Source organism: Uloborus diversus, chromosome 3, assembly GCF_026930045.1.
Source record: "Uloborus diversus isolate 005 chromosome 3, Udiv.v.3.1, whole genome shotgun sequence".
NCBI lineage: Eukaryota > Metazoa > Arthropoda > Arachnida > Araneae > Uloboridae > Uloborus > Uloborus diversus.
The window spans coordinates 87,762,034-87,906,212 of NC_072733.1; the positions used below are offsets into that span (position 1 = coordinate 87,762,034).

Here is a 144,179-nt window from a genome sequence, read left to right on the forward strand (position 1 = left end):
CTTATGAGATCTCATTGGCCCGGCATAGGAAAGTGACTGAGTTGGAGATGGAAAACCTCTTAAGAAGCCAAGAGTGCGAAACAAACTGGTAGCTAATATAGAATTAGCAGACCAGACGAGTGACCGAAGCAATGGTTCGGTTCAACTCGAAGATTGAACGCGAGGCAAGGTATATTCAGTAAATTACCGCCCATTAGCCAGGGCTAAAGCAGAATTACGTGAAATACACCGCTAGCTCTGTCATTTCCAGCCGAGGACTGCAGTTTCGTGCTTATTAGCACTCATCAGCCCGGCATAGGAAAGTGACTGTGCTGGAGATGGAAAACCTCTTAATTAAGACTTAACTTGTAGAAGGAGTTATTCTCCTGATCACCGATCACTTCAGTTATCCGATCGAAAAAATTAAATATTATTCTTAATCAACCGTCTCATATGTATTACAAAACCCTTCAAAAATACCGAAAGTTACAAGGATTTTTTAAAATTTTATTTCAGAAACCAGTATAAGTGCATTTCTTGAGATGGAAGATAAAATGTAAGATATTTTCTTTCTTTTTTTCTTTTTTGAGTTCTTATGTAAAGTATTCAGATTAGGTCTACTTTAATTAGATATAATAAGGACCGTTTCAATTGCGTAGTTTGCAAATTGCTGCACAGCAGTTTTTTTTTCTCTTTAAAACAACATATTTAGCGCTTAACTGGTTCCTGAAATAAACGCTTCAATTACAATTTAGGTATATGTTAAGCGGTTTCGAAATAAAAGCAACTCCCAAGGCAACCTTAATTTCAAATCATTCAGAGTCATAATATTAATCATTTTAGGGCGTATTTTTATACCTACGTAATTGATTTTTCCATGAATCTTTTTTGGTGTCCACAAGTTTTATGAGATTCTAACAATTTTTATTTTGACAGATGCTTTCATGATATAAGGCCTAATGATGGCACCTAAGTCGGCAAAGATGTCACAAAGAAGAATCTAATTTGTAATGTAAAAATGTTGACCTTGACAAAATTAGCATTCGGTTTTAAATGAATTTCTGCAATTTCACTGTAAAAACTATTAATCGATATTTATATGTGATGTAGACGAAATAAAATAATTTGGCAATTTTAATTGGTGTGAATGTTTTATTTTTTCTCATGAAAACAGTATAACAATATAAAGTTATATAATTTTTGGAGTAGTAAAACCAATTAATACTAGTACTCATAAACCTGACATATTTTATTATACCGAGTGAAAAATTGTTTGTTTAGTAGCTCTGGAATTTTGAACCGTCACATATTTATTGTTTTCATGTATGTAAACTTTAAAAGGATAATAGGATAAAGTTATCTAATCTATAATAATCAGTTTACAATAAAAACCATTCTGTGCAGTCTAAATGCTGTTTACCGCACGTATGGTGTGAAATAAAGTTAGTTTGTTACAAGTATTTCTCAAATAAAGTAGGTCCAAATGCAACTTATAACATTAAAAAAGAAGAAAAGCATGAAAATATTTTGTTTTACCAGAAAAGAAAAATAAATGCACATAATTGCATGTATAAAGTTAAAATAAACTTAAAGGTTTAATGGATTGCATACTGCAAACATTTCCCACGTTATACTGCACATTTTAGCAACTCACTAACGCTGGAAGTGAAAACAGTACTTTTATTGAAAATACGATGTAGTATTTTCAGTTATATATAAAAAACTTTCTCATTTTTACTACCTTCATGGATCAAAAAGTTTTGTTTTATGAAAAGGCTATAACTGTTCTTAAAATAAAGCTTCAGACCATATTTTGCAATTTCCTTCTATTTGTAAATTTTTAAGTCTGCAATAGAGCTAAATGTTTTTTGTAGAAATGAAAATGCGCCAATTTTTTTTTTTTCTTCTTTAACAGGTGTTTATAAAATATAGAGAGGGGAGGCATTGATTTATTTTGTGCACAAGGAAATTAATATCAATAAAATATATATTTAGCAGCAGTTAACTATTTTTATGTAAAAGGCTTTTATATTTCTTTACTTGTCGCTTTTCATAACCTAAAACATTATTTTTGTTGTTGAAAAACTTCAGAAAAGGAACCGATTTCGTATGTAGGCTGATTTCTACAACGTACATACGGAATCAATTGCTTTACTTTTCTATATTGTTCTTCAGCTGTAAAAGCAGTGATTTCGGCTATGAAAAGAGACGATAGGGTGAAAAAACCCTTTTGCATAAAAAATTGATAACTTTATTTTATGGTTTACTGCTGTTAATTTTACTGTACAAATCAATTATAAAACAGTCTACTACTGCTGCTTTTTATGGCACAATTTAGCTGATTCCGCAGCATAATACTGCTAACTTTACAGTTTGATACTGTAAATTTTTGCAGGGCAATTCCGTTAAAAAACAGTATATTACTGTTAATTTTACATATCTCTGTTAAATTTACAGGTCAAGTCATTCCTAAATCAGTATATTACTGCTAATTTTACAGTTTGGTACTGTAAGTTTTACAGGGCAGTTCCATTAAAAAACAGTATATTACTGCTAATTTTACAGTTTAGAATTGTAATTTTTACAGTTTTTCTTTGGAATGTGAGCTGCCAGTATTATACTGTAAAAACGACAGCTTTTTTTTTGCAGTGTACTCTTGGTGTCAATTTTGAAATATTTTTATAGTTAATGACGCTAAAACCCTAATTTAGTTCATCTCTATAAGTATATACGTTAACGTTTAAATAGGTTTTTAATATTTATTTCTTAGTTTTCACTGTATACTTTGATCAAGAATGATAAAAAAAGTCCGAGTTTCTTTAGTAGTGCTAGCGATATACAATTACAGTACGATTGCGTTTATTAAATATTAGTTCTAATAGCTATTGTGCTTGCTTTTTTCCATTTTTTAGTTTGACGTGATCAATTGTAGCTTTTTCATGAGTAAGTAATAAACATGTCGCAATAATAAATGCTTGACTTATATTTAAAACACATAAACGAAAACTTTTCCCCCACACTGCAAAAAATAAACTGTTGTTTTTACAGTATAATACTGGCAGCTCACATTCCAAAGAAAAACTGTAAAATTTACAGTTCTAAACTGTAAAATTTGCAGTAATATACTGTCTTATAACAGACTTTTACTGTGAAATTTACAGCGATAAACTGTAAAATTAGCAGTAATATACTGTCTTTTAATGGAAATGCCCTGTAAAATTAACAATGACTTACTGTAAAATTAGCAGTAATATACTGTCTTTTAATGGAAATGCCCTGTAAAATTAACAATGACTTACTGTAAAATCAGCAGTAATATACTGTTTTAGGAATGAATTGGCCTGTAAATTGAACAGAGATAATATGTAAAATCAACAGTAATATACTGCTTTTTAATGAAATTGTCCTGCAAAATTAACAGTAACAAACTGTAAAGTTAGCAGTAATATGCTGCGAAATCAGCTGCACTACTCCGTGAAAGCAGTAGTATACGGTTTTATAAATGATTTGTACAGTAAAACTAACAGCAGTAAACCATAAATTAAATAGTTAAAAATTTTTATGCAAAAAGAGTTTTCTCCCCTATTGTTGTCTCTTTTCATAGCCGAAATCATTGCTTTTACAGCTGAAGAACAATATAGAAAAGTAAAGCAATTGATTCTGTATGTACGTTGTAGAAATTAGTCTACATACGAAATCTGTTCCTTTTCTAAAGTTTTTCAACAACAAAAATAATGTTTTAGGTTATGAAAAGCAACAAGTAAAGAAATATAAAAGCTGTTTACATAAAAATAATTAACTGCTGCTAAATATGTTTTATTGATATTAATTTCATTGTACACAAAATAAATCAATAACCGTCTTTATATTTTATAAGCACCTGTTAGAGGAAAAATGGTGCTTTTTCATTTCTACAAAAAACTTTTAGCTTTTATTGCCAACTTAAAAATTTACAAATAGAAGGAAATTGCAAAATATGGTCTGAAGCTTTATTTTAAGAACAATTATAGCCTTTTCATAAAACAAAACATTTTGATCCATGAAGGTAGTAAAAATGAGAAGTTTTTTATATATATAACTGAAAACACTACATCGTATCGTCACTGAAAATACTTTTTTCACTTTCGGCATTGTTGTAATGCTAAAATGAGCAGCGTAACGTGGGAAATGTTTTACAGTACGCAATTCATTATACCTTTATGTTTATTTTTAACTTTATACATACAATTATTTGCATTTATTTTCCTTTTCTGGAAAAACAGATTATTTTCATGGTTTTCTTTTTTTAATATTATAAGTTGCACTTGTACCTACTTTATTTGAGAAAAACTACTAACAAACTAACGTTATTTCACACCATATGTGCAGTATTCAGCATTTAGACTGCGCAGAATGGTTTTTATTGAAACTGAATAGTATTATAGATTAGATAATACTTGATATTATTAACCTTTTAAAGTTTACAAAGATGAAAACAATAAATATGTGATAGTTCAGAATTTCAGAGCTATTAAACAAACAATTTTTCACTCGGTATAGTAAAATCTGTCAGGTTTTTAGTTTAACTTTGTATTCTGTTATACTGTTTTCATGAGAAAAAACGAAACATTCACACCATTAAAAATCGCCAAATTATTTTATTTCGTATACATTACCTATAAATACAGATTATTACAGTGAAATTGCAGAAATTCATTTAAAATCGAATGCAAATAATTTCAAGGTCAACATTTTTATATCACGAACTTGATTCTTCTTTGTGACATCTTTCCCGACTTTGGAGCCATCATTAGGCCTTATATTATGAAAGCATCTGTCAAAATAAAAATTGTTAGAATCTCATAAAACTTGTAAACACCAAAAAACATACATAAAAAATAAAATTACGTAGGTATAAAAATACGCCCTAAAATGATTAAAATTATGACTCTGAATGATCTGAAATTAAGGTTGCCTTGGAAGTTGTTTTTATTTTGAAACTGCTTAACATATACCTAAATTGTAATTGAATCGTTTATTTCAGGAACCAATTAAGCGCTAAATATGTTGTTTTAAGGAGAAAAAAAAACTGTTTGGCAGCAATTAGCAAATTACGCATTTGTAACGGTGGTTATTTTAATGTCTAATGTCTGTCCTAATCTGGATACTTTACATAAGAACTCAAAAAAGAAAAAAAATAAAGAAAATAATATCTGACATTTTATTTTCCATGTAAAGAAATGCACTTATACTGGTTTCTGAAATACAATTAAAAAAAAATCCCTGTAATTTTCGGTATTTTTGAAGGATTTCGTAATACATATGAGATTGTTGATTAAGAATAATGTTTATTTTTTTCGATCGGATAACTGAAGTGATCGAGCGAATAACTCCTTCTATAAGTCAAGAATTCCAAGTTGTCCAAAATGGGAAAGCTAACATCTTGGCCTAAAGAAAAAAATAAAAATGTTTCAAAAATGATAAAACTTGTATCTAGTTTTTTCTTACAATAGGCTTCAGATTATCGGATTACAATATGTTTACTTCAAAACAATAATAAGGATGAGGTGGAGAAATACTTTTTAGGAAATGGAGCAAGGTCGATGTTTAGGACAACCAATTGGGAAATATTGGGGTATTCATTTAAAACAATGAATACTCTATCTAGCCTCTTTTAGTACCCCCCCCCCCTCCCCCGAGTTCCTATAGTAACACTGAAGGTAGTATACAGATGGTTTTTCTTTCGTTTTTTTTGGTAACCCATATTCCTTTCCAACACTTGTTAAACAGCTCAAACTATGTTCAACTGATACCAGCTTCATCTTTTTCTTTGACAGCTTCCCATCGTTAGAAATCTGAATATAAAACAAAGTGTGACGTAAAGTAATTACTTAAAACTCTGTCTGTACTTAATATGAAATATTTACATACTTATAATTTTTCAAAATATTTTTTTTTCATATATTTTATTTCACAAATGTGTTATTATATTGTTAAAATTTAATTTTTTGGAGCTTTTTTCTTAAGTACTAAGGAATCACATAAAAGAGTCCATTTGAGTTGAAATAAAATAATACCGTAAGAACATTCTATCTTATGTCTTAATATTTAAGCAAATATAAGATGTTTCACTTATATTCTGTGTCTTTCAAAATGGGGACGCCCTCTCTCCCGCCCAATTTGAACAGCTATCGATGTCCCCATTCAAACCATCAGCGACTATTATTTATTTTTTTAAGTGGCACTTCTTTTGAGAGGATTTACACAATTTATCTTCAAGTTTTTCAGAATTTACCTGAAATCTGGTAGAAACAATTCTATATTCCCAAAATCAAGATGGCTTAGTTCAAGTCAATTCAGTAAAAAAGGAAAATCGGTCAGGAAAGTTGAAAGTTTTTAACAAAAGAATAAATCGTCAAACATATCAAAAAAATGAGTAAATCTGGTAGTGCCAGTTCCAATCATTAAGAAATTTTAAGTCCACATTTGGCCCGCCGTCCTTGTTGCTTTGCCAGAAGACCGCACCTCTTTTTAACTGCAGATTTAAACATACTCTATTTGCAGAATAACTGCTTTTTATTCACATTGCAGTAAAAATAATCAATAATTTTGTTTGATAAGTGTCACAAGTCTGAATATGCGAAGAAAGTTTCATACGCTGTAATCTATCGTACTTTAATCTTTATTGCTGCTCTCATTATGAAGTTGGCTTTAAATTTTATTCCTGTAATTTTTACAAAAATACGTACAATAAATAATAAAGTACTTAACATTCTGTTTTGGTTCCTTCGATTTTAATAACATGTAAAAACAAAAAATCAGTGTTCAAAATTTACTGAAAAATTAAAAAAAAAAAAAAAAGAAATGTACGTCTAATTTCGCTCTAGCAACAGAAATTTCCATATTCCGGTGATTCTTGAAGTGATAATATTCAACTACCCGTAAAAACTAATATTGAACAACAAATTTAAAAAACTCAGACTTAAATGAATAGTATGCCCGATCACATTTCAATCGAAACAAAATAAAATTTAGTTTATCTTGTTCCAATCCATAGTTCTTGATTGTAACATAGAACCTAACAAAGGGCCACAAAAATCAGCTTCAGGGGCCCAATATGGCACGCAGACCGTAGGGTAGGCTTCAGTGGCTAAGAACGCTCTAAAACTCAAAAGCATTTGTAATTACAAATTACATACGTAAACACAAAAATATAAATGAAAAGAGATACTTATAAACTTCCGTTGCAAGCATTCATGTCACTAAGTGAATCATCGCAACATCACTCAAACTAGGGTCTTCTTTGAAATTCCAAGTGGACACAACCGCGATTTGCCATCTTGATAAAATGAGACAAACCATTATTCCATTCAGTTCTGGTCACAAGTTAAGGAAGTTCTTTCCATTTGCATACCACTAAACTCAAAAAAATAACATTGCATTAGTAAATAAATTAAAATGAAAAATTCAGGCGACTGGAATGAAATTTGTATTTTAATTTTTTTTTTTTTTTTTTTTTGAAATACCTAACCGTAACCATATCACCGGGCACAAATTAAAAATGAAATCAACTACAATTTTATTTTCTCCGTGCGCTGGAGGGAAAGGAACAAAATATTCGCTAGCAAAGTCCCCCTTCTTGGCACGCCAGCACACGGAAAAAAAGAAATACTTTAATACATGAATAAAAAATATATTACAGGCTATCCGTTTGTGTGCGCAACTTATAACTTAGACATAATGGAATAATTGAAACATTAAAAAAAAAAAAAACTCTAAAAAATATGTTATTGCAATTCTGAAGTCATTGCAATTCAAGCTTTACGTAAATTTTCCCGAAAAAAAGGTTTTGTGAAAGAATCAGCTAAATTATTTTTAGTTTCAACAGATTTCATTCCAAATTCATTTTCATCAATCGAATTCCTTAGGAAATGGTACCCCACATCAATCTGCTTAGTTCTGCAATTTTCTATTGCAAATCTAGAAAAATCGATCGCGACTAGAATGTCACAGTACAGAGTACTTTTAATCAATCTAAAATTCTGAACTCTTTTCGTGGCCAATTCATTTAAAATTATTTTGATCCATATAACTTCCTTAGATTGTTCACTAATTGAAATATACTCCGCTTCCATCGTTGACAGTGCTACGCGTTTTTGTTTGAATGTACACCATATTATTTGAACCTATACTAAAACACTAGACCCCCCCCCCCCTCCCGCCATTGAAATCCGGTCGTCGTGATTCAAGGCGTAATCTGTATCAAAATGACAATAATTTATTCAATTTACAGACAAAATTTAGATTTCAGGGATCGACAAACCCTTCAGCTTGTCTTACAAATCTCCTCTTTTATACCCGCATATAGATACGCATTGCAAACATTAGTTTGGAAATGGACAAAATGTAGCTTATACAAAAATTGAAAAGAAAGCATCAATAAAAAAAAGGGAAATTGCTGGAGAGAACACTTGCGAAAAGTATCCCCCCCCCCATACTTGGTGGTAACCTAAAATAACCAGTCTGGCCTTAAAGCGCATTATTTCGTTCTGCTTATCTGTTCTGCTGTGTTTTGCCAATCTTTACTTTCTGTCGTTCTCAAACTTTGTTTCAAATTCGAAGGAATTACATCTTCGGAAATGTTAACTTCTAGCTTACTTGAACTATCCCCCCCCCCCCCCTATCTTCATCAGAATCTGATACTTTTCGTGAATTATCATCACAAGTGAAATCGAACTATTTTGGGTCACATTCAATGTTATTTTCAGAACAATAAACCTCGGCTTCGTGATTCGGACTTTAGAACCGTCGTGTCAAAAGAATAATACATATCCCTGCATTCTCTACTTTGCCTTGGTATTTCTTTAACAAATTTAATTATCAACATGCTATTTTATGATTTTCAGGATATTCTTCTTCTACTTCAGATTTACTCAGTGGTGAAATAAAACTGTATTCCTTTGTTTCCTGTCCCCCCCCCCTCCCCGCCTAGAATTTATTTTCATCTAATGTAACATACAGCGTTTCTGCCACTTCGCAATTTTTGGAATCCCAAATTCTATAACCTTTCATATGAAACGCATATCCTACCATGACTCCCTGTTTAGCTCTCAGATCCAATTTGTTTATTTTCTGTTTTGGAAGTCCAATATGAGAAATACAGTCAAAAAAACAAGTGAGTTTTTAATAGATGGCTTTCTTCCCCGAAATAGCTCAAAAAAGGTTTTGATTTTTCCTTTTAAAATCGCTCTAATCCGTAGGTATTGGAAGCACATAGCTGCTTCGGCTCAAAACTGCTGAAGCAAACCCGTTTCATTTAAAAGTGTCCTAATTCCATTCATTAATGTTGAGTTATGGTGTTCTATGACGCTACTTTGTTAACTGGAGGATTTGTTAGTTTTTTCGATTCTTATGATTTGGTCGCTAAGATAAATTTCAAACCCGGGGGTTCAGAAATTCCTTTTCGTTATCGGATTTTTCCCGCAAATATCTCTGTTCTCTATTAAAACCTGACAAAGTATTCGAAAACCTCACTTTTCTTCTTTAAGAAATAAACCGAAGACTTTCTTGAAAAATCGTCTATTATTGTGAAAATAATCCCCCCCCCCCTAAACAACTCAACTGCTAAAGAACCCATCGCATTTAAATGCAAAAGACCTTACCCGGCTTTGGCTTGAATCTCCGTTACGGGTTTAAACAAAATTCTCCGATTTTTTTTTCATTTTACACGAATAACAATCTGACATATTTTTACTTTTTATATGCAGTGAAGTACAGAATCACACTTTTCAGTATTAATGATATAGTTTTTGCCTTCCTCATAAACACGTTGATGCTAAACTTTAAGACTCAAAGGGTTCTAAAAGTTAAAATGTAAGGAATCTGACGAGTTCAAAGTTACAAGAGTTTCAAATTATACTGTAGTTCTCGATTCATCTACTTTTCTAAATGAGCATGTCCTTCAAGGCGAATAAAATATGACAAACAATGCATAATAATGTAAATATTCTACTTTAAATTAAAAAGCAGTAATTTAGACGAGAACGCAACACTGTCAGATCAGAAATGAAAAGCTGAAAATTTTAAGAATATAGCCAGGCACAGCCTGAACTTAATTAAATATGTTGGGAAGGCGTATAATCTCAATTTGTCGAATGGAACTTACATATTTGCCGATTAATAAAATACTGGTGCATGCACACGTTAAGTACGTACAATTAAGTACAATATCTAATGAAATTTGGACATTAGAGAATTCAAAAATTGCAACATTACAATTATGTCCGCAAATTTGCCGAATCGTGAGACAAAAATTTTCCAATGTGGCAATTTTGGGGAGGTCATAGAATCTTCCCGTGACCTCCCATCGAGTGTTTTTGGATATAGTTTCTAAAGTTATTTTTATGTTCACAAGTTTCAATGGTAGTAGTGCATTTTTCCTGAAGTAAAATTTTAATTTCCTGCCAACGCAATTATAAAACTTTTAAAACACAAGGGTTTCGTGTTTGTATCTAAAGATGCTTAATTTTTATTAGTTTTTTTTTTGGGGGGGGGGGGGAGTGCTTCATTGATGATTTTTTTAATTATTATTATTTTAGTTTTGATCGATAAGTATGAAAGCTGGCTCCAGATTTCAGAGAATTTTGAGTCGTTCAGACATCAGAGTATTGTTTTTCCAGAGTGGCAAATTCTACAAAAAAAAAAAAAAAAATCAGTAAACTTGATACTATTTGCATGTCTCTCGGTCACGTTGTTATTTTATTTATTTACATTTTATTCATCGATTTATGTACAGGTTATAAAAGTTACTGACGCTATAACGTAAAGTTTATCAATAAAATAGTTAAATGCAAACTGTTAAAGAATTTAAAACAGAATATAAGAAAGAAAAAAAAAAACAGAAGAAAGAAGTCAATCGCGATACGATAAAAATTTACTAGAAAACATAAGAATTTAAATTTTAAGTAATCACATCCTATATATAACACAAAATATAATCGTAAACAAAGTCTAATGTTCTAATAACTTTAAATACGATCAAGGAAGGAATTGATTTATTTTTAAATCAAATTTGAGTTTCAGAAAATGTTTAAAAACTATCATACGTGCAGTAAAATATTCAGAGTCACAACAACTATTCAGATTTTTGCTATAAAGCAATCGCTGCAACTTAACTAAAAGAAATTGCAAAGTCAACATCAACGAATATTGGGATACGAATTACGATTTCAAAATAAACACTGTTATTTTACATACATTCTCGATGATAAAGAAAACTACATTTGAGGAAAAGGGAATGAATAATATAACTAGCACTTACCTTTAACTTGGATTACAAATGAGCAGTCCTGCCTCAGCACAGTCGAAATATCAACAAAAATGGCTGTCGATACCTTGAATTCATTAGTTTATCCTCCCGTATGAAAGGAAACACCTTTTGCGCATCGTTTTGCGCAATCTAAAACATTTTTACAGTTTTTCTCTGTTATTTAGCAGAGCAGTATTAAACTGTAGGAAAAAAACAGTATATTACTTTAAAAACAACAATTATTTTTTGCAGTGCAGGATCAAGTCTCCTTGTATACAAAGGAGACTTTATACTTTTATCAGCTTTTGGTTTTTCTTACAAATATTTTATTCTAATTTATATAAATTTAAAAAACGGCAGAGCATTCTGACGGAAAAATATTTTTTAAAAGCGAAAGTGAGATCGTTTAGTTCCATTAATTTTAACAAATGTATTAATCTTCAACAAAAAGAGGGGGATGAAGTGCACCCAGTCTCCCCTGTATTGCATAGTCTAAGTTTTTAATTAATGTGTGTTCTCTTTTTTATCGAATTCATTTGCAAAATTTTTGATAAAAGAGCGGACTTCAGACAAAGAAAAACTACTGGTCACAAAGTTCATTTTGTTAAGCTAGGCATGACAATGACCTTGAACTTACATGTACGTAACGTATTGGTATTTTTCAGAAAACGCAATGATGAAAACGATAGAAAACTTAATAAGTACTCTGTTTATCTTGTTTTGTTCTAACTTCATGACTTTTCTTTTTCTCGTTCATGGCGTAGAAGGGAAAAAATAGGTTTTTGTCAATCAACCTTCAAGATTATTTATGTGCTCTCATTAATAAACTTCTTACCACAAGCAGCATAATCTAGAAAATTGCATAGATTTTCAAGAGCTGTTTATAATTGCAACCAAATATTTAGCTTTTTATTCACGTCTGATTGGTAAAGGTCGTTTATCGAATTACGTATCATTATTTTTTTTTTAATTTAACTTCGACCTTTCTGAATAAAAATGACATTCAAATACCCAATTAAAGAGAAAAATAAAATAATAAAAAAATTCATCTTTGTTCACTAAAACAGAAATGAAGGGAAAAAGTGAAAATAAGTGAATGACTAAATAAGTAGAAGTTCAAATTTTAACAGTACTTATTTATTCATACAAAAATTAGACAACGGTATTTTCAGAAGAAAAAAAATAATTTTTTGTGAAACAAATGTTTCTCAAAACAAATGAAAACTTTAGTTTATGACCTGCATTTCACCAAGAGGGTCAAACATCAAAGGGGCACAACAAAGTTAAACCCTACCTTTAATCCATCATTTTCAAAACTGTTCTTCAGTTAACCACTACAACATGCAACGAAAGGGCATATTCCAACAGAACGCATTAAAGTTCTATTCGATTATTCCTATTAATTCAGACCGACATGACAATTATATTATTGATAGAGAACATGGTCGTCCGACGTAAATGCAAATACAGACGTAATCTGCACACAAATTGTAAACCGAATTATTTTAACTTTCTTCAGAAGGTATGACGACGTTCACAAATGATTCTAGACTTCGAGGAGGAACGAAGCTCGTAAAAATGTGAGTTTGTTACAAAGGGGAGAGAGGGGTTAACAAGAAGTGTCACAACAAATTTTATTAATGAAAATGTGTTTATAAAAGTAAGCGTGATATGTGACAAGGGAGGGGAGGTTAGTATTGTGATGTGTGACATGTTGTAATAAAGGGAGGAGGGGTCACAGATGTTGAAAAAAATTGTGACATCATTTATGAAAGGCCACTAACATGCTAGTGAGTGAATTCGTGTGATAAAGTTAGTCTTTTGATAAATCCTACAAGAAAATTTACAGCAAACAATTTAATTATGTTTAATTTTTTCAAATTACCTTTTAGTTTCCTCCTGTTTTTGCAAATTCATAGTTTTAACGAGATTCTGGTTAGTTCATTTATTCTCTTATAAAAATGCCTCTGCACGGCAAAAAAAAAAAAAGAAAAATAAATAAAAATACATACCATCAAAATTTCAGAAAATATTTTTCAAACTAAAAAACCTAGAGAAATAGTGAGTGTTTGCGAAAAAAAATGTTTTGCACTGAAAAAGAAAATTTATGTTGAAAAAAAAAAAAAAAACTTTCAGATTTACACATATAATTTCGCTTTTTTTTTTTCTTTCTTTAAATAAATTTTGATCCTTATCTCGTCACGGTTTTTTCCCCTTTAAGTACAATGTTTGCTTAAGTCATGTAAGTCATGTAGGTGGTGCTAAAATCTGAAATGGAAAACGGCATCTATGAAAGAAAAAAACTCTTAGGAGCGCCGCAAGGGAGGTTTTGAAGGCTCTCAGAGGCTTCGCTTTTAATGCATATTACCACTTCTAATATAAAAGTTAAAATCCATATAAGAACTGTTATGATTCAACCCTCCCCCCCCCCCCCCAGAAAGTAAATTCTGGCAGCGTTAGTGCCTGGCGGGAAGTTTATAATCGTCTTAATCTTCTCAAAGAGAGATTTAAAGAGAGAGTGGGAGAAAAATATTTCTCAGGTCTACATTCGCGTTTCACGTAATATAACAAAATAAAGTTATCAACGATTGCATAATCATAATATTTTGTAGTAGCGAGATATTCGAAGCGTTAGGCTATTTTATTTCGTCACTGTTTTCATACAATCACAACCAATTGTAGTCCCAATTTATCTTATCTGTATTATCAAGAAAAATCTTTCATTATCAACTCGAGGTAGTAGCAAAAATTGTCTCCAATCAGTTGTCCTACAACATAAGTATTTTTTTTATTGCACAGGTACAAACGCGGCGATATCTTCATCAGCGAGTTAATTTTTATCAAATAAGGTCGATTAATTTTTATGCTATATTTGAAACTAATTTTTGTCTCAGCTCGTATCGGTAGTTTCTTTATGCAATAGTAGATTAAATTATAAAATTTGTTTTAGGTACTCTCCACAAACGATGTCACGTTTCGAAGGGGGATTAGGGGGTTCGCGAAAATGTGACAGTTTGTGACAAGGGGGAGGGAGGTAGTAACAAGAAGTGTGACATCGTGCATTTTTATAAGAATGTGTTTATGAAAAGTAACGTGACATGTGACAGAGAGGGATGGGGTATAGTATGATGTAACTCTTTGCAACAATGGGGGGAGTGAAGTCAAAAATTTTGAAAGAAAATGTGGCTAATTAATTACTTTTGAGCTGTTAGTCAAAAAGTGCCTCATTTAATCCTGTTTAAAATAATCGAAAATGTCACAGAAATTTTCTCATTTATAGTCAAGATCGATAAATAAATTGTTTCCAATTAAATTAGTAAAACTCATGTGTGCTGATAGAGACATGCATAGGAGAGGTCGTGGCAAAACGGAACGCCTTTATTTTTTCATTAATTGCGGTTAGAATGTTTTTGTAAGCTGTCAGTATACTAAGTCAGACATATATCTTTAGCACGCTGCCAAGTTGAATTTCTTTTTAACCGACTTCAAAAAAGGAGGTTATGATTTCGTATTGCGGCTTTTTATGTGTGTTTTCGAACTATTCCAACACTACTGGACCGATTTTGAAAAAAATTTTTTTGCTTGGAAGGGTATACTTCCCAGATGGTCCCATTGTAATTTGGTCTGAATCTGATAAGGGGTCCGGGAGAAATCCAAGAAACTTTAAATTTCATACGTCATGGTCACGTGGTGTTGCTGTGATCGGTGTATTTTCACACCTAAGGTTTTAGCTTTCTCTTAAACAATATTTAATTCTCGCGGCACATGGATGATTAATTTTCTCAACGCTGCGCCGCATGGTAATTTTTTATTATAGGTGTTACTGATGTATTTATTACTGCGTAGCAAAGCAGTAAATTAAATATATTTTGCTACTTTAATAGTTGAATCAATTACCTTACTAATTTATTTACTAATAAATAACTTTATTTAGGCACTAAAATATAAAGTTATTTATTTAATATTCCAATTTTTAAATATATTTAGTGTTCAATTGAGGGGGAATTGAATACAGAACACCCCTCCCCCACGATTTAATTCATATTCTTTAATAATATACATTATAACTGTGTATGATTTCTGAAGTTTGACCAATATTCTAGATTTACTATTTCACGATGCCGCCAGTTCAATTTGAAATTAGGGTTATATTAATTAGCAGGCTTCAAAAAAAGGAGAAGGTTCTGAACTCGTCGGATTTGTTTTTTCTTTGTACAATGTTCCATAAATACTCGAATACACCTGTACCCAGGGGCGTGCACAGGGAGGGGGAGGGACACCTGTTGGTCCGGCCTGAGCCTGGAGGGGGCCCAATATTTTTGTAACTAGCGGTGAAATATAGGGGTAAACAATATGGAGAGGGGCTCGGAAATGTCATTTGTGTTGGACACCAAAATTTCTGTGCACGACCCTGCCTGTACCGATAAGGAAAATTCTTTTTTTGTTTCACACAGCATAATTCCTCAGCGGTCTAATGTTAATCAAGTTCAGGTTTGATGAAATTGAAGGAACTCTTCAAATATCATACTCACATTTAAATCGATTTGTACTTTATTAACTTTGTATATCGTCTCACTTAGTGAACCGGTTTTTATGCTTTTTTTTTTTTTTGTTTAGTGGTGGTTTTGTTTTGGGGTGGTCTAACTTAGGTTCCAAATCTTTAATTTATCCTATTTGTTCTTTAGGGAAAAGTTAAGGGTAAAACAATAAATTTCATGCAATTTCCCTCACAAACGATTAAATATAAAACCCACTGATAAACAAAGGCCATAAAACAAAGGTTTATAATTTCTTTACCTATAGTTAAAGAAAGTACTAAAAATATATATTATTAAGAGTAATGATAATGAAAATTTTGAATTAAGGATTCTCTGAAGCAAACATAAAATTCATTCTAGTGGAATTTTTAATCTATAGTGGGACCATGTGAAGAAACATGCGACTTTTATCACGAGTTACATGACACTAATTGCGAAACATAAATTACAATTTACAATATTACAATTCTAAAATTTACAATTTTACAAATTTAAACTTAAAGCGATTTCGTTTTTTTTTTAGTGACTCGTGCATTTGCTTTCGGAAAGCAAACTTTGATAAAGTTGAACAAATGATGAAGACAATTTTTTTTTTTTTGTACATAGTTACGCATTTGAAAAAGCCTTTCTTCACAGTCGTTGGAAGTCTCCGAGACGCTCGCAGTGTTATTTACACCACTAAAAAGCAAAAAATAAACTACTTTTAAATTAAAAAAAAAACCGCCTTCAAAAAATACCCAGGAACTAAAAAGCACAAAATAACTGATTACACTTACATTCTAGTTTTTACCCAAACATAGAAATGAAATTTGTTTTACAATTCCAGTACAAAAATCAACTAAACTAAACACCGAATTATAAAATAAACAATGATTAAGGAGTAGATTTAACTGAGTAGGTTTAGTTTTAAAGACTTATTTCGCGTATAGTTAACTTAGTGTTCAATTCAGGATTCTGTGGGTTGTCAGTTACGTTATGGTAGTTGTTTATAGGAGGCCCCCGACTTCAAAAGGTTATTAAAAATTAAGAGATCGTATATAATTAGTTAGTATTTAAAATAATTCATAGTATAGAAATTTAAATCGGTGTTTATTTTATAATTCGGTGTTTAGTTTAGGTGATTTTTGTACTGGAATAAGTAAAATAAATTTCATTTCTATGTTTGGGTAGGAAATAGAATGTAAGTGTAATCAGTTATTTTTTGCATTTTAGTCCCTGGGTATTTTTTGAAGACTGTTTTTTTTTTTTTATTATTTAAAAGTAATTTATTAACTATGGTTTAACATAAAGGCAAGTCGAGTACTATAAAATATGATACTATGATTCCGTAATTTATGTTGTCTATTTTAACTACTAATTTTAATTTTTCTGTATCTCACATATATGTTACTTAACAAAAATAATTTTATTGAAAACTGAAATAAATTTCGTCAATAGCAAACTGGATATTTGTTGAGGAATAAATTTTTCAGAAACCATAAATGTGTGTTTTTCAGAATAAGAAGGACATGAGAATTTGATTACAAGATAATGATACATATATCGCACACCGCCACAAGTGAAAAATTGTCGATTTTGAGTTATATACATGTCTTGATGCATTTTTATTAGTTCTATTAAAATGCAAGACAGTCACAAAAATAAATAAATAAATAAACCTTTCTCTTTTTTTTTTTTTGAGATGTGTCAGTGTGTTGCTGTAAGAATTTAAGCTAAGGCGCAATACATTTAAATTGATTTTTCTCGAAAAGTAGTTTCTACAGATGTGGCAGTGTTGTACTAGGTGTGCGATGTGCGGAATTGCTGCGATAATGCTTGCTTTTTTTTTGCGAGTGAAGCATTCAAATTCAGACAGTAAAAGATTCGAAATATTCTTGAATTTTAAGAGGAAAGCAAACAAAAATTTTAAATTTGGACATCAAAATTTTAAAATGGGATTTATGTCTTTAATTACTGTTATATCAGATATAGTAGAAATGGTATTTTAATTCACTATGCTGATGTGTTCCATTTGCAAAGGGAATGTTTTGGTGCCATCTTCTCTGTCATGCAAAGGTACAGGGCAGTCAGGGTTACCAAGCGTCCCGAATTTTAAGGGACAGTCCGCATTTGAGACATTGCCCCACATCTCGGAAAACCTCGATGCGGGGCGGATAAGTCCCGTATTCTTGAAGAGGATAACTGATACTGATGTGGAAACATTCGCTAGAGTACAAATGCTATGTTCTATGAGTTTATATCGTGCTATCTTTCATAATGAAGAGGCACAAGCATGCATGATTGTACTGAAAGATTGCAACACACCCCTATCGCGTAATCCCAGAATATTAAGAAAACCAATATTGCAACATTTGGCCATTTATCAAATTAACGAATTAATTGAAAGTGCAACAGAAGAGTTTTTCAAGGGTTTTCTTCCATTTCAAATTTTTGTTTGTTAATAAGCTTTGAAGTTAATGATTATCAGTTATTAAATTCAAAACAAATATATTTTTTTAAGATTGTGGCACGAAATAAGTTTTGTTTAGTTAATTAACTCTCACTTTTTCATATACATTAGTCACTACAGACCCGGACCAGAAGCAGTGCGAGCTCTCTACACTGTAAAAAATTTTGTGTTACCTTACTCCATAAATTCGGTTGTAGCTTAGCTGTCTCCACTGCTTTGGAGTAACTTAACTGAAAAAATTGAAGCAAAGTTACACTACGCTTGTGTGGAAGGTTACACCATGGTAATGTAACTATAGCGTAAAGTGTCACTAATTTCTGCATAAGGTTACACCAGAATTTTCTGTATGCTTACAGAGAAATTGCTTGCAAAGTGACACATTAGAAAAAATTAAGCTTTCATCCGACTTTTTTTTGAACGCGTACTCATTTTTAATTTGCAAGTAGACTAATACTTCAGGTTAACTATTCGATGACATAGTTTAAATTATCCAGATATATTAAATGATCAATTAATAATTTCTTCCTATACGTTTTAAATTGAAAGTACAAAAATTAATTAGCAGGTTACACTGCTAAACTTTCGTTATAAGAGTATTACAAAATAGATCATCCAAGAAACCCCTCTTTACAGCTCTTGCTTTTAATTTTATTAGTTAATCCAATATTTATCAAGTTCATGCTTTTCACAACCAATATACATTGACATTATTTATTTATTTTAAAATTCAAACGAGACAGTTTTGTTGCACTATGAGAGGAAAGACCCTGAGCGGTGTCCGAACTTACAACGCGAAAATCTCACAGACCGACCGAAAAGCAGCAAGAGCTTTTGCCGCTCGGCCACCAAAGGCCGGTTTTCGGTTCACTAATAAGAAATTTGATGTTTCTTTCGTGCTCTTTTTTTCAGCGGAAACCAAATAGGCGAGCTCATACAATAAAGCTAAAGTACAATAAGATGCTAAAAAATCCAAAAGAAAAAAGGGAAAAAAAAGGAAAATGCAGATACAGCCCTTTACCTTTCTACAGCAGATTTTTAATTTTAAAGCCCTTTCATAAGTGTTCGGCCTCGGCCATCAATTCACGGAATTCGGTTCTGAAACATGAAATATTTCTTAAAACATTAATGATAACATCATTCATAACTTTTAATTCCATTTTCCTTTAACCAGCATAATTTCACGACAACCCTTGGGAAATTAATCATTTTAAGTGAGAGAATTTTCATCTATTACTCACTTACACAGTTTTATTTTGTTTTATTTTTCCAGTTTAATTGTTTAATTTGTTTTTCTCTTCCTACATGCAGCAAATATTCACTACACGCTTCAAGGCTTCAGATATAGATAATAAACCTTTCTCTAATATCTCGCCATTCATTTGGAAAAAAAATAATAAAAAAGGTATTTAATTACCGGTTTCGTAATGTTCAATAAATTCCCATTTCAAAGTAATTTCATCTTTACATAATTATCTGTCAAATGAAGCTAACAAGTTTTACTGCAGATTTGCGTGTTTTTTGTGTATATTAACTAGTAAGCAAACACAGAAATCATCAGTATCTATAGCAACACCTCAACGCTATTTCGATACATTTGATATCTCATAGTAAGACCTTATTTGGAGTATGCTGTTCAGTTTTGGTCGCCTTATCTGAAGAAAGGTATTTCTGTATTGGAAATGGTTCAAAGAAGGGTAACTAGACTAGTAAGGGGACTTTCAAATTTCGACTATGATACCAGACTTAATAGGCTTAATATGTATAACCTGGAGCAAAGAAGAGTCAGAGGGGATTTGATTCAGTTGTTTAAATGTATCAAAATGAAAGATGTTAATAGATTTAATTTTTGCACGGAAAGTAGGACGAGAGGTCATTGTTTTAAGCTATTTAAATCTCAGGCTAACCTGGAAATCAGGAAAAACTACTTTAGTAGGGTCGTGGGCAATGCCCGACCATTCTGATATTGGATATGGGGCACATTTCTATTTCAGAATCACCCCTAGGAGGACTAAGATTTTTGAGGGCACTGGGCATGAAATTCATCTTGTCCCCCCCCCCTATTTCCCCTTATTCTGAAGCTGTAAAATATTTCTATACTTGCGTATTAACACAACAATGCTAAATTTGGTGGTACCTCATACCACAATATTTAAAAAGTAGAAGATATATAGTATACGATAATTATACAAGACACAGTTAAACTTTGCCAGTTAACGGTAAATATCAAAGTTATCTATTATATGACTTTTAATAATAAATGCTGACTAAACTTGGAGTAGTTTTAAGATTTGCAAAGAGATCAAATTTTTAAGGGGAATTTTTTTATCAACAAATAAGAGATTTTTTCCTTATCTTGGCATTTGCAAAAATTCCAATGACATCATTGTACTCTTTACTCTAGATTCTGAGTGAAATCATTATTTATTTTTAATTACCATAAAAATTTAAGGGGATTTTGCCCCCCCCCCCCCTGAAATCTTAGAGGAGGGGCCTGTGCCCCACATGCCCCTGCGGTAATCAGGTTCTGGTCGTAGGCACTTGGAACAGTTTACCGGAAGAGGCGGCACTGAGCAAGGGGTGGATAGCTTTAAGAGGGCTATTGATCTTCATTGGGGGCTAATAAACTGACTAGGACCAGCCTAGCTGGGCCCAGAGCCTGTTGCTGGTCGTCACATTTGTATTTGTATTTGAATATCTTCTCACATAGTTAACTATATATGTAGGTATATTTCGAAAAGTATTGGTACAAAAAATATTTCGTGGACTTGAAATAAATTGCTTCTCCTTGAACTGTATCGTAGTGGAGCATCAGTTAAGGATCTGAACTTCATTTGAATAATTGTATTAAAATTATCGTAAATTCAACAAGAAAAAAATAGTACCTATCTTTTTTTTTTTTTTTTTTTTAAATCGCGAACTCCGATACAAACGACATCGACAGTGCAGAACTTCACTGTATTCATCCAAGTAGTTATCACCCAGACAGAGTCGCTTAACATTTTTGATTTTCTCGTAATTTATTCAAAGGAAGAAATAGTCACATTTTTCTTTCTTTCGTAGATATAGTATGAGAATACTCTCAGTAGAAGATTCAAACTTGAAAATTTGATTCATTTTCTTTATATAATTTTTCAAAAACGACAAATCGTACTTTAACAATATTTTAAGTAAAGCATTTCAAGAGAAACTGGGTGAAAATTATGAAATTAATACAGACATCAGCTCTTTATAGTATGAACATATAAACTTTGATAACCGAGACTCAACTGGTTCCAGAGTTATATTGCATCAAAATTGACTAAATACTGTATTATTCACGCAAAATTTAGCGTTGATTAATGGGTAAGAATATACATTTTAACTTTATTTTATTGTAGTAACAGTTTTAGTGTTTACTGCAACAGTGTTTTTACACAACAATGTAAAAACACTGTTGTGTAAAAACAGTGTTTTAAGTGTACATTTCATCAAGTTAATATGATAAATTTGTAGTTTCCTTTAAGTATTGAAGGTAGTCGAAATTTCAGTGCACAGATTTTCTGCTGTGCTGTGCACACAATCTGAGACAGTTTTTAGTTCTCGTGGTTTTATACGCCTTACAATCTCATTTGCGAGAACACAAGCTTTTGTTTTCTTTAATATGTGGAAGGCAGTTTTGGGGTGAGGTGGAAAGAAAAAATGAACTAAGAGATCGTTATTTCGATCAATCGTCGTTGCCTAAGACTAGCTACCATCAAGCCCGGCTCTAGGGATAGACGATCTAGGGGCGGCAAATTTCGAAATTGAAACTTTTTTTTTTTTAATTTAAGTTTTTAATATCTGTTTCAGTGCCATAAGATACGCAGCTTTAATGTTTAAAAAAAATTATTATTTAGAGCTTGTACCAGCGTTTGAATATGCAAAACATAGTTCGGAATTCAACTAGAAATTCAGTTTAATCGAGGAGGCGGCAAATTATGCGATTTAAATGTCTTTGGAAAATATTAATACATGTTTCAGTGCCACGAGATGCGCTACTTTAATGTTAAAAAAGAGTTTAAAGTGTGTATCAGTGTTTGGATATGGAAAAAACAGTTTGGAATTTAACTACAAACTCACTTTAATTTTAAGGGCGGTAAATTACTTGATTTATTTATCTACTAGCGGTTTTGCACGGTATGCGTCAAAAATAAAAGTTAAGTCAAGTGACGCATGTTCAATAACTGGACTCAAATAACAGAAACAAATATGTACTGTAAAATTTCCCGTCAAAAAATGATTCTTAAATTTTGTTAACGGTTAATCTTTAAGTCCTGTATAAATTAAACGCAACCCTCCATTAATGCAACTAAAATCCTTGATTATCTTATGCTGCAGGACAAAGAAAAAAAATAGGCAAAAGGGGACATTTTTACCTCAAAGCAAAAGCAAGAATTTTTGTTTGTTCACAGGCGAGAAAAAAAATGGCAACAGATCCAAAATGATTTTATTCACGTTAATTTAAACTGAGCTCGTTCGCAAACGATAAATTTCCGACTTGATATAGCTGTTCTATTAGGTTTAAAAATGCTTATAACTCTTTTCCAGGTGATTTACAGCCTTGGTTTTTTTTTTTTTTTTTTTTGAAATTCGAAGGAAGTAAATCAACTTGAGGGTATTATTCGCGGTCTTTTGAATGAGACCTAAGTCAAGAAAATCGGATCATAATTTCGGGTAGAAAGTGCCATTTAATGCCATTTTTCCTATTCTGGGAAACACTTTTTCATATACATTTTTACGATTAAAAGTGTTACTTTTTACTTATTATTGTAGAAAAAAAAGCATCAACAATGTTTTATAGTCTCCGTCAAGCAGTTTTAATAAAATGTATCTAAAAAATGTAACACCAAACATTTCATTTAAACACGTTTCAGGTGTACTGGTTCTCCACCCTCCTTTTTCATTTTTTCCCCTTTCTCTAGTTCTCAGAAAATACGAAAATTGAATTTTTAGTACTACAATTTCGAAAAATTTAGGGGGAAGGAATCTCTGAACCTCTACCGGTACCATCATTAAAGAACGCTCTCTAGGACTTCAATTTCGAAAATTTTCCAGTGGAGAGCCCTAGTTTCTCCTTTTTCCCTGACATCACTAAGATTGTCTACAATTGCGTTTTTGGAGCATCAATTTCGAAATGATGTAAGGGAGATATGAATCAAATCGAAAAATTGATCAAGTACAATTTCTGAGTTATATTATTTTCCGTAACGGCCACAAATATGGTAAGTAATCTCATTTTAAAGACGTCAATTCCGAAAAATTTCCAGGGAGCGTATTCAAGCCTTTTCTCCCTTTAACAATATCATAGATCGTCAAAAACTTCCTTTTGTAGGTGTAGAATTTCGAAAATGTTTCCTGGGGAGAACCCCTGGACCCCTCTATTTCTACGTGCTCCATCTTCGAGTACTGACCGACCCCTTTCCAAAACCAGAAGTTTTATCACCTCATTCTCTCCATATACAATGTATACATTAGATATGATTGGAAAAATTGCTGGGAAGAGAGAGAGAGAGAGATGGAATGATTTTGACGTCCATTTCAAATGAGGAAATCTTTTGCCCCTCCCCCCTAAAATTATTTTCTGGTTGCGTCATTGCTTCTGCCTCTTGGATCCCAGACACTTCCGTCTATGAGCCCCTAGTCCCCCTTGTTTTACATCTTGTTGTGCTACTTATTGCGACTTGTTTAGAGATTCCAAACCCGTCCCGCCATTGTTTTAAAAAATTATAGGTTTTTATTTAATTAGTTTTAAATGACAAAAGCAACAGTTTGAAGTTATAGGATTACTTTTAATGTACCAGTCTATCTGGAATATTTGCTCCCGGAAAACAGTTTTAAGACTGGGATATAAGTCAGGATTTTAATTCTTTGTTTATTACCGATTTGTAATAACCAGATTTTTAGGGAAGTTATTATTAAAAAGTATATTTTTGAGTACAGAAATTTCTTGATTAAAAGCGGAAATGATATTGCAATTTTTTTTCTATTCTGATAGCTTGTGACACAATGATGCCAATAAAAACTTTTTTACTTAAGCAGGATGAAAAATCTTGTACGCTGTTAACTTTGAAATTAAATTCACGCCTTTTATCATAGATTGTAGTGTAACAATTTGAATCAATTTGTATGTTGATATCCAGGAAATTGAAGTTATTTTGAGAAAAACTAGTCTTTTTGAGCGTTAATGAATTATGATATATAGTTTTACTAAGTTCAGAAAAATTTGGAAAATTTATACACAACAGGTCATTGATGTCTCTACAACAAAGAGGTGCAGAGGAAGGATTTTCAATTGAAAATTTCCTCTCTTAATATAAATGAAAAAGGTTGGCTAATGTAGAGCTAAAATTAGCTCCCATTGCAATGCCATTAATCTGAAGAAAACATAAATTACCATTTTTGAAAAAGTTATTGAATATACAAAATTTAAAAAGACCAAGAAAAACCTTTCATTAAAATCTAGGGAGTCCTTAACCGAATTAAAAAGCTCTGAAACAGAGGAAAAAAGTTCATTGAGTGGGATATTGGTGAAAAGGTTTTCAAAGTCAAATGTTTCCAAGTAATTTATATCAAGCATATTCAGTAAATTGATCACTTCAACACTGTTATTAACAATCCAAAACCAATTCTTTTGTTGAAGGTTAAGTTGTTCCAGAATTTTTTTGAGAAATTGTTCAAGTTTTATACTCGGATTTTTTCCAATGGTGTTGGTAGCAGAACATATAAAACGAAACCCAACAGGTGTTTTATGAAATTTTGGAATTGCATACAAGTAAGCTAAGTTAACAGAATCAGGAAGTAGCAATTTAAAAAATTTATAAGCAGCAACGAATTTTTCGATGATAGAAGATTTATTAAGTTTGGAGGAATTGTAAGTGATGGTTTTTTTTCCCCAAGTTCATTTTTCAAAATATTAGCATATAATTTTGTGCAGTAGATAGAATAATTAGAACTAGCTTTATCAACAACTGTAAAAACATAGGCTTTTTTAAAATCATTAATGGCATTATATTCATCAGTGGAGAGATGGAAGTGTGAAGATTATGTTGACAATATCACGTAAACGTGATTTCAATTCAATTAAAAAGTGGTGTCTGTATTCAAGAAATGCATTAAGTGGAACAATAAACTATAGGAGATTTTTCTTAAAAAATACTCAAATTCAAAGGCAAGCTTATTATAAACTTCAAAAAATTAATACGAAAATTAGGCCGATATTAAACACCCAAAGTAAAAAGTTTAATGAGTTTTGTTTTGTAAAAAATTTAAATCAACGGTCAGAACATGACCAAGATCAGTATTGTAGAAGATAGAATTAGAAAAATTAGCACAGTTGCAATCAAAGTCCAAATAATTCTCAAAGTTTTTAGCTACTTCTTGATAGTTTAGAATTTTTTCCGAGAAAGGAGAGTTGAATTTATAACTAAAGACAATTTGCAAATAATTGATAGGAGTTTTTGCACGTGGGAAACGGACGACTGGCGTTTCTGGATTATTCTCTTTGGATATGTACTGGATATACTGGAGCTTAGACACTCTCTTTTAGTTCATAGTTAAATTTTTTGGTCTTTGACCATATTTATTGAATCCTTCACGGCTGATGAGCTCTGAATTCATACTTTGTGTTTTCCTATTAAATAGCTGCTTGCAATTTTCCTTTTTCTCATCATTTATTACATAAATTTTTTAATATTTGGTATTTGGCTTGCATATTTATATATATATATTAGGGTGGTCCTTATTTTTGAAGTTGTTGATATTTTAAGCGACGCCCCCTCAATTTGTTCCATTATACAAATAAATGATCCTTGCAAAATTTTAAGTCAATCCATGAATATTAACACGTGCCCCTAGGGCCCTCTTTTTTGAGTTTCGAAGAAAAAACTGCGCATTCTCATTTTTACGTACAAATATTCTTACGTTTCATATTTACAGTAATTTGGAACCCCAGTATATGCTGCTAGTTCCAGTCTCACCATTCTCTCACTTTCATTCCGTAAAACTTTACATGTTACAGAGGGTACATGCACACCAATTGACCTTGGGTCAGATATACCGCTCTTCTGAGCTCGTTCAAAACTAAGCGGCAGGGGAACATTTCTTTCCACCAAGATGGACACAAAGGATTCTAAAGGCCATTAATGAATGGCCTAGGCCGTTAATGAATGATCTTATACAATAACAGATTGCCTCCTCCAGGCTTTGGGAGTGTTGATTTACAAAATTTTCTGCGTATGCAATTGGTGTGTTAAATAGGGTCGCTAGGTTTCAATGCTATAAATATAAGAAATGACAATTACATTTTAATTTTCTGTTCTTTAGTTATAAATATACTTAAATGTTTATGCAATTTTTAATTTTTAAAATATAAATTTTGAAAAATCCTGGATACTATATTTTCCATATCTAAAATATAAATTTTAAACAATTCCAGATCGGAATAACGTAAAAATCTATACTTTAAATTAATTTTCTTCTATTTCAGAACGTAGTCCTTATATGTTAATCCTAACCTGTAACCTTTTTCCCACATCTGGTCTACTACAACGCAAAAAAGTTTGACAATTATTGATATCTTCTCGCCTTTCATCGCTGTTAGACAAATGCCATATAGGGATAAAGATGCTGTTCATTTGTTAACAGTCTATGTAGATGCAGTCAATTTAAATCCAAATGACCTTGTGATCAATCGTACATCCCTTACGAGAGCAAGAGAAAATCTTCTAGAGGAAAAATCAAATTTCATGAATTTAAATTCAGATTTTGTACTTATTCATTGGGATACAAAGCTACATCCAGATGTAACTGCAAAAAGAACGCCGTTATTCTTACCGTGATAGCTTTAGGTCGCAATGTGTAACAGCTACTCGAAATTCCTGATATATTTCTTCAGTTGTATATGATATCTTAGATGATTGCTCTTTATTGCTAACTGTTCAAGCTGTAGTGTTTGATACAACGGCTTGCAATACCGGCCGCATAAATTCTGCATGCATTTTTTTTTTTTTTTTTTTTTTTTTTGAGCAAACACTAAACGGTGATATATTACATTTGGACTGCCATCATCATGCACTTGAAATCGTACTGCAGAGTGTATCTGTAAAGATGTTCTTGCCTTTCTTAGTTCTAGACCCGATATTCTATTATTAAGCATTTTGAGAGACATTAACCGCTAACAGGAAATGATTCTAACACTTGAATGAAAAAGCAAAAAAAAAAAAGAGAGAGAGAGAGCTCGACTGAGAGATTTTTTTTCTCGCTAGCTTTCTGTTATAATCTACGAAGCACAAGAATTATTTTTATTAAGGTTCTCACTTGTTGATTATTGATAACCTTTTTCCTGGTGCTTTTTTTTTTGGGGGGGGGGGGTGAATAATAAAAGCTGCTTGTCGAGTTCTCAATAAAATAATGAGAGATATTTTTAGTAGCGTTTTGAATGATGGAAATTTCATGACAGTAACAATAAACTGAAACTAAATGACAATAACGGTAACTGAAAAGCAGTGAATGCACTTTTAAATACTTTTAACTATGTTTGAAAGCCCTAAAAGCTACAAAGTGATCAAAAGCTATACTTACTTGTAATTTCGGATAATTAATCCTAGAAAAGTTGTGTTTTAATCCAATAGTGTACTTCATTCAATGTGAAAGACACACAAACGCAATCATCATTTGTCCGCCATATTGTGGTGGTTGAATGTATGTTTAAGGCAATAGCGCATGCGCAATAAGTCTTTCTGAGATTGCATGCTGTTCGGCTCCTCTGCTCTATTTCCTGGCCTGAGTTGCACCTTCAGGAACCATGCTTTCACCTTAGAGGGAATATATTCACTCGTCTGGAACCCCTGGTTATAACAGTGTTGTTGTTTGTAAAAAGTGAATATTGAGAATGAACTTTCCCTTTAAGATTACTTTGCATAACTTGTAATAATATTTCCTGGTAAAGACCCTCCTAGAGGGATATGTTTTCGGCAACCTGGAGCTTATCCCAGACCCAGATGGGTGGCAAAAGGAATTTATTGTTTGAAAATTTACATATTTATTAAACAATTTAAATTGACCTTACATGAGGAGAAAGCCCTAAACTGCTGTTTTTGCAGTTAAATGCTGTATGAAGATATAGTTTTTCGCAGCAACCCAATCGAAGCTCCTTTAAATAATATAATGCACCAAAAAAAAAAAAAAAATAGCTGCGTTCAAAATGATAACAAACATGCAGCAGAAGCAGCGATTGGAAAATTCAAAAATCACTTGTGGTATTTAGGGGATGAACCAGTAGCTTTGAACGTATTGGATGAAGGAATTAACTTTGAAGATACGAAAAGACTACTCCAAAAAATGCTTGCTGATAAGGAAGACGTGTCTGATGATTGTATAAAAAATTTCATATAACGTAGATGATTTGAAATACTTTCTTAATAAAGATTTTCCTCTTTATAGCATCAATTACAAATCAAAAAAAACTGTTTGATAAGTTACAAATGCCAAAAGATGTTTTCCTACTTGATCCTGATTTATGGCAAAATGAAGGGAGCTATTTAAAGGGAAGAGAGATCGTTAAAATGCTGAAAGTTGTGAATCATACAACTGAAAGAGGAGCACAATTAATCGAAGAATTTCACTAACAATTTACCAAACATGAGTTACAAAAGCAATTTATTTTACAGAATGTCCAAGAATGTTTCCCCGGCAAATATTTTATTTCAAATTCGAACTGGGAAAGGGATAAAACCCACCGGGCTATTCTGCAGAATGAATCCTTAAGCTTAAAGCAGCTAGTCAGAGGCGCATGATCCGTGTACAAATAAAATAGTTTCCCCAGCAGATATTGTTTAAAATAATTGGCAAAATACACAATGGCTAAGGCCTCTCTTTCAGTCGTTGAATATCGAGTTTCCGCAGAATTCAATTTCCTACTTCCAAAGGCCACGGGTTGTGGAAATTCTTCTGTATCCAACTGCGCCAGGACGCAACCTATCGCAATCTTACTTGCATCTGTATACAAGTGAAAGTCTTTCTTCATATCCGGCAGATACAAAAAGGTGTCATTCATCAGAGCCAGTTTTAAATCCTCAAACTCCTCCTCCGCCTGTTCATTCCATTTAAACCCCTGTTTCTCTTTCGTTAAATTTGTTAAACTAACTGACCGCCTAGCAATATTTGGTATAAATTTTCTGTAATAGTTTATACATCCCAAGAAAGATCTCACTTGTTTCCTATTCTTTGGAATTTGAAAATTCTTTATAATATCAATATTTTTTTGATCCGGAAAACTCTACCTTTGCTAATTTTAAAACCCAGGTATTTAACAGTTTCAGTCAGAAAAATGCATTTATTTGGCTTTAATTTTAACTTATATTTTTTCAATCTGTCAAATACTGCCTGAAGTTTCGGAAAATGGCTTTCAATTGAATTACTGCTAACTATGATATCATCAATGTAAACTCCGATATTCATGGGGTCCAAACCAGAAAGTATAACACTCATAAGTCTCTGAAAGGAATTCGCACTTGTCCTTAGACCGAAAGGGGTGCGAGTAAATTGGAAAAGCCCTTTCTGTGTTGTAATTGCCAATTTCGGTCTATCTTCGGGCACCACTATTTGTTGAAAAAATCCACTCGTCAAATCTAAAGTTGTAAAACATTTTCCGTATTCTAACTTATCAATTGCTTCATTAATATTTGGTATGGGATAGGAATCGGGCACCACTTTCATGTTGAGGCCGCGAAAATCGACCACCAATCTAAATTCCCCTGAGGTTTTTCTTACAAGTAGAACGGGTGCGGCATAAGGTGATTCGGATGGTTCCAAAATTCCTGCCTCTAACAAGATATTTAACTGCCTATCCATTTCATCCCTTAAGTTATAAGGGACCCTGTATGGTTTCTTCTTTACCGGATTTTCATCCGAAAGTGGAATCTTGTGTAGTACAGCATCGCATCCCTGCAGGTCCCGTATCGAGCTTGCAAACACCTCTTTATTTTTATTCAGAAAGTATCATTTTATTTTTTATATCAGGTTGCAAATGATCTAACCTAAATATATTACTCCACTCTAAATCGGCCTCGTCGCATTCCCCAAACCGCTCCTCGTTTTCCACAAAATACATGTCATTCATTATACTCTCAGCTTTAACTACTTCTTCGCATCTGACCAACTTTGTTTGTTTGTTAATATGAATAAATTTATCTGTTGGGTTCATTATCAGGACCGGAATTCCATCTTTTTGCGCTCCCTTACTTATAGATCGGGCAATTAAGAAGTTCTTTTCCTGTTGATTATATGGTTCTATCATTATAACCTCCGAACCTAATGTATTTTTCAAGTTAACCTTTGCGACAGACTGAAAAAGGGGGCAAGGTGATTTTTCTGCATATATGACCTATTTGGCCCTGACTCCCGTTTCCAATATTAAACATAACGTCTGTTTGCTCCGAATTTTCCCATGAAATCATTTCATTGTTTATTTTTACCGTTTTTTTACTATAATTGATGATACATCCGTTTTCAACCAAGAACGGCTGACCCAAAATAACTTTAAAATTTTTTGAACTATCTTTTGAAATTACATAAAAATCCGAATTTATAACTTTATCATTTATGGTGACGTAAAGATGGACTTTTTTAAGGATTTTTATAGCCTCTTTCGCAACGGTATTTATCCACAACGAGCATGGTTGACAGTCTGACTCCAATGGTATACAACCCTCCTCACTTAAATTCAACATCGCCCCCGAGTCGCATAAAGCCCCCATCTTGTTCTGGCCAATCTTAACCTTTATAACAGGAAGCTTTCCTTTTTGCCCATTATTTATACGCACCCCAGGGATTATTGTCTGCGTTTGTGCCGACCAGACCCCCTGGTCTAGTTTTCCGGAATTTGATTTTTTTGTGTGCTCGTATCCTGGATTCGTTCTACAAAATCGAGCTATATGTTCTATTCGCCCACATTTAAAACAAGTTACACTTACTTCTCTTTCATTACCCCGGCATCTATGCCCCTCCAACAGCTCAACCCTTTTTGTTAGATAATCCATTTTCTCTAACAAGGTATTAAACCCGTCGCTTACTTTATTATTTTCTGTATGTTCGTTTGATTTATCCCAAACACTGACTCAGAATTTGCCTCGAAATGTTCAGATTGATTTAAAAATGGATTACCGGCGGATTGTGCTGCCCTCCAGGCAATTTCTTCACGACCTGCATAATCTTTGAGTTCTTCCAAATTTTTAGGATTTCTGACAATTACTCCCCTCAAGATTTCAGGTCGCAAATTTGCAAGAAGCATGTTCATTAACATGTGTTTACGCTGATTTTCCACTATTTCTTTAGATTCATTTCCCAAATCTAGCATTTTGCTTTTCGCATTAGCCCTTGCGATAAACCTCTCCACTGGCATATTTGGTGGCTGCCGGAATGCCATAAACTCGAAAAGGGCCACGCTTGGGGGCGGCTTGCTAACAAATTCTCTGAAAAGGACCAGTTTCAATGTTTTAAAATCACTAATTTCGTCGCGAAACTCATTGAAACATTCCCTAGCGTTTCCAAACAGCCTATCTCGCGCCACGAAATATTTCTCCGAATCAGACCAATTCCACTGCAAAGCCGAATCCTCTATCTTTTCAAAAAAACTCAGGAAGAGGAGTTTCACTATTAATACCTTTAAACACAGATATCATTGATAGATTCATTACAGATAAGCCGTGAGGTACAAAAACTCCTGATGCCTGGTCCTTGGCCATCCCTTCCTTATACAATACGCAAAAACACACAAAATTACAAATTTAAAACTTGTAAAAACCACCACATATTATACACCGCTAATATGTTTTTTTTTTTTTTTTTTTCTTTTATAAAGCTGCAAGAAAAGAAAGCCACGGCACCATTTTTGTACTGACGAAACGTACAGTACGCGAAACACCAAAACACATACCCAAGATCACATTAATTACAATTCTTTAAAGAAAGAAACAGCTTTATTCTTACTAGGTGGCATGGTTAAGATGCAGCATTATAACACAAATACAATTGCAAGAATAGTGCTTTTAAAAGAATTTAAAACTACTCCTTGATCAAATACTAACTCTAAAATTAACCCCCAATAAAAGTTAAAATACATTAGTTATTACACGGCCAGAGTTTCCGCCTATACATATTTACAAAAGCATCAAGCCCAAATAACTCTCTGCTTAAAATTAACTAATATGAAATTTGCATTTTACACACATTAAAATAACATTAGCCTATAACAACATAATACCACAATTTGCACAAATTAAAAAGTTCTCATGTAATACATTAAAACATTACTTCACAGGGGTTGAATTCTACGACGAGGCATCAAACACTAAAAATCTCACACGCTGTACAAAAGGCACCAATTCGACCTTGCTTCAAAGATCTAGCGTAGGCTGAATGATTTGAGGATTCGCCCGCTGCCGGTAACTACGAACTCCAATTCCTGCTATTCATTTTCACGGGCCACAAGACTTATAATTTCCAACCATCCGATGCGTTCATTAGCTCCCAGGTCTGGTCCATGGGGCCTCCACTTCCGACACAGCGATGAATTTAGTCTGGCAGAAGACTCTGATAGATTCTTGGTTCACTTATGTGATGCCGAGACTTCACATCTTAGCGAGGAACATTTATCTGCACTTAACCTTGCAAAGGGCCATCCCCACATTCACCATTTTAACGAAACTCGAGAGGCTGTTTCAGCCACGCACGCAAGGCGAGATGATATGCGTAAAAAAGTAAGCTTCAGCTCTTTCGTACTGCCTTATATCCATTGCGTCATTTCCAACTGTTGCCACTACGCTTTTGGGCAGTACATTATTATAAACTTCAAAAAATTAATACGAAAATTAGGCCGATATTAAGCACCCAAAGTAAAAAGTTTAATGAGTTTTTTGTTTTGTAAAAAATTTAAATCAACGGTCAGAACATGACCAAGATCAGTATTGTAGAAGATAGAATTAGAAAAATTAGCGCAGTTGCAATCAAAGTCCAAATAATTCTCAAAGTTTTTAGCTACTTCTTGATAGTTTAGAATTTTTTCCGAGAAAGGAGAGTTGAATTTATAACTAAAGACAATTTGCAAATAATTGATAGGAGTTTTTGCACGTGGGAAACGGACGACTGGCGTTTCTGGATTATTCTCTTTGGATATGTACTGGATATACTGGAGCTTAGACACTCTCTTTTAGTTCATAGTTAAATTTTTTGGTCTTTGACCATATTTATTGAATCCTTCACGGCTGATGAGCTCTGAATTCATACTTTGTGTTTTAATATTAAATAGCTGCTTGCAATTTTCCTTTTTCTCATCATTTATTACATAAATTGTTTAATATTTGGTATTTGGCTTGCATATTTATATATATATATATTAGGGTGGTCCTTATTTTTGAAGTTGTTGATATTTTACGCGACGCCCCCTCAATTTGTTCCATTATACAAATAAATGATCCTTGCAAAATTTTAAGTCAATCCATGAATATTAACACGTGCCCCTAGGGCCCTCTTTTTTGAGTTTCGAAGAAAAAATTGCGCATTTTCTCATTTTTACGTACAAATATTCTTACGTTTCATATTTACAGTAATTTGGAACCCAGTATATGCTGCTAGTTCCAGTCTCACCATTCTCTCACTTTCATTCCGTAAAACTTTACATGTTACAGAGGGTACATGCACACCAATTGACCTTGGGTCAGATATACCGCTCTTCTGAGCTCGTTCAAAACTAAGCGGCAGGGGAACATTTCTTTCCACCAAGATGGACACAAAGGATTCTAAAGGCCATTAATGAATGGCCTAGGCCGTTAATGAATGATCTTATACAATAACAGATTGCCTCCTCCAGGCTTTGGGAGTGTTGATTTACAAAATTTTCTGCGTATGCAATTGGTGTGTTAAATAGGGTCGCTAGGTTTCAATGCTATAAATATAAGAAATGACAATTACATTTTAATTTTCTGTTCTTTAGTTATAAATATACTTAAATGTTTATGCAATTTTTAATTTTTAAAATATAAATTTTAAAAAATCCTGGATACTATATTTTCCATATCTAAAATATAAATTTTAAACAATTCCAGATCGGAATAACGTAAAAATCTATACTTTAAATTAATTTTCTTCTATTTCAGAACGTAGTCCTTATATGTTAATCCTAACCTGTAACCTTTTTCCCACATCTGGTCTACTACAACGCAAAAAAGTTTGACAATTATTGATATCTTCTCGCCTTTCATCGCTGTTAGACAAATGCCATATAGGGATAAAGATGCTGTTCATTTGTTAACAGTCTATGTAGATGCAGTCAATTTAAATCCAAATGACCTTGTGATCAATCGTACATCCCTTACGAGAGCAAGAGAAAATCTTCTAGAGGAAAAATCAAATTTCATGAATTTAAATTCAGATTTTGTACTTATTCATTGGGATACAAAGCTACATCCAGATGTAACTGCAAAAAGAACGCCGTTATTCTTACCGTGATAGCTTTAGGTCGCAATGTGTAACAGCTACTCGAAATTCCTGATATATTTCTTCAGTTGTATATGATATCTTAGATGATTGCTCTTTATTGCTAACTGTTCAAGCTGTAGTGTTTGATACAACGGCTTGCAATACCGGCCGCATAAATTCTGCATGCATTTTTTTTTTTTTTTTTTTTTTTTTGAGCAAACACTAAACGGTGATATATTACATTTGGACTGCCATCATCATGCACTTGAAATCGTACTGCAGAGTGTATCTGTAAAGATGTTCTTGCCTTTCTTAGTTCTAGACCCGATATTCTATTATTAAGCATTTTGAGAGACATTAACCGCTAACAGGAAATGATTCTAACACTTGAATGAAAAAGCAAAAAAAAAAGAGAGAGAGAGAGCTCGACTGAGAGATTTTTTTTTCTCGCTAGCTTTCTGTTATAATCTACGAAGCACAAGAATTATTTTTATTAAGGTTCTCACTTGTTGATTATTGATAACCTTTTTCCTGGTGCTTTTTTTTGGGGGGGGGGGGTGAATAATAAAAGCTGCTTGTCGAGTTCTCAATAAAATAATGAGAGATATTTTTAGTAGCGTTTTGAATGATGGAAATTTCACGACAGTAACAATAAACTGAAACTAAATGACAATAACGGTAACTGAAAAGCAGTGAATGCACTTTTAAATACTTTTAACTATGTTTGAAATCCCTAAAAGCTACAAAGTTATCAAAAGCTATACTTACTTGTAATTTCGGATAATTAATCCTAGAAAAGTTGTGTTTTAATCCAATAGTGTACTTCATTCAATGTGAAAGACACACAAACGCAATCATCATTTGTCCGCCATATTGTGGTGGTTGAATGTATGTTTAAGGCAATAGCGCATGCGCAATAAGTCTTTCTGAGATTGCATGCTGTTCGGCTCCTCTGCTCTATTTCCTGGCCTGAGTTGCACCTTCAGGAACCATGCTTTCACCTTAGAGGGAATATATTCACTCGTCTGGAACCCCTGGTTATAACAGTGTTGTTGTTTGTAAAAAGTGAATATTGAGAATGAACTTTCCCTTTAAGATTACTTTGCATAACTTGTAATAATATTTCCTGGTAAAGACCCTCCTAGAGGGATATGTTTTCGGCAACCTGGAGCTTATCCCAGACCCAGATGGGTGGCAAAAGGAATTTATTGTTTGAAAATTTACATATTTATTAAACAATTTAAATTGACCTTACATGAGGAGAAAGCCCTAAACTGCTGTTTTTGCAGTTAAATGCTGTATGAAGATATAGTTTTTCGCAGCAACCCAATCGAAGCTCCTTTAAATAATATAATGCACCAAAAAAAAAAAAAATAGCTGCGTTCAAAATGATAACAAACATGCAGCAGAAGCAGCGATTGGAAAATTCAAAAATCACTTGTGGTATTTAGGGGATGAACCAGTAGCTTTGAACGTATTGGATGAAGGAATTAACTTTGAAGATACGAAAAGACTACTCCAAAAAATGCTTGCTGATAAGGAAGACGTGTCTGATGATTGTATAAAAAATTTCATATAACGTAGATGATTTGAAATACTTTCTTAATAAAGATTTTCCTCTTTATAGCATCAATTACAAATCAAAAAAACTGTTTGATAAGTTACAAATGCCAAAAGATGTTTTCCTACTTGATCCTGATTTATGGCAAAATGAAGGGAGCTATTTAAAGGGAAGAGAGATCGTTAAAATGCTGAAAGTTGTGAATCATACAACTGAAAGAGGAGCACAATTAATCGAAGAATTTCACTAACAATTTACCAAACATGAGTTACAAAAGCAATTTATTTTACAGAATGTCCAAGACTATCGGAAAAAAATACACACGATCAAGATACATTGAGAAAAGCGTACGATTAAGGTAAAGTTTCTAACGCATTATTTCATTTTTATTCAATGTAAAATGCTTAGATGATATAAAGTAATTAAAAAGATCAATTTTAATGCTACCTCACTGTAAAAATATTTTGCTAACCTAGGAGAAATCTGGGATCACTTGAGACGGTAAATTGGACAGCCTGTAAGTTTGATCGAATTAGTGGTACGTTAACAGCAACTGTTGTTCGAGAGGACGTAGGACATCGTATGCTGTGCCTCAATGCTAGACTATATTGACTCTTACATTCACGCTAGAGATGGCGAAACGGGGTACTTAAACCTCCATGTATGTGGGATTTTTCCAGTAATAAATGATCATTTTGCTTTCATTTTGTAATCGTTTTCTAGTGTCAATGTTGCAATCACGTGTGCAAAATTTTGTTTCATTCTGACAACTCCTTCTTGGTGTAGCAATTTTAATGGCCAGTAGTGTATTTCGTTTTCATTTTTTCTATTAGTCCTCAAAATTTTTCTTCTCCGAAACCCTCTCTCCAGCCAAAGTTATTACAGAGTATCTCAAATTTCGTTTCTTGGGCTTCACTTTCGCAAAATTTCCAAGAAAGATCCTCTAATCATCTAAAAACAATAAAAATCATTTACAATTGCGTTTTTAGAGCTTCAGTTTTGAAAAATTGCAGTGTCCCTAACGTTACCAAATATGGTCTTACACTCATGTGTTTAACACTTTAACTTTGGAAAATATTCGAACAAGGGCCTCCGACCCCCTTTCTCTAATACCATCAAAGATCGTTAGTATTTTGGTTTTGAAAACTACTATTTCGTAATATTTAAGTGGGAGAATATTTTGGGACAGTTGCTTTTGAAATCCTTTTTTTAATACAGTGAAACCTGTGTAAGTTGACCACCTGCGGTGCATTACTTTAGTGGTCAACTTAAACAGGTGGTCAACTTACAGAGGTTGATAATTCCTTGCATGAAAAAAGCGGTCAACTTAGACAGGCGGTCAATTTACAAGGGTGGTCAACTTCACAGGTTTTGCTGTAGCATGGAGTATTTCATAAGAAGAACTTCATTTCTAGGACTTCAATTTCGAAAATTTTCCATAGGAGAGCTCCAGAACACCCCATCTGGTAACAGCATGAAAAACTGTCCACAGCATAGCGTTTTTTGAATTTTCAATTTTGAAAAGTTAAAGAGGTAATGTGGGTGGAAAGGGAGTACATATTTCTATCGATTTTCAAAAAATCGATTGGGGACAGTCCATAAGTCTCATTCCTGAACCAAACTAGAAATATGAACTATAATCACATTTATAAGACTTACATTTTTAAAAATAACCTTGGAGCCCCACGTACCTTTCTTGCCCATAAAATATCACCAAGAACTGTAAAACTGCGTTTTCAAAACTACTACTATTGCAATTTTTTTCTGGGGCGTACCAGAAGCTGGATCCGCCCTTTGCTTCTAATAACATTGACTTTCGTTTAAGACTTTTTCTGCAGTTTGAAATATTAAGAATTGTCGATCCCCTAATGTTACTAAGTTTACGTTCGACGAGCACGACCGGTAGCGACCCGTTAGTTAATCACGTGACAGCTCGTGATCACATGTTCCAATCAACCAATCAACTGCTTAGAATGGTAACCGATGCGGTAACCGGTTGATCATAGAACGCTCCGGTTAGTAACAGGTTACTTACCGGTAGACCGGTGAGGTTCGTCGAACGCAAGGTAAATATGGTTTAAATCGCGTTTTTTAGACTTAAAAGTGCGCCCCGCCCTGAAATTATTTTCTGATTTCGCAACTGCCTTGTTGCTTCGGGAATACCCCCTTATGAAAATGGTCTATAGAATTCTTTTAAAAAATTCTTTAGAAATACCTATATAGAGTCTTATAGAATTATGGCTCAATTTTCTATAGGCCGTTTTCTATAGAATTCTATAGAGAAAAATTCTATAGGTTTCTATAAAATTAGTTCCATAGAATTCTATAGAGTTATTTTTATAGAATTCTATAGAACTGCCCTATAGAAAATTGGGCCATAATTCTATAAAACTCTATACAGGTATTTCTTATAGAGCCTCTATAGATCTTCTTATAGAGCCTATATAGATCTTCCTATACAGCCTCTAGATCCTATTAAGAGTCTCATAAAACACAATGACAATGCTTTATATATTTAATATACCTTTGACAAAACTAAATTATGCCTAAAAATATTAGGTATAAGCCTAAGTAAGCGCAAGATATGGCACGCTTCTCCATGACATTCAATCGTCTTCTCAACTTCATACTTTGTGCAGAATAGGGAGCTGAATAAGATTCAGTGCAAAGGGTTGTGAGAGCCCATGGTGCCCCTACCAATACTTACACCCTTATGAATGAAGAACCTTTCAACAGAAGACATTTTGACAAAACCTTATTCTTTTCAAAGTCAAAGAGTCGGAGTCATTTTTCCTCCAATTCCTCAGCCTTGGTTACCACCTGTTTTCTCGACACTAGCTGGCTTATTAGTAATGGCAGATTAAATCAATTAAATTACCTGTCTTATTGGTAAACTTGCTGCTAGTAAGTGTATTTCATTTAATGATAGTTGCCTCGAAATAAAAACTTTTTGCAATTGCTAATTAACAGTGAAATAAGAATCAAACAAATCAAAGTGATATGGCATCAAAAAAAATTGAGAAAACTACAAGAAAGGCCCGCATATCTTTCAAGATTCAAGACAGGAACTTAACATTTTGTTTGATTGCTGCTTCCAATTTGAAAGTTAATGATGATTATGAGCAAGATTTGAAGAAAAACATTTTTTTTACACATTTGTCAATTATGCATGTATGATATCCAGAGAATGCAATTTCATCTTTGTTATGGACTCATCAGTCTGGAATGGTCAATCACCAAGCTGAAGGCAGATGTCATCTCATTGAAGCTAAGAGTACCAACAAACCGGTAACTAAATTTAATTGAGCAAATCACAAGGGTTCACAGCAGTGGTGTGCTTCAACTAAACAATCGAAGGCAATGCATGGTTATAAAGCAGAAAGTTACCGTCCTTAAGACTGGGCTAGGGCAGAACTACATGCAATATACTGACATCCCAGTCATGATATCCAGAGACTGCAGTTTCATCCTTGTTATGGGGTCATCAGTCTGAAATATTCAAGAACCGAGCTTGAGAGGCAGATACGAGACTCATTCAGCTTGAATGAGATGATTTCCGTATGTTGCCTGTAGTTCTACCTTAGCCCTGGCTAAAAGGTGGTAAACTGCTTTATACCCATGCTTTGCTTTCAATTGACGAGTTGAATTGCACCATTGCTGGGGACTCTCGCTAGTGTGTTAATTTTAATTTAGCTACCAGTCTGTTGGCCCTCTAAGCATCAATGAGATGACATCTGCCTCCAGCTTAGTTATTGACTGTTCCAGACTGATGAGTCCATAACAATGACGAAACTGTAGTCTCTGGATGTCATAACCAGGCTGTCGGTATATTGCATATCTACCTTAGCCCTGGATAACTTACTGCTGAATTGTTCCATACATGTTTTTCTACAACAATGTAATTTTCTTTAAAAGTTGGGAGTCACTGTAGACCCCTTGTCATCTAGGGCTTACCAGCCCTCCATAAATATATCACTTGGATTCCAAGCAAGGCCCACTATAGCTCGGGCAAACCTAACCTGGGAATATTGTGAAGGCTACGCAAATCCTAAGCACAGCATTACAGAGCTGCCGGTTAGGTTTACACCAGGCAGACATGGCCTCTTGTTGACCCCGTCGAAATTTAAACTTCCTATAAGCAGGCCTGTCATTTAGGAGGGTCAATTGCCTCACCCCTAGCTTTGAGAAATTAATGTTACATATAAGGGATTGTAGTTCCTGCAATAAAATTTGCATTGAGTAAACACCCTCTCCCACCCCTCAAACCCTGGAAAAATTCGAAATGACAAGCCTGCTTATACGAAGTATTAGCAGTTCAGGAATACTAAGAAATTAAGAATTTCATGTCTTAAGCAAACCAATGTGATTTTAGCCAATTGTAATAATTACTGTGAATAAGAAACAATTACCTTTTCACAGATTATAGGTAGTTCAAGTATTTGGTAAACATTCACTTCAAATTACTTCAGAGTTACCAGAAGATTAGTTTTCAGTGGCTGATTTATGGGTTTAAGAGGCCCATTGAAATGTATTTTTGGGGACCCCTTTGTCTGTAATTATCATCATAATTTGCTGCATAGCCCATTGCGAGCCTTGGCCTAGTTCAGGAGATCCCGCCAGGCTGTCCTCCTCTTTGTCGTTGACCTCCAGTTTTTGATTTTAATGAAATCAAAATCAGAGTCCACACAGTCGACCTACCTTTTTTTTGGTGTACCCATTGGTCGCTGTCCAAATGGGACCGCACTAAAGACCGTCAACGCAGCTCTGTTATTTTCCATTCTTGAGAAATGACCAGCCCACCTCATTGTTAAGTTTGGTAAATTTCAAAATATTGATATTTCTAAAAAGTTTATTAAGTCTTTGTCTATCATAGAACTAAGTAAAAAAAATAAAAAAAAGGCTGCAATTTTGAATCATCTTTATAGCCTTATGGTCCTGGGAGCCCCTTACAATTGCAACATGGTAGATCTGCCATTCCATCTTTAGAATTTTTTTTTTACTTGTCTAGATGCTGTCCTAGATATTTTGGTCTAAACTCGGATTTTTTTAATGCAAAACCAAAATACATAGCTTCAGAACAACAGTAACATACCTAATCACAGATATAACACTAAGATATCTTACTGTTGCTTTGAGGGGACAATTTAGGTTTTTTTTTTAAAGAAACACACCGAGATTTTATTAGTATTTAAAATAAATTGATATGATATTCCGTTATCATTCTTTATTTTCAACTTTAACTTTTTAATCACCAGTAGGATTGCAGGAAAAGTTGGAAAAATTCTTAATATTTTTTGACTGTTCCACAACCCAACTAGTTTTTAACTCATAAGTAAAATGCATTTTAATATTTTTCGGAAAATATAAAAGGAATATCGTCTGCAATTTGAATTATGCGTAACTTCAACACACAGAAGAATCAAACTGAAGTATATTTACGAATTAAAATACATTGAATCAATACTGAATTAAAAGAAATGTCAAATACATACTAAGAAATTCATATATTTTTTACATTATATTAGTCAACAATATAACAACTTTTTAGTAACGCTAACAAAATTCGTGGTTGTTTCACAAAATAAGATTGTATGTGACAAAACATAAGTTTCAAGGATTTTAAATATAATACGAGTTAAAATATGAAAGCCATAACGTATGAAGATGAAGCCAAGCTTTCACGACTGCACAAGTAGCATTTGTAAATAAAATTTATAAGTCTCAATACAAAATTTAACTAGCGTAATATCCATACACGACTTGCAACATTTAAAAACTTGATACATATTGTGTTCAAATAATTGTTTAATTAGACCAAGAATATATCGTTCAGAGTTTTAAAAATACCCCCAGCAGCACAGCAGTATCGGCCAATGTCATAACCACGGTGTTTGGTAGATTGGCCAATATCGGGTAAAGTTGGGTCGGCCAGCGTAAAACGGCTAACTTTTTTACAGTATTGGGCAATACTCGTTGCCAGTATTGGCCAATACTGGCAAATCAAAATTGGCTAATGTTGGCCGGTAATTTTTCCCCATATTGGCAGATACTCGGAGCGAGTTTTGGCCAATATCGGTTAAAGTTGGGTTGGCCAGCGTCGAATGGTTGACTTTTTAACAATATTGGGCAATACTTGATGCCAGCATTAGCCAATACCGGGTAGGCATCTCTATTGCAGCATTGGCCGATACTCGAGCCAGTACTGGCCAATGGGGCCAGGTGACACTGGCCGATCATATATGTAGCTATTAGCCAGTGTTAGGCAATACTGCTAAAACAGAATTCAGTCTTTAAAAAAAATCGGCATACAGACATCCATCCTTCCAGTTTTAGGCTTTTGTTTTACCTCTTTTAGCTGAAGGATGGAAATCTGTGTGACGATTTTTTTTTTTTTTTTTCAAAAAACGGAATTCGTCTTTACTGAGAAGTGGTACCCATTGCTATGAAGCTTTGACACTGCACTAGAGGTATAAAACCCAGAACTGTGCGTTTGTGTTTTATTCCTAGCGCACTGGTCAAAGGTCCCTTGACCTTTCTGTCTGAAAACGATATAATTTACGGCTATAATAACTAGACTAGAGGAAAATTGACGGTTTATCATTTATTTTATAATTAGATTACTGACAGTAATATCTTTCATTTTTTACGATTTTTAATGAGCAGCAAATTACTTTTTTTACGCCAAATGTTAAGATTGTGGGAAATTAAGATTCATTATTGTTAAGAGTAAGGATCAGATTTAAGCATGACAGTTCTTCCCACTGACAGTATTTCCATCATAAATGTTTTTGTTCCCTCATTCGTTCATATAAATGATATAATCAAAATCCTTATTTTTTTCTTAAATTAATATTTTGGAACAATTTATATATTTACAAGTTCATTGGAGAAAATGTTTTATTCATTTTTTTTACATATTATCAGCTAGGTAACATGTAAAAAACATACATATTATTTATAACATAAATATGTTTCATTAAAATACATATATATTGTGTTTACATATTATCAGCTTTTTTGTCTTCGTTTCGACCATTCAGTGTCCTTTATTTGATACTGTGAGACCGATGATCCCAATCTACAGCTCCAGCAAGTATCTGCCGATTCTGCGGCTGATAGCATTTGTATTCGCAGCATCCTACTTAATTTTTACACTTGCTAAAGAGAGAGAAAAAAAGCAGTCACTTAAAATATAATTACACTTTTTTTTTAAACTCTGCAATGTGCAAAGCAAACACATAGTAAGGATTACTACTTATAACCAACATGTAAATTGTAAACTACATACAATGGACTCTCGTTTTTTGCAGGGGTTACATTCCACAGAAACGTAAATGAAGACTTAACAGTAATGTTAAAATAGGTTAGGTTATGTTCCATTGATAAAAAATATGTACTAATTCCAATACAAATACACAATGGATATGAAGAAAATATGAATTAACTTAGGGAATACGAATAAGAGCTGTTTATGATATTCCTTTGGCAGTCATTTTTCTATGCAGGGCTTTTCCTTTGTGGGGAATGAGCACATCCATGGTCACTTGCATCATTTCCATGATGGGATCTTCCTTTATAAACACAAATCAGAAAGATCTACTGTCAAAATATGGCTCAAAATTTAAATGTGGAAGCTTTTGGTCGAGTATCATCAATGTTGGTATTGTTGTTGGTTTTGTTCTTATTTGTCACTTCTAAAAGCTTTTTTTCAAGCGAGCTATGAATTGTGTGAGTTTAATAACATTACTTCTGAAAAGAGCTCTAAAAATGTCTCCAATGGCTCAAGCTCCCTTATAAGCATGCCAAAATGCAGTTTTCATTTGTTATCTACAATCTTAGAAGTTTGAAATATGAAAATCTTGAAAAACTTTATGCATTTTAATGCTACATCTGCATAAATCAAAACTCATCCATATATAATGAAATAACGGTGTCAAATCTTAAACTGTGTGTGCTGAAATCCGTGTAAAATAAGGGTATTGCAAATTAATTGGTAGTTAATCTGACATAAGTAGTGGTGCAACAAGAATGGTTTGAAGGTCAAACTCTCCCCAGAGTTCTTAGCTTCAACATATACTGCTAATTCTATTACTGTAGAAAAGGTAGAGTTAGCAATTTGCTACCAATTTGATAAAATTAAACACATCAAGACTATAGACCTCCCCTCCCATTCAGGTAAAAATTCTTGCTGCTCCAGTGGAGATGATTAAAGACTGTAAAATTATTTCACTGTTGATTATAGCAGTAACGAAACCTTTTCCAAATCATGTCTCACTCTTTGATAAGACTTTACTTTGGCAAATTTAATTTTTCAAAAAATTTCTCGCAGATTCCTACATTTTTTTTCTTTCTTTTCGGCTTGGGGGGAGGGAAAAGTTCAACTTGTACCCTTTCCTCAAACCGATAAATGACACCACATACAATGGAGATATTTTTTTACAACAATTATGAGTGATGAAATCATATTGATTCCAAAAGTTTTCTTTGATAAATTTAATTTCAGCTACAAAAATGATTCTGTTCACCATCAACTAAAATGTTTGCAGATCACATGAAGATTGCTCGTGGACCACTGTGGGCTTTTAGTGGTAGCCCCCATTTACCCTTGCAATTATTAGACACTGTAAAATAACGCATATACAAATACATTATCCCTCATATTATTATTTTAGCAAGTATTTTTAAATTACAAAATGAAAAAATTGCGGATATAAATGATTTTCTTTGAATGGTTGTGTACTTCTGTTGTTGTAAACAGAAAGAGAGAAGACTTATAGGTTCAATATCAAACAAATTTATGTAGTACAATCCTAAGCTAGGTAGTTACAGCAGAATATTTACAGGTGATAGAAATTCAATACAGATTAAATGTATAAGAAAATCACTTTGAAGAAATTTTTATTTTAGATTTAGCTTACCACCATTAAATTTGGATTGAATTAAATAGAAAAAATATATTTTATCATTAAGTAGTTTATTCTGCATACATTGTTAATTTTATTACTTTCAAAAATGATCTATCAAACTACTGTTCAGAGTATGGATTTTTGAGGATCAATACATTTCTTAAATTAAGATCAGATTCCATAAAACTTCTAATTTTTGCTCACAATTCTAATTGTTGTATTTTGCAAGCAAAAAGGAAAAGAAATCCTAGAGGCTTTAGATGCTAATTCTTCTAATTTTTTTAAAAAATTGTATTATTATTTTATAGAAATATTTTTTTATATTCTAAATTATATTAGAATATAAATAATATATTAGAATAATTAGAATATAAAGACATATTTCTAGGCTTGAATAAGTTCAAAATACAATGAGTATTAAAGCAAGTCATCTATTTTCTTTGTCATTCAAATAAAGATACTTCACAATCAAAAGTTCTTAATCGTGCACTATTGTTGAATTTACTAAGACAATCTGGTACTAGTTTTACTATAAACATTATTTTTCATGAAAACAAAATCTCCTCAGGGCTACCACTGACTTCAGCTATTAAAATAATTGCTTCTAGTAGTCTATGATATAAAAGCCTTCAAAATAGTTGCCAGATGCAGAAATAAATAGATGCAGAAAATAATTTTTGAAAAAGTCATCAGATGTAGAAAATAATTTCGAAATAGAAAACAAATTTAAATGTTCAATAATCGATAAACAAACACTTTTTTAAATACATTAAAAGTTATAATTTGTACACAGTACAAAATTAATTCAAACTGTCAAAGTAATTTTAATGTAAAGGAAAATATTCAGATGTTAAATTTAAACCTTATTGTTTTTAATTCATAATTCTTGTGACCATATGCATCAGCTTTACGATTACAAACTCGTTTAAAATTGACAATAACCAGGGAAAAAAATTAATATGAACTAGAAATGAATATATATATATGTCAATTCATTACTAATTAACATTAAATATAAAATATGCAGATTTGAAAAAAAAAAGGAAAATACTTGGCACTCTGCAACAAAGAGATGGCAAATTTACTAAAAATCTCATTGTTGTAGGTTAAGCAGGTCTTTAAACATTAAGGTAAAAACCTGTTTCTTATTTTAAACACTACACCCTTCTTGAAATTAAAAAAAAAAAAAAAAAACTAGTGCTCTTTTTCATTAAAAATATTTTCCAAGTACCAAAACTGAACTTATATAATGATAACTCCAAAAGAGATAGAAATTCTTACAACAGAAATCTAAATAGAATTTAAGAGAAGAAAAATGTGCCTTTTAGTCCTCCTTTGTTTTGTTTATCTATCTGTGATAAAATTTGGTTGTAACCAAAGAAACATTTGCAATTTCTTAACTTAACTATATTAAACACACATATTTTTCATATAATTTAAAACACTGCATATTCTTTCAACCTAAATATGTTTTTTCTTTTAAAATTTAACTACATAGCAAGCTTAGAAACAATTAAGTCCCCTATGTTACTTTGTTGTCTCCTGTGTTATCAAGGTAACACAGGGGACAAAATGGTATTAAAAATTCCCCTGGTATTAATGGAAACAATGCAAAAGTATATGATTTTTTTTCCCCTTTAAACTCAACCTGAAAGTTTTAACATGGGTTAAACAATAAAATAATTAAACCTTTCTATAATTTAATAGTAACACAGGGGACACATAAAAAAGACACCTATGTCTAAAGTTCTTTTTTCCTCACCTGGAACTCTTCAAAATAGCACATGTGAAAAAAAATGGCTACTTTACATTAATAACTTGTAGAAGTACATAGCTATCGTTGACAATATTTAAGTAACACATTCTTATTATAATAAAGTAAGGAGCCATTATCACAGGAGACAAATATCAGGAGACATAAGATTTTCTTCCATAAAATAAAAATAAATTTGAAATTTTATTTTAAAAACATGTTAGTATAATATGTTAATAATGAGTTGAAAAGAAAAAGAAATATATTTAAAAAAAATTAACAACATGAAAAAAAAAGGTTTAAAAATAAAGTGCTGTTGGGACATGGTTTTTTTATAAGACACAATTTCAATAACCCCATTCAAAAAGTAAAAAATATACTTAATATTAGTAATAAATCAATGAAAAATATGTCAGACCTATCATTTTTAATGTTTACATTTAACTTTGGAGTAAAATTTGGAAAAAGGTTATAGGGCAGTTCTCAAAAGGTGGGAGCAAACACAGACCTCAACTTTGAAGCTTCAACACAAAATAACTTTCATTTTAACTGACTCAAAAATTTTTGAGTTAAATAATAATACTGTATAGAGGCAAGAATTATGGAAAAATAAAATTATGGAATATTAATGATAAATGGAAATAATTGTTAAATATATTAAAAATTATGGAAAAAATGCTCTTCAAATACCCTTAAAAATATATTTTCTTTGCTAAAAGGCACAATTTTGGACTTTCAAATGTTAACTGAGCAAATTTACCATCAAAAAAAAAAATTTTTTTTTTAAATTATTTCCAACTGTTTCAAAACAAAATTAAGGGTAATGAATCTCAAACTGATTATATTTTTGATAATATTTTCTACAAATTAAAAAATTAAAGACAGATTATTTATTGTGTAAAAATTTTCTAAAAAAGAAGGAAGTTGGAAGTTTCATGTATGTCCAAAAGTTACAATCGTGACAATGCTATTATTTGAGTACTAAATATATGATTTATATGTTTTAAAGGTATTTTTCGATCCTCAAAATCAATTGTTAATCATTTTAAAGTGTTTTCATATGTTTTTATGCAGTATCTTTGAAGGAAAATCACTTTTCTTAAACATATATGTGAGATGTCCAAATTGCGTTATGATCTAGACGCCAATAATTCTGTCCATTGATTCAATATTATAATATGATCTTCTGTCTTGTAACCTTACTAACTAAAGGCTATTATAAGGTTAATTTCTTTAATCCATTGCTATTTTGCACAATTAATACGTTTTGCATTAAACATTACATAAATAACAGTAGAAACTCAAGTTATGATGCAACGAATAGTAAACAAAGGCGGCAAAAATCGCAAAGCAAACCCCGATTGGCGACAACTCACAGCAGCGTACAATATGCAAAGGGTTACCAGAGAGGAATTCAGGTTTTCGCCAACAGCGTCGGTTTTGAAGACTTGATCACCTGCGCTGGCAAAATGGATGTTTTTTTTTTGGATTCTACAAAACCATAACAAAATTTTATTATTTAAAGACCAGTATATAAGGTCACTCATGTACTTCATAAATCCTCTATTTTTCATTGCAGAATTTAAAAATAGATAACATTTTCATTGGAAAAGTTCAAAAACTGAAACTTTCATTATGATGATGTCCAAAATCTGTTACCTACCGGACAACTGTATGTCCAAAATCTGTTACCTACGGACCGATCATTAAACTTGCTATTTATTAAATTGCATAAATACTTGCTGTCTTTTTGTGTTTGTGTATGATGTTCTAGGTATGCATGCTATGCAATAAAAGCAAAATCGATTTCAAATTCCAAAATTTTAAAAATGGCTCAAAAGCAATGTTTTTGTTCCCACCTTTTGAGAACAACCCTACAACTTAAAGTCTTGGACATTAAATGTTGCATTAATTTTGGAATGACCCAAATACAAGATTCTTGATCTATGATTAATCACCTATCAAATCATGTATCAGGAAAGAAATTATCAATTTAGATGATTTGTTTCAGCTTAATAATTTTTCTAAACATAGATAAATTTACTATGTTACATGGAAATGCTTTAACATTTCCAAAAACAGATAAATGTTTTCTATTTAAAAAAAACTAGAAAGCTATTTTAATTTATTATTGCCAACCAAGAAGTAAATTTGCAAAAAAATTTTAGCACAGATTCTGCTATAAGTGAAATTGTATCTAAAAACTAAAAAAAAAAGGTAAAGACTACACATTTTTCTCAATATTGGACAACAGTCTATTTTTTAACAATATGTGTACATTTTAGCCATTGCTCTAATTTTATGTTTTCCCAATTGGAAGGTTTTTATCACTGGTCCGACAGAAAATTTAAAAAATCGCGGTACAAAAACTTTTTATAATTGGCTTTACTATTGAGCAAACTTACCAAATCATGGATCAGTGAAGTGGACTAAAGGGTTGCGGGTTCGAAGCCAGACGGTCTAAGATCCTCTGTTGTGTGGACAAACAGGTATCATTCATCTCTAGAGCCTGATGAGAGAGGATTCCCTGCTGAAAAGATCAAGAGGTCATACGGGCGGCACAACTTGAACCTCTGGCAGGGAAAATCATAGATATTAAAAAAGGCAGTAATTAAACAAACCTAAATAATAAACATTACTATTATGTTTCATGCATTTTATTTTTTACCAAATTACAGTGCATTCTATCCTAGTTTCGAAAATTAATATGAAAAATATCATATATAGATAGATATACCTATATCAGTGAACCATGGCAACATACAACTGAAAGTCTTGTACAACTATTTAAACTTTTATCAAGTTCCTAACCTTGAACTATAATTCTTGAGACAAAATTAAAAATTATGTAATCGAAAAAGTCAATTTTTTTAACAGATGCAAACAAATAAAATTACTGAAAGATATTAATGAGAAGTTTACATTAAATTCATATTTGCCATAATATCAAAATACTCTTTATAATTATAAATTATCTTTTTCACATTTAGATATAAAATAGCAAATATTAAAACATTTCAAATTTTGTTTTTGAAAATGAGAAAATATAATAACAACATACACTATAATATGCTATTATAGGGATTTTGTTAGTTGAAGAGATTTCTTCTTTTCCTCAAATCTATGTAGTTAGTTGAGCATTTTTCTATGCATCAAAATCTTGAAGGCATATATGCTTTTATTTAAAATACTAACAAACAATTACTACTCCAGCAAGTAGGATGATGTAATAAGTAACCTTTTAGATTATGTTATCTTTTGTGGTTATGATAATTTTTACAGATACAATTTTAAGCAATTATTATAGAATTAAATATCTTTTCACTTCCAGCCATTATATTGCAATAATCTCAAACAACTTGGATAAGCACAAATCACAAATATATCCAATTGCAAATAAATATTTAATATTACATAAAACTTTGAACAATTTAGTATACAACTGCTGGAATCGCAATACAGAGAAAATACACAGCACAACAGAGATAAAGATACTATTTATGTTTACTTTAATAACTCAATACCTTTACTTTCTTAAACTGATGTCAAGTGCCAACTACTGTTAAGTGCACCAAAAAAAAAAAAAAAAAAAAACCTGTGTCAGAGAGCATAAACTTACTACAACCCTCTTTTGCTACGGTACCTATTCATTTCCTGAGTTTGGATTTCCCTGAAAAGTAATATGTTATATGCACTTGAAATATTGAAAATATTTGTGAATTCATGAAATTATTTTCATCAAAACATCACTGTTTAAAAAAAAATGTTAGTAAAGAATCAAAGTTTCCATCTTTTTTCCTCGCAGCCTCAAAATGTTCAGAAATTGTACATATCTGATTCAAAACTGAATTGTTAAATATATTAACTGGTTGTTGACATAAATTAATTACTTATATTGCCTACCAAAAAAGCGTTATACTTGACAGTAAATGACAATTATTCTAACTATATTCTAACTTATTTTTTCAAGAGCACGGGAAGAATTTTTAAGGGAAAAAAAAGAATATTTATATGTTTTTATCTTGCTCGATGCCTGAAAACAGCCTAAAATGCAATTTCCCTATACTATATGAATTCTCTGCAAGATAAGAAAATATAAAACAAAGCAAAACTTCGGGCGTCTTTTTTTTTTTTTTTTTTTTTTGTAAGTGTTAGCGATAACGTTAATATAGCTCGATTCTCAAAACGTGAAACGGAACGACTTATAATAAAGGATATCACATGCTAAAAAGTTTTAATTGAAATGCCTCCCCCCACGCTATTGACATCATAAAACAATCACAAACTCAGCACAAGCAAATTTGGAAGGTTTTTCGGGTATTCAGAACACTATGTGTATTGAACAAAGAGTGGATGCAAAAAGTATAACACATTTCAAATTCTAGTTTAAAGAAATTTGCAATTATATTCAATATACAAAACGATTTCAAACTTACCCACAGAACGAGTTAAGCAAATAACAGCAATGGCGTTTGGCGTCCTTCGACGGAGCGAAGCGAGAGAACTCCCGGCTCTGCGCATGCGTCATCAGAGAGCGCTGGCTGTACAGCACAATATCGAATGGAATCGGCTAATGTCGGCAAAAGCGAAATTCCATACATTTCTTTAACGGGGACAATAGTTTCCTAAATTATTTCAGAATAATTTTTCTCAATTTTATCCACTTATTAGAAGCAGCAAACATCCAATAGGAAAACTATTTTGAATGTAATTCTCTAATTCAGAATACCAATACAGCACAGTATCGGATGCGATCGGCTAATGTCGGCAGAAGATAAAAACGCCGTACGTTTCAGTATCGTGTATTATAGATCGATAAATTATTGTAAAATGACTTTTTTTTTATCGTACCTACGTATTAAAATTCAAAATGTCTTGCAAAAAGTCTGTTTTAAAAGTAATTTTCTAATTCAAAATGTCAATACAGCATAGTATTGGATACGATCGGCCAATGTCGACAGAAGTGTAACGCCGTACATTGTATCGTGGATTATATAAGTCGATAAATTATTGTAAAATGACTTTTTTTGATTGAACCTACACATTAAAATTCAAAATGCCTTTCAACAAATATGTTTTAAAAGTAATTTTCTAATTCAGACTGTCAATACAGCACAGTATCGGATGCGATCGGATAATGTCGGCAGAAGATAAACGCTGTACACTTCAGTATCGTGTATTATAGATCGATAAATTATTGTAAAATGACTTTTTTTCATTGTACCTACGTATAAAAATTTATAATGTCTTGCAAAAAATAAGTTTTAAACGTAATTTTCCCATTCAGAATACCAATACAGCACAGCATCGGATGCGCTCGGCCAATGTCGGCAGAACCGAACCTCCTTACGTTTCGTTTTTGTGGATAATAGATTCCTAAATTATTTCAGTATCATTTTTCACATTATTATCAACACATTACAGAACAAAATATTCACTAAAAAAACTATTTTAAAAGTAATATTTTAATTCAGAATGCCAATATTGCATAGAATCGGATAAGATCGGCAAATGTTGGATGAAGCGAAAACCGTAGATTACTTTATCTGGATGATAGGTTCCGAAGTTATTGGAAAATAACTTCTCCCAATTGTACCCACGCATTAAATTTCAAAATGCTTTGCAAGAAAACTGTTTTGAATGCACTTAAATAATTGAGGTGGCCAATGTTGCTGAGTATCGGACAGCATTGGACATTAGACAGGAAGCGTAAATTTCCAAATATACTTTTGCAGTGCTAAATTTCGTCAAAATGTCTGTTATTCATGTTATTCTTTTGGGAGGAAATTGCGAAATGTTCTGAAAAGTAACCGCTGATTAAGTTTTTCTGATTTGACCAGTATCAGTTGGCCAAGCCTATACAGTATTGGACTAGATCGGCCAATAGCGAGGTCTGTCAGTTTCTTTAATCAGAAGTTTCAAATACCAAATTTACTGGAAAAAGTCTTAGAACAGTTCTACCTATATGTTAAACACAAAATTTCCTTTTAAAAAACGTTTTATAAAGCCTTTTCACTTTTTCAGTATCGGGATGCCAATACTGCCCAGTATTGGCCAAAATCGGGTAAAATCGTCCGACATACGGCGACGCATGCCAGGTTTGGCCAATACTCGACCGATATTGGCCAAAATTGTTGTGCTACTGGGGATACAGAACTTTATGACAATCGCGACTATTACAATGAACTTTGTTTTCAAACACAGGTTGCAAGCAGAGGCGCTTGAGGAGCAGAGCATAAGCAGCATTGCGCTCCGCAAAGAGCAGCACTGCGAAATTCTCGCCAACCATTTTGGCAGCTTCCGAATTTCGCCAATGCACTGTAATTGAGAGGGTTTCAAAATTCGCTTGCCGGCGCCCAAAGTTCCCGGCGCCCAAAATGCTCGGCGCCCAAAGTTCCCGGCGCCCAAAACGCTCGGCGCCCAAAGTTCCCGGCGCCCAAAACGCTCGGCGCCCAATGTTCCCGGCGCCCAATCTTCCCATTTCGCTATAAAATAACTTAAACATTGTAAATAATAAATAATTTTTAATCTTTTATGAGTATATTTTTTTAATTTAATTAAGTTTGATTTTTTTCATCGGAACTATGACAAAATGCAACAGTATTATTATTAAAGACCATACTACAATCCGCCCTTGTAATAAAAAATATGACCTTAACAAATAACTAATTGTTAAAACAATTATTCTTAAAATAAAATAGATTAATTAGGAATTAAACCATTTCATTTTAGGGATTAAACTTCCTAATTAATTAGAGCTTTTTAGGCTTTCCAAACTAGAAGTACTATATAAACACTAATAAAAACTATAATTGTAAACAAAATGAACGAATTCTCAACTTTTTACAAAATTCTACAGTAAGGGAAGTTTTCTGAACAAATTCTATAGAATTTTATAGAATTTATTATGTATAGAAACCTTATGCTCAAATTCTATAGCAGTTTCTATAGAACTTTATAGAAGAAATTCTCTATAGAAACTTCATTCTCAAGTTCTATATGAAAGATTATTTCTATATAATTCTATATCTATAGAATTATATAGAAATAATTTCTATAGGAACTTTCTTATAGACTTCTGTATAATTTTCTATAGAATTCTATAAAGCTGTATCAACCATTTTCGTAAGGGTTAATCACGTGACAGCTCGTGATCACGTGTTCCAATCAACCAATCAACTGCTTAGAATGGCAGCCGATGCGGTAACCGGTTGATCATAGAACGATCCGGTTAGTACAGGTTACTTACCGGTAGACCGGTGAGGTTCGTCGAACGCAAAGTAAATATGGTTTAAATCGCGTTTTTTTTTGACTTAAAAGTGCGCCCCGCCCTGAAATTATTTTCTGATTTCGCAACTGCCTTGTTGCTTCGGGAATACCTCGCCCTCCCCCCCCCCCATCTAGATCCCTGTTATTGTTGCACCCCCAACATTTTCGGCTTAAATCCGCCTATACATGAAGGATTTAAAAGGAAGAAGAGGAAAATGTTGATAATCCCTCAAAAAAGAAGTAACTGAACATTCAAACCCATTCTTAGAACACTCTTTGATAAAATCAAAATACCCTTTTAGTTGACTGTTTAAGAGGCAGGTGTTATTTCTTGTATTTTATTTGCAGTTTGAAGAACTTGTAGTCAAAAAATAAATAAATAAATAAATAAATCTTAAGGCTGAGAAGAAGATGACATTTTGTTTTTTAAAGCGCCACCAGACCGTGGACGGAATTAAAGTGTAACTCGCTGCTAAACTGACGTTTATTTCAGTTGAGCACTACGTTGTCTAGGGGGAGGTGTGCTTGGTGCGAGGCTGAAGTGATTGTTTTGATTTCTTCGACCCTCAAAGATTTTTGTATGCCATATGCTCTTAGGTTTCTTTAATTAATTCAAGCTTCAGTGCAATTTTCATTTTCTTCATTTAGTATTAAAGATTTTTGCCACTTTTGAAATTAGACGAATAGTTGTCCTTCCAGGTAAACACAAGTAAGTTCCAATCTAGTATAAAAGTTTTTTTGTTTCTATTTTTTCTCGTTTTTCCTTTCAAAGTATTTTATTGATGTCTTTGTACTTAACTAATGTAATTAAATACCTTTTTTTATCTCTCTTTTTCTGTTTTCGTGTTTATTTGATTCCTAGATTAACACACTTGATGGTAAAATTCTAGTGAGCTACTATATACTTAACTGAGATGGACACAGTAGGCCTTGGCCCCCATGAGTTGTTGCGCCACTGAGTTCAATTTTTACGATTTTTACTAGAAAGTAAATGATTTGTTATTTAACTAATTGTGAAGTCGGAGTTTTGATGACTCGCATTTCGTACGAATGCTTAAAAACATCACAACTGAACAGTTGTATAAAAAGCATAATTTCAGCTTCGTAAAATTGAATGTAAAAAGAAAAAAAATGCGTTCATGTTATGCATCACAATTAAAAGGAATGCTAAATGTCCATAAATGTAAAAATATAGTTTCTTTCTTTGGTAGTCCGAAAATCTGCAGCTTTTTGTGTTTACAATTTAATTTAAAGCCTCGCTTTTGCACTTGAATTATGTGCTTAAAAATATGTGCTAATTTTGTAAAGATTAAATGTTAGGAATTCATCTTTTTAACTGCATACTTGTGAATTCTACGCCAGTATGCAGTTATTAAAGCATTGTAGGTGGTTCAAGTTCAACTCTATGGGTACGGCATAAATTGTTGCCCTCTTATCTGGCATGAATACAAATAGCATTTAGCATTGTTCAGTAAATTACCGCCCTATTAGGTAAGTTCAGTAGATCAGTAGGCATGTATGTTCAGTAAATTACCCCCGGGCGGTAATTTACTGAACATACCTGCCTTGCCTTCAAAATTAGAGTTGAACCAAACCATTGTTTCGGTCACTCGTCTGGTCAGTGCTAATTCTGTATTAGCTACCAGTTTGTTTGGCACTCTAGGCTTCCTTAAGAGGTTTTCCACCTCCAGCTCAGTTACTCCTATGCCGGGCTGATGAGTGCTAATAAGCACGAAACTGCAGTCCTCGGCTGGAATTGACTGAGTTGGCAGTGTATTTCTGCCTTAGTCCTGGCTATAGGGCGGTAACTTATTTATTTAGATTTATTTCTGATAAATTTGCAATTCAATAACACATCTTTAATTTTTTTTTTTTTTTTGAAGCACAAAACTAGATTTGTTTTTTGAGCCAGTTCTTATTTATACCAAAGCCATATATAGCGAATTTGCGGCTAAAACATAAGTTTGGTCTGCATGTTTTTTTTATAAGCAAAAATCACAATCAACCGCTCATTTATATGTCAAAAATATGAAGTAAAAGTTGTTTTTTTATTGGTAAAGTGAATGAATGGAATGAAATGTCGAAAGTCTGAGCAAAAATGTAAGCATTCTTGAAAAACCTATCAATAAACCAGTGGCGGCTCGTCATTATGGGCCGGGTGGGCCAGGCCCACCTAGAAAAGTTGTATACAGCTAAATAGATCATGTCAAAATAACGTTTAGTATTTCGCTAAAAAATTTAAAAGAAACAAACAATGAATTGGGGACATGAAACACATTTTAAATCTCTAACACTCTGCATATCGTTTCTAAAATGTGAAAAGTTTTCCATCTGTTAGCGTTTGCGCTTGCAAGTTCTGAGAATGATTCTTGGGGCTGCGACTGGTTTGCCCCTCGACTGACTTGCCATACCTCTGTTCCTAACCAATCACGACGATTCAACCAGAGATCAAAACGGCAAGTCTGTGTCACTCCGATTTTTGCTGCGTGGGCTCCAGCTCCCTAGCCCTCCGAAAAATAGCTTTACCCAACATAGTAGAAGGGCAATAGCAGGTGGGGAAGGATTTGCCTCACGTCACTTGTACGAAAAAACAGTCAAAAAAGGGCAAAAAATGGCTAGCCCACTGAATGAAAAAAAGTGCTCTTATCGTTTTCCACCGTCCTTCTTTTTATTTATTTTTAATCTTAAACGGCTGTCAGTATCTGGAATTGGCATTTACCATTTTATGGGTTTCCTCTGATTCTACTGCATCGCATCGCATGCATATTTCTATTTTCCTGTTTAGAACTAATATGATTGGAATTTCTGAATGCAAAACTTGTTTTTGAATAGTTGGTTTCGAGTGTGAAAAGATCTGAATTGGTCCGAAACTTTTACAAAAAAAACTTCAATTGGGCTAGATCTATTCAATTTTCTTCTTTGTTCTGATATTTGGCGAAAATAAGTATTAATTGTATAATAGGTCTTATCGATATGTGTTTTCTATTCTGTAGTACTCTAAGGTGGAACAAACCTAAATTATTTCTATTTGATCCGGTACATCGCTTTAAGTATTTAAAGGCATAGGGCCACATAACCTCAAAAATGACCAAACTATTCGATTTTTTTTATTGTTTATTTTAAAATTTCAGATTGTTTCAAACTTTATGAAGAGTATTTCAACATTCTAGTTTAATTATTTAAAAAGTTATTGGCTTTAGGTCACTCACACTAGGTGCACTTTTTCTCGATTTCGAACTGTTTTTGAGCAATCATGAATTGCTTATTGTTTTCACTTGAACGTTGAATGACGTATGCCTTTGATTTTATTTTTCTAACGAAACAGTATAATAACTAAGTATATATAGTACAAGCACGTATGAAAATTATAAATATGCAACGGACAACTTGAGGTATTAAATCTTTGTTTCGACACCTTTTTTCAGTTCATATTTTTTGGAGTCCATGATAGTGGATTACTTGCTCAGGGTGTTTTGAGAACACTTTTTTAAATTCAATTACCCCGTTTTACGTAATCAATAATCATCAATTTCTTATTTTCTGCAATGTTAATATTTTGTTGTATTTTTTAATTTATTTATCGACTGTCTGTTGGTAATGGCATTGGTAACTATAAAAGAAACTAGATAGAATAGTGGAAATGATTTGATGAAAAATTAATGTTGTTTTTCCCGCCCATTGTTTGCTGAAAAATGATATTTTAAGTTTTTACATCAATAATTGAGCTTATTCAATTTATTTTTAATATATTGAAAAAAAAATTTCAGCAAAAATATATACAAAAGCTTATTACTATTATTCGATTATCCAAAGAAATTATTAGATTAAGCGGGGATATATATAATATTACATCTATAAATTCAGTTCCGAGAGATTTTACCCGTTTAAGCAGGGCTGACAGTAATGCAGGCATCCATGTGCCTCGGAATTGAATTATTTATTAACGACCTTCAGGACTTTACACAATCCTTTTTATGCAAAAATAGTATCCATATCCAACACATAATATCCAGCATCCAGCCCCAGGCATTCATTTGAATTTTGACGTCAGACATTCAAACTATAGTTGCGATAAAAGCCATTAGTAGAAAAAAGAAACTCCTCCTAATGTAATCCGCGATAGTGAAAACCATAATTTGAATTCAAGATCTCAAAATTTAAACTTTTAAAAAATTGAAATATTCTTCAGTGTTTTGATATTATTAAAGGGTATGAAAAATAATTATTGGTTAAAAAGTAAGCGCATATAAAGATTCCAAAGAATTACATATTTTATTGAAATGTTTTTAAAAATGCTATGAATGTGATGTGACCTCTAGGTATTGTGATGTAGTTTCACACAATAAAAATTGAAGTTACTTCTAATTTTGATATCTGATGAATATACTAGCGATTGAGGAAACTGCTTCTAGAAAAAAATAGTTACCAATTTTGTAATTTGATATAAGGAAGCATGGTAAAACGAAAGTTAATGCTTCTGCGTGATCATGATGTGCTGGTGTTGGCATAAAGAGTAATGTAGTAGTTTAATTAATGCTGTGTGTTGTTTATTACTAGATGCGTGGGGTGAGTGTCTTGTCTATAAATTTAGGTTGTTTACCTTGAATTTTCAAAAAAATGCTCAAGTGGATAAGTTTCTAAAACAATTTCAACTTTGAAATAGAAGCGAAATTTAAAATGAAGCAACTGCAATAAGGACTATCTTATATTGTTCAGCATTACTAACTGCAGTCCTCTCCATTGTTTCTGTATGTGTATAAATATTATTGAGAAAGCTTTATACAGCGAGTCCACACGCTAAATTAAGGCACGAGCTGCCACTGCAATAAACTTTCCATATTGTAGCTACGAGCAAACGCTTTAAACAAAAAAGAAAAGGAGCTTATACAGGCAGAAAAAAGTGATACAATCAAAGGCTCTCAAGTTTTTGACAGTTAGGGGTTTTAAACAGTTTTATAGTCATGTCAAAAATCCATTTTTTGACATAATCATCAAAAATCTTTACCAATCTAAAATTTATGTTGATAACAAAATTATCTTTACAAATGATTCTTAGTTTAATAAGTTTTAATTTCATACGCTAAGAACTAAGGAAAATTTTTGACTATAGATTTTTAAAATTAGTGCACAATAAAAAATCTCAAAGGTAAGTTGGGTTCAACAAGCTCCTTGTGAGTAGAATGAAAGAGCTACTAATAAAACAAAGATATTTTTCTAAAAAGATGGAAAATTTATTTGTCCTTTAATTTTTCATAGTTGGAAATACATTTGTATGGTTTGATTTGCTATATTACGCTTAAATAAAATAGATAATAGCCTTGATTTAACGATTGTTAAGGGACTGGAAAAAGTTATTGTTAAACTCAGGAGCATAGGCACTTAATGCAGTCATATCCAGACCAGTGAAATGTATCGTTAAATTGAGAAAAATCATTAAATTGCAGTTATACTGTATTTAGTTAGCATTTAGGTCTGAAACTATTTCTCTTGAAAATACTAGTTTTTGAAGCCTCTTGTAAACCTAGTTCATTTCTAAGTTTGGAATGGATTGATCCAAAACTAGAGAATATTTTCTCAATGATGAACTATATGGGCTAGGTATATTGGTTTTATAAAACGTAGAATATATACTAGAGAATTCCAATAACAACGAATACCATATTTTGGCAAGTACCGAATATTTGTTTAAAAAAATTAACCGATAAATTTGAATTTTATGCTAATTTAGAATCGAAAACATTAATCTATCGTGGGTGCAGTATCGGATTTGGGGGGGGGGGGGGGTGGGGCTCAGATTTATTTAACCATTTTATTCATTATTTTTAAATGACTTCTCTTGTGTATTTTTTTTTACAGTTAATAAGAATACAAAACACACAGTGCATGTTTTAAATAAAAACATTTTTGTTCGCTAAAGTAATACTGGAGTCCAATTCCCAGAGTGGCTTTATACATTTAACTCGCTGGCTTGGAATTCAAGGGAACGTAATATCGCGATTCGTCCATTAGTTCTTTGATGGGATCAGTGGAATCAGTAGTTAACATTCTTTAAAAAATGTGTAGGCATGCCCAAGAGTTATTTTGATCTAGGAAGCTATAATTTGTGAAATAGTAGATTTCTTTTTCAGCTTATAAAAAATGCAAAATGATATTGCAATGAAATCATATGGTAATTTCTTGGGAAAACCATGATATTAATGGAAACGGCATGTCTCAACTGTATCATGGCTTCAAAAACAAATCAGCAACTGCTTTGAAATTCACACAGAAATAGTCCTAAAATCTTCAATAAAACTTATATGTTGCATAGCAATGATTTTCTTAATTAAATGACAAATTTATAATAAGTCAAATGAAGTATGGGTTTATTGAATAATCTTTCCCTCTCGAGTTAATATGATTATGACAATGTTCCTAATTAAAATTGCTCATTGTATAGCACCTTTGAGACATAATTGGCTTGAAACATTAAAGATGTTTTACGCCCACATTCAAAGTATATTAGTGCATAATATCTATGTATTTAGAAGTAGAACATTAGCTTGAAGGGATCCTAAAAAAAGTAAAAACAGTGTTCGCGCTCAACTATCCATAACTTGGGTCCCAAGGACCCATTAATGAAATAGATTTGGGTCCTTTGGCGGAAAAAATGAGTCCCTTAAATTTTAAACAGAAAATCTTAGCACATAATTGAATAATATACAACTATTTATGCTTAGGGAAAAGAAACTATCCACATAGTTATTTGAAAAAGGTATGAAATAAACTAAATTGGTTAATTTTGCCCTTTTTTTCTGTGATTATCATATGTTCAAATAATACACTTGCAAGATTTAGCTATTTGAGAAACTATTTAGTCAGTTACAAATGAGGTAAACTCAAAATTTACTTTAAAGTTGGATCTTACCATGAAATAAAAAATAAATGCCTTTGATTGATCAAGCAGAAAGCACTCCCTTAACCTTTGCTTTCATGAACATTTTTCTAGGTGAAAAAAAGCAAACAGCCCCCCCCCCCCCCCTCCATCAATTATCAATGGCAATTTCATAGAAATAGAAAAAAATTGCAAGCGAATTAACCCAACGCAAAAATCGCGATCGCAAAAACGAAACATTTTCTCACATGAGTATGAAAATTGCTCATTTTCAATCTTAAATTAGAAAATTTGACTTCATTTTGACTATTTTAAAATATTTGTGTTGGCTTTGGTGCTACTTTTAAAATTTCGCCATTTTCAAAATGGCGCGATCGATTAATACGTGACTTTTGCAAGTCCAAATAAAAATAGCCCCTCAGAAATAGGTGAATTACTAGAAAATGAACAAGGTTAAAGTGCTTTTGTATAAAATTCACATTCATAAGTAATTTAACAAGAAAAATGTTAAGTTCAGAACTTTGTGTTTTGCGCCATCGGGAAAATGTTCGCCATTTTTTTTTCACCCATCCTTTTATTGAGGATGCAAGATAATAATTTTCAAAAGTAATTCTGGTTAGGTGAATGCAAAATAAATAAGCTTTTACTACTCAGTTGTCCTGTATCAATCCTGAAGATTGCATTGAAACCACTCTTACTTTTGATCTTTATTGTTGTTTTCAGGAATTTCCCCAAGATAAAAGTTTTGGGAGAACTTATTCTTAGAATACAGTACAACGGGCTATTTATGAACTTGCAATATTTTGCTCCTTCAGCTCTGCCCAGGAGGTCACTGTAAGCTCCAGTCTTATCACTAAAATTCCATTGACTGGTCAACAGTAGGGGTGTGTTTGAATAGCTGATAAAGAGATAGGGTCATTTTAATCCTTTTATGTTGATTCTCCTGGTCATTGAAGCTTAAAAGCATTCACTAGATAAATCTTCAGCATTTTCCACAATTTTTTTTCTGGTTTTTATCTTTTGGGTGTTCTGGGTCCCTAGGACCCGAATTTTCGCGGAAGTTGCGTCCCTTTCCCGCGAATTTGCGTAAAAAACCCGCTATAGCGCGTAAACGCGAACCCTGAAAAACATTTAAAAATAAAGTAATGAAAACTTCGTTATGAAACATCGTATGTGGGATGTGGCAGGGGGAGTGCTATTCAATTTCCCGGGCCCCCTCCAAAAGATTTTTCTGTATCCGCCCCTGCTTGGGACTTGTAAATTTATTTTCATTTAACATTGTAAATTCATCCACATTAAGTATAATTATGAATTTAAAATAAATCATTCCATAAGCAAAAACAAATTAATATAGCGAATGACTAATTTGGTACATGCAAGGTATCTGCTCCGTTTCATGTTTTTAAATCCATGACTTTTCATGATTTCCCATGACTTCTGCTTATAACTTTCCATGACTCATGAGATGAAACTATTTCCCGAGAAAAAAAAATTCATTTTTCAGAAAAATAACTAAAACAGTTAAGAGGACTCATCAGACAGAAAATTTCTAGCTTTCGGAAGAGAAAGAGAGAAAGCTGTAGCGTTTTACTTCCCCCTCTACGTGGAGCGGCCGACAGGTTTTGGGGGACGTCTTCCCCTCTATGCTGTCACCGCTCAAAATTTATTGGCAGGGGAAGAGGGTCCGTGTATAGTCTTGGATGACCACATACAATTTTTGCGTTGATTCTTTTAGCTCATTTTAGTTTCGACCGAAATCTTCTACACAATCGGTGTTTTGTGCCTAACTTTCCTTTCCTTACGCACTAAAACTCGAAATTTTGTTAATTTTATATTCGTTATTTGTTTTCTAAATTTGATTTATTAAAATGCTTTCACATGCTACGTTTTATGCACAAGAAGGATATGCAGTAGGATTATTAACATTTCATTTTCCTTCGAAATGCAGCATTATCAATCTGCAAATCAAAAGCATTCGCAGGATTGATAAAACAAATTATGGATCACGTTGCGATTCGAATTTGCCGCTCTTGTTCATCAAATATTACCGCCAGCACCAGGCGCGAAATTCTTGCAGTCTGGCTGAACTCACCAAAATGAAACAATTATTCAAAATTTGAGGAATGTGCCAAAACAAGGCCCCCCACCCCCCTCCCAATTTTAAAGAAACGACTTGGACTTGAAATGATATTTTCGAATAAAAGCAAAACTGTTACTTTTGAAAACAGTTATATTCCAGTATTATTTTGATCTTTTGCAATCTATATTCTGTAGCATTTGATCTATTTCAGCCTCTGCTTCACATTTTAAAAGTCGATTATGAAAATTACGTTTAAGAACTTCATTGGCCGCTGCGGCACCATCATTAACTTTCTAACCAGAAGTCAGTAAATTTAATAATCAATTAAATTTATCCTGATTTAATTAAACACACTGGTATGATAAATTATAATTCATTTGTAGAAACGTGAATCGAAATAAAAGTAACGGAAAAAGAATGATTATGAAAAGTTTTCCGCATTAATTTCCATATTTGTCAAGCTGTATGGAAATGACAGAATCCTTAACCCCCCCCCCCCCCCCCCCCCCCCCCGCCACTTATCGATGCGAATTATCAGGGAACGTATTTTTCGGACTTGGAACATACTGTTTTAATTCATAGGATAAATTTTAGAATTAGTAAAGCGTTCGAAAAAGAAAATCAAATTTGTTTCTGAAGTTTTTTAATCAAAGATTGCAGTCTTGAATCATTACTTACCTTTTTTTTTTTTTTTTTTTAATGTCCTTTTTTTCTCTTTTCGAATTTGTGCGTAGTAGTTGATTTATGTATGTTTTTAAAAGCAAGAGTTTTGAATAAATTTCAGGTTTTCTTTTCAGATTTTTTGTTTACGCTAAATGTTTCACGAAAAGAATACTAATGAATCGGAACAGTGTAAAAGTTATACCATAAGAACAGTAGCACCCAACCTGCGGCTCGAGGGGCAAATACGATGTGTGAAGTTGATACGTGTGGCCCGTGGTCTTCTATAAACTCAACAAATCGAAAAGCACGTTTAATGAGAACGTCAAAAATTGAGCTAAATACTCAGAATTGGTTTCTGATAAACTGATGCAATTAAAAAAAGATGCATCAAGTAATGATTACACCAATTATTGGTTTTTAATTTTCATTATTTTTTCCTCGTTTTCACATGCTATTTAAAAAAATGTTGAACATTTTCAAATTTTAGTTATGTTCTGAACCGCGAGAACCATTTTAATATGAGGTGCATTCTCAAGTAGAAAAAGGTTTGGCATCACTGCCATAAGAGATTAAAAAATCATCAAAAATATTTTTTATTACAGTATGAAGTATGAATTTAATAATTTTATTTCTGGAAACACTTTGGAAAACATACGCAAAAAAATGTCCCCTGTGGCCCAAGCTCGCTTATTATAACCCCAGTTTATTACGTTTTATCTGCAATCTTAGAAGTTTGGATTTTGAAAGATTGGAAAGTTTTGTGTATTTGCCATGAAATGAAATTACATAACTTTAATAGCATCCGTTTTATTTCTACCTACATTCGTAGCATAAGATGGAAAAACGCAGAACTTCGAGGCTGTTAAGCTACTCTCTCTAAATGTTAAAATTATGAGCTCAAACTTCACAATCATTATTTTTTACATAGGTGAAACCAAATGGGAGAGTAAAACCAATAAAATAAAAAATAATAAAAAGGCCTATTTTGGACCACGCTAATCTACCATGCTGTTTCGTATAAGCTGAAAACGGACAGGCTACAGAAAAATCTTTTGGAGGAGGCACGGAAAATTGAGTCCCCCCCCCCCCCCCCGCCTATTCAATGTTTAGCAATAGAGTTTTAATGACTTTATTTTTAAATGGTTTTGCGGTCAATGAATCTACTTCTAAATATAGGAATATTATGCACTAATATATTTTGAATGTGGACGGAAAACATCTTCAACGTTTCAAGCCAATTAAATACTAAACCCAATTTAATGTCACGGAGACAGTGGTTGGAAAAACTACATTTTTTTTTTGTAGCGAACTACAACTACTTTGTTACAAATGTAGTTAACTACAACTACTTTTTTCAAAATGTAGCAACTACAAACTACTTTTAAAATTTAGTTGCTACTTCGCTACTTTCCAAAAAATAAGTAAATAAAAAGCATACACAATAGGTTGTCCCTCAAAAAATGAAAGTCAATTTTTCAAGTCGCATAGACTCTTGTATTTTTCCTCTTGTGTCAAAACAATCGTGAAAAAACGTCTCATATAATTTGCACAATGCCAACCCGTGCCCACTTGCACCTGAAAGTGTAAAACAATACTTGTATGGTTGGCCAAATCGAAAAAAGAAACCTCGAAATTTCTGTCGATAAAACGTTGCCCCTGTACCCCACACCCCACATGCGCCACAAGAACATTTATTCAAATTAAAAAACATATAGATCTGCCGCACTTGACTTAAAATTTATAATTTTATTTAAAAAATTGATTTTGTTTCGAGTCATCTTTTAAAAAATTATATATAAATTTAAATAGAATATATCAAGTTTAAAAATTACTGGCGAACACATTTACAGATCAACAATTACAAAGGAATAATAAAAGAATAATATATTTTAAATGAAAAATTTAACTCAACCTGGAAAAAATCCATATCTTAGAGTACTATGTGGGAGACTTAAAAATCGGAGGAAAACAAAAATTTCTATTTAACGCTAATTACCTACTTTTCTACTTTACTGTTTATACTTTTCAGCTTCATAATTTCGTAAAATCTTGCATTTCTGAAAATATGTATCAAAAACTTAATTTTTTGAAGAAAATTATAAATGTTAGGCCACATGTGGGATATCTAAATGGTTTTAAATTTGAATAAATGTTTTTGTGCTGCGTATATGGGGTATAGGAGCAACGTTTTATCAACAGAAATTTTGAGTTTATAAAAAAACATTATATTTTAATTTGGCCTAGCATTCACAAATGCTGGTTCACACTTTCAGACATAATCGGCACTTGTTGCCGTTGCTCAAATTATATGTTTTTTTTTTTTTTTGACGTAAAAGGATAAAATATAAGAGAGTGTGCGACTTGAAAAATTAAATTTCGATTTGTTTTTGAGGGGGGGGCACCCCAATACACACACACCGTAAGAGGATTGAACAAAAAAAGATTGATAAATTAGCTCATCAGAAGACACTAATAAAAATGTCCGATCTCATACACTGTAATGCTCGTATTTATTGTAAATCCTCCAGAACAGTTCAATTTCATCCTTTTCTATAACATTTTCAGTAGCTTCTTTTTATTTGGTGAATACTGTCGAAAATTTAAGCCTCACTAATTTTTTTTTTTACAATCTTCGGTCTGTTCATATAAAATTCACTAAATTTTCTGCTCGTGAAATCATCGATATCTTCATTTTTGCGAAAATAAGTGCTTTTTTCAATATAAATATTGGTGAAATATGAAAATTACGACGGCAAACAGACTAATGGCGTCAAAATGAAATGCCTGGGGTCAGCTGGTATTTTTATGAGTCTTATTTCTCATTGCATCCGCTGATGAACTTGTGTAAAATTTGCGCCAGTTTAAATTCGTTTGAACCTTGATTTTTTTTCCCGTTTATTTAAAAGTAGTTTCCAGAAATCGCTACAAACTACTATGTTTTTGTAGTTAACTACTTACTACACTACTTTTTTAAAAAAGTAGTGCGCTACACTACAAACCACTAAAAAATGTCGCTGCTACAGTAGCGTCGCTACTTGTAGCGCGCTACTTCCAACCTCTGCACCGAGATGCTATACAATGAGCGAGTTTTAATTAGGAACATTGAAGGCAATGTTATTAAATAAACTCATCCCACATTTGAGATTTTATAAATTCATTTATATTTTAACTACAAAATATTATTTGAGTAAGAAAATCATAACTTCATAAAACATAAGTTTTATTGAAGAATTCAGAAACTATTTCTGTGTGAATTTCAAAGCAGTTGCTGATTTGTTTTTAAAGTCATGACACAGTTGAGATAACATATTGATACTACATGCCGTTTCCATTAATAATCATGATTTTTCCAAGAAACTACCAACATGTGATTTCTATCGTTTTGCATTTTTTATGAGCTGAAAAAGAAATCTATTATTTGGCAAATAGCTGCCTGGATCAAAATGACTTTTTTAGGTGAACCTACACATTTTTTTTAGAAATGTTGATTATTGATTTCATAAAAGAATTAGTAGACGAATGGCGATAATACGTTCCCTAGAATTCGAAACCAAATGTATTCTGCCACTCTGCCTCTGACTCCAGTATTACTTCTTTAGCAAACAAGAATGCTTTTATTCGAAATATGCTGTGTGTGTTTCGTGTTAATAACCTATATAAAAAATGCAAAAACAATTCAATTAAAAATAATTAATAAAATAGTTAAAGTAATCTATCCCTTTTGGGGGGGGGGGGCTGCCTCACCCCTAAAATCCGCTACAGATCATAAACTTATGATTTGCTTTCTGACCCGCCATAACTCTTCTAGGTAAGCACATACATATGTATTTTTTTATGTTAATTACTAATTCAATGAAAAAAGAAGTAATAGACAAATCGCGATAATATATACCCTTGGGTTTAAAACCATTGAGTTACATATCTTTTTTCGCACTGTCCTTAAATTCCAATAATACTCGAAAAGCAAACAAAAGTGATAAGGGTAAGTTCAAATTTTCTTCTAGGTATATTCAAATATTCTTTCCTTTTTATATTATGTAACAATTAAAATATATATATATATATAGTTACATTGTGACAAAATTAATTAAAAATTATTTAATGGGTGAGTTCAATTTATTTTATCCCGTCAAGAGAAGCACGTAAACTCTCAATCCCCCCCCCCCCAAAGATTTGCAACTGCATGTAAATCGTGATTTAAATACTTTTAAAGCTTAAATTTTGTGTTTATATACATAATTTTACACAAAAAAAAACGCAATTATTTTTTTAAAAATAAGCAAAATTAAAATTATTTAAGAGCGTCATTTTTGCCAGGTTTTTTCCTCGCAATTCTCAAGCGAAGGAAAAAAATGCTTTCCAGACAGCTATTTAGGAGTCGATCTGTGGACAGCAGGTGGAGAAGAAACACGCCCACAAGTGGGGTGCTGACCGTTTCCCCGAAAAGGCCATAAATCACTTGCGTAGAGGCGAATCTCGTACCTTCGTAAAGGGGGATGGAAATTTTTAGTTTGTGAATTGGAATAGGCTCACCATTCATTTGATTACTGTTGTTCAATTAAAGCTATCGAAAATATTTTAACATCTTTAGAAAGCTGAGATTATACGCTATGCTTCTATTTTTTTAAAAATCCGAATACTCCTCCTGGTTCGTCAAAAATTCACCTTTTCTCAAAGTTCCACTTCAAGTTTGTATAAAAAATTTTTGAATTATTTTAATGAAAAAGTGTCCCATTTTATGAAAAAAACTCCCTTTACCCAATAGATGGCGTAAAATGTTGCACCCTGGTTGTGACGAAAGTGTTGGTATGTCTTAGGGATGCAACTATATGTAAACAGTGAATGAACAGTTACAGTTATTAGATATGAAACTAATTCAGGTGAAAATTTGAATATATGAGTGTTATTTGACCTCTTTTAGAACCTCAATTATTTTTGAGCTGTAGGAAATTGTTACTAAATTATCTTTTGCTATACTATTTGTGGGATTGACTGTAGCAATTCTAACATATCTTTCCCCATCCACTCTCTTCAACTCAACTCTGCACTGGTTGGTCTGGGGGGAGATTTTTGAAAGGGGTTCTTTTTGGGAGTGGCAACAGTGGGAGAAAAAGGAGAACAACAAGGTGGTTAGAGGCAGTGGAGAAGAAAAGGATTTGCCATGTGGGGTTTTTTTTTTGAGATCCCCAAAGAAAGCTAAGAAGCAAGGTTTCCTACCCAAAAAGGAAAAATATGCATGTGGCTAATTCTGAAAGTGTATAAGAGGTGACTTCAACTAGATGCTGATGCAATTTGATAACAGTGTGGAGTGCTGGATGCCCAAAATGGCTATGGATGCCTGGTGATAGAAGAAGGTGCCTACTTGTGTGTTAAACTGTCATCACTGTGTTTGATTCAAACCCAACCCATCTAAAAGGTATGAGATTGCAAATTTTTCATAATAAGAAATGAACTAACTCAGAAAATGTACTCCCTCAGTATCTTAAATTGTTGCTCCCATTTGTAAAAAAAAAATTAGTGTATAGTTGAGTTCTCCCTTCTTGTACATCAGATATATATAATGTAATGTTTTGATGAATTCCCTCACCTTCCTGAGCCTGTTTTATATTACAATAACACAACGCAAGTATTATTTGCAATTATAATTGCTTAGAAGAAGAAACAGAACAAAAGCATCATGCTCGTTGTACGTTTTAGCCGCAAACTAGTTTTACAACTGACAGGATTTACGCGACATCCAGAAAAGGGGACCTCTAAACCGGAATTTGTGTGGAGGAGATATTGTTCTTCAGAGGAGTCAGTGAGGAATGTCTTTCATTGTTCGAAACACACCCCTCAAGTGCCTTCAGGCATTGACAGCGCGAAGGAATCGGAAAAGCAAACAAAACCGCTGCAGAGAAATGAGATGAGAGCATTTTTGCTTCGATTTGAAGTTCAGATCAGAAATGATTTCGTTATACCAAGGGTTCATCTTTTTAACCGCGGAAACTTCGGTAAATTTATCGCAACATATTTTAGAAATGTCTTCTTTTTGGCTATTAAATCTACTAATAAAAGTTGTCAATCTAATGTAGTTTTTTTTTTTTTTTTTTTTTTTTTTTTTTTTTTTTTAATATTAATCTTTAGAAGCTTTGTTTCCTTCATGCTGCATTTATAGAAATTGCTAAATAGTAATAGAAAAGACCGGAAAGTTTGTTAAATCAGACTTGGACAGTTTAAAAGAAAATTGTCTTTGAAAGGTCACATTTTTTTAGTCTTTACGAGGAATTTTACCTTTTGTTCAAGACAAAGGTCCACAAAAATTACCATGGAATTACAGAGAAAACTTGGTGGTACGAATCTTTTAAAATTTTGAAGAAGAAAACATAGTTTTTTACGACATTTAACAGGGCCCAGTCGTGCAAAGAGGGGGAGGAACAGCTCCCCCCCCCCCCCCCGAGATCGATCGTAGTTTTCGCCTAACTTGGAAATAGTCGGGGGGCTACGGGGGATGAAACTGCAAATTGTGATAAAATTATGAAACTCGGCATGCTTGTAGACATTGTATAAACAAAAATTTTACAAAGGGGAGGCATTCCAAAATCCCCCCCCCCCCTGGCGGCCATTTTTGGTCCAGAACCAGAAACGGCGATTCTTTTAAATTTTCGTTATTATAATTTTTTTAACCATTGGTTATTTCATTCCATGGATGTTTATTACATTTTTTACTATTTAAAACTCCAAAAAAAGCTAATTTCAGAAATAACTTCACAAAAAATGGCTTTTTAAAAATAAAATCAATATTTTTAAATTATGAGTTCTCTGAAGTGAATTTTTCCCCCATAACAGAATTACAGGTTTCTGAATTTGAAGATACATTACATTTGTGTTATATCAAAGTAGGATTCTAGTTATCCAAACTCTAATTGCCCGAACTGTCCAATTATCCGGTCATGATGCCCCTCGTTTTAAATGACTGAGCACGCATAATTGAAACTATTTGAGAAGGGTATAATAGAATAAGGACTTGAAGAAAAAAGAGAGAAAAAAATTAATTTTCAGACAACATAATTCTAATAGAAAGAAATTTAAATTTAATTTTAAATTTCTGTTCATTATTATTATCACTATTGTTGCTGTTCTTAATTCTCCGTCACCCAATTGATCATCAGTAAGCTTTTTCTCATTTTATAATTAAAAAAAAAACATATATATATATAAACAAATTCAAGTTTTGGAGCACCGTATCAAAGCTGGTGCTTTTAAAATTAAAGTTTATTAGATCATAGATTTCAACTAACTTTAGTATCTTTACTGAAACTTTGAAGGAGTTGATTTTGTGTGTGTGTGTTATATACGAATATACGTGTACAATATACGAATTTTGTATTAACTTATCCAATTATTTAAGACATTTTTAAACACCCTTTAAACTGTTCCAGACCATTTCTTAACAATATATTACCGTTTCTTGCATAAACAGCTGAATTTTTACCATATTGTTAAAAAAAACAGCAGTATTCAAACGATGCACAATATCAATTATCAATGGGAGAGAGATACATGAAAAAAAACAGTACGGTACATACAGTATGCAGTAATAATAAAGCACTACACTGTAATAGTACTATACAGTATTGCTGAGCTATCTTCGATCAGTGGCGGATTTACATTCTTTTCAAGGGGGTGGCGGTTGAAAAACGTGAAAGCCATATTCCTCCCCTCAACCCACTATGTAGGGGGGAAGGAATCAATTGCCCCCTTTTAACCTGTATTTTAAATTTTAATCACCCCCTATCGCCCCTCACAAACTTATCGCCCCCCTCAAGAGTTAAATCTCCCTTTTGGGGGCTATCACCCCCAGGGTTAGAAACCACTGTTCTAAATCATAGCAAAATGTATCATCATACCAGTATAGTGTAGTCCATGGAAGAAGAAGGTTGGAAGATACATATAGAAATATAAAAATTATTAATGTTAAAAAAAGAGGGGAGGGGCGAGCTTCGGTTTCAAATTAAAAAGTGGGTAATGCTGTCCATCTTCGACTACACTGTCTCAACTTAATTTAAAGCAAATTTGTGGAATGTACTTGATTGAAATTAATAGCGAAAGCTAGTAATTCCTTTAATTCTATATTATTGGTTTTCGAAAATGACAGTTACGGAGGGGGCGGTCGTCTCCACCACCCCCCTGGTAAATCCGCCACTGCCTTCGAACCATTTTTTAGAGTTTCAAGCGTTCAAGAATTCGTTATCTTGTCACAAATTTTCACTTTTTCCTTCTATCTTCACAAACATAGCATGAAACAGCGTGCTTTGGTGCAGAATATTTCATCACCTTTCATATTTAGAATTTAAAATATTAAAAGAAAATTGTGGAGTTGTTATTTATACACACTAACAAAGCGATGTTTTGACTAGTGCTGGGTGGGAACTAGAGCAGTTAGTGATGCTAAAAGGATGAAAGTATATTCACGAAACTAATATTTAGTAGTAAATAGCGAAGCCGTCATTTTGCGCCACGATTCCTTTCCAAAAGTTTTCGTGTTGTGGGTGAGAAATTAGCGTTAGCTCTAACATTCGTTACTCGAGAAAAACTTGCGTTATAGGCATTTCGCGTAAGTTGAATCGCTTTGGAGCGGAAGCCGACTGTATATGAGAGATATAAATGTTCAATTTTGATTGGGGAAAATGTAAATTTATGATACATTTCACGACAGTATATTTTTGAGTATTATAGTTTAAAGTTGGTTGTATTCAAAACGTTGATCAGAATAAAACATGCGTCTTGTTTTGCCACAATGACTTGAACAGAAAACGGACAACCAAGTTAGAAAAGTTACTTATTGGATTTAGTTCAAGCACTTTTCTGCTTCCCAAACGTGATGAAATTTTAACTAAACACTGTTTTTTTTTCCTTTTGTTTTAGCAAGATTAGTGAACTCCCCCCCCCCCCTTCGATGATGAGTAGTCATTTGATTGTCATCATTTTTATTTGGAGGAGAATGGAATATATACTATGACTACGAGCATTCTTCTGAAGGGCTAGAGAGGTGAAAACCAGGAAAATATGTAGCAGAAAGGGAGATCCAATGGGGTATTCCCCCAAAAATATTTTAAAAATCAATAAAACGATCTATCCTTCCTGGATTTCGTTTCAAAGTTTATTTCAGGTCCGTCATTTGGGAAATCAGGGTGAGGAGGGGCCATTGGAACCCCCTGGATTTTAGAAATATTTTTAAAAAAAGTCTTTTTGTTAGTATTTTTTGTTTATTCCTTTAAATATTAGGCAAATGTTTGGATAGGTAGCCTCTCCCCCGGAATTTTTCCGGAATTGAAGTCTCCAAAACGTATTTTAATCAAGTTTTAGTGATTGGGGGGGGGAATGATTGGGGGTAATATGAAGGAAACTTTGGAAATTTAAGTTTCAGAAATAGAATAGTAGATTATCTTTGATGGCAAGGCGAAACGATCGGAGACCCTCACCCGGAATTTTTTTTTAAATTTAAATCCTGAAAAGGAATGTTTGTACGGTCTTTAATTATGCAAAAGGAATAGAAAGCACTCCTGTGAAATTTTTCCGAAATTGAAAGCTTAAAAATCCATTTCTTTGCTATGTTTAGGGAATGGAATAGGGTTCTTGGAACTTCTCGAAATATTTCCAAAATTAAGTCCTGAAAACGCAATTACATGACATCTTTCAGGATGAGGGTTGGGGTTAAGAGACTGTCTCACAAAAAAATTCGATATTGAAGTTCAAAAAACGAACTTTCAGACAATTTTAGATAATGTTATAGTGAGGTTTTTTTCAACTCTTTCGCGGCAATTTGTAGGGATGCAAGTCCGTAAACCAAAATGTAATAATGCTGAGGGATCATCAGGCTCTTTAAATTCGCCACTACGCTCAAGTATTGATGCTTCTCTAAAATGATTTTTTTCCTCTACATATTTTAGTTTTTAAACTGTTAAATGATATGTTTTTGAATGTGTTCCCTTATAAGAAATTCTTCGCGACTCCCTTGGAAGTCACAACATGCTGGTTGGGAACCGCTGATCTGGAGCATTAGTAATTAACCAAGCTAGTCAATTAATGGTTAAAATATTTTTTTCTCAATAAAAGTTGTACTATACACATTCATATCTTTAGCATAAAAATGTTTGTAATTACTTTGGTATAAAGAAAAAAGCTTTAAAACTAACATTTAACTATGTCATTACTACAGGTAGATCGTGTTTGTCAATTACTGGCGTTGAAGGCATTTTAGATCAATGCATGTAATCGACCAACCTTCAATAACAAACAGCATAAATGGATAGTTATTAAATTCATTTTTTTCCTTCACTTAGAATAAGCATTGAGCAGCATATCTCAGTAAATGAACCTGTAAAATTAAATTTAACCTAGAAAAGGCGATTCAACATTTTATCTGATAACAATTTGCACCAGTAAGAAAAGTGACTTCCTTGAAAACTTCTAGATGTCTCTGTAAGTATATCGTACGTAACCTTCATAATGTCCAATCAAAACCTTTGTTACAAGTTAGTTCAACTTACTGGCTGATGGTCAGTAACTCGCGGATCACACTATAATACTTCCTGTGCAATTTAAATAAACGCTTATCAATATAATGTTTACTTAATCTGTTACTTTTCCAAGTCTAAAACTTTAAAGTATAAAATTGAGATGAAGATTTACTTAATCCATTTTCACAAATTTGACATTTTTATGCTTGTATTTGCAATTTATTCCCAGAATTTTAAGCTTTGTCTTAAAATTTTGATACATTCAAATATAAAAACCATTAAACGTTACATTATATACGAAGTGCCTACTATCTAAAAAAGTTTCGTGTCTACAAGGTAATGATTTGAGCCTATTACGCGTACGCACACAATATGTAAAAATCTTTACTTTTCAAGTTCAATTTTTTTTTTTTTTTTGAAAGTTCAAATATTATCATACATAATACTTTGCTCTTTGTTACAAAGGGCAAATATATGCACAAAAATGTCACACCTGCGCAAATGAATTGAGCAAGGTTTTTTTATTAAATAAGAACTATTTTCAGATCATCTTTGTCCTTCGTTAACATTAGAAAATATTAATTACTTCTTGAAAAATAGTTAAAATCGTTGTTGAAATAAAATATCACAATTTTAATGATCTCTGTTGCGTCAATTTAGAAAGATATTCATTGCGGATTAGGAAAGATTCTGTGGCGAGCACTCGTAGGCCAACCCTCCACTTCTTGTTCACCCACCTGTTTCTAACAAAACGGAAAATACACACGGGGACGTCCTCCCCCCCCCCTTTCTCTTTCCTCGACTACAATCACTGCCGCCTCGAGCTCAAGCTACAAGCACTGACATCCGATACCACTGGCCATCACTTCAGGCACACGCATGGAAAGCCTCACTTTTTCGCAAAAATCTAGTTCCATCTGCAAAACTCACTGATGGCGATATTTGTCTGGCGGGATCCCCACGCGATCACGAACAATTGGTTTTAGAGAAAAAAAAATCTAGACTGATTTATGAAGAATATGAAGGAATGAAACTTGTTACAGAAAGTTTATGGTCCATATAGAATCATTTATTAGCATAAAAATGAGAAAAAAGCCAGAACTATTAATAAAATAGACCTTAATTTCACGTATCCTTACTTATTCGAGTTTTTGACGCCATCTATTAGCACTTTAGGCAACTATAAGATTAGTGGACAGACTCGAGTAAGTTTCAGGGACACATGAGCATTGAAAAATTTTTTTAATGATATTTACAAAATATTTCAATTGCAATGCGTCTACATTGTTTCTATGGTTCAGAGAAAAAAATCTCGAATCTCTGTGTTTAGATGATTTTTCATGAATGTGTGTAAGAGAAATATTTCATATTTGACAAAAAGTACTTTTTAATATCATTTTGTGATAAATGTTGGTAACTCAGCAGCAATTTACTTCATGCACGTTGTTCTTTACATATTCATCTGATATAGTAAAAAGTTTCATTGCAATCCGGCGATTAGATTTTTTTGTCGCTGTTTCCAAAGAGTCGAGTTTAGCATGTTTATCTACCGGAACAGACTTAAGTCAAAAAAAGAAAAGTTTGAAAATCTCAATTTCCCAATGAGCTATCGTAAGAATGAGAAGACATTCTGCCCCGTAGGTTAACATAGGGATGCGAAAACCGGGAATCTGTCTGATGCGGCCTCTTAAGAATTTAAGTGTAAAAAAATTTTTTTTGTTCTTCAAAAAATAAAATATGATACATAACTTATCTTTTAATCTCCAAAAATGTTGAATAATTTTTTGAATTGCAATGTAAGTTTTCAAAATAAAATAATCTTCAAACATGCAACATTAATGTAGTAAAAAGCTACTGGTGAGCAAAAAACCATTAATCTGCTTTTATTTATTTATTTTTTTTTAACTTTTGAATTTTTAAAAATATTTATTTTAAAAACAAATATGACATTTAATTTTTTGAAAGCTGGTACTTTTCAAAAAAAAAAAAAAATCTGCAACGATCAATAATTTATTAATTACTAAAATTAAGTTCAAAGTAAACAATAAATATATAATCAGAATAAAATATTAAATTATAACTTGTTACCTAATATAAATGCAAAAAAAAGTAAGGCAACAAATATTTTTAAGCATTTCTGAATTTGTCTAGATTGCAATGTTTTTGTACTTTGAAAAACTTTTACCAATGAAATTTCCTGATTTCGCCATTCTATCGCCTTCCTAAAAGTTGTCCTAAAATTTTTATTAATTTAAGTAGCTAGTGAAAGTAATATTTTTTATGCCTCTTTTGAATCAACTCGGATGCAAATGAAATATAATTTCCAAATGAGTGCAGCAAAATAAGAAATGTACAAGTCCTTATCTACGCATTAAAACATAAGATAGGATAAAAATTTTGCTAAACAAGAAATTATTAATATCCAAGAGATAGAACCAAATAGTACAGAAAAACTAGCCAGTTTTAATGAAGGGGATGCAATCTGATGTTGAAATGCATAAAAAGTCAAAACTAGCATGTGAAAACCTAAGAAACTGCTATGATACAAAAATTGTATACCTAATCTGTAAAATTCAGTATGTATGTTTTTGAACTCAAAATCATGACTAGTATCAGTTGGGCTGATTTTTTATCATTTTTTGTTGAAAATCACGATTTTCCATGACCCTTTTTCATCATGGCCGAAGTCGATGACTTTTTATGATTTTCCCCGACTCTTTCCTGGCACTGGTACACATCCAGTAAGTAAAATATCTTGCCTCAGTATTGCATAAAGGTTGACTTGCAAGAAAAATCATCTTGCATTAATGCTGCCTCAATATTGTTATGTTACTCCATTTATGCTGTCAGCAGGCTGCCACAATATTGACGGACAAGGTGTATGCAGCATAATATCAGGAAAATATCAAGGTAGGCTGCTTTTGTAATATTGCATACGTATTGATATGACAGGATAATATCAAGATGTTGTCATGACAGCATGAAATCAAGGTCTATGCAAGATGATCTTGCTTTTGTAATATTGCATACGTATTGATATGACAAGAAAATGTCAAGATACATTGACATGACAGTATGAAATCAGCACGCTTGCAAGGTGTTTTATCTATTTATTTGTATTTTTTTCACTTTAAACTCGAGAATTAAATTTCATTCTTTAATTATTTCTGTTATTCTTCAAGATAGTTTTCTATCCTAAGAATATTTTCTTAAAGCTGACATCTGATCGGAAATTCATATAAAGGTATTAATAGTACTCTCAATTTAATTTAAAAAATGAGTTTCTTCGTTTTGCGTAATACTTGACTTATTTTTTTAAATTCATACTTCTAGTTGTATTATAAAGACATAAAATGCCTAGTTAGGAATAATTGTGGAAGTTTTTATAGCACATTTAAGAGTAAAGATAGCAAAATAATAAATAAATGAATAAATACATTAAAGTACATTTCCAAATGGATGTCAGCATTGAAAATATCCCATGGACAAAACATAATACATATCTTAAAGAATAACATAAATAACCATTGAATAAAATTAATCTTACTCGTGAGATTGAAGTGATTACGACATTCTGGGCTTCATGTCCTTTGTTTCAAAGTCTAGGGACAAAAAAAGTTATTTTCGGCAATTTTTAACATTGATCGCACATGTCTGCGATATGACTTGTTTAGTACTATATTATTAAACAAATGCAGTTATTAGTCATTCATAAGTTATTCCTAAAACAATACTGTTCCACACTAATAACTTAGCAACCAACTTAACGAAGCCTAACACGTGCACAGTGGCGCAGCCAGAAAATTTTTCTGGGAGGGGTTTTCAAAATCGAAAATTGTTGTTTTCCTTCCCATTCATTTACAATGCATAATTATTCAATATCGAAGAATTTCTACAGATTAATAATTGTTCATTCAAAGTAACTGCTTAAAAACAATTAATAATTCGTATTAATATCCAGGGGTCTGTCCAGGATTTTTCACAGGGTCCGTTTTTTGTGAAAAATCAAATAATTTTGTGAAAAATCAAAAAATTTCACAAAAAAAAATTTTTTTTTTGTCAAAACAAAATTTTAGAATTTAGAGATGGCACAAACGGCATCAATTAAACTTAAATTTGAGTGTTTTCCTCTTCTACGTCGAGAAAATCATTCTGGATTTTTTTCTGATATTTGGCGGGGGGGGGGGGGGAGGGCATCGCTGTTTCAAGTATCAATATTTATCTACCATTCTACATTATGTTAAATTATACTAGATATATTTCTGTACAGTACTTAAAATAATTGTAACAAAAATATGAATAAATAAAACAAAATTCAGAATAGGGTTCAGCATTCAACTTTTTGACCCAAAGACACTCTTAAAATCACAGAATTTCGTTTAAAACTTATAAATTCCGTGATTTTAACAAAAATAAAAAGATATTTCAATTGTTTACCTCTTAACAAAGCGTAATAATCATCAAAATTTCGTAAAATCGGATTCCCATAGCGGATGCAAAGAGATCGCAATTCTCAAAGTGAAGGCATCAAAAGTATAAAAACGGCTTGTAAAAGAAATGTTTTTGATAAAATTATTTTAAAATTGCATTTTAGAGTCCTATGATAAACATATCATTAATATCTGTGGACACAGTTGACCCAAAAAATAATAAAATAAACCATCTATTCAGCTTTTAATTTTTGACTCATAACAGAAAATGGAATTTTGCTTTAAAAACTTGAAATGAGAGTTCTAACAGAAATAAAGAGACTTTTCATTTATTTGAATCCTAATAAAGCGAAGTTAGCTTGAAAAAAGAACAAAATATGATTCTCATATCGGATGTTAAAAGATTACATTTTGAAAAATGTAGACATCTAAAGAAAAAAAACGGTAATTAAAAGAGTTTATTTAAAGTTAATCATCCTTGTTAGCATCGAAAAATCAAAACCAATATAATTTTCTCCAAAAATAACAATTAAACATCGCACCGCACCTTAAAAACGCAAATATTGACAAGCTGGCAAAATGATGAGAATATTTTCTAATCAAGTCATTATAAAGGTTCAACGCCAGACGCTAAGTGGTGATAATTTTGAAGTTGGTAACCCTATCTGAAGCGATCATATTTTTCCTCATCCTTACTATTCCTTTGCAGTTCTAAGTTCATTTCGCAGATATATATTATTATTGTTTATTAAATCATGAGCGGAGAAAAGTGCTTACCAATGCCTTTTCAGAAAAGTTTACAACACCACCGCTAATTAGCTGTGATAAAACAAACAACTATTAGATTTACTTGGCTGTGGCAATTATTTATCGCTTGCAGGAGCATCGCAAGAGTCCCGATTTTTTTTTTTTTTTTTTTTTTTCAAAATTAGCCGATTTTGTATAAGCTGATTCCTCTAATTTGACTTAAAAATAGGTTCCAAAAATTATCGGTTTATACACAGAAATATGCGTTATTTTGCTTTCAGATTTGCTCTTTCCAGAGCATTTTTTAACATAGGTACTACGCGACACTAATGTCGCGTAGTGAAAAAATTCTGTCGCCTAGAAGATGCAAAATCAAACTACTGGGCGACATTGGAAAATTCAACAATGATTCCACTCCTCATTTTTGTTAAACGGATTTCAAACCTTTCTCTTTTTTTCCTCTTGAGCAACAGACATCGGGCATTTTCCAGCGGTCAACCGAAAGCAGTTTTTCTCTTTTTTTCCTACTCTTTTAAAATCGCCCGACTGGGTACAAAAACATGTCATCCCCTGCGGGTTAAGGGGTGCTAATCGTTGTCGCCATCCAGTCATCATTCTACCTCGGGCAGACTCAGTGGTGTAAATTCCAGACTAATCAGTGATTCACTCGGGGTGTGATGATTTTTAGCGGGAACTTGAGGGCTTATAAACAAAATGGGCAGTTTAGAGTAAGAGTTTCAGAACGAAAGGCGTTTCCGTTGACAGAATTTTTTTTTTTTTTTCTCGCCACCACTCAGCATGAAATGTTGTTCTTTCCTTCATCAAAAAGGTAAGGGAAATAAATGATTAGGCTTTGATTTTAATTTGTTATTTAATTCAAATACATACGCTTTTTGTTTTAATATATGTCTGGATAAATAAGGAGAAGAATGTCGGGATATGGTTTAGAGCAGGGGTTTTCAACCTTTTTTACTCATGGGCCACATTGCATAGTTTTGGAGATGAGGCGGGCCAACAATACTTTAGTTCATATGGTTTAGTTCGCACTCCCCCCCCCCTCAACCTGCCACATTCATCCGTAATTCTTTTTAGAATAAACGCTCAGTAGCATGGGGTAGGGGCGGATACAGAAAAATCTTTTGAAGGGGCCCGGTAAATTGAATGCCCCTCCCCCCACACACATTCATTCGATGTTTCATAACAAAGTTTTCATTAATTTATTTTAAAATGTTTTATTTATTTATTTGTATATTTTTTAAATATTCCTTCTGGTCAATATGAATCTACTTCTATAAGTTCATGAATATTATTTGCTAACTAGAAAATCCCCCGTCAAGGTATGACGGGTGAAAATTGCTTCTACATTTGAACGAAGCCGATGCCTGTTTGGTGATATTTTGATACTTAAAATTGTAACCCTAACTCCAGTGGAGTAACCCAAAGCTCCAGTAGGTAGCGTTCATTGTTGACCATTTTTTCTTTTCTTTATTCCCCTGAAATGACACAGTCTAACAGTAAAACTGTTAAGTTGCCGGTGCCGGATCGAGTTCAGCGTTGTCACAATAAAGTCTTTCCCTGCATGTTAAACATTACCAAAACATATTATCAAATTATCATGCCGTGGCGCAAGTTTCATTGTTGAAACACGCGGTTTACTCGATCATTTGCTATTATATATATGAGGATATGATCCCTCCAAAACTGAAAGCTGGATCCAACCATGCATTTATTTGACTTCTAGAAAGTGGTAAATGCTAGCCAAACGTTCGCTTGTATCGCGACTCGACATATTTAAAAAATACTAATTGTTCTATGTTCCTATTTGTAACAAGCACATCTGTTTCGTTTCAAATGTGCATATTTGATGCGTCTGTTCTTGGTTATGCAGAAATAAATCACCAGGGTCATTTTCCAAACTTTTGCCTGAACAACATTTGAAAAATTTCAAACATAAATATCATCAACTGTTTTATTTCTTTCGGGAAAAATTTCTCGTAATACATAGTTTATTTTTAAGGGTACAATCATATTTGAGGCAGTGAGAAGCAAACGGATGCAAGTGGCAAAATTAAAAATTTGGAGATAACCAGTGCAAATGGTAGGTGAAACCCCTTCTGTGTCTTCTCGCAAGAGATGGTACTAGTAGAGTACCCTGGTAGGTGCTGCTGTATAGCATGATTTAGAAAAAAAACTCAATGAAAGCCTACCTAGGACGTAATCTTTATACGTGCTTTACTCGAAACTTGAAAATGTCCACGTGGATCCTTTTGTTTCTCACTGCCTCATTTGAGCTTAGTATTTCATACAACTAGAGATATTTTACTTTAAAAGTAAATTTTTCACCTTCAATGTCATGAATGTTACTGGACAGCATGACAGTATTTCTACGAAGTATTTAAGTGTTTATTTTTACAAAAAATCATACATTTTATGAATAAATTTGTCCCTTGAATTGCATTAAAAAAATATTTTTTAAATAAAAATGCACAATACTCATCATCATGCGTGTTACCAAGTATCATAGTTTCACTTCCTGTCAAAATTATAAATGAAAAGAAAAAAATATTTTAAAATAATATGGTTAGGAAGATAATATTGCTTTTAAGTAAGCTACAAATTTTAATAGTTATTATACATTTCTTTTGTTTTTTTGAATTGAATTTTAGAACTTGTTTACTAGGTAACACTCACGACACATATGGTTAGACTTTGTTAAGATGTGCCGTTTCCGTTCATAATTGTGGTTTCTCCAAGAAACTGCCATATGATTTCTTTCATTTTAACTACATATTAAAAAATAAAAAATATATTATTGATTCCATCAAAGAAAAATTAATGAATGAATCGCGATAATACGTTCCTTTGAGTTCGAAACCAGTGAGTTAAATGTATTCTGCCACTCTGGGCATCTGACTCCAGCATTACTTCTTTGGCAAACAAAACTGCTTTTGTTCAAAATATGCAGTGTGTTTTGTGTTCATTTTAATTATCTATATCCCTAACCTTACCAAAGATAGTCTAGAATGCGATTTTATGTGTACAAATTAGAAAATTTTCCTGAGATGGGAAATCTTCTGGGATGGGAGGCCTTTCAATCTCTCCTCCTCTTAAATCACCATAGATCGTTTAAAACAGCATTTTCAGAGTTACAATTTCAAACAATTTCTGAGGGAGCTCTCCAAACCTCTTCTCCCCTACCATTACCAAAGATAATTAGAATGCATTTTTAAGGCAGTAAGTTAGAAAAATTTTTTCCTAGTGTGGGGCTTCTAGTCTTTCCTTCACTTAATATCATGAAAATACGGTATTAACCTGCGTTTTTAGCACTACAATTGCAAAAAAATTCCGCCGGAGAACCCCCGAAACCTCACTCTTCTTTACATAATTGGAGATAATATTTGAGTTTTTAAAAGGTTTCAATTTTGAAAAAGGAGTGAGAGAGGGCGGTGGGGTCCTCCGACCCCTTAATATTACGAAAGACAGTTAGAATGCATTTCTAAGATTACAAATGAGAAAAATTTCCAGGGAAGGGCCTTGAAATCTCCCCATAGACAGGGGAGCGCCACCAAGCCACTTCTCCCCTAACATTACCAAAGATCGTCTAAAATGAGTTTTTAAGACTAAAAATTTGAAAAATTTCCGGGGGAGAACCCCCCGGACCCCCTTATTTCGGAGTTAATATTATAAAGCAACATATTCTCTTAAATCTTCTCATAATCTAATAAGCGAGCTCGACTACTTACAATCAGGATCTTTTTGTCAATATTTAGATCTATTAAAGGTTTACTCATAAACCAGAAGCTGAACCTATTCTCTTTGTATGTATTTAAGATACGCTTGAAATAATTAAAGGGCAGTTAATTCCATACGTTCCCTACGTTTTTGATCTCACGACGGATATAAAAAGATATTATAGCAACAGTTAGACATTTAATTATTTTCAACTTATGTCGCCTAGTGAAAATTCCTTAAAAAATGCTCTGGCTCTTTCAATAAACAATTTGTGAAAGATCCGATCTTGTTTATCAGAATTTTGTGAAGGGTCCGTTTTGTTTGATCGGGATTTTGTGAAAGGTCCGTTTTGGTTGATCGGATTTTTGTGAAGGGTCCGTTAACGGACCCAAATATCCTCTGGCCAGACCCCTGATATCACTAAAGTGGAAAAAAGCACATAATATTTACTATTAGTTTTACTTTAATCTTATATCCCTTTTTTGTGTGTGTGTTTTTGTGAGATCATTTAAAACCTCCTCCTCAAATACATTCATGTCTTTATGAATGTCAAATGCTAGCTAATAACGGTTTCGATCTTTCGATGAGAATTGGTTAAGAGCCTCAGAAAATTCGGTGCGGAATGTTTCCTCTCTCTAGATGTCCCTAAAAATTATTTGTGCAGTGATGGAAGTGCTGAGGGACTATGATACCTTGTAGAGCTTTATTGACACCATTTTAGCTATCTTATACCAGGGTGGACGTGGGTTGCTCATCATGAAATACAACTTTTATATTTAAGAATTGAAAAGTAATTTCTGACTGCTTCCCGATCATTAAAAGCAGTAAGATATTTTGTTGAAACCTATTCTGCTAGGAAAAACTCAAATACTCTGCTTTTTTCCCTTGATTTTAACGGAGGAAATGAATGCTTGTGTTCTGGGAGGGGTTTTAACCCCAAAACCCCTCCCGTGGCTGCGCACTGCACGTGCAGCTCCTCTGAACCGACTGAATCGAAGGTCGAAGGAGGAAGATGTGCCAGCAATGCAAGGGACGCTAGGTATAAAGAACTGTGCGCGTGCGCAAGTATCAACGAAGGTCCACCTGTTCTATTGTGTACTAATTACCTTGACGGCGACAGCATGAAATCAATATCATCTTGACGGCGTCAACATGTAATGCAATGTTGTTTATTGTAAGGTAATATCAATATTGATATTTTAAGATGAATGCAATGTTGCATACGTGTTATTGTAATATTGCTTTTTAATCTTTATGCAAGCTTTATGTAGTATGAAACACGTCAATATTGACGCTGTCAGAATAATATCAAGATCTGTCAAGGTTGATGTAAGAAATTTGCTAGTAGGGCAGATACCTTGTATATGTTTATCTGCAATTCTGCATAAATTAATAACTAATTTCTTTCTTCATGTATGATTTGATTACTGATAATCATGTTATGTCATTAAATAACATACAAATTTATTTAAGCGATTTTCTTCTAGTTGTATTATTTGCAAAATTCAGGAATGAAGATCAAACATTACCAGACATATATGAAATACACTGCCAGCTCAGTCATTTCCAGCCAAGGACAGAAAATCCTCGGCTGGAAATGACTGAGCTGGCGGTGTATTTCATGTATTTCTGCTTTAGCCCTGGCTATTGGGCGGTAATTTACTGAATATTACCAGACATTTTAATTTGTTTTGTCTTTAAGTGCAAACTATTATTAAACTTTGATTACAATGATTACTTTTGATTAGGTTGTTTTTAAACAATGTTTAACATTTCTTATGGTGTAAAACTTTAGAAATTAAAGTACTGCAAAAAGCAACAAAATTTAAATCAATTGAATTGTTTATAATAATTTTAGAAAATGTATGCTAAAAGTATTTTCAGCTGTTACTTAAACTTTTAAATCCAAATGTAATAATTGGGCGTGGAGTAGAACCACCACCACCATAAAGAAACAAGCCTGTTTGAAAATACTTAGTATTTATTTTCAATAGTTAAGTCATTTGTTTTCATTTGAAATGTCCAAAATCATCCGCATTTGGTTTTTACATGCTGAATAGTTTGTATGTTTGGTTTATTTTTGTTTCTTTGATATCATGTTTCAAGTGAAATATTAGCCTCTTTTGCTGTAACTCGGCAGCAATCTTTCAGCATATGCTTTCGATACAAAGATGTTTTTTATTATTTCTTCAGTATTATACAATATAAAGCATTTAGCAAAAATACAAACACATTTTTTTAATAAATGTTTTTATCTGATTACATCGCTTGGCATACATAATAATAAAATAGAATGTATTATCTGCAAATCATGTAGAAAAACAACAGTTTGGGCGTAAAATCTTGATTTGGATTAGTAGAGAAGAATGGAAAATAAATTTGTAGCGAGGGGGGGAACACATTAAAAATGAAAAATCAGGGCAAATTTCGGACGTTAGAGAATTTGGCACTCCACTGTATTAATATATAACAATTTGAATTAATTTTGTACTGTGGTACAATAATATTGTAAGTTTCATGCAATGTACACAAAAATATGTTTGTTTACCAGTTTTTGAGCATTTAAATTTGTTTACTATTCGGTTGCCGAATATCAAAGTATTGGGCCAAACATTATATTTGGTTTGTCTGCCTAATACTGTATACAGTATACCAAATATTTTGTGCATCTCAACTTTATACTCTTGCCTGAGTTGAGATGTAACATCCAGGATATATTAGAAACTTAGATGAATTTGGTTGAGCCAATATTAGCTCATTTAGGAACATAGAGTATTTTTATTACTTCACAGAACGTACAACAATTTACTACAAAACATACAAAAATATTGTCATCAAAAATGCTTAGATAGTTTATAATTGATTATGGAATGCTCACTAACTTAGGTTTACTTTTATTCAAAAGACAAGAGACTATATAAATCCTGACAGAGTTTTTAAGGTGATTAATATTTTGTAACTTATTGATTTATTTATTAAAAAATTAAAAATGACTAATTTGAAAACCAGGTTTAACAGTTTTAATGTGTGTAACTATTTTTACAGTAACAAATTGTATGGGACAGTAACAAAATGTATGGGAAAGTTCATTTTAATTAAACTGATTGATTTAACTTTTAAATTAACTTGATTGATATTATGTACAATTTATGGTGAAATAATTTTTCGGCATCAGGAAGTCTTTTTACTTATAAAAAATGTCAATAATGACTGTTTGAAGACAATGACGTCAAAAACCCAACCCTGGATACAATTGAAAAAATTATTTTTTGTGCTACACAGAAAAAGCAAAGCTTTTTCAATTATTGGATGATTACAAATCAAGTCTAAAATTGTTTTATTTGTTTTAGGAAAATGTTTGGTTATAATACTTTTTCACGTTTTGCTGTGTATTTATTGATTTTCAATGTAAGTTTTTCTTTGGTGCCTTTCGACTGTTACAAAAGTGGGCTAAAGTGGCTAAAAGTGGGTAGTATGTATTGTGCTCATGTGTTCATTTTGTGTTACAGTAGAAGATCATTATAATGCACACCTTGGGACCAGAGCTTTTGTGTTATACAGGTTTTTGCATTATATAGATCACTTCACAAATTTTGAAGCTAATATTCAGCATATATCTATATTTAGTACTTCAGAATGAGTTTTGTCCGCTATGTGTATTGAAGCACTAATATTACAATTAGCCTTTCACAAATAAATATGTTTCACAATCATAAGAAAGTGAATTATCCTGCTAGCTTCATGGTTTGCGTAAAAGCTACATTTTTAAGAGCCATTTGGTATATTGTTTACTGTGAGTACTAATTTTCATTTAAAAGCTTTGAATTCAGATGGAAAGATGAAAAACTGTTTCAGAATTAATTCAATTTGCTTAATTTTTATGCTTGCGAAGAGAAACAGAGGGATTTTTTTTAATTTCAAAACCTATTGTTTACTTCAGAAAAGTTGTGTGGTTTATGGAGAATTGCGTTATAATAGGTCGACGTTATAAAGGTGTTATACTGTAATATGTTATTTTCTTTTTTATAGAATGTCTATAGCTGACGAAATGTTTCCAAAAGATTCTACTAGTTTTCCTGAGCCAGGTGACGAAATGTTTGATGAATTATCTTTGTCGGATAGTTCAGAATTTTTAGATGTTGAAGAAGAGACTAGTTTGAGAAAAAGACTGTTTCCTGCTATGATTCTTCCTACTGCTGACTCTTTGAGCAGTGCTTTGGTATGCTTTTTCGACTTAATTTTTATGATGAAAAATATTTATTTTTTTAATTTTCCCTCCACCAATAGTAAATTTCAAATTGGAGGAAAAATTAACTTTATGTGCATTAGAATTTCAATCATGAGGATAAATTGGGTGTTGGGCTTTGGATGATTCAGCAGAGTGTCAATAGCTCTCGAAAGTCATAAAATGCATTAAAATGTCATAAATTAGAATAAGTTCAGTAAAGCCATAACTTTTTTGAAAAGTGGTCCCTTTTTTTTTTTTGTGATTCTTTACTAAAGAGCACACATTTTTAAAAAAAATTACGTGCTTTTTTTGCCGTTGTGGATTAAGTTGCTTTTTTTACTCTGAAACAAGTTGTTTTTCCAGCAGTGGTCTCTTTGGTTACTGTTTTGGACATTGATCTCTTTTAAAAAAAAAATTTTTTTTTTTCATTTTGGTACACTGTTAAAGCGCAGCAAAAAAGCTTGGAAATTTGTAAAGCTTTGATCAATGTATTTTTTATTATACTCTCTTTTGTATTGTTTATGGTTTGAGAAATAATAAGTTGCATGGGAGGAAATAGTAGATGGGGTTAAAAGATTACTTCTCAATTGCATCTTACATATGATTTCTCTAGCCTTTTTTTCTGTCCATCCGTGAGATCTTCCTTATCCCTTTATCAAATTTCGTGATTTACTCCTTACTTTACAGCTTATTTTGCCAACTAATGAGGAAAACTGGACTCAGAGTTTAAAAATGTTTCGCATCTCTTAAATTTCAGATTTGAAATCTTCTAAGAAGATATCCTTTAATGGATGGGTCCTTTAGTGGAGTACAAATTTCTGCATTGATTGTCAGAAGGGAGAGCCGGGTAGTTTTGCTGGTAGAGCATTCAGCTTTCAGCAAAACGGTACCATGGTCGACCCTCTGCTCGAGCAGCCTGCCATTATAGTATTTTCAAACTATGCATTTTGTCTATAAGATCTTAGACCTTAAAACTGAAGCAGTGGGAATGCTCTTTGCCTTTTTGACTCCTGATTCGGCTTTCAATAAGCGTACTGAACTGTGACAGATTATTCATTTTTTAAGTCATAATTATGATGTAGTTTGAGTTATTGTGTCTGATAATTTTCTACCTACCGAATGTATGAATTTTTGTTTTTTTGCATAATACTTTTAGAGCAGGGCTACTCTGCCATAACTTCGTCAATTATTCATCAAATTTCATATGTAAGGCATTATTTTAAAGACTTTTCACCGTTTTTGGCTGAAATTAAACAGAAAACTCACATTGTGGTGGTTTTTTGAAAAAATCAGTTTGTTCTGTTTTTTTATTAAGCATTTCTTTAATCTACAGCACGCCACAAGTGAAACCATGTAGCTGTGGTGGTTAGAGCACCATGCTAAAAATGTGAACATGAGTTCATTCCCATTTTTTAATGACTTTCTTTCCACTGATTGATATTGATCCAAATTTCAGAGAATATATGAGGAGTTTACTTTCAAAACGGATTATATCCAGTTTTATATTTTTTTGGCAAAACGAAAAAATGTTTCACGCACAAACACTAACTGTTAGAATTTCAAATTTCTCACAATGCTTTAGTTGAGTGACAAATGACTATTAGCATAAGTCTAGACATTTTTCCTCAATTTTACCAGACCGAAATTGCCAATTTTATTTTGAATATATTCCTTTTTAGTGTAAAACAGTGGATATCATCCCTTTTTCAAAAAAACATATATTTTTATTACAGAAAAAAACTTTATTAGATTGAAACACAATATTCAACATTTTTTAATATAATTTTTTTTTTACTTTACTTTATTCCTTCCTACTTACTTTATTGGCTTCATTGAACATTTAAAAAAAAATTAATAAAAATGACCTTCAATCCAATTAAGTATGAACAGTAAAACGACCCCAACCCAAGGATCGCGCTAAGGATTTCGAATCGTTAGCCAGTAAATTAGCCAAATTTTTAAAGCGTTAGCCAAATTTCAAAAGTCTTAGTTAAAAACTAACTTTTACTCATTTTAATGTATCTTTGTCTGCAGAAATATTTAATCAAAGAGTGAAGTATAACTTAATTTTTTGGGGATAAGGGCAGGGGTCAATACAGGAATTTTTCTCCGTTTTTAGGAATTTTGCGAGGGAAAAAAAAAGCTATTTAAGTACAGTGTTTCGACAAATCATATGTGATTTTTCAAAAAAACTAAATTCTTTTCCTTTTAGAAAAATAATAATAAATGATACTTTAAGCTTATAACGAAAGAAGAAAGGATTTAATCGAGCAACAGTATCTGATTTCGCTCGCTCCGCATGCGCTTTCTGTTCGAAATTAATAAAATGGCCAAGAAACATGATTGTTCATTCTAGTACAGTAAAAAGGAAAAAAATGGCTAAAAACAACAAATTGATATTTATCATTCTTTAATAAATTTGAGAGTAGAAATAAAAGCTTTCCGAAGTTTAAGACATCTAACACAATGAAACAACAAACACATTGTGCAACAAGGAACCCGCCAACAATTTTTACTCGGTAGCCACCTGCGCACTCGATATATCTCCAATCAGCGAGAGGCAAACGTCATCCTTTCTCGGATCCGATACTAACGCGCGTGCGCGCACCTCATTCTGCTCAGAGTGGCTGGATGGTCGGAAGATAAAACAACTTTTAGTGACTGCTAATCTGGGTGTTTTAGTAAAATGTCCGTTTTTGAAGATTCGGAATTTTGTGAAGGGTCCGTTTTCAGGGGTGCAAATTTTGTAAACGGACCTAATTTTTATCTTGATGTCTGAATGTAGATTTTTTTTTCTATGTAAATTTCGGAGAATTTTCTGTTCGCCAATAAATTCGCCAAATTCGATTTTTTTTTTTTTTTTTTTTTTTTTTTTTTTTTTTTGCCGAATTTACGATTTTATCGCATTTGGCGCACTGGCAAAAGTTTAACGCGGTCCCTGCAACCGATTCAAATAATATTGTAGGTATTAATAGATAAGATTTATCACAATTAATCACAATTTAATGGTAATATAAATTACTTAATATTAATTTAGTAATCACAATTTGAGATCATGCTTGCCTAACTGATAACAGACTTGCCCAAAGTTCTGCAATCTCTTAATACGGACGAGTATGACGCTTGATTGGAAATGCTCAGTCAGTGCTTTGCTCTGCTATTTTATTTGTGAACTGTGTTTGAATTAGAAATGGCAAATTCAAATTTGGATATGTTCTCTTTTGATATGAAAGTGAATGAGGGGGTACCAGTAAATAAGGGATAAATTCCACTTTGCTGTAGAAGACCTGGCGAGAAATAAGGGGATGGATATACACAGTTTAGGTGACAAAACCAATGTTTATGCATTTTTTAACAGTAGATATAAATCACTTTGAGAAGAAAAAAATTCATGGGTTGGTAGGGCTTATATTAGAGATTCTGAAAATGGAAAAAAAAAATCCCCAGGTGGATATAATATGTTTTGAAAGTAGGTAAACTCCTCAAATAATCAAAACTGCAGGGGTAGAAAATCTGTTAATTGTGCCAAACTATGCCAGTTTTTTATTTCGGATAGAACCTGATACAAAACGCTAAAGCGATTTATGAAAATGCAATTTGATTATCCTAAAATGATTTGATTACACTAAAACGTTCACTACAAGAAAATAAAGAGCAGCTGCATTCATTTTTTATCACAGAAAACCAAAAGAGATCACATAAGTAAAAGAAAGGGAAGAGGTCAAACTCCTCTTATTCACCAAAGATTGTTTGCGCCATGCTTTCAGTTTCAATCCTTTTACATCCTGTAAATATTCCAATTATTTTGAAAAGTGGAAGTTGTTTCAACCAACGCTACTTTAAAATGTTATTTTATTCCTTATTTTAATGATTAATTATTTTTTTTAAATAAAGTTAAAAAGTACTAACAGTTATGGTTGTAGAACGAATATTTTAAGAATTTATAAAAATTATGAAATATATTTTTTTAATGTGCATTTAAGAAATATAACTTGCTAGTTAAATGACTGTGGAAGTCAAATCGTTTTATTTTGGAAGAGTGAAGCAGTCTATAGCCATCTGAATATCAGGGTCCCATTAAGATGTTGGGAGGCCCTAGGCCTTTTCATGGAACCCTGTAGTCAAACCTTATAAACTCAAAAATTTGTTGGGAACAAGGAGTGCCTACTTCTAGGGCTCAAGCACTAACTTTAAATATTTGTTGAGGTTCTGAGCATCCCACACCTAATGTAAGCAGAAAGAAAAGAAAAATCTTAATTTTCTTCATTTTTCTTAAATAATAGTCTCGAACTTAAGGAATTTTACCTGTTTGGGAGCTTTGATTATTGGGGACCCTAGGCTACAGCCTAGTTGACCGATTTAACAATGAGGCCCTTCTGATAGGACTATTTGACTTCTTCTTTGATGCTTGCCTCCATTTATGGGTTTGTCTGGAAAATAAAAAATACAAGAAAAAGCAAAGCATTCAACTTTCATTTGCCGCAACTCACCTATGCAAATCCTTATTTTCAATTTATGCAAACAGCAAAATTAAATACCAAAGCTGCCTAGATACTGAACCTGTCAATCGTCTCCAGCTATAAAAATGAAACACAACATATTAAAATTTTGCCAGTTGAAACAATTATTTTATTTTACTGTATTTTGGAAGCACAACATATTTTATTTGTTTATAAAAATGTTTGATTGCCTTAATCTTAATGTATACCTTCTTTTACTTTTTATAGGTACCCGAAGATTCTGATTTTGGTAGTCTTGATATGTCTTTGCCTGCAAGAGCAGCTGAACAAGCTGAAAATATTGTAAGGAAAGTTCTAGAGGAGGCTGAGAATGCTGAACAGTTAGTTAGAAAACTTTGGGGTGGTGCATGGAAGGTTAGACTTTTTCTCTTTGGTATATACACAAGCAAAAATCTCTGAGCTATTGTGAAAAATTCAAAATAACTTGTTTGAAAAACTAACAATATGTTGGGGCACTCATTCCTATTTTAAATTGAAAAGTCAGTTTGTGTGTGTTGAATTTTGAACAGTTTTAAGTGTTGTGACTTTTGCAAAATCGGAAAAAATAGTGTTTCTCTCTAAATTTTTTACTTAAGAGACAAACTTTGATAATGAAGATGGGAAAAACTTTTTAAAGAGCATTACATTCAGGTTTTGTTAACGTTACATAAATATGCTAGTATGCAAAATTAAGAAAATTTTCAGATTTAGTGAATTATCTCCAGAACTACTGGACTGATTGTAATTAAGTTTGGTATGATACAATACAAAATAAATGACCATCTTTCTTTTAAAATACACAGGCATGATCATGAACAGCACTTGTTGGAGTCAGAAGGCATAAAACAATGGTTGCAAACTTTGAACAAACAAAATTTGTTACTAGAGGATATGATCCCCTCTAACACATGTGCAGCACACATCCATATTTGAAATGAGGCAGTTAATGAGTTAATGAGACAATTGGGTTTCCATTTGCTCCATAAGGCTAAGCCATGGATGGTCCCCAAAAGGAGGTTGTGAGTTGCCATCGCCCTCCCAAGAATGTGGGGCCATTCATTAATTACGTAAGGGTCCCAAAGAGCGGGGGAGTTACAAAAATATCTACATACCCTTACTTTGGGGGGAGGGAGGGGTTAAACCCATTCTTACGTAATATTGTCCAAGTCGATATTTTATATTAGAAATCGCGCTGTCAAGTGGTTTGAAAGAAATCATATTTGCTTCTGGAAGGTAAAAACATATTACAATCAGCTGTTTTTTTACTAGTTTTACAAAGAATGAATAGTGTAAAATATAATTAAAGAATCGCACTATTCACGGCATGTTTTATAAGTATCACATCATATAATGTATTTGAAAAATAAAAGATTTTGATTTATGTCAAATTGGGAGTTTTAGTGTAACGTAAAGAAGGGGGGTGGAATCCTACATTACCGTACAGGGGGCAGGGGGTTGTCAAAAATTCTCAAAATCATTCATACGTAATTAATGAATGGCCCCCTAGGCGTCCCCTGTAGGATTGAAGTCTGGAGTTGCTTGGCCAATCCATTTGAATATTCTCCCCTTTCAGATATTCATCAACAAGAATAGCTCTATGTGGTCTCGCCTTATCGTCCATAAAAATAATTCAATGCCAGCAACACCCTTGAAGAGTTGAACATAGGGCTCCAAGACCTCATCCCTATACCTCACACCTCCTTTCGAGGACCATCCAGGGGTTACAAAGTCTTTCAAAGACATGGAAAGGTGTGCAGCCATCTAATATGATGCCTACCTAGACCATTGAACCTCTGCCGACATAATGGTTGAATTCTCAGATTTTAGAGGGCAGGTAACGGGTCCTGTTTCTTTACATATGAACTACGACAAGAATCATTGATTAAGCTGAACAAATACTCATCAGTGAAGAGAATAGTCACCCATTGGCCCAGACTCCAATTTTTATGCTCTCTGCACCATGCTAAACTAACTCTCCTGTGTGTAGCAGTGATTGAGTCGTAAACAGCAGGTGTTCTTGCAAACAACCCTCTCACGTGAAGTCTTCTGAAAACAGTCCAATGTGAAACTTGGTTCCTTGTGGCCACATACAAATCATGAGAGAACTGAGAAGCTGTAGCATCCATGTTATGTCTCGCTATAATGACAAATGGCAATCTTCTTTTGACATTGCCTCTTGGACGGCCTCACCCAAACCTTCTCTTGATGGGTCCTGGATCCTAGAACTGTCTCTTTTAAGTTGCACACAATGCTGGCTGTGAAATTAAATTCTCCTTAAATCTGGACTTGAGACTAGTCTGCTTCTAGTCTTCTCACGATTTGCCTCTTCATTCCATCTTCTAAATGTTGATGGTTAACTCATTTTTACTGTTTGATAGGAAAATATTGATTGTTGCAAAGGGGGAAAAAAAACAAAGTTTGCAGACATGTACTAGAGACAAGATGCATGTTTCATCATAAGTGCTTATGATGCCTATTCCTCGACTGACTCCACTGTTGCATACGTGTGCGCTTAAATATTCAAGGTACAAGAGTTGCATCTTTGTCGCAAAGCAATGGTTTTAGGTTTAGTTCATTTCTTTACATAAGATTTGATAAAATATCCAAATTCTCTTAATTTTGAACGCTCCTGTACAATTTTGCAGGGACCATAGAAATGGATTTGAGAACATACAATACACAATGAATGATAGGTCAGGTGTTTTGCTGTAGTGTTTTGTAGCTTACTGAAATGTTACTTTCCTCTCAAAGATAAAAGTAATAATTAATGTATACAACCCAAATTCAAAAGAATAGAATACTCCCCACTTTTTGGAAAAAAGTTTATTCTAATCAAATATAACTGCAAATTAGGTATTTTAATTAACATGCCACCTTTCTTAGAGCTTAAAGTTTGCATTTCATTTCAAATATACTCAATTAAAAATAATCTTAGACGGAATAATCCGAAAGTTTATAGTGATGAAGATTTAAGTTGAGTCAAAAAACTAGAATATTCAAATTAAAGGGGGGGGGGACACTTTCAAAAAAAACAATATCAATACTAGAATGCGTCATTTTTTGCTGCATTCAATGCTTTAATCCTTTCTCACACGGATTCTACCACCTGCTTACATTAATTGTTTCAGACACTGTTTCCATTACCCTCTTCAATGTGGGAACGAGCTCAATTTTTTTGGCAGGCACCAGGTCTTGAACCACTTTCTTTAGATTTGACGGTACCGCAAGTTCTTCATCGTATTGAGAGTGGTAGAATTGCTTGACCAGTTTAATACCGAAATTCCTCTTTCTGTTGAAAATCTATGAGTCGATTTAGCGATGTGACACATAGTAAAATCTTGCTGAAAGATAAAATGTGTCACTAAATGTGTAACTGCTGTGCCTCAGATGTAGTATCCTGCAGTATTATTGATAAGCAGCAGAAGTCATACATTGTTTTATTTAAGATATAACTTCCCAATTCCAGCTGCTCTCATGCACCCACAAACCAAGAAGGATGAAGTGAAGAGAACGTCTTACACAACATTTCGCGTACTCTTTTCTTTTTAAACGCCAAACCCAAACACTTTTTTGTTCAGTTCATAGACATTTAAAAAAAAACATTCATCACTGAATATAATACATTTCCAATATTGTTCCCATGTTTGAGCTTCTCTTTGCTCCAGGACAGTCGTGCACGTTTCTTCTTCATGTTTATCTTTTGTATAATTTCGTAAATCCGGCAATTAAAACTGCAGTTTATGCAACCATCCAAGTGTAGTTGATGTGGATAAGATAACTATACATTCTGCCCAATACTTATGGAGGTATAAGAAGCATTTTTCAATGATTATTTGCACAACTTACTTTAATTAGGGTTCATCTCTGCCAGGTGTTACAATTTTTCTACCTCTTTTACTTTGGTTACTTTTTAGTTGGTCAATCCTTCTATATTCCTCTAAAATCTTACATACCGTAGATTGTAAAACGTTTATTTGAATTGAGTTGGATAGTTCTTTTTTCTAACTTTAAGAAATGATACAATATGTAACTTCGTTTTTTCTTATTTATCACCTTGATGACTCAGTTTGAGCAACAAAAGGCTTTTAAAACAGCGTAAAAATTATCCGGGCACCGAGCTCCATACTTGTGAAAAACTATGGGGTAACAGGTATGCAAATATCTTTGCTACTTTTTAAAATTTACATTGAATGAATAGATAATTCTAATTTTTTGACCCATATAATATATGTCATTTTTCCCAATGTGTTAATGATCCATGAATTGTTAAAATAATGTCTGAAAAGTTGTGTAAATTGATTTGCCTATTTATAAATAACAAGTTTTAGTCAATTTAGTTGGTAAGCGTTCATTTATCCTGACTCGGGGACAAGTTTTGTTCAAACAGTTCTGATATTCTATTTTGAATTTGGGTTGTATGTGGTTATTTTCATTCTATCCTTTAGGTATTCACAGAACAGTTCTCAGTAGTAATCTGTAAAAGAAAGTTAATAACATTTTAAAGTATTTTGGTTTTGTAAGAATTTAAACTTTTCATATTTTTTGTATATGTAAATTCATAAACATGACTTTTATTTGATGTAACAAATTTATGTATTCTTTAAAAAAAAATTAGTTTTTTCACTTTTCATTTTTGTAAAAATTATCAAATTAGCAGTTTTATTCATTCTTCCTGAATGTCTAGATTTTCTCCTTCTTTTAAGGTTCATTGTTTATTCTTTTATAAAGAACATTTTGGAGTTAATGCTGCTAAAATCCTACCCTATGGGAAATCTCATTGAATTGCTGTTACAGGTTTGTCACTTCAGTTCTTTGCCAAAATGGTTACAAGACAATGATTTTCTTCATAAAGGTCATCGGCCACCCTTAAAGTCATTTAGTGCATGTTTTCGTTCTATTTTTAGAATTCACACTGAAACTGGGAATATTTGGACACATCTACTTGGTGAGTTGTGGTTTTAAAATATTAAGCTGTATTTAAGGTATTTTGTGTTTGGTTTGGACTAAATTTGTTTTCTGGGCGCATCTAAAACTAACAAAGTTTTTAATTTTCTTCACAATGGTTGACCTATCCAAAATGTTGAAAGCTCTAAAATCTTGCATTGATTATTGAATTTCTACTCTGTATAGGTGTTGCTCCTTTTTGCATTACGGATACAACTGTATAAGCATCGGGAACAATTTTGCTAAAATTTTCAACTGGATTCATGGATTTATGTATTGAAGAGATCAAATAGTGTATAATGACTATTTAATAAAAATGAAAGTTGCTGATATATTAAGTATAAGATGTATAATTATGTGTGTGTCTGATAAGACAAGGAAAAAGGCACAAAAATTTGCTAATTGTGGCACTAACAGATCTATAGTGTAAAAAATTCAGCAAGTATTATAATTTTTATCCATACCCTTAATGTGTAATTAAGTTTTAGAGATAATAAAGAGTTATAACTAGAAAACATATATTCCCTTTAGTAAATCAGGGATATGGAATTAGTAACCCCCCCCCCCCCTCCTCCCATATAAATACATATACTGATAAATGTGAAAAATTTTAGAAGAAAAAATAATCAGTTGTACATTTTTTATGATACAAAAAATGCTTCAGAATCCATATTGAGAACTTTTGCCTCTTATTCAAGAAATAATTTAAATGCTAAAGCAGTAATTTTCAGACTTATTAATGCAAAATAAATTGATTTATTTCAAAACTTAAACATTTTAAATTATGTTTTTACATGTGTGTTTCAAGAGTAAGTGAGGTGACATATCTTAGAAGCATTTTTCCCCCTGCTTAAACTTTTAATGAACTCAAAATTACATTAATTATTATTTAAATTAAGGTATTTAGACTAGGTTTAAAATTTGGAGACGGAGTTTTAATTGTAACATACGCAGAAAGTACTCTAGTTCTTTGAAACATTCAGGTCTCTCAGCTGGGTCCTATGTGCCATAACTCATTGACCATTGAAAGTAATTTTGTTAATTACTCGCTGTTGGAAACCTATTAATAATCTGTTTTGCATTTGCATTACAGTTTTGAAACAGGAAATTATTATATAAAGCTGCATTTTTTAAAAATCAATTCAGATTTTTCCTTTGTAAAAATTCATTATAATGGCTAAAAATCTTTTTTTTACAGAAATTTGCAATAAATCTAAAAATTAATTATATTGTATAATTTAAGTTTAAACTGCATGAATGTGCTAATTTTTCTGCATTGTGATGTAAGCTTGATGATTCATTGCAATGCAAAAATTCCAATATCAGCCAGCCTTAACTGGAATGCGAAAGTAGTGTGAGACAAAATTTGAAAGTGTTTGTTCACCCAACATTTGTGTTATCACTATTAATCCTACACATTGTTTGTTCTTAAACTGAGCAGTTGTATTAATTTAAATATTTTCAGATTTTTCACTTTAAATCTTCTAATATATTCAGTTTTTATTTTTCACGTATATGCTGCAACAAAATATAACAGTATTACGGATTCATTCAATCAATATATTTTTGTATCTTAAAATGAACAATGTAGATCCTAAATAAGTTCATCTTATTTTAATTTTCAAAGAATTAAATAAGTATATTATATTATTTGTAAAACGCAAAGTTTCACTACATGGGATGTATCATTAATATTAAAATTATTAAGAATTTGAAAATTTCTTCAATCTTTGAATATTTTTGTGTTAAAAAAGGAATGTTCTGTCTGACGAAATAAGTTAGATAAAACTGCAATCTTACAACCTTCTATATTCTTGAAAATGTCAAAAAGTTTCTTCAGTGCAATAAACTGACAAAAATAAGCAAATCTCTTTCTTATAATTATCTGATATAAACAAATTAAAGCTGTCTTTATGAAAGCTAACAAAAGCTATTTAAGAGTTCCTTATGAAATACGAAAAAAACCCTTATTTTCACTGGTACAGATTTGCAACATGACTTAAACCATACTTCTTGTTACCTTCTGGATGAAATTTACTCAAAAAAAAAATCCTTACTTGATTTCCTTGAATGTCATACTTTTAGAACTTCTTATGTTTACATATCAGCACACTTTTATGTTGCTCAAGTGAATATATTTCTTTGCTATAATTTTGTCTCGGTTACATGAAATGTTTTTCTCAACACATTTGCTATTATGCATCACTGCTTTGCGCTGAAAATGAAATGTTAATATACATTTTAAAGACTTATTTGACCAAAAAAAAGTGTATATGATCATTTTAGCATGGATGTCTACCTTACATGATTTGTGATTATCACAAAAGTTTTTATCTAATACACATATTTTGGTTTTCAATTTTTGTAGGTTGCCTTTTATTTGTTGGTATGGCTGCTTACTTTCTTTCAAGACCATCTGACATTATCCCCTGGGAAGAAAAAGTAGTGTTTGCCACTTTTTTTGCGAGTGCCATTATTTGTCTTGGAATGTCTTCCATGTTTCACACTGTCAGTTGTCATTCCGAGCATATTGGCAAACTTTTTAGCAAGTAAGATTTTCTAAACTTGTCTTATATATTAAAAAGCGAATGTATAAATCTTTGTATCTAGCTATGTCAGTCTGATTTCTTCCGAACACCAGAAAATTGACAATCAAACCAGGTATCAAATTTTTTATATAAAATCATATTTAGGCAGTTTTTTGTTTTTCTACGACCGTAATTACCTGAGATATTAATTAAAACATAAACGTTTAAAATGGACGTATAACATTTTTAAAAAGTAGAAACTGCAGTGAAACCTGTGTATAATGATACTGTCTATAACGATAACCTGTCTATTACGATATTTTTTTTGTTTAGATCCCAACAGTATTGTTGTAGACAGGTTTTACTACATTTTTTAAAAGTTTACAACATATTTTTTTAAAGTTTCATTAGCGTAGATATTAATTAAACGTAAACGTTGGCTGCTAGTTTTGTTAGTTTTAGTCGACTGTCATGCGATTTTAATTAGCCCTTATTTGCTATTGTTATTATAAAAACATCCCAATCTCTATAGGCACTGATCTTTTGTCTCTGCATAAAATCACCATTATTTAGTACATTGTGAGATCGTTTTATCATTGCTAAAATAAACTCTGAAAGACTTCCCTATTTCTAGCCCAAATAAAATGCAAGAAATTTTGGTTAATAAAATACAAGGTTATGGAATGCATGTCAGTAATTATATCATTTTAAAAAAGCAAAATATTGTTTTACTGTAACTAAATTAGGTCTTTAACTTTCATCTTGTATATAAATGTTTTAGATTAAACAAATTCATAGTTTCTGGACTCCTTCATTGTAAAAACACAGCCCTCTTCTGCATTTGTGCTTGCTTGTTTTACTAAAAATTTTACAATTTCTTACATATTCCTCAAGTTTTTTCGACTTCTGATTATTTTTCCTTCCTGCTGTAAATTTCTTGGATGTTTTTTAGTAAAACAAAAAAGCAAAGCATTGCACATAGGCCCATAATTTTGCATTATTTGGGGGGGGGGGGCATTACTCAATGCAATATTTTGGAAAACATCGAAAACCTAATTGCTCCTCCTGAAAACTCCTGGTTAATGCCTAAGGTGCAGATTTTTAGCACTTTTAACTGAGGCAGTTTGAATGCAATCACTAAGTTTTTAAAAATCAATACAATTTATTTTATCACTGGCATATTTAGTGACTTTTGGAGATAGTTAAATTGTTTAGAAAAAGAAATATCAAAATGGAAAGACTTTTTATTGATTTTTTTCCCCCATTTTCTTTTCAAAAACCTTTAATGCTAAATACCATTCCAATGGGAGGAAAACACATGTTCTTGCCAAGACTAGAGGAAATTTTGTTGGAACAAATTTATCAAATAACATATAAAGTTCATCATCCTTATTTCTTTTTCCAAAATAGTTTTTATGTGCAAACTAAAATTTTCTTCAATTAGGAGCCAAAAAAAAATTTCCCCTTATTTCATGTTCTTTTTTTATTCAGATAAATTTTACCAGTTGCGATCTTTTGCATAACTATCTACAAATAATTAGAATAAGCACCATTAACGTGTATAACCCTTGACTTAAAATCTTCATTTATGTTACAAATTAGCCACAAGCAACTAGATGCACAATTCATTTTTTTATTCCAGCCACATTAAGTGTAAGCAGGGCTCATTTTTATCCTTACAAGTCCTTATTTTAATGCTGCATTTAAAAAAAACAATTAAAACCTTATTTTTACTCGGCCGTTATTTCAAAGAATCAATTTTTTTTTTCATAGAGACTTGTGACACAAGTCATCACCACGTCTCTAGAGGGCAAGCTGCAGTGTTTTAACAAAAAAAATTTTTCCTTTAGCGATCTCTGGCCTCACGCCAAAGGGCAAGCTTAGTTATAGGGGAAAATCAGTAGTTGTAAGTGTTCTATTTCCGATTATCAGCAGCTTTAATCGAACATCTTATTCAGGGATCTCTTGCAGATTGGGGGCAGGGGAGAGAGCTAATGCAACACAAACTTTGCTTGGGTTCTAGATTTATTATATAAAGATTTTTATTATATACTGCTCTAAGTTTCATATGCAAAATATAATAATGTATTTTAAAATGATTTTTTACTTCAGTTTTTATTTAAATGAAAGTGTTTTGTATCTTTTTATATCCTGTAATTATTATAAAACACTAAATTGTTAATCAACCATTTATTAACAAAAATTTTTGAAAATTAAAAATAATAAATAATTTTAAATATTTAATTCTTTTTATCACTTTTATCCTTAAGTAATACTAATATTACCGATAGGGTATAGGAACTGTTCACTTATGTCCCGAGATGTTGTATTCACAAGTGTCCTAATTTGCAAAAAAAAAAAAAGAATTCTTAAATCAATAAGAATTTAAACATTGTCATAAATTTGCTTGAATTTTCATGTAATAGTTTGCTATAAAAGTTCAGCTTATAAGTTAGTGTAAAATATGTTTCCACATGAAAAAATTATATGCAGCACCTGCTAAAATAAAGAAGTTGTCACCAAAGTACCATAATATAGCCAATTGCTCTAAAAGCTTTGCAGAGAGGCAGGATTGGTTCTGCTTTTACTTGATATTTTTTCAGCATTTTTTTTGCTTGAAGTTATCTTAGTAATACAAAACATGTGTACATGTGCCTCTTTCCCCTACATAGTAAAAGTTTTAAAGTTTTTTTTTTTAAGCTGGTTAATAATGTTTAATAATTAAAGAACTCAAGTTTTATGAAACATTAAAAATGAGTTCATATGCTTTTTCATGATAACTTTGGAAAAGATGCAGCTTTAAATGAAATGAAGTTATAATTTGTCATATTTTTCTGTTTTGATCATCTGTTTTTTAACACAATTTCATTGGATGTTCTGATAAGATTTGAGCAATTAAGTTACATTAATAATTGCATGTATGTTCATTACAAAAATAATCATAAATGAGGGTCAATTTTATTTATTCATTTATTTATTTTTCTAGGCTTGATTATTGTGGCATTGCAGTGTTAATTATTGGATCATTTGTTCCTTGGTTGTACTATGGTTTTTATTGTGACTATCAGCCAAAAGTATTTTATTTTGTGCTGGTTAGTGTTCTTGGTGCTGCATCCATCATAGTGTCTTTGTGGGATAAATTCAGTGAGCCCCAGTTTCGTTGGCTGAGAGCAGGTATGTATCTGCTGGTTTTTAAAACAGTTGGTTTTTAAAACACTTGTTTTATTAAATTTAATTACACCAGAAATGTTCTTAGCTATTTTATAAGCTATTATATTAAAACTAGACCATACAAAAATGAATAACACAGTCACCATGACAAGACAATATATAAACAGAAATAAGATTATACATCTGTTTGATAATCCTTTCCAAGTCAGTACCATTTTGCTTGGAGGTCCCTGCAGTATTTCGCTAGACATTTTGCGGAGTCCGTTTGTGCAATACCTACCTACAAGCATATGTATGTATGTCTGATTCAACTGCATGAGAATTATTTTTATCAGGATGTAATACAAAACATGAAAAATAATATTTTACAACAATGAGTTCTATTTGAACTAATACTGATTAGTTTGTAACTTCCAACTGTTCCACTGGGAAAGAGTCTAATGTTATTCTTTGTTCAGCACCCCCTAGCATTCATGTATTTTCATTGCTGAAAAGCACCACTTCTTATTCCTTATTTTACCCCTCTGATTATGTCATTGGAATACTACTTCGTGCATTTTCAAAATGGAAAACTAACTTAATTTTGTTAAGAGCAATAATGTTTTTTCTTTCTTATCTTTGAAGCACCTTTAGTTACCTAAATAGGATTTTCTTTTTAAACAATCATCTTCTAAGTATGAAGTAATATTTTATTTTAGTTCAATCTTTTTTTTTTTTGGTGCTGAGATGAGTGTATGGAAGCAAATCACCATGAAGTTAGAAATCCTAATGTAGTTCATACCATTCAACTAAACGTAAAATTTTGCCTCTTTGGAGCATGAAAGAATTATTAAATTGAGGAATTGTGTAAATTTAGTGGAAAAAATTAAGAATTTGTATAAAGTTCCTCAAACCTTTGAATGAAAAAGCTATATACCATATTCGAAATTCAGTGGGGTCTCTCTCTTCCAATAAACTTTTGAATTTTTGGCTTTGCGTTCCTTGAAAATTACTTTAAAAAAAACTGGCTCTGCTGTGGGCAGGTAAATTGCAGTATCTACAGAAACTATTGCTGAGATTTTTGGAAAAACGTTTTGGATTCAATACAAGCAATAGGGAAATGATAGAATTACACTTTTTTTGTGTTTTTTCCAGCGGAAACCAAATAAACTAGCTTGTACAATAAAACTAAAATGTAGTAAATGGCACAAATACTGTCCATAGCAGACCTGTATTTTAATCCAAAAATTCTTATTCTAGCAAATTTTGTGCTTGAATAATTGATAGTTTCTACATGAGAAATAAAACAATGACTTTGTCCTGGAAATGAAATAAAACAAAGAAATGTTAATAAATATTTTTAAAATTTTGCAAATATGTGCATCGTTATGTTTTCAGGTTACTATGAACGAACAAGTGAAAACAATTATTTGCAAGTTTGGTGCTATAAGTGATGTTTTTATCATTTTTAATAACAATGTTTTCTTACAATCCTCATGCTATATGTTACTTATTGTAGAAATATTAGCAATTACGCTCAAAATTTAATTATTTTGAATCACACAAATCTATGACTGGATGATTACAATGTACACAAATCTATGACTGGATGATTAAAATGTTATCATAAATTAATGTAAACGCTTTAATTGGTTTAAGTGCTAATTAATTAAATTTGCTGTTGACATGAAACCAGTAATTAAGGAAATAAGTGTTAAGTTTTTACATTGGGAATTTTAGAATACAAATTGGTATGCATACTACTTAATATGAATTATACGAACATGGTTACAATATTTCATTCTAAGGAATTTTCCTCTCAAGTTGTATATTTACAACTTCAGGAAATAAAACTGGTCAGTGAAATTCAGTATTTTAAAAATTAGTGAGTATTAATCAGTACTTGCAGAATTTAGTCAGTAAAGTCGGATTTTTTTTTTTTTTTTTTTTTTCAAATTTACCAAATAATTCAAGAAAACAATCACTGTCAACCTTTTTTTTTTCATTTTCTTGTTACTTTTTAAAATGCCTTAAAAGCAATAAATTGCTAGTATAGCAACCAAAGTTTACCTACCTGGTAGTCTGCCGTACTTCATAAAATTGTTTGCTATTCTGTCATTGGATTGGGATAATCCATTTTTGTGGCAAAACCTAGCTTTCTCCCCCCCCCCCTTTTAAAATTGTTTTTATTTATTGAAACATTTTCCTATTTTTGTTCAAAGTATAAGGTAAAATGAAGATAGTATAAGGACAGTAAGGTATACATGACAACTACATTTGTGTACAATTTCAAGATGAGTAAAAATTTGCTATGTTTAAAATGCTTTCTTTATTTGTTGCTTTTAACTTTCATCATACATATTTGCAGTAGAAGTTGACTTACACCTTGTCCCAAGAATATAGGCTCAAGCATGGAATACAATTCACAGTAAAAATATAAATATGAGGATTTTTATTTCATATGTATATAATACGTGATAGTATATACAGTCAGACCTTGATATAAGGTCACTTTCCTAAAGTCTCGACTCATTGAATACGGATTCTGTGTTATGGATTAATGGATATATGGTCAGGTCTCAAATACCACCATGGCTTATAAGGTCATTTTTGTCAGACTTTCTTTGAGCGATTTCAATGCCTCACTGATTCAGCTCCACGAATTTTCCCTAGTGCATGATCTTTTATCGACAAAATGCCATCTTCCCAAGGAATGTAAGGAAAACTTTTCCACAAAACCCTTTATCCCCTCAAATTCTTGGGAAAAGGCTTGTGGAGACACTGGAATGCTGTAGAGAGAAGACGACTGGAGTGAGTAGGAGGGATTATTCACCCCCCTTCACGCAGGTAAAAGGAGAGTTTTGTTTCCCCTGGCTGCTTATTGTTGGTCCCTAATCATGCTTTGTGGATTGAGGGCAAAAGCTTTTAGATAAGGGTCAATGTCAATAGAGATGGCTTTTAGCAATGCATACAAATTTTGAAGGCAGGTCCCCCATAGTGTCAGGTGTCCGTCGTAAGCACATGTCCATTTTTTGACCAGTAAATCACTGGAAATTATCTCATTCCATACATTTTCCACTTGTAAGCAGTAGCAAAAGCCGAAGCTCTTAGAGCATTAAATGTCGTAAGATATTTTTTGCGAGCCATGAAGCAGCTGAAGAACATTTTCAAAAGGTAAAAAGTTTAGAAAACATTGTACAAAAAATAAATCCAAAATCGCGACAGTCTAGTATTCTGGACTACTTTAAATAAGGTAAGTTGCAAATCATAAATTGCAGTTATACAACAGTGAGCATATTTATACACAATTTTATTCTGAATTTAAATTTTAACAAATAATTTCCTAATTTCTAACTAATTGCATTAATTTTAATTGAATCAACTTAATTGAAACATCATAACTTAATCAAGTCATATATATTTTGGAAACATTATATTTTAGATTTTTTGTTTTTTTTTTTGGATAAAATTTTATGAACCGGTTATTAGGTCACATTCTTGAAGTCCCGAGGGGTGACCTTATATCAAGGTCTGACTGTAATATGTATATCGTACGTGAGACACAAATGAGGGTTTATTTATTAGAAAGAGCGTCATGTGTTGAATTTATTTAGGAAACAGAAAAAAGGTGTCCCATAATTATAGACACTTTTTCAGTTTATAAATGAGACAGTGAGAAGCAAAGGGATGTAAATAGCAAAATTCACAAATAACCAGTACAAATGGTAATTGAACTCTCCTATGTCTTGGGGCAAGAGATAGTGATAGTAGCCCTGGTAGGTGCTACTGTACAGCGTAATTTAGAAAAAGAAAAGAATTGAATAACAGCCAACCTAGGAAGGTCTCTGTAAATGGGTCTTACCCAAAACTTAAAATGTCCTCTTACATACATTTGCTTCTCATTACCTCAAATTATATTTTAGGTTGAGAAACGCTGTTGTAAATATCAATATGAAAGTGTGATTCTGTTTCCCTTAATTACTTAAAACACTTGGTTTTCCATCAAAAATATCAAGTTTTACCTTACCTTTGCGGGGAATTCATAATGGTTCATACCATGCTTGCTCTATGACTCATTTAAGATCCTTAGTTGAAAAATATTGGCTCCCATTTTTGTATTATTTTCTTGCTATATCTTCCTACATGTTTTCCTATTGGATTATATCTGCATTATGCAACAGCCAGTCCATGACAATGATATTATTCATGTTGAACTATATATTCATTGTTTTAGGCACTGAGTAGGCGCTTTGTCTTGCTGAAATACAGAGTGGTCTTTCTAGCAAATCCTGCATTAGAATGATATGTTCCTCTACTATTTGCTGATAGCTGTGGAAGTTCATTTTCTTGTTACAAATTGCCAAAAATGCTTGTCCATTGAATCCAAAAACACCAGAAGTCATAACTAATCTTCCATCTTGCTGTCTGCTAGAAAAACGCATGTTTGCTTCTTAAATCATGCCAGTAAAATTTATATTTATCGGGTAAATCCAAATTCCACTTTTTCTCAGTATGTGTAATATTGTTGTCGGCCATTTGTCACCATAAAGCATCATTTTCTTTTCCCAGTTTAAACGTAGTTTTGGATTTAATCAACTAACATTTTGGGCAATATGAAGCAAGAAAATGAGCTTCCACGACTATTAGCAAGTATTAGAAAACCATTTAATTCCAATGCAGGTTTTGCTCAGAAGACCAAACTGTATTTCAACAAGACAAAACATCTACTCATGTGTCTAGCTGAATAAATGTGTAGCTCAACATGAATAATTTCAATATCATAGACTAGCTATCGCTTAGTTCAAACTTAAATCCAATGTAAAATGTGTGTCAATATCCTACACCAAAATTATGTGAAACTAGAAGTGAACCGTTTTTGACACAGGACCTTAAATGAGCGATAGAGCAAGCATGGTACAAACCATTGTAAACCCTCCACATAGGTAATGCAAAACTTGATACTTATGGTTAAAAGCCATATGTGTGAAGTAACTAGATGTAATGAAAATGCAATTTCATACAGTTGGCTCTCTGTTTAACGACTTTCAAGGGACCACAAAAAATCGTCTTTAAGTAGACAGCGTCCTTAAATAGAATACTTTTAACACTATAGTGGGCCATCTGCGACCGTGAAAAACCGTCGTTAAATAGAGCGTCGTTAAACAGAGAGCCAACTGTATTAATTTTTGTAATTTGGTTTCTCAACCTTAAAAATTGTCTAATTATTGGACCCCATATTTTCTCGCTTCTGGTGTTTATTTTTAATAAATTACCCTAACTTGCATTTCCCGTACAGTTTATTATTATACACACATGCAATAAAAATCCCTCCTTAACTAAAAATTAACAGGGTTATGTGTACAATTTATATATTTTTTCACTTTGTTTTCTCGATTTCAAAATTTTTCTTTTTTCCAGTAAGTTTTCAAAGGAAAAAAAAAATAAAGAACTGCTCTTAACCGTTTAATATTTTTAACAGTTACAAGATCTTTTAATTTATTTTTCAAGGTTCAGAGCAGTTTTATTCATTATGCAGTAAATATATGAATTAAACTCACAAGTTTCAGCCAAAATTTGTGCCAAATTAAGTTTAGATTATGTAATTGCATGTTTCAAATAAAGCTAGCATCTATTTCACTAAGTATGTTACTCTTTTTTGTTTCACCAGTGATAAATTTTTAAATGTTAGTAGGTATTCAGTCAGTATTTTTGACCCTCCAGTTTTCCCTCCTAAACTTACAAAATAAATAATAAATTGTACACATATATGAAAAGATGGTTTTACTTCATGATTATAATATTTTCCTTTTTCTTACAGGTGTTTTTGCTGGTTTTGGGTTGAGCGGTGTTATTCCAGCTGTTCATTATTTAGTTGTGAAAGGATTTTTACAAGCTGTTTATCATGCATCATTTGGCTGGCTTTGCCTTATGGGTTCACTGTATCTTCTTGGTGCTGCATTTTATGCCTTGAGGGTACCAGAGCGTTTCTTTCCTGGAAAATGTGATATCTGGGTTAGTATTATTTTAGATCTTAATAATTCTGAGTAAAGGCAGTGGTTTAAAAAAATTGTCATTTTCTCACTTAATGAATGAAACTATTATATGCAGCACTACAAGAGTGCAAAAATTTTTAATTTTCATTACTTTTAACTACATTAATATAAGTCATTTCGATTTTATGTGGATTTATTTCTATCTCTTACACCATAGTTAAAACACCTGTGAGCCCCTGAAGATTGGGCTATAAGCCTCATCCATTTTTTTTTTCTTTTTCATTCACATGATTTGTTAGGGGTTGGTATCGTGAACAGATATGTAAAATATAAGCAACAATTTTACAAACAGTTCCTCTTAAAATCTTGTATAACAAGTTTGTATTTATGAAATCTGCCTAGTCAGATGCATGGTGAAAATTGGCTTCAGCTGTGCAAAATTGTTGATGCTATTAGGAGTCCCCTTTCTCCAAAAACTCTGCCTTGTGGAGTAAAGGCTTAGAATTGCAATCCAAAGTTTTATCCAAAGTCGTTTGCATATTTTGGAAACCCCTATAGCTGCAAAAATGTTCTTTTTTGTTTCAAGAATACTAATAATTCAAGGAGCCAGTTTTAAAGTTAGCTGTTTTGAAGTTCTAAGTCAAACCACAATGACCAGTCCAAGGCATTAAAGAGATAAATAATTTTTTTAAAAAACTTCAAATGGACAAAAAATGTTATCAATTTTAAATCTATTCAGTTTGAAGTTGCTGAAAAATGAGATAAAATCTTCTTTAAGGAATGTAAATTTAGATTTAAAATCCCACTCTGGAAAAACGTTGCATAAGGGAAAACTAAACTACCATTTCAAGAAGAGATTTTTTTTTTCATGCACTAAGGGAGTTTATTGCTCCTGATTTTTTGTTTTAAACTGATCTGTTTTCTCTCCCCCTGAAAATAATTTTTACTTGCAAAAAGTGCTTCTCATTAATCTCAAAATAAAAATCTCGCAATTGCTAACTTCACTTCTATGTGGCCTCCATTGAATTGCTGGCAGCCGATCAAAGTTTTCATATGATACAGGGCAGCTGTCAGCAAATATGAGCCACTCACACATTTAGTCACTCAGTTACAAACTGCAGGGATGAGATTTTTCTGGGTTTATTCAGGAATTCACACTTTTTCTGTTGGGTTTTTAAACTTTTTCTCCGTTGTTTGTTTGTTTGTTTTTTTTTTTTTTTTTGCCTTTTTCAGGCCTTACAACATTTTTTTAAACAATCTGAGAAGATTCTGATTTTTCTTAATTTTTGATCCTCGTTTTCTTATTTATGTTTTTCTCCCTCGAGTCTTCATTCACAATTTCTGCCGAAATGTATGTTTGGGAAACATGCTAACTACCTCAAACACATGATTCACCAAAAATTGCCTGCCTTGTTTAAGATTTCAATCTTTTTGCATCCTGCAAATATTTTAATCATATTTAATGTTAGAAGGTTTTTTAACATATGCTACCTTATATCTGCTTATTTTACTCATTATTTCAATATTTTGATCTATTTCTTTAAATTGTTTTAGTCATTGATTCATTCTGTGCAAAATCAATCGAAAAAATTGTGACACCCAGTCTCGGATTTTATAAAATTTGATATTGTTACTCTTTTTACGTATATAAGTAAACATACGAAATATTTACGGTAAATTTCAAATGGTTTACGTTTTATATAGCGTGTTAATTTTTTTGAATTTCAATATTTTCATGATTAAGTGAGGCAATTCAGGTTTTTTTGATCCTGAAACAGCATTATGGATTTCTTAAAACAAAATATGGAGCTCATCTTTAAGTACAATATCAATGAAAAGGGAAAGGATAACCAATCATTTATTTACATATTTATTTATTCTCGATTCTTGCTTTGAAAAGTATGTTCTACCATTTAAAAAAACTGTTGAATTTTTGACTCTTGTTTTACTTTGCAAACAAACTTAATTTTAAAAGTTACATTCTCATTCTAAAAACCATAAATTCAAATGTTTTCAATTTAGAAAGATGTTTTTTTTATAAAAATATGAAAAAGTGACATTATTGAATGATGCAGGCAGGATTACACTCCGGCTCCCTCAATCCTTTGTTCATGGGACTAAGAAGTGAGAAATTGCTGCTTCTCTTTCAAACTTTAAATACTTATAGAAATATACAAACAATATGCAGTGCAAGAAATGGAGCAATGCAGCAGATTTGTACAAAATAGGATGTTAGTAAGAAAGGAAAACCAATCATAAGAAAAACATAATTAAATATCTTGATGAAAGAGATTCAAGTTCTTGCCCTGCAATTTGCCTCCTATTCTATTAATGTTAGCTAAAAAAGTTATAACAGAATGCTTTAATATGCAACCAAGTTTCTAAATACGGCCATTTCCATTTTTCTGATCTCTTTCATAACTGATTTTTTTTTAAGCGAAAATATAATGATTAAATCGATGATCTTGGAAAGAAATGAAAATGTCTAAAAATTGACATTTGTGAATTGAATAAGACCTCAGACAAATGTTCAGAAAAAAGGAGTGGGATTTCCTGTATTAGTAAACGTAATGTTTAAAGACATAAAGGAAAGGAAAAACTTGATGATCCGAAAAAGGTTGAAGTAAAATATATGCAATAAAAACTCTGTAAGAAGAGTTATACCAAATCAGTTAAATTTTAAAACATTTTTAATTAAAGATCAAGTGTATATTTTTTTTCAATGTATGTATGAATGAACTTTTAGTAGTGCTTGTTAATAGGTAATATCTTATCTCAAGGAGTTAAAAGGTTTTATAATGTAGGTGAATGCTTCCTCTACTTTTTCTATTTAACTGCATGAACGTTTGAAAATTTAGGAGACTGTAATTCAAATTTTTGAGTTAGATAGACTCCTTCCCAGGAGTAATGTTTGGAGGGAATTACAATTTTTTGGAAGGAAGAGAAAGTAATATCATTTGACTTAGTTAACATTTTGTGTATTCCTGTTATTTCCAAACATTTTGAATCCAATTTAAAATACAACTTTTTTTTTATTATTGAGTGAAAGAGTAAATTACTATTTATCATGTCTTTGAATAATTACAAACATAATATATTTTACATTTAAAAAAAACATTTAGTAGTTGAGGTAAAATAAACATTACTAAACTTCTCTTAAAATACAGCTTGTGTTTATAGTCCTGAAGATTTTGCTTTTGACTTCTGAAAAAATCCTGAAATTCATTTTTCCTGGAAGAGTATGAACCTTGATACTTGTACCACCCTCTGTCATTATGATATGTACCCAAATATGTTTGTATAACCCTACTTATAGGAGGCTTTTCTATTTTGTCATACTACAAATTGTGTTGAAAAGAGTGGCTGATATGATTAAAAAGCTTTGCTAAAGCATATTGTAAAATGCTCATTATGTGTAATAGGATAGTACGTTTTGACCTTTATTGATGCTTCAGGTGCTCAATATTGAAACCATTTAATGATATATTTTGAGGTGTACATTTCTTATTGCTTACTTAGTTATACAGCTTCCCAAAAATGCTGTAACTTATAAGTTATTGCAATAAGAGTGTATTTTCTTATTAATTTTTTTCTTGTTTTTCGTTTCAGTTCCATAGTCATCAAATATTCCATGTGCTAGTGATCGCTGCTGCCTTTGTCCACTATCATGGCATATCAGAAATGGCAATCTACCGACTTTCGATGGGAACGTGCAATGCAGAAGATCCACCCGTTGATTTTGACTACTGAATTGTTTACTATTCTTTCTTTTTCTAAAGAACATCACCAAAGTGGCTAAGAATATATTTTGCCTTATTTCTTTATACATTGCAAAAATCTATTTCTATAACTTTTATGCCATTTGATAAGAGCAAGAAAGATTTTCATCTAGAGTATTTTTATAGCCTACATTAAGTACCATGTAAGTTTGTGATACATATACTCTTTGCCTATCACCCTCGGAGAATCTGTGATAGCATTTGATCTTTGGTGAAACTTCAAAGACATATTATTAAAAGTGGGTGAAAGGATTTTTTAAGAATTAGTATCTGATATGAAATTTGAAAAATGCATTTGTTGGGCAACATATCATTTTTGTTTATCAGTCAATTATGTTTAAGGTCATGTTAATTTTATTTCATTTTCGTTTTGTTACCCCTTTTTTCGTTATACCTAAAATTTGTAAATTTGATCTGAGAATTTTAAATAACTGAGAAATTATTGAAACTTAGTCAACATAATAATTCATAGAATTTGTACAACCTGATGTCCTAGAATATATAGTGTTCATAAAAGAACAGTAGGGTTTTAAAGCAAAGTGTTTTAATTCAATCATAAAATTAGATTAATGTTAAATCTATCAAATTCATAGAATGAAAGGAGCACTTCTCCGATTTCATTATTATAGATGTGTGCCTCTTTCCTGTGCACTGAATACTGAACAGTTAATTTATCAAGATTTTTACTATTTAGTAGATTTCAGTATGCCCAATTTGTGGCACTGAACACATCCAATTGGTGCTCAACCTTTTCTCATACCATGCCCTACATTTCTGGAGTGATCTTTGCCACTGAAGTGTTGAAAAAAGAAACTGAAAGAGGTGTGCATAAAATTTGATTATCTACTTATTTATTCAAATTAGCTGATCTTACCTAACTCATACTGTTAACTTCATACCATTTTTTAAAACCTTAAAGTTTTTTTATGGACACTGTACATCTGAAATTCTATTTAATTTTCCATGAAAGTTTTCAATTATAAATTGAATCTATATTTGATGAAATGTTTCTAAAACTTTCGGAATTTTCATATTTAATACCCTCTTTTCCTCAACAGAACTTCATCATAAATGATTTTAAACATTGCTTGAAAATGTACGTCAATGATATTTCCATCTAAAAATATCAATTTATTATGGACACTCAGCAACTTATTAATAACATACTCAGAACATTCCAAGTATTGTAGACCTTTAGTTAGACATGATTTTTCCAAGGTATCACAATATTTTACTTTTTATCCTACAGTTGCTCTGCAACAAGTTATGTTTTCCACTACATTGACTTCTACATAGCAAAAAGTTTTTTATCTTAACAGCTACTTCACTCTGACTTATAAGGTTCTACTTTTATATTATGTTACACAAATTTTTTCTTAAGTTTCAGAAACCAAAAGTTGCTGTATTATTAACGAAAATTTTGATGTAAGCATAAAACTGAACTGAAACCTTTGATATCTTTCAGTAAAAGTTCAGACGCATGAAATATTTCAACCCAGAAATATACATAAATATAAGGAAATTAGTTTACTCAGTCGCAAATTGTAATTATTGAAAACACATAAAATAATTATATCTGTTTGGAACTAATTTAGAGGTGTTATTTGTTATGTTTGTTTTTAACTTAAAAGAAAATTTCTTTATTTCCCTATATGTGACATTAATTTCAGTGCAGCAAGTGCTTGCATAATAAATTCTATGTAAAACATTGGTCAATATTGATATCAAAGCCATTAATTTAGGTTATCTATGCTGCAAATATTTATTGATACTTGTTTTGATGTGCATGAATGTGGCTAATTTTGTTACATGTGATCAATCTGCATTTTGAAAACTGGGCACAAGAGTGGCATAGCAGCATGAAAAATATTAATCTACCGGTTTATTAGTATTCTAAGTTCATGAACTAAATGGATATATTTAACTTAAATGTAAATTGACTAAAAAACCATATGCATGGAATACATGCTTTAGGTTTAAAATGAAGCATTTAATTGCATTGTGTGTTTTATTAACCTTGTGAATATCTTTCATATTCTATGTTATTATTCACATATTTAGTTTGTATAAGTTTCTAATTATTTTCCTTGAAAGAATATCATACTGCAGATTAATGTGCTTTAAAAAAATTCTTTTTTTTGAATCTGAACAGTGCTTTCACTTGAATAATAATTTAAAAAATATATTTATTTAAAAATACCAATCAACGTTTGATAGCATGAACTTAGTAGTAGTTTCTGTTTGAATTTGTGATTTATATAAAGGGCGTTGGAAGGATGGATTGCAACCAGATAATGACTTACTGTTCATAGGAGTAAAGAGCTACTAGGTTATGTCATTAAAGGTTCGTCCCCCCCCATAACCAAATCATTTTAATATTTATAACATTTAACATTTGTTGGGTATGGAACCTGGAAGCATGCTTCATCTGAATACATTATTAGATTACTTTTAAGACTAGCACAATGTTCCTGATATTATGCATAATTAATGCATAATGAAGTAAGTTCAGTACCAAACAATTTTAGAAACATGGGGAAAATAATAAATATTTGTATATATTCACGATGATTTAAAAAGAATTTGAAAGTGCAATTTGTATGTATATCGTATTTAAAGTGTTTAAATTTTGTGCAAGTTTCATTGTGAGAAATCATGCTATGCCACAGACTTTTAGTGGTTCTTGGTGAAAAATAAGTCATGTGTATATAGTTCATGTAAGGTTAGTTGAATATTTAAGTTGTCAGGACATTTTTGTTAATGAACCTAGCTTCGAGTTTTCTGTTGAAATGATTCATTACATAATCATAAATCAGTAAATCTGAGTAAAAAATAAAATTAATTCCATTTTTTAATTCATAGTACAAAATAACATATGGCGGGCAGACAAGATGTTGCACATAAACTGTAGATTTGCTACTTTTTACAAAAACCAAGCTTTTATGAATTCAGTTTAATTAAACTACTTCATATGACAATTTAATTTTTTTTTTAAGGAAATATTAATTTTTTGCTACCTTCAATATTTCTGCATCTTCTCCCCTGCCAGATTGACATTTCTAATTCTACTTCTACTTATTTGATATTTACAGCTTGATAAAATTTTACTGCTATTTATATTTTACTGTCTTTGTATCTTGCTTTTTTGTAATATTTCCCAATCGATATTTAAGGCTTTTCTTTTCCTGCTTTTGATTATGAAGTGAGATGAGAGATGGATGAATATTCATGTAAGCATTAATGAGAGATTTTTCCTTGGCATCTGTAATTTACAGTTAATAGTTATTCTATGTTATCAGAATAGTTGTATCTATTAATTTTATTTAAATGGTTTATTTTTATGTACTTTAGAAAAAATGTTCGATTTCATAAACAACCAACCGGTGCATGTGTGTATTTATTATTAATTTGAAATGTATTTGATATTCTGTAAACTTTGAACTATCATGTTGTTGAACATCATATGCTGCTTATGAAAAGTTGTATTTTTTTATGTTATTACATTCAAAAAATATAAAACCTTAGAAAATGCCGATTTTGTCATTTCCCTATGTGCGCAATGTTCTTTGTTGCACTTTTTTTGCTCTGCTATTTCAAGAGCTAGACAGGTGAACTAAAATTGACAAAGTTATAGAATGATCATTATTATGTTGCATTATAGTTCTTGCAAAGGGATTCTACCAGATAGAACCACAGTTTCAAAATTCTGCAATCCGGAAGACCTATATCCTGGAATTCTTTTCTTTAATCTTTTTTTTTTCCCTTCTGATTTTTGATGCTCGAAGTTGTTTACATTTGGCTATTGCTTGTTGAAAACACAGTACTTGCTCTAATTTATTTTTTTCAATGTTGCATGTAGTATTAGTGTTTTGCTATTTTTGTGCAGCAATTTTTTAGTTTATCTTCGATTATAATATTTATCGTTTGTATTACAGTGAAACCTCTCTAAGCTGCCGCCCCTCCGTTCCATAAAATTTCGGCCATTCAGAGGCCGCTTTAAACTGTTTTCTTTAGTTGCAAATTATTGTTTACATTTTTCAAAGAAAGGATAAGTTTTGTTGACTAAAGTTTTTATTCTTCTCCAACAACCGTTTTCAAATTCATTATTCAGTTCAAAATGAAAATCTCTAACTATTTATTTGTCATTACATCCGAATTTTCGATGACTTTTTCTATTGTCTCCAAAGTCACTTCAGTTGAAAGTTTAGCTTGCAGAGGATTACAAATCGTATTAGGAAAATAGATTGTCAAAAGCCGGCTTAGTGCCTGAAAGGCACAAAAATGTTTGTGTTCTGAAACTCCTTATGATGCATACAGCAAACCGATTACTTTATTTGATTCAATCTCAAACTTCTATTAAATTTTATTGAAAAACGCTTATTTTTACAGACTCGTTAACCAGAAGACTTTTCTCTCACTCAACATTATAATTTATCAAGCCACTCCATTACTATCTCCTTCTGGAAAGATTTCAAATACATACTCTATTAATTCTCTTGCCGAATATCCATGCTCATTAGGAAGGAATGAAAATATCTAAATTCTGTAGAGCACTTAGCCTTAATGCAGAAAATTTGCGACTCTCTAACCCTAATTTCTGTGCAAAACTTCGTAACTCAGAGTTGATGTCTTCTGCTCTGGCTAGAAACGTGAATTTTTGAGATTTTTAGAAAAAAATCGAATAAAGAGAAAATTTACAAATAATTTTAAATTTGGCAGAACTTTTAACTTTAGTGTGGAAATTTTGTAACTTCCTCACATAAAACTACTGTGTAAGATTTCAAGCCTATGAGTTAACTTCTGCTCTGACAAAAGGCCTGAATTCTGAGATTTTTAATCATTCCTAAAATACGAGTGACACATTACAAAGTAGTATAATTCTAATACTCTGCAATTACTTCAAATTTTAAATCACATCAATGACATTGTGCCACCCCTTGAACCAGGCTGGGCATTTATAGGGTTTAGGGGTAGGGGGTAAATGCCCCCTCCCCCTCCTTCCTTACTTTGAAAAATTGGTGTTTTTACATATAAGTGGGAGTGGTTTTGTGGTATTCTGATAAAATTTCACAGAGTTCACGTCTGTGATCCCCTTCCCTGGAAAAATTCGAAATAACTGGCCTGTCTTTAATTTCGTAAAATTCTAAATTATATTATTATGTAAAGTTTCCTTTCTCTGGGTTAATTCTCTCTGCTCTGGCAAGTGGTCTAAATTTCAATGGAAGAAAACTTTCTTTTGTGTGACTGTTGAAGTAGGTAGAGAGAGACACGAGTGTGAACAGGGGGAAAGAAGAGACTCCTGTTGGCCCGAACCTGAAGGGGGTCCAGTGATTTTAAAACTAGGTGCGAAATATAAGTGTAAACAATATGGAGGAGGGGGCCAGAAAAGTCATTTATGATGGGCCCCAAAATTCAAATTTATACGGTCTTTAATTAAATCTCGTTCATGTAATGATCGTTTTGATGAACAAGTTTGATCAAAAATCAAAGTTTTTATACGATTGCAAAATCTTTCTAGAAAAAATGCAAAAAATTAGAACTGCATTTAGGATGTAGATTTCTATTAATTGAGGAAAAAATCTAAAATGATGTACAGCTTGTTAACTGTTATTAAAACTACAAAATATACCTTTCAGGGGAACTGATGGGATCAATTACATTGATATATTTTTGGCAAGTATCTTGATGCATGAATGAATTCTTACACATGCTTTTTTCAGTCTCTAATAGTACTGGTTGGTTCTTATTGTAAACCCAGGGTGAGTATATCCATTTAAAAGTAAATTTGACCAAGATTTAAAATTCATTTGGTAGCTTTATAGTTGAAGTGTACAACTATAGTACCATTAACTGTTTTCAGCCAGCGAGACATATTTAGAGCACTCAGTTTGCGATTAGCGAGATAAGGAGAGCATACGCCTATTTCATGGAATGTGATAACAAATATTGTTGCAATTATGTGACACTTTTCAGAGTCTCACAGGCTTTTTGGCTTTTTTCAATTTTACCGGAGTAAGATTTAGGGCATAACGCTTTACCATGAATAAACTGGAAGGGATGCCGCAATGGGGGTTCGTTAAAATGTAAAAGGAAAACAGCCCATTGCACGAATTGAGAACATTTTGAAATATCCATCAGACAGAACAAACAACTTCTAACAAACATTTAAACCATGTGACTTCCTTATTATTTTCCCCCTGTGAACAACGAAGTAGAGCCTATTTCAGTTCAAGACTGGTCCTTTATTGTGGATTTTTTCAGGGAGAGAGGGGGGGCATGAACTCGATGAAACTTTTTAGGAAAATCACCCCCAGTTATATGTAAAACAATTAGTTTTAAGTAAGGAAGGCCATTGTGACCCCCTTCCCCCAAAACCTTCTAAATGATGGGACTGGTTCGAGGTGTGGTCTGATGTTATTGATCTGGTTAAAAATTAGAAGTATTGCAATGCATATGTATGTTCTACTTTATAATGTGCCACTCATATTTAAGGGATTTTTTATAAAATTCTCAAAATTCAGGCCTCTTGCCATAGCAGAAATTAACTCACAGGCTTAAAATCTTATGCTGTACTCTTTGTGAGAAAGTTACAAAATTCCCTCACTAAAGCTTAATGTTCTGCGGAATTTGAAATATTTTGTAAATTTTCTCTTTGATATTTTTCTAAAAACCTCAAAAATCCAAGTCTCTTTGCCAGAGCAGAAGACATTAACTCAGAGTCCAAAATTTTACACAGTAATTAGTATTAGATTTAGGGGGGACAAATTTCCGCACTGAGGCTAAGTGCTTTGTAGAATTCTGATTTTTTTTCTTTCAGCCCATCCTAGTGCTTATATTGCTCAGAACTTCAATATGTTGTTCGAGACTCGTAGAAATGATTTTTGGCTGTGTTGTTTGCAACCCAGATCACACACACACACTGATCAACTAATAAAATAAACGCGAGTCACATTTTTACTCCAAAATTATCCGAATTCGTTAACAGCAAATTAGACTTCTCCTTGAACTGAAAGGCAAGGGTCAACTTTGTTTGACCCTATTTGTTCTTTAGAGAAAAGTTATGGATAAAAAACAATGAATTTCATGTAATTTCACTCACAAACGATTAAATAAAAAACCCATTGTTAAAGAAAATGCCATAAAACACAAAGGTATGTACTTTCTTTACCCATAGTTAAAGGAAGAACTAAAAAACATTATTATGAAGAGTAATCATAATGAAAATATTTGAATCAAGGGGATTATCTGAAGCAAACATAAAATTCATTCTAGTGGAATTTTTTATCTTCATCTATAATGGGGCCATGTGTGAAGAAACATGCGACTTTTATCACGAGTTACATGACACGTATTGTTGTAAAACATAAATTAATTTAGAATGTTACAATTTCAACTGTAACAATTTACAATTTATTTGTAGTTTGGGAAACCGTAAACATTTAAATGGTTCTAACTAAATACTGAATCCAGTTTACTTTTCATCAGAAATGAGTTGTGTCAAGTGTTGCATTTCTGCTAATGCTCGTTCATCGAGAGGTTTAGTTAAAAGTTTAGAGCGTTCTAAATTAGATAGAGCTATTTCTTCAAGTCTTAACTCTGCTAAGAGCTACGTATACTTGTCCTTTCGCAAAGTTCTTTTTTTTCCTACATCTATGACAGCTCTGTCGAGTGTTGTGTGATACGTTTGAGAAATATAAATTTCAATTACAATGTTATAGTTTTAAAATTTACAATTTTAAACTTAAAGCGATTTTTGTTGGTTTTTTTTTTAGTGACTCATGCATTTGCTTCCGGAAAGCAAACTTTGATAAAGTCGAACTAATGATGAAGACAACTTTTTTTATACATAGTTGCGCATTTTTAAGAAGCCTTCCTTCTCAGTCGTCGGAAGTTTTCAAGACACTCTGGTCTATTTCTTTCACTGTTATATCCAGAGGTTCCAGACGAGTGAATGTATTCCCCCTAAGGTGAAAGCATGGTGCCCAAGGGGGCAATACTAGCCAGGAAGTAGAGCGGGGGTGCCAAAACAGCAAGCAATCGCAAAATGACTTGCTGGCGCATGCGCTTCCGGCATACATTCACCATTCAACCACTTCAATACTGCGGGCGAATGATAGGTTGCATCTATGCGTGGCTTCTATGTCTTTCATATTGAATGAAGTACACTATTGGATTAAATCTCAACTTTTCTAGGATAATTCTTAAAAATAACAAGTAAGTACAGCTTTTGATCACTTTGTAGCTTTTAGGGTTTTCAAACATAGTTAAAAGTACGTTTAATGCTTTTCAGTTACCGTTAGTCCGTTAAGATACCGTAGTACCGTTAGCTGTTGATTTTCAGTTTACCGTTACTGTCTGAAATTCCCATCATTCAAAACGCTACTAAATATATATATCATTATTTTCTTGAGTATTCGATAAGCAACATTTAATCACCAAAAAAATAAACGCAATAAGATTATCAATAATCAACAAGTGAGAACCTAAATAAAAATGATTCTTGTGCTTCGTAGATTACTCCACAACAGCGAGCGCAAAAAATAAAAAAGAAATCTCTCTCCGTCTAGCTTTTTCTTTTGCTTTTTCGTTCAAGTGTTTCAATCATTTCCTGCTAGCGGTTAATATTTCGATAGCGTTAGGAATTTCTTTAAATTTTTAAACTGTTGAAAAATTTCATGCGTATTTTATTGTTATTTTGATTGAAATTTTGAACGTTTGAGAAAAGAATTTGTTTTTCTGTAACTTTAATGTCCCAGAATATTTTTGGCTCTTCATGTAAATAATTCATAAGTACCTCTACACTTTACTTTCGGTGCGGTTATTTCTCACAAATGATCATTAACTTAACTATGATTATTCAAATAATTACTCGTCTTTAACTTTAAATATATTTGTGACAACTCTCTGATACCAAATAAAGTCTGTAGATATTTATTGTTTTATTCATTTTTAATATTACTCTGTAAAAAAAACTCATCAGTACGCAGAATTTTTTCACAAGTTTTTTTACCGCCCCGAGAGTTATAATTATTATTTATTTTATTTATTTTTAAGAAAAGGATAAAAATTTCACAGGTCCGCAATGTTTTTCATTTGCTTTTACCGACCTGTGGGTCAAAAGGGCTTGAGAAACAATGATGTAGAGAACGATCAGATGAATTAAAGCAATGAGCACTGTTGAAAACTCTGAAATATGATCAAATGCTGTAATTACAAGTTTTAATCATTTCCAGTACTGAATTCATGCAATGTGAAAAGTGTGCAAAACGTAGACTATCACGAATCAAAACAAAACTATTAAAAAAAAACTACACAACTGTATTCAAAAACGCACCCAATACGGGGGAGGGGGGAGGAGGATCTACAGTAAGGGTGCCATTTCTCTCTCCGGAGGTTCATTCTTTTCACCCCGGCTGCCTATTTTTTGAAAGGTGCCTGTTTTTCACCCTAGTTAGAGGTGCAATTCCGGCTCCGTATTAGGTGCCGCTGGTGGACAAGCGTTTCACCCCTGAAAGGTGCCGAATGCAACCTGTAGTTTTAACGGCATTCTCTAGAGTGATCATGCTGGCTTTTTTCATACTCAGACTCATATGCTCGACGCTATCTTACTCGAGATTGCACATAAGAAAGGTTTCAACGTCATGTACCACATACTCTATCGTACCTACTTATTTTATGTTTACACCACTAAAAAGCAAAAAATAAATTACTTTTAAATAAATAAAAAAAACGCATTCAAAAAACACCCACGAACTAAAAAGTATAAAATAACTATAAAATAATACATGAACTGAAGAAAATTATGAATTCTACCGAATGATAAAATACCCAAACCTACATCTAATAAAAAAAAAAGACATTACGCATCAGAAATTAAATAAAACAAAGCAAACGCAATTTTGCTATATACATCTGTAAATTTTCCGAATCATCAGACAAAATTGCCGAAAAAGGAGATTTATGAGAGGTCACAATGACTCTTCATGACCTCAAATCCTCCCATCGGCTTGCCCCTGGGGCAAACAATAATTATTAATTAATGACGGATGTTTCTCAAAAAGCTCATTTTAAGATAAATTATTTTCAAACAAAAAAAGAACCGACTTCAAAAAACAAAGAGGAACTAAAAAGTAAAAAATAATTGGTCATACTTACATACTATTTCCTACCCAAACCTAAAAATGAAATTTATTTTTCAATTACAGTACAAAAATCAACTAAACACCCAATATAAAATAAGCACTGATTTTAATTAATATACGATGAATTATTTTAAATACCTAACTAATTATATACGATCTCTTAATTTTTAATAACCTTTTGATGTCGGGGCTTGGTATAAACTATTTCCTAACGTAACTGAGTAGGTTTAGTTTCAAAGACTAATTCCGCGTTTAGTTAAATTAGTGTTGAATTCAGGATTCGGTAGGTTGTCAGTTACGTTGGATAGTAGTTTATAGGAGGCTCCGACTTCAATAGGTTATTAAAAATTAAGAGATCGTATATAATTAGTTAGGTATTTAAAATAATTCATCGTATATTAATGAAAATCGGTGTTTATTTTATATTGGGTGTTTTAGTTTACATGGTTTTTGTACTGTAATTGAAAATTAAAATTCATTTCTATGTTTGGGTAGGAAATAGTATGTAAGTGTAATCAGTTATTTTTTATGTTTTAGTTCGTATGTGTTTTTTGGAGGTGGTTTTATTTACTTTTTTTTTATTTAAAAGTAATTTTTTTCATTCTTACATGTGTTACCAGTGTTACCTACTAGAAGTAACCATAAACAACGGCGCAGCTAAGTTCCAATTATTTTACTCATAAATGAAAAAAATGCCTCATTCACAAAAATAAAAAAATAAAAAAAAGAAAGAAAAAACTTTTAATATTTAAAATTCGAGATCAATTTAATATCAAAGTAGTAATTTTTTTAATTGTTCAAACAATGAGATATTTTAATGATTAGTGGGCATCTAATATTAAGCTCTCTTAATTAAAGTACAGCTTAATTCGGCGTTATCCTTTTAGTTCAAATGTGTGTTAAAAAATAGTACTTAGTAAATTTGAGACTATACTGGCAATTTATAAGTTTGGTAGAATGCCTAAGACAGATGTATTTTTCCTCCATCATTTATTTTCACCTCAGAAATAATGACATTGAAAAGGTCTGTCACAGAGGTGAGATTCACGGAGGTGAGGAAGTTTCCATTATGGGCCTAATGGATACATTTTTCAGGGATTTTTTTTTTTTTTCGTTGCTACAATCTGCACATGTTGAGAATATGAAAACATGTTCACCTCTTTTTTTACATTAATTTACATCTCTGAAATTGAAGTTCACAGAGGTGAGAAGTCACAATAACCACATTTAGTTTTTAAAACAAAATCTATCTTCATGTTTTTCGACAAAAATCTCACAAATTCTTTATGGCCGAAAATAAACAAGGGAATTGTTGATTCCTCTGTATCATGGAAAATAAAATTTGATGCCATTACTGCCATGTGTTAATGAAGAATGACATTTTGTTCTTAACTAAGGGAGGTGAGAATTTATTGTGTGACATGACTCCTTATCCTACTAAACCGAGCTGAAACATAAAAAAATTAAATATACTTAAACAATTAGGATTTCAGACACTTGTGAAAGGAATTATAAAGAAATAAGTATATACAGGGTGCGGCGAAAGTTCCCACAATTTTATTAGATATTTCAATAGGCTCTAACTAACACATAATTCAACAAGTTAAAGCAATAAAAACTCTTTATTGAAACAATAATAACATTAAACAAAAAAATTATAACAATTGCTCAAAATTGGCTCCTTGAGCTTCAATGCACTTACGGAGTCGCAGTCTGAAATTGCCGACGATGCTCGAGCACGCATCCACCGTTATCTCATTCCAGGCATTTTGCAGTGGTTGGACGACTACTCTGTGGACGGCAGGGGCGGATCTAGAGGGGGGCCATGGCCCCTCCCAAAGCCTTCGGATTGTAGGAATTTTTTTAAGAAGAAAAAAAGAAAAAAAATTTTTGAGAAGATAACAAAATTTAACACATGCGTTTTACAGAAAATGAAGTATAGGCTTTAATTGAGAGATAAATTATATCCCTATCCTCAAAACAAAACTTTCATTTCCAAAATGTTTCTCCATCTTTTACATCATTTCTTGATTCCAACTACAGACACTTGGACGATCTCTAAATGCTGCTGTTCTCAGAGTATACTTATTGTTCACAAGACCAAAGAGAGCCTAAATTTTCGTTTTTATGGCTTTAATTTCGAAACTAGGGGGAGAACCCCTTTTCCTATGCCCTTTCACAAATGCCTTGATAGATAGCAAAAAATGCATTTTAAGTCTTTTATTTGGAAAAAATGTCAACGGAAACTAGCTTATCCAGCCCTTATCATTAACTTGCTTAAAAGCAACTTAAATAAAATTTTTGGGAACTTCAATTACAAACGACTTTTGATAGGACCCCCTCCCTCCCTAGTTTATATCGTGATGATAGCTTTGAAAGGAGGTTTTTGGAGGAGCTCACGAATCTTCCATCCCTTTCTAAAATATGTATAAATATAGTTAGAAAGCGAATGTTTAGAGCCTTAAAGGCAAAATATTTCCAGGAAGGAAGTATTCTAAGCACCTTCACACTTCCTTTAATGTAAGCAAACATTACCTAAAGGTGCATTTTTAGGCTGGACAGCTGAAGAGTTAGAAGAGCACCCCTCCTCTTCTAACTTCTCAATGTATTAAATGACACAATATTTTGGTTTCTAAGCTTTATTTTCCAAACGTATTTTAGGGCCAGCGCTCAAAACCTGACCTTTCTCCGTATATCATCAAAAATAGACAAAATGCGTTTTTAGTTTCTTGATTTTCAAAAATTACTCGGAAATTTAAATTTTTAAACATTTTCGAGGGAGATTCCTAAATTCACCCCTTCACCTAATGTCTGGATACCCCAAAAATTGAGTTTTTAAAACTTCATTTTAATAAAATTTCTGGGGAGTTATCAGGGCCCAATTTCCCCATAAGCAGAGTAGGCAGCTGCCTAGGGCGGCAAACTTTTCAGGGGTGGTAAATTTGCAATTATAAAACACATTTTTTGAATTAATGTATATAGTAAAATATTAGCATTCCTTCATTTTCCACAGAGACAATTTTTTCTTGTAATTTAACAATGATTACTTTCACACATCTTATGAAAGTCAAATGTACTTCAATCATGGTATTTGCCGAACCGTCAGCAAAATTTGCCGAATAAAAATTTTTTTGGCGGCGCCTCATCGAGGCGCCTCAGAATGTGAAACGCCATCATTTCTTCATAAGATTGACAGTTTGAATCTGGGGAACACTTTTTTATGTTTTTTTGAGTCAAGGAAATTTTGCTTCTTTTAGGGGGGGAGGGGGCGGCAGATTTCAAATTTGCCTAGGGGCGGAATGGAACTAAATTTGGCCCTGGGGAGTTTGTTCAAAAATTTCGGATGGCCCCTCCCAAAACAATCGGCTAGATCCGCCACTGGTGGACGGTCGGCAGTCCCTCCAGTCTCCTTGTAGTGTTTCACAGCGTCATAGACTGTTTTACTCTTGAATCCAGTCCGTTCGAATAATATCGGCTGTTTTCATTCCCTTTTTTCATTCCCTTCTTGTGTAACTCAACGACAGTAACACGCACATTTTCACGATTCATAAATCATCATTCTCAATGAATTAGCAAAGAACAAATGATAAGGCCTCAAATACTTTTAAATGCCAATTAACAATATGTGCCAAATCAATCACCAACGTACGATTTTAACGCCAAAAAAAAAAAAAAAAAACGTTTTAAACAAAATTGTGGGAACTTTCGCCGCACCCTGTACTTTTAACTAAACAAGTTATTAAGCAACATAAACAATCACACAAGGTGTGCGACATGCCACTCAGGTGAGAATTCACATGTTGGGAACCAAAAATATACTAAAATAAAAATTATTATTAAAAAACTGTTGGTAGGTTTAAATATATATTTTTTTGATGAAATTAAAAAGCATTGTTAAAGGAAGTGTTCCTTAACGTTTTTACTGTAAAAGATGTGTGGCATAAAAGTTACACTTTTTGAAGATTGACCCTTTTACGCAAAAAAATCTTTCCATTACATTTCCAGGATTTAGCCAAGTTGGAACATTGAAAAAAAATTTCAAAATGGACGTTTGTTGCGAATGAGTAGTTATTCAATATTACCACTTATTACATCGAATGTGAAAAGGAAAAAATCGCTGTGTTTACTTCAATTAAATAAAGCTCATTTGTATGATATGAAGACAAAATTATTCCAAAATAGCATTTTTTAAGCTACAGTTTTGTAGCTTGCAATAAAAAATCATTGTTTTTTAAGTATAAGAAGGTACAACATGAATCATCAAAAGAAATGCTAATTATCTTTGTAGCCGTCCACAACTGGTGACACGCTCTAAAGGGGATGGGGGAGGGGTAGTGAAATTGTGATAGTTTGTGTCAAGGGGAGGGAGGGATAACAAGAAATGTGACACCCACATTTCTTGTGACATTTTGTAGCAAAGGGGCGAGGAACATCATTTCTAGACAGTCCCTTTATTCGGTGATACCCCAATTGCCACTATCCCCCTGGGAGTCAGAGGGGTGTAGAGACTGCGTCTATTGTTGACCTCTCTGTAGGGGTAATGGGTTGGGGTAGCTGGAGGTTTGGAATACAAGTCATTCTTTCCTTGTGGAAAAAAATTGGCGAGATCTGGCGACTTAACTTGAATCTATGTAACTAATATAGGGTTGCTTTGGCTTTAAGGCTGTCGCCCATAATTCGCTCGCCCCTCCAGTCGAGTGGAAACTTGATGAGTGAGCTACGCCCTCAAGGGGATTACTGTCAACCAAAACTAAGTAGAGAACTCGATTTGCAAGATAAGGTAGAAAAGGAATTTTTCATTTCCCTTTTAAGACACGTGTTTACTGCGGTTCTTTTTTTCAGTTCACCATTTTTCTTCGCATTCTCATTTTTCCTTGCTATTTATTGCAAGCACGTTACTTAAACATGAATATAAGTTTTATTTCATCAAAACAAGGATATGTACGGCCCCACAGTGCAAAGCCAGAAATACGTTAAATGAAAAAATAAAAAAACTTCCAACACTATCTATGTTCATAGTCACAAACCAAACATGTAGTCCTAAAAATGCATGTTTATTATCTTTGGTAATGGTAGGGGAGAAGAGATTTGGGGGTCCCCCTTTAAATTGTTTAAAACGGTAGCTCTAAAAATAGTTTTAGACAATCTTTGGTGATGTTAAGTAGATGAGACATTACAGGGCCCATCCCAGGAAATTTTTCTAACTTGTAGACTTAAAAACGCATTCTTCACTTTTTTGGTAATGGTAGGGGTTGAAGAGATTCGGGTGTCAACTCCCCAATTTTTTTTTCAAAATTGAACTTTTAAAATTGGGAACGTAGGGCATCATGATTCATGGGTAACTTTTAGAGGACCGGGGATGTTTCGAAATTGAAGCTCCAAAAATGTAATTCTTGATGACTTTCAATCATGTTAGATAGGAGGGAGTTCTCGGAGCTTTTCCCGGAAACTTTTCGAAATTCAAGAACTAAAAACAAAATTTACGCAGATTTTTAACGATTTTGGCGAGCAGAAGAGACGGGAGACACATCCATTGAAGTTAGCTTTTAAAATGCAGTTTTTAGACAATCTTTGCTTTGTTATTTTGTTATAGCAAGAGGTATAGTTTCGAGGGTCTCGTATTAAAAAGATAATGAAGAATAATCTCATAACAAAGCATAAAATGCATACAAGTGTCTTGCAACTACTTCAGTGCCTGAAAAACATCGTTTAAATTATAGGGGGAGGGGATACGTTGGACCGCGGGGCAGGTTGGACCGGTCTCAATTATTTTAATATTATTGATATTCTTTATTTTATTTTCTGACCAACAAATAGCACCTATGGTCCTACAAATCCTATAATTAAATCACATGGTACAGTTATATTGAACAAATTTTATTCCAGAATGTGTTATTTTAGTAGTTCTGAGTAATTCTCAGAAAACTAACTTTTTATTTTTTAATGATTTTCATTAAGAGTGCGGGGGAAAAATTGAACTCCTTTCTTAACGTAAGTTCCCTTGGTTCGTAATAACTGGCAAAACCATGATCAAATAATAAAATTTATCATAGTATGCGTGAAATATTTAAATAATCACTGCAGTACATATGCTTCGGAATTAAAATATCAGTTCGCACATGTAATCTACATAACACCTCAAACATCTAAACATAAACTAACTCTACTGAGGGTCAATCCATGTGAAATCATAGAGTAAAAGAAAAAATGTTGCTCACTATTTTTGATTTTTTAATTTTTTTGTCTGTTATTTAACTGTTATATTGTAAGTCTGAAACAGTGGTTTAAAAATTTTTAAACCTTCAGAATTTTTTTTGGCAACCAATTTTTAGTATCTGCGGAGTTGACTTTTCATGAAAATAGTACTTTAATAAAACTCTTATAAAATTTTTATTTTAGATAGAGCAGAAAGTGGCTTAAATTTCTGTATTAGTTATTTTTCTAGCAAGTTTTAACAAATGTGGGTAACATTGGCTTAAAAATAAGATTTTCCGTGTGAAATTTTACATTTTTAGCCTAAAAATATTAGTAGAAAGAAGTAAGACTCAATCTTACTTTTTTCTCCTTGAATAGATATTTTATAGCACTATTCTCAGAAGCAGTATGAAACGTCTGAAGCAAGTCGATTTTTTATATAGTTAGTCAGACTTGCCATCTTCGAGAAAAAATGCTAAATTTAAGATTCAATATCCGAAAAGGGACTGAACGAAAATCTATGAAAATTTAACTGTACACCCTTCATATAGTAGTAAATATGTGGCAAACATTTTATATTTGATCCCTTAATAGTTTTAGAAATATGGAAATATGAAGCCTCAAAGTTGCCTTAAAAATCACATTTGTTTTCACGCCTAGAAATCATCATAATGCAAAATGTATTCTACTCATTATATCAGTTGCTGTTTTGTGGTATAAACTAATCTTTTTACACATAATGTATCATATTTAAATTTACTTTCCCCTCACAAAAACAAATGATTCCAATATCTCATTATATCTTTTACGAGTACCAATTATTACGTACATGAGAACAAATTTTCAAACAAATTCCTGTGTTCTGATAGTAAGACAGTGCATAAAACATGTCAAAACTTGTAAATCTAATTTTTTTAGAAGAATGAAACAAATATTTATGTTCTATATTTTTTACGTTTTATGAGCAGGGTACAAATGCATACTTCTCATTTCCATAACCATACTCTTTGATAATCTTGCCTATCGCACTAGAGTTTATATTGAAGATCACGTATAACATAAAGCTAAAATAATTCTCATTAATGTACGCATAAAACCTTGATTTTTAGTAAAGAAGGTAAACTACGTGAACTGAGCTCTCTTAATAGGAAGCAAAATAATATATGGAATGAGCAAGATTTCTAACTCATTGCTATCAAAACAGGGCAGAACGAAAAACGTGTTCTCAAACTCATAAAATGGAATGTGCAACAATGACAGTTACAATTTATGAATAGCGAATAAACATTTTGTAAACGTAACTAATAAACAACATGAGAGTGCTACAAAAATTACGTCTCCAGACTCTGATTATACATTTATCGCAAGCTTTTTTCACATTTATCACAAGCAAATACATTTATCACAAGCTCATTTGCTTTTTACTAAACTCATTAGATATTTATGTTTTAATTTCAGTTTAGTTATGTTTTACATTGTGATTGTCCAATATGAACTGTTATGTGGGTGTTCTCAATGGTAAGCAAAGTCATATAAAAGATTACCAAAGAGTGACTAAGGAAGTTACTGAATTGTTAGAAGAGGATCAGAAGTTGCTTAAACTTAGAATATCCATTGAAATAGATAGTTATTTTGCAACCTTGTCTAAGCCAACAAATATGCCTGTTGATTTAACTCCAGGTAAATCACTCTGTCCCAAAAGAGCCACAAAATTATTTGTTCAAAAAACAGAAGAAGAAAACATAAAAAATAATAGTGATGATGACAATTAATTTAATACTAATTAAACACTGATAGTATCGGTGACAGTGTGTTAAATGCTGGACTGTCTAATGTTTTGTTTATTTAGTCATGCGGAAATTACAGCTTGTTGAAAACAAAATGGCCACAATAAGGCTATGAAAAATTTAAAAGAAAATTTTTATTGATATTAACGTAGAGTAAAATTTGTAAATAAGTGAATTTAAATATCATACATTAAGTGTAAAAGGATAGTTTATATTACAAAACAGCAACTGATATAATGAGTAGGATACATTTTGCATTATGATGATTTCTTGGCGTGAAAACAAATGTGATTTTTAAGACAACTTTGAGGCTCCATATTTCTAAAACTATTAAGGGATCAAATATAAAATTTTTGACACATATTTACTACTATATGAAGGGTGTACAGTTAAATTTTCATAGATTTCCGTTCAGTCCATTTTCAGATATTGAATCTTGAATTTAGCATTTTTTCTCGAAGATGGCAAGTTTGACTTTCTGTATAAAAATATTGACTTGCTTCAGACGTTTCATACAGCTTCTGAGAATAGTTTTATAAGATATCTATTCAAGGAGAAAAAAAGTAAGAGTGAGTCTTACTTCCTTCTACTAATATTTTTAGGCTAAAAATGTAAAATTTCACACGGAAAATCTTATTTTTAAGGCAATGTTACACAGATTTTTAAAAACTTTTCAGAAGAATGACTACTATAGAATTTTAGGTCACTTTCTGCTCAATCTACTGGTTTTTAAATTATTTTGATACATTTATAAATAAAAAAGTTCTAAGAGTTTTAGTAAAGTACTATTTTCGTGAAAAGTCGACTCCGCAGCTACCAAAAAGTGGCTGCCAAAAAAAATTCTGAAGGTTTAAAAATTTTTAAACCACCGTTTCAGACTCTCAATATAATAGTTAATTCACAGGCAAAAAATTTTTAAAATCAAAAATAGTGAGCAACATGGCCTGTATGATTTCACATGGATTGACCCCTGATGAATTATGTTCTGATCAGCCAAATGACTTGAACAAGTTAAAATAGATGACAAACCCTTGTTTGAATGAAAAAAAATGATTTTACTATTGTTAGATTTTTTTTTTAAACAAAAAAGTGAGTTGCCCATTATGTAGACCCATTAGCAGATAGAATGCAAAGTTGGATTTCTAGAGTTTGAAATAGGTTCTCAAAAGCGAAAGGAAATATGCTTAATCAATCTATTTTTCCTGAAAAATTGATAAAAGTGTAGTAATTGAGAACGAATGTGGTAAGTTGCTTATATCCAGTTGGGTTGAGCGGAACTTTAAGAACTACAACAAACGAATTGTTTGCATTTGAGTTTTCAGGTTTTAAAAGCATATACTAGACTTTGTCTTCTTTTTTTTTTATAAGTATACTGATAGTTACATTTATCCTCCCTCTATTTAAAAATTAATTCAATTGATAAAACTCTTAATTTTACTATTGCAAGACAAGAAGCAAATAAATTAATTTTTGTGCTTGTCATCCTATTTTTTATTTTTATTTGTTGTAATTTTAGCTTCATTACGCTACTTTTATAAACTAGTGGTACCCGCACGGCTTTGCCCGTAGTAGAAAATTAAAAGTTCTTTTGGTTCGTCTGTATATTTACAAAAAAATGTGTGGTGAATTTTTCGCCAATTGGCTTGCCCATGTTACGGTTCCACGTTGTGATAACTTAGTACTTTACTCGTCCACCTTATGATAATTTTGCTCGGGAAAATGTTCTTAAAATTGGAATAGAAAAAGAACAAAATCGAATTTTCGAAAAATCGCTTCGAGGTGAACACCCCCATGCTACAAACTAATTCTGTGCCGAATTTCATGACAATCGGCCGAACGGTCTAGGCGCTACGCGCGTCACAGAGATCCTGACAGACAGAACGAGATCCGGTCAGAGAGACTCTTTATTATTAGTAAAGAATATATTGTTCATTGTAAAATATAATGTATTGGAGAATAAGTAACTGATCAAAAGCATCATAAGAGTTCATTAAAGTTGCGCACATTTTTTTTTTTACAAATGTCCTAGTGGAATTTAAAACAATGCTTTTTTGTGTTCATATTATTATGATTTAATAAAGAAAATAAGAAATAGTGTTATTTTTTAGAATCATTATGTAGAAAACTAAAATCCCTAAATAAATTTCTGATCTAATGAAAAGTCTACGTATTTGCTCGGTGGGATCAAGTATCACCCATGAAGGGATCATGTATCCTATGGTGTGGGGAAACTGAATAAATGTTTTTGAAAAGTATTTTTATTCTCCAAAAATACAGCTTCCAAATTCTTAAAAAGATAAATAAAAAAAAACTATTTCTATTATGAAAAGTTTCTGAAGACATCAGAAAGCCTTCTGTATTTTTGTTTTCTTATCAATCTTAAATGTCGGTATTAGTAATCTGGAAATTTTGTATTTGGATGAAATTTTGTTTTTAATTTCATCCACATTGATGTTTTTTTTTCCTGAAATGTAATTTTACACCCCCCTCCCCTTTTAAAAGTAAAATCTGCTTAAGTTAAACCTTGAATGAACACAAACAATTAGTAACCATGGCGACGAAAATTTTACTTCTTAGTAAATATTAAAACAACGAGCTAGAGTTATTCTTGTCATCATGACAATCTGAAAAATCAGAGCAACATCAGCTTTGGTCAAGTAAAGATAATAAGCATTCGCAATTGCTCAAAAAAAAGCTTATTTTTTTCTGGAAGAATAAATATTGTTCTGAATTTTAGTTGTTTTCCAAAAATGATAGCGCTGTTGGAGAAATAATATTTAAGCAAACTGATTAAATTAATAGACTAATTAATAGCCATTAATAGACTAATTAACTTTACTGAATCAATTTGTCATTCCAAACATTTTTTACGACTTTACGAATATTCGCTGAAAAAAATTAAAAGTTGAATGTTGGATTTAAAACTTGAAAGAATTCAACCTTCAAATTTTTTTTTCTTTACTAACAGGGAATAGTATTTAACTCAAGAAGTACAACTCGGCTTCTTGAAAAATGTAAATAGATGAGGCGTAGTTTGATCAAAATTTCACATAGACAAACACAAACATAAAATTGATTTAGATGATGAAAAACATGTTTTAAAGAAAAGACAAAAACTTGAATTTCCATTACAGGAGTTGATTTTATCGGAACTGATATTTTGTACGAGCTAATTAATTGATTTTGAGCTTCAAGTTACTGGACATGGACACCATCTCCTTTATACGCCACTGATTAAATGAAATAAAAACATTCAATTTTACCGCATACCCTCAAAAACTTACAATATTTAATAATTAGATTTAATTAGATTAATATGTGAAAACTCAATTAGTAAAAAAGAAAAAATGAAGAAATAGAAAAAATATCCCAAACGGTACCAGTATTAAAAATCAAGTATTGATAAATATCCGAAACATGAAACATAACTAAGAATATTTACTTTACTTCTATGTGTAATGTTAAACTGCATTGGACTCGCGATGCAACGCGATTCGAAAAACGCGAAATGGCTATCCAGCGAGTTTTTCTCGAAGAACGAAATTTGGAGTTAACGCGAATTCCTCACCCGCAACACGAAAATATTCGGAACTGAATCGCTGGGCTTAAGTATTGCCTTCTTTATTGGGTACTAAATGTTAGTGTCGTGAATGGATTTTTTCTTTGGCATCACTGAAAGCGGAAGTTCCTCACACCGTACTAGTCGAAACATCGCTTTGTTAATGTACAAATCGTCACTTCGCATCTTCATATTTCATTCTAAATATGACGTTGATGCAATATAATTTCACATAAGTGAGCTGTTTTTCTAAAGTTTGAAAATGAAAGGAAAAATAGAAAGTTTCTGACAACTATAGAAATTTAAAGATTTTCGAAATGCTTGAACCACCAAAAATGCGTGGAATATAATTACTGCATCTATTATACAGTACTATTGGAGTGCTGCATTTTATAACTGCTACATACTATACGTACTGTACTGTTTCATTTTATGCCATTCTCTTTCATTGATTATATGCATCCTAACAGTATTTTTATTCAATGACACAGCTTTTTCAATCGATGCGAGGAACACATCCCTCGCGTAAGTTCATATTCGACAGTACGGATGACATTGATACCGAAAGCTTTTTGCTTGACGGGCAAATTTTGCATGAAACGGAAAAATTTTCGTTATCATATACCTTTCTCTATATCACTGCAATATTTATTATTAATCGGTCAGGGCCTAAAACATTTTATAATGTTCATCCACGGGACATTTTCTGCTGCCAGAAAGTACAAACGCTGCACTAAATTGGAAATTATCGCTTATTTCTTTTCTTTCTATGCATGCTTCTATATTCAAGGCGAATATTGGGGAAATGGAAACATTTCGATGCCAAACTAATGGCGTCAAACAGAAAAAAACGTATGGCGTCAAAATAATAAATAAGGTCAGCTAGTATTTTTCAGTCTTACGAATCTGGTTGATGATGTAACGTTTACTCACTTAAACTTGCACCAGTCAGATTCGTTTGAGAGAGAAACCTCGTTTCGTTCCTTCCTTCTTTCTTTCTTTTTTTTTTTTTTTTTTTTTGAAACTTTATTTAAAAGTAGTTTTTCGAAATTACTACAAACTACTTTTTTTTTTTTTCGAACTACTCGCTACTCTATTTTTTTTTTTTTTCAAAAGTAGTGCGCTACACTACAAACTACTAAAAACTGTAGCTACTGCAGTAGCGTCGCTACTTCCAACCACTGACTGAAGCTTATCTGTCTAATCAAATACTTTTGTTTCATTTATTTTTTTAGACGTTAAAAATAAAAAAATAAAAATAAAAACAATAAAGTTTTCACACAATGAAATTAAGATGTGTGATTCCCACATTTTAATTTCATACACTGAAGAGGTTTTTTTTTTTTTTTTTTTTTTCGGTGCCTCCCCTGACCTACCCCTGGTTACGGCCCTGTTTCTCGTTTACTTTTAGCTTATTTTTTGAGACATGTGCAAAGTGATAAATTTTAAGCATAATTTTTTCAAAACATACATAATATCCTCGTATAACACGGTTAATTCGTACCGTGTAATATCAAAACCGTGTTATACGAGACTTTTTTCTAAATTTATTTTACTTATTTTTTAAACTAATTAATCATATATATAACATAAATCAGGTCAATACTTATTGTGTTGTATCGAAACTTGTTTCGTGTTATATCGAAACCTTGCTTTGAAATAATGCAAAGCAAGCAATGAGGGTGTCTCATTCGAGGAAAACTTGACCCAAGCTATAACAATAGGCTAACCGCGGCATTCCAAAGGAGTTGTCCATGGGTTGCCATAAAGCAATTAGCGCCGGGTTGCCAGCTTGGCGTCAATAGTATTATTAGAAATAGTTATAGTTTGATCCAACTGGTTGATTTCGATGTCAACCGGAAGTTCCAGAATGTTGTCTTGTTTTTGCTTAACAACATGGCGATTCGTGAGAAGTCTACTTGTGGTTTTCTACATAAGTCGTAAGTATTATGATATTTTCTTAATATAATTGAAATTCAGGCTGAATAGAAAAAAAAAACCATATTCTTTCGTAAGCATTTTATTTAAAAATTGTTATTGTGTGTTTTTTTCTGTTTGTTTACCCGTTTTCTCTAGTTCAAATACTAATATGATTAGCCAGATTTGTTGCTTATAATGCTTAATCTTTTAAAATTTCATTTTGTCTACTTGTTATTTAAGAATAAATTTTGAGTTAAAATTTGTCTTTTTCCTTTTGACAAATTCAGTTCTTTTTACATATCATTGTATTGTATCATGTAAATTATTGATAGTAGTTCAGATTTTGCTGTGTAACTCAAAGATTAAAAAATTTTGCTAATAAGAAGAAAGCTATGAAAATGTTAGATAAAATATTTTAATGTAGATGTGCTAATTTCTTAACTTATTTTGGTATGAATCAATATCACATAAGTAGTACATAGATGTATATACAGTAGAATACCTTTATAACGCCGACCTATGTAACGCAATTCTCCATAAACCGCACAACTTTTCAGAAGTAAACAATAGGTTTTTAAGTTTAAAAAATCCCTTTGTTTTGCCTTGCTAATATAAAAGTTGTTAGGAAAATTGAATTTTGAAAGTTTTTCATCTTTCCAGCTTAATTCAAAGCTTTTAAATGAAAATCAATATTCACAGTAAAAAGAGAAAATATCAGATGGCTCTTGAAAATGCAGCTGTTATGCAAACTATGAAAGTGGCAGAAGTGAAGGATAATTCACTTTCTTTTAATTGTAAAGCATATTTATTTGTGAATGATTAGTTGTGTTTTAATACTCATTGCATAGAGAACTAATTCTGAAGTGCTAATATATATATATATATATATATATATATATTTATATATTCTGAATATTAGTTTCAAAATTTGTGAAATGACCTATATAATGCCAAAACCTGTATAACGCAAAAGCTCTGGTCCCAAGATGTGCTTTATTACGGTCTTCTACTGTACTTGAAAGTCATTTTTGTTGTTTACAAACCTAATTAAATTTGAAAAAACATATTTTCGTAGCCTCATCTCATCAAAAAACTAAGAATTATAGGTAATTTAATGCACTTATCTTTATACAAATGGCTACTTCTGTATGTATGTATGTCCAGCGTAATCTTCAAAACTACTGAACCGATTTCAACCATTTTTTTACCATAGATAGCTACATTATCAGGGAGCAACTTAGGCTATAATTTATTCCTAAAAATCGTAGTTTAAAAACGTTATGATCAAAAACAGTAAATGTCATGTAATTTCCCCATTAAATGATTAATATAAAACCCATTGTTACAAAAGTTTGATGCCTAACAACAGCAATATTCAATATTAAAAGTAATCATAATGAAAATTTTGAATAAAGGCTTCTCTGCAGCAAGTATGACATTTTTTGCTATCTTAGGATTTTTATCCTCATCTATATACATAAATGACGTGATGAATACTTTTGTATGTATGTCCGGGGTAATCTTAAAAACTACTGGACCCATTTTAACTATTTTTTTACCAAGATAGCTACATTATCAGGGAGCAACTTAGGCTATTATTTATTCCTAAAAAGCTTAGTTTAAAAACGTTATGATGGAAAACAGTAAATGTCATGTAATTTCTCCATTAAATGATTAAATATAAAACCCATTGTTACAAAAATTCTGTGCCTAACAACAGCAATATTAAAAGTCATCATAATGAAAATTTTGAATCAAGGCTTCTCCGGAGCAAACATAAGTTTAAAGTTTAAAGTCATTTCGAAACTCTACTTTTTTCTACTTTATTTCAAACATTTGGAAACTCTACTTTTTGCACACTTAGAGAAACAGCGCCGACTTATATAACGCAATTCTCTATAAACTGCACAACTTTTCAGAAGTAAACAATAGGTTTTTAAGTTAAAAAAATTCCTTTGTTTTGCCTTGCTAACATAAAAATTGTTAGGAAAATTAAATTTTGAAACAGTTTTTCATCTTTCCAGCTTAATTCAAAGCTTTTAAATGAAAATTAATATTCACAGTAAAGAGAAAATATCAGATGGCTCTTGAAAATGCAGCTGTTAATGCAAACCATGAAGCTGACAGAAGTGCAGAATAATTCTCTCCCTTTTAATGGTAAAACATGTTTATTTATGAATGATTAGTTGTATAATTAGTGTTTTAATACTCATTACAGATAGAACTCATTCTGAAGTGCTAATATAGATATATTTTGAATATTAGTTTCAAAATTTGTGAAATGACTTATATAACGCCAAAACCTGTATAACGCAAAAGCTCTGGTCCCAAGATGTGCGTTATAACGGTCTTCTACTGTACTCGTTTGTTCATACTTATTGCTATTTTACTTTTATGGGTAAGGAAGAAGCTCGATTTTTAATCACGTCAAAGCGGTGTGTTTTGAGTTCTTTCAGTTAAAACAAAACGAAAGAAAGTAGAGATTGTTTCTCACAATTATTATTGACCCAGGCAACGCCGGGTATTTTTGCTAGTTAATATATAAATCTAAAACCTCACTTGCTCAAGTAGCATCAACAATGGTTTTAAAATTTAGGGCTTACTTTGATATAATCGATATTCTATTCCAAACTCAAATTGTATTATGTACCAGAGGCATGTGCAGAGTTTCAATAATGGGGGTACCACTGCATCCGGGCCCGTGATTTAAAATAATCAGTGGGAGGGCAATTACTACTCTACTCCTCCCCGTCCCACAATAACATTACTACTGCATCTTCACTTTTTCATTTTCATACATCACTAGGGCTGGGCAATATACCGATATACCATCATATATCGATATATATCTACTACCGCTATAAAAATATTTATATTTCTATTTGTTCGATATATCGTTTATAAAGAAAATACGGGACTTCATTACAGAGAAATTAAAATACTGACTTAACAATACATAATCTTTCATAGCTCTGTGTGATGGGTGAATGTTTGAAGTTTTAAGATGTTTTCTGCATTGTTCAAAGAGTTATTTAATTTTTAACTATAGTCAAAAAGAAGAATTCACAAGGTCGCCGAAGGTAAATATGGGCCCCTTTGTCAGTAGGTCTCCGGATTTCCTCCCCCTATAGAGTTTTCAAAACTTATATTATTATCATTCAGAGCAGGTTCCTGCCAAGGATCCCTGCTCTCTTTCTGACAAAGCTGACATGACCTCTCATAGGCCAATAAAAGTGAATGTGTATTGGTTAAAAGAGCATCCTAATGCAACAATTAAAAATTAACTAATTGAGGTATCAACACGATTCATAGTTCAAATTAAACATAAACTATTGATATTGAGCTGAATAAAATGTTTAAGAAAAATACTGAACAGAAATATTTTTATTTAAAAAAAATGAAAAACGAAAAATCCTAATAAGAATACTTATGTCTCACATGTATCACACAAGAGGGAGAACAACTCAATTTTTTCAGCTCTTCAGTTAAAGTGCATGATAAAGCAATAATTAGCTTTAAAACTGAATTTTTTAATCTTAACCCCTCCCCCCCCCCTCAAAGAAAAAGAAAAAATGTAATTTGAAGTGCTTTAATTAACCAATGTCATTTACATACTTAGCAAAAATGAGAAAATTACATTTTTCAGTAACATGCTTTTTTTTTTAATTTTAATTTGTTTTAACTGTTAAAATTTGTTCTTTTTTACCTTTTTAATGGCTGCCTTGTGCTTGATGGATCTCCGTTAAAGCTTTGATGTCTGTGAAATTTAATCTGAGGTCCCTTTTGAGGCAGATGTCCAATCTATTTCTTTGCTTCGTGAGAAGCAGCACTACAGAGCTAAATCCTCTTTCAACTAAATATGTTGAGGGGAATGAGATGCAGAGCTGTTCAACTTATTTCCAAAGTTATGGGTAAGTACCCATAAGCTTCACCCAGGCAAGTTCCGTATTGCTTGAAAGTAATTTTTGATTCGCAATCGAATTTCAAATCCATAAACTCTGTCTGCAAAGAGGTTTCCAGTTCATCCACATCTTCAAAACTAAATGGATTTAAAATCCAGTCAGAAATTTGTAAGTTGATCAAATCTGCAAACCTTGATTCCATGTTCTTTTTTAACTGATCAAGGTGATCAATATAAATCAAAATTTTTTTTTCAGGAAATTCATCATCCACGATTAAACTTTTTTTTAGAATTGGAAACAGGATAAATTCTTTATGTCCAATATTTGCCTTGTGGATTTTGAATTTGGAAATGAATGCTGAAATTATGCTTTTGGCCTTGATGAGGTTTATCTTGTTTCCTTGAAGCTTAATGTTGACTTCATTCATTTTTTCAAAAATATCTGTGAGATACGCAAGTTCCAATTTGCGCTGTTTCAAATTCTCACTTAAAGCAGGATCATGCAAGTCGAGAAACTCGGCTACAAAGTTGAATAATTCAAAGAAAAACAGTTTCCTTTGGAAAGCCATCTCACAGACGTATGTAAAAGCAAGCGATCGAATTTTTCATCATTTTCATGGCAAAGCTCACGAAACAGGCGATCATTGAGAGAATTAGTTTTGATCTTGTTAATATCAGTAATGACTAATTGTAAGGTTTCATGTAAAACACCACTCAATTTTTTTGCAGCCAAGTGTTGACGATGAATGACACAATGGAAGGTAATCACTGTTGGCACTTCTTTTTTAAGGTATACAAGAAACCCAACATAACCACCCACCATGGCAGGGGCACCATCTGCTGCGCAAGCACTTACATTTGTCAATGGAATTTCTTTTTCTTCAAAATAATCCTTCACAAATTTAAAACTCGACAATCTCTTTGTATCAGTAATCAAAGTTCTGGCGAACAACATTTTCTCAGTTATCTATTTCAGCTCATTAATAAACCTCACGTAAGCTAATAAAATAGCTGTTATCTGTCACAGTTGATTCATCAGTCTGTAGTGCAAATTTACTTTGTTTCAAAACATTTATGAGTTTGCACTCAATGTCAGCAGCCATTTCATCTATTCTCCTGGAAACTGTGTTGTTACTCAGGAGGAGAGATTGACTTATCTTTTTACTGGAGCCCTCACCAAGCAAAATTTCAACTATTTTTTTGGCAGCCGGTAGAATAAGAGATTCGCCAATCATATGAGGCTTACCACATCTTTGTATCAAAAGAGCCACTTCGTAAGAAGCAAGAAGTCCTTTGTCAAGATCTGTTGCTTGTCTTCTAAGTAATTCACCCACCTTTGGCCGTTAATCCGCTTTTGTTTTGAGGTCTTGAAAATAACTAAGAGGTTTATTTACTTTGTCACCATGTACTCTTGAAAAATGCTCTTTCATTCGCGAGGACTTCATCGCTTCATAGCTAGAAAATGTTTTATCGCACAAAAGACAATGCAGAAACTGCACATTTTGCGGTGACGTGACAAAACTAAATTTTAAATACTCTGCTGAATACTGCCGGCACTTCTTTTTCGAATTCATATCGAACTTCCACACTACGAAACATGCACAATTAAACAGAAATTCACTAATTTAAATCAAACAATAGAAACTACGTAAGGAGGTTTATGCGCTGATTGCAAGATTCTGAATGACAACAGATAAGTAAATGCAAAAATCCATTCTTACACATATCCATCCACTTTTCAGGCATTAAGTATATGATGGCGCCAACGGTCAGACAGTGCTTACAAGATTTTTTTTATTCCTCGTGAAAATGGCAATAAAATAAAAGATTTTATTTTTCACTTTTGGGATTTTTTTTATCCGAACAGATTTGATTGAGCTGTAAATCATACATGCCTTATTTTCTGGGAACGACTTTCTTTGATTTGACGTGCCATATGCTTGGTTCGGTATTACACAACATAGGTATTCTGAAAGATATTTCTGAATTGTGTACCGATTTGTTTTAATAACTATAGTTTTTGAAAGGTGAAGAATTTTCCATTACCAGGTATCCGACTGCCAGTCGCCCCCTAGAAATTTATCGTCCCCTAGAAGAGTTTGATCGCCCCCAGGTTGGGAATCACTGGGCTAGACTAATGCTTTTGAATATTTTATAGCAGAGTGTGATAAAAAATATACAACAGTTGGTCCTAAGGACCACCAATTATTTTTTATGGTGGTCCCAGGTAGGTTTCACTAGTCTGGGACCAGTGGACCAGCACTAATTTCTAACGCTGAACCAAATAACGATTTTATTAATGCTAATTCAGTTTAGATCAGATTTTTGCCAAATATGGCAGAGAGATCTTTTGATGCTCAAGAATTGACATTGGGCTGTTTTCGTTCCCAATCAGAACCCCCCTCCCACCGGGGACTTCCTTTTACAAATACCTAGTTTTCGTCGGATCTCTGTCAAATTTGGATCAGTGATGCTTTGATGCATAGGAATTTTCATAGGGAGTTTTTCGCCTACTTATGAGGGAGGGGTTGGGTGCGAAAACACCACCATTCCAGTTTACGTCGGATTTTTGCAAAAATTTTACAGACCTGTACTTTGATGCTCAAGAATTCACTTAGAGTAGTTTTTTATTCACAATGGGGGGCCACCCTCCCTCCCACAGTGGATTTCTTTATGCAAATCCACAGTTTTCGTCGGATCTTTGCCAAATTTGGCACAGCGGTTCTTTGATGGTCAGGAATTGTCATAGGGGTTTTTGCTATAAGGAAAGGGGGGAGGGTGTGAATACACCCCACAAGGGATTTTTGTTATGCAAATCCAGTTTTCGTTGGATTTTTTTCCAAACATGGTGCAGTTGTCCTTTGATGCTCAGGAATTCACATAAGTTTTTTCTCTTCAAAATGGGGTGTATGGAGACTACCTTCATTGACAGTGCAATACTCCAAAATGTGTGAAACAAGTTCAATTATAGATAAGATGTTGCATTACTAAAGATTCCAACATTGGGCATTTATAATTAAGCACGTTGTACAATGGGCTCGCACATTGCACATTTATGTGATTAAACTTTATTAAGAAAAAACCTGGTAAATTTCTCTTTAAAATCATGGATGACTTATTTTAATATGTGCATTAGTCTCAAAAATATGATTGTCATTCCGAGTCCCTGAGAGTCAAGGCCCCTTGTCAGTTCGGTTGCCAGAACCCCATGCCCCCATAAAATTTACAAAACTTTATACTACTCTGATTATAACCATAAAAAATAATCGGTAGTCCTCAGAGATCAACAATCACTGGCTATTTTTGATTACGCTCGGCTAGAAAAATTGGCCTAGCTGATGTCTCACTATTTATTAGCCAAACCTTTGGTTTCCTTTTTTTCTAATAAATTTATGTAATTTTAAATTTCACATCTACATTGTACCAAATATTTACATACTTGGGGGGGGGGATAACGTCCTGAAACTAAATGAAAATAGTCAAATTAAATTCTCAAATATTCAGTAGCCTATTTTAGCCGTTGCGAAAAAGAAAAGTGAAGTTGGTTTTAAAACTACATTTTGCTATTTAAAACACCAAAGCAAAATATTTTTTGCCAAATTTTTTTGAATATTGAAACATTAAGTGTTTTAAAAAATCCTCATCAGTAGAAAAAATGTTTTCCTTTTTTCTTATTTGTTTCGCATTGTTATTCAACACTAATGTTTATCATTTAGAACTTAATTTGCAGTAGTACAGTGATTTTGCACATTTAAGTATTTATTTATTTGTAGTTACATTTTAGTGCTTTATATAATACAATCCAAATTCAAAATAATAGAATATCAGAACTGTTTGAACAAAACTTGTCCCTGGGTCGGAAAAAATGAACGCATGAAATTAAAAAAGCAAGAACTCGTTATTCATGAAAGGGCAAATCAATTTAAACAACTTTTCAGATATTATTTTAACGATTTATAGGTCATTAACACATTGGAATAATAGATAAATTTTTTATATGGGACAAAAAATTAGAATAATCTATTCATTCGATGTGAATTTTAAAAAGTAGAGAAAATATTTGTTTACCTGTTGCCCTATAGTTTGTCACAAGTATGGAGCTTGGCACCTGGATAATTTTACGCTCTTATAAAAGCTTTTTATTGCTCAAAATGGGTCGTCAAGGTGATAAATAGGAAAAAAACGAAGTTACATATTGCATCATTTCTTAAAGTTAGAAAAAAACTATCCAATTCAATTCAAATGAACCTTTAACCTTTCTATGGTATGTAAGATTTTAAAGCAATATAAGAC

At 32.2% G+C, this 144,179-nt stretch overlaps 1 protein-coding gene and 1 long non-coding RNA gene across 2 annotated transcripts in view; both read left to right on the forward strand.

Moving 5' to 3' along the window:
- The first annotated feature begins 54,745 nt into the window (after positions 1-54,745).
- Positions 54,746-115,914, forward strand: LOC129218313 (adiponectin receptor protein-like). The gene is made up of 8 exons (XM_054852547.1): positions 54,746-54,942; positions 87,291-87,480; positions 92,217-92,363; positions 96,783-96,933; positions 99,301-99,481; positions 102,447-102,634; positions 108,429-108,622; positions 112,213-115,914. The coding sequence occupies exons 2-8, from the start codon at positions 87,292-87,294 to the stop codon at positions 112,351-112,353; spliced, it is 1,191 nt and encodes a 396-aa protein (XP_054708522.1). The 5' UTR covers positions 54,746-54,942; position 87,291; the 3' UTR covers positions 112,354-115,914.
- A 20,040-nt stretch (positions 115,915-135,954) lies between these two features.
- The window catches only part of LOC129219180 (uncharacterized), a 23,453-nt gene continuing 15,228 nt past the window's right edge, over positions 135,955-144,179 (forward strand). Inside the window, exons 1-2 of the long non-coding RNA XR_008580369.1 lie at positions 135,955-136,005; positions 138,010-138,142. This is a non-coding gene — a long non-coding RNA (uncharacterized LOC129219180). The remainder of the gene's footprint in view (positions 136,006-138,009; positions 138,143-144,179) is intronic.

Coding starts and splice junctions, on each gene's coding strand:
- LOC129218313 (XM_054852547.1), top strand. CDS start 87,292: ATGTCTATAGCTGACGAAATGTTTCCAAAAGATTCTACTAGTTTTCCT. Junction 99,482..102,446: donor ATTGGCAAACTTTTTAGCAA/GTAAGATTTTCT, acceptor TTATTTTTCTAG/GCTTGATTATTGTGGCATTG. Junction 108,623..112,212: donor CTGGAAAATGTGATATCTGG/GTTAGTATTATT, acceptor TTTTCGTTTCAG/TTCCATAGTCATCAAATATT.